At 42.7% G+C, this 144,179-nt stretch overlaps 1 protein-coding gene and 1 long non-coding RNA gene across 2 annotated transcripts in view; one reads left to right on the top strand and one right to left on the bottom strand.

Annotated features, from left to right (window-relative positions):
• The window catches only part of LOC143740160 (uncharacterized), a 2,474-nt gene extending 2,002 nt beyond the window's left edge, over nucleotides 1-472 (top strand). Inside the window, exons 2-4 of the long non-coding RNA XR_013204781.1 lie at nucleotides 1-182; nucleotides 278-336; nucleotides 417-472. The exon at nucleotides 1-182 is cut by the window's left edge and continues 72 nt beyond it. This is a non-coding gene — a long non-coding RNA (uncharacterized LOC143740160). The remainder of the gene's footprint in view (nucleotides 183-277; nucleotides 337-416) is intronic.
• Nucleotides 473-46,318: 45,846 nt separating this feature from the next.
• On the bottom strand, nucleotides 46,319-123,278 carry kcnip4b (potassium voltage-gated channel interacting protein 4b). The gene is made up of 8 exons (XM_077232391.1): nucleotides 123,075-123,278; nucleotides 102,169-102,293; nucleotides 101,964-102,033; nucleotides 101,240-101,310; nucleotides 100,776-100,883; nucleotides 100,586-100,690; nucleotides 46,857-46,919; nucleotides 46,319-46,780 (listed from the first exon to the last, which is right to left on the bottom strand). Exons 1-8 carry the CDS (start codon nucleotides 123,160-123,162, stop codon nucleotides 46,733-46,735), a joined length of 678 nt encoding a protein of 225 aa, XP_077088506.1. The 5' UTR covers nucleotides 123,163-123,278; the 3' UTR covers nucleotides 46,319-46,732.
• Between the last annotated feature and the right edge of the window lie 20,901 nt (nucleotides 123,279-144,179).

Here is a 144,179-nt window from a genome sequence, read left to right as displayed (position 1 = left end):
GGAGATGGAGATGGAGATGCAGAGGAGATGGAGATGGAGATGCAGAGGAGATGGAGATGGAGATGAAGAGGAGATGGAGATGGCCCTGAGCCTGAATGCTGGAAGGCCAATGGCTGAGGGAATTCCTGGAGGGACTTCATCAGAGCCAGTCACTCCCGAAGATTCAAGTGCCTTCATAAAATGTAAGAGGTCTACATATGTGTTATTTTTTATATAGGCTGTTTTTGATATTTCCATATATTTTACTTTGGGTTGGGTTTTTTGTTGCTCCCAACAGATTCTGATGGTAATATCTGTCTTTTGGAGCCTCCTGTCCCAACAGAACCCCAGACAGTTGTAAGTAGCCTACTCCATACACCAGAAATTATGACAAATAGTATTATAAAGTGTGCTGAACCAAATGCTCATCTTCACAGGACGATGGGGATGAAGAAACAGTTTCTGACGCCACAGAGAGGCCTACAGAGGAAATATTAATATTATGTGTTTACACATCAAACAATCTACACATTCACATTTCTTCACATTATTTATGTGGAGTAGCCTATAGAATATAAGTTTATATCTAAGTATAAACGGATATTCTTATCTCTCCCCATCCCCCAGAGTGTGGAAGAACAGTAGGAGGAAGGTCCATCAACTTCTGGTGCACAGATGAACATAGTTCAGTGATTTTCAGTGAATGCCACAGTTTAATTCTGAAGAATTTGTTTAGAACTACATGATGCAACTGTAATCTACTGTATTTTCAGTTGCCAGTTAAGAAGTTATATAGACTACATCTTATTAAAAAAATTGGGGGAAAAAACAGCAATGAATAAATGTACCGAAAGAATTAATGAGGTGTTTAAACACCGCTTCCTCTTTAAAAAAGGGGTGGAGACCGAAATAAACTCTGGGTTTACTGAAGAAAACCTGCTCCCGACCAGGTTAGGTTCACAGAGTAAGTTACCATGGTAACTGACTCGGAGTATAAGTTACCTCTCTTTCAGAAACGGGCTTGACTTACACTGCTTTCTCAGGTGTCGTGAGCTCTGGGGTATAGAGATGGGAAGGACTCAAAAGCAGTGGTGAGAAGTGGATCAAGTTTATTACAAAACTTTGTGAACAATGAATAGTCCTTGTGACACAGTGAAGTAAGGTGAAGCCTCTCTGATAGGTGGTTCCGGTGAGGACAGCCCGCACTCTTACGGACGTGTAGTGAGGAGGAGACCACCGACTGACAGGGAGAGTCCAGGAATATCCAGCCAGAGAAGAGAACCGGATCCAGCAGGTGAACAGACCTACACCGATCCCCACGTCTAGGATTCCTGAATCAAAGATACTGGTAAGTAGAATAGCGAACACACACAGACAGGAAAAAGCACACGCGACCTAAAACAATCCACTGACAATCACTGGTAGACACAGCTGGGTATATAAAGGGTAGAGGAAACGAGAGACAGGTGGGGAAGATCAGCTTGTGATAGTGCTAATTGCCAGCGTCACAAGCTGCAGAAATGACAGGACCAAAACAAACAACAGAGAGGGACAGGTGACACACCCTGACCCGTGACATCAGGTTTGACTTACCTCCCATTCTGAAACAGAAAACCCAGAGTTTCCCTCATCTCAGGGTTAACATACTCAGAGTTTTCACTTAACCTCCTTTCTGAAACAGGCCCCTGGACTTTACACTACTGTGATGATGTAGATGGTGCACTCAGTCAAAGATAGAGGTCCCTTTCCCATCCATGATCAGATTCCAGTCTGACTGCAGAAATGAGGGACATGATGGATGGCAGAGACAGATGAAGGTGGTGATCTGATTCATCAAAATAAAGCCACAGAATGAGAACAGCTGTGTTGAGATGGCAGTAGGATGTGGGATTCATCGCTTGTGGTTTTAACTACATGATTGTTTGAACAATAAGTTTGAATAAAGCTTTGTTTCATGTGTTGTTGACTTGTGCATTTGTTTATTGTGATGGTTACTTTTATTCATTCTTTTACTCGTTTATTCATGGTTCTTATTGTTGTCAGTAAATAAAATATAATTATTTCATTAATTTATGCATTAATTCATTGCCTGGCTGAAAATTTGGCTTGTCTTCACTGCATTTATCTAGTGTGTGTTCATGCATATCTATGTCATATGAAAAAGCAAAATTATTTTTGCTTGTTTTACTAAAATATATAATTTTCAGTAAAAAAAAGGTAATATAATTAAGTATTGGTCAGCATTTATCATAATTATTGTGTGTAAGTTTTGGGGTAGGCTACCAATGCACTTCATTCTCGGGTAATCTTATTTTTTAAGGAGTGATACATTTGAGTTTAAAATCAACAGTCTTCTCCAAAGGCAAGATCTTCGAGCAGCTGTGTCTCCTTTGTGCAGACATTACAAATGCTGAGGAAAATCGTTCTAGGTAGGATTGTCGAGTTACTAATGTTATGAGGTGTTAGTGCACCTGTTACACATATAATTTTTTATTGCAGAACTTAGTTACATACGAGATCAGGGAAAGATACCATGGTTGAATCTTTAACAATGAACAATCATAATGTCAAAAACATATATATCATGGGTTTGCGTACATCATAATATGAGATTATATACACAGGAAAAAAAGCACAATGACAAGGTTAAATATCTTTGAATAATTAATCGTAATACATAAAAAATGCATTTTTGTTTTGTTTTTTGTTATTTATAAGCCTTAGAATGAAACGAGTTAAATTCAACAAGAAAAAGAGGAAAACATAAAGGACTTTTGGGGGCTTTTGCTTGTGGGTGAATTTTTTTGCATATAAAATAAAGAAATTAACAACACATATTCAAGAGGTGACGATTTGGGGTTTTCGTAATAAAAAATAATATCTTTAAGGATAAAACTGCGGGTCACATTATTGGGTTAAAAATATAAGAACTTAAATCAACCATAAATGTATTGGTTATACTACAGTCACAAAATAAATGGGTTGTTTCTTCAACAAGACCACAAACTGAGCAAGTTTCATCAATATCAAGATATTTACAGATAGATGAATTAAACCTGTCGCTCATATCTTTTAAGTTGTTACGCTTGTGATAACGTCAACATGACAGATGTCCGGATCACATTCATACTTAACGTGATCAGGTTATAAAGTACCTAATCTTTTAGAGCTTGTTAAGCCAGTTCTTATTGAAATTAAGTACCTATTCGGTGAGTATGCGGTTTCGAACGCAGCCAGTGTCTCTAACAGATTGAGAATTGTAAGCAACCCAAATGTTATACATTTGCTTAAATCAAGGCTGGCATTTATTATTTAAATACAAATACAAGAGAATATATAACATTTACAATAAACAATATTAAAAAAGTTACATTATATTATATTACAGTTTTATTATAATCTATTAATAATGTACAATCAAAATGGCACCATTTACTGGTACCACCTCTTATCAAACTATATAATGTTTTATTGAAAAAATCAGCTGTATCTTAGAAATCTCTACAATTTCAGATCTTCTCGCAGTGTCCATTTTATTGACAATGCCGGAATGAACAAAATTACTATTATGTCACACTCAGTGACATCCCTATTTGAGAGATAGGAGGCACTCTAACTTAGAGGCATCTCTTCTTTTGTTGGTATTAAATATTCTTACCAATTGATATTAAAACTTTATCAAAGCCTAATTTCCCTAATACTGGTATTTTATATTCTTGACATTTGAAATACAAAACAAAATAATATATTGAAACTGTCAGAAGTGACAGTTCGAAGTGGAACTCTACACTGCATTGTGGAGTTGACGCTATGGGATTGCTCTGCGTAAGCCGGTGTCTGAAGTACGTATTTTACACGCCAATCTCGTCTGGCTACCGCAGTCGGGTGATGTCACAGGTATGCCGGTAGCGTATAAAAGGGTGCCTAGAGAAGACGTCATTAGCTTCTTGTCTTTCTGTGCTTGTGATTTTCGATGGGTATGTGTGATTAGGAGAAAGAAAAACTGTCTAGCACATTTAGAAGATGTATCATGCCATGTCATAGATTTATAACGCCTAATGACTGCGTTATTTGTTTGGGAGCGAAGCACGCTCGGTCAGCCCTCGAGGGGGCTGGCTGCACTCTATGACCGCTTCCCAGTGAGAAAGCTCCATTACTGCCTGGCTCATTTTAAGAGGGAGCCAGGTGTCTGTGCCACACAGATTAGGTCCTGTCCGGTGACTGCAATCATGTGGACTGCAGGTTGAGCTATCTGAGGAGCTCGAAATGGGTCTATCTCTTTCCCAAGTTTCGTCAATCATTACTCGTTAGCTCTCCAGTTCTCAGGCCAGACCTGGAAGTCCATCGCGATCTACTGGTAGATCTTTATCACTGTCCCGGTAGCTCCCGAAAAGAACAGAAAAAGTAGTACAAAAAACACATTATCAAGGATCAAAATTGTGACCATTTTGGTCGCATATGCTCCCAAAATTGAATCTGTGCGACCTCAATTTATTTGGAAGCATTTGTAAGAGTATAAATAATTGTTGTGGTGCGACTTTTTTTATAGAGAAACATCGGTCGACCGGCCATAAATCAGAAACAGACGGTTTGTGCTCCAAATACACGATCGGCAACTGCACGGTTTTTAGTTTATTTTTGGCTGATCTTTATTCCAGACTCGCACACAAACTCCATTGCAATTGTTTCCCGAAATGTCACTTTTGTGAAAATATTATGAAGTCCGTTAATAGGCCAGAGATGGGACACGCTGAATACGGACGCAAAGAGGAGAGCACAGATGCGCAGCAGAGAAAATACCACACACAGCAAAATCACTTTTCGTGATGCTCGAAATATTGGAAGAAAAATATAAATATTTAATTGGGGTGGGGATTTATATGAATGTATCTCTAAAGGAAACTGACTGTTTTGATGGCATTTTTGTTTCATCTTACCTCCGTATAAATCATGTTTATAAGCGCAGCTGCTTTTTTACAGCGGTACCCAAAGAAAAGTTTATTTTCCAAAAGCACCACCTGCTGTCAGAGAGTGAATTTGCATTTTCATTCAGTCCGCCTGTTTTTGTTTTATGCAGATGTGTCTTATGTAACAATTTCACAAAGCTAAAGTCAGACCATTCTGTATTTGCTCCAAGTCTTGAAATTATGCAATCTAATTTAAATTAAAAAAACAACTGCTAATGCTACATGTGTGTAGCATCTTTGTTTGGATTGTGATTAAAATGCAGTGGTTGATGCTAATTTCAAATGGCTACAGTTTTTTTAACCTGTTAAGCTGCAACCCCACTTTTGAAAAATCCCCAGAAATCGCATACCAAAACTAAAACAGATACAGTATATGAACCCTTTGTACTAAAAGCACAAGTATGATCTCATTTGGAAGCTGACACCTGGTAGTTTATTGTAAATGTAGAATTAATTATTGTCATAATAAAAAAAATAGTTATAAATAGCTTCAAAGTTTTGTAAAGTTATTAAAAAATTATTTTTTTATGAAAATAAAATTGAAGTTGGCATTGTATCAATCTATGAACTGCAGCTAAAGCCACATGTCTGACCATGTTATATTTAAAATCTGAAGATGACAAGTCTAAAACTCTGTATTTAGTCAAATGCTTTTCAAGATCATGTCATGTGACTTTATTTTGATTAGACTCTAAAATGCAAACTGATGTTTATTGTAATTTTCTAAGCATCTATTCAGTATATTGTCTCTATTGTTTTGTGGTGCAAACGAGCCCCATTCAGTCTCAATCTCCCCTGCACACATTCACACCTCTCCGGCCTGGTTATGGCTCTAAATATGTTTTTCTTGTGTCTTGATTATAATTACTAACGACTGCCTATTCACGCTGTTTCAATCACTAATTTATTTTTTCAAAGTTCTCACTTCACATTTGAAACTGTATAAAATGACCTTGAAAAATAAAAAATAAAAACTTTTCAGTAAGCATTCCTATTTAGAAAAACTCATAAAAATAACAGCTAGGTGGCAGGTGCACCTAGGGCTAGCCAGCATGTTATCTTAGCACACCATCAATACACAACAATTTATGAGATTAAAACCATGTTTGTGCTCCAAACATACTTTACAGCGCAAGTCGAGTGTTTTAAATAACCTTCTGTGGTCTGATTTGGCTTCAGATAAAAAAATCAGACAGAAAATATATTATTTTATAGTATTCTGCACAATGACAAAGTCTATATCGATTAGCATTACATTATAAATATAATCTATTATTATGAGAATACCTGACATGGTTCGAAGAACACAGGTAAATCAAATATCATTGCAATCATGTTTATTGTCTTCAAAATGTCTTTATCTGCATGTTACAGCGATCTCTGGAAGCTTTGTTTATATCAGGGACTTCCTGAATGTCACATGATCTGGCTCTTCTTCATGTGTTCCATATAAGGACTGAATGTGCACAGGGAGCCCTCAGGCTGCCTGTAAGGATTGAAAACACAGTACATCAGAGTATCCAGGGCTCATAATGATTACATCGGCCCATTTGGGTATAAATTCAATAAATATTATTCCTTTCTATATAAATATGACATAAACCTATGAGAATCTATCAATATTTCTCCAAATCTGCACATTTTTGAGCTAAAAGCCCTGAGGGACGTTGTTTTGTCAAGCGCTGTCATGACGACCTCACAGAGTTGTTTTTCTGAATGAGACCAGCTGATGCTCATAATTCATATTAAAGGTATTGACTCATTTTTTGATTACATAACTCCTGACACAAATTAATTCATATGTCACTATAAGTTTCTCAGAATACAATAGTAGTCAAATACTGAAACTTGAGTCTTATATCTTTTTAATGATGAATAGTTTGTCATGGTAATAACTCTAAATCTGATAGTAACTTTGAACTATTTAAACAAAAAAACGCTTCAGTGCGTCGGCGCTCTAGCAACGGTTAACAGGTTAACTGTTAACAGGCCAGTTAGGACTGTTATAGAGCAAATTAACAACAAATAAATTTGCTTAAACGAAGAAGAAGAACACGACTATACAAGGATGTAGAGATGCGCGGATGGGCTATTATTTCTTCCGCAACCGCATCACAAAACTCATCATCCGTCCGCCATCCATCCGCACCAACGTTTTTGACCAATTTTCAAAACCGCACCCGCCCGCCATCCGCTGATTGGGCGATACAAGGCACTGCTGATGACAGCCGCGAGACTTGAAACCGTCCGCCACCCGCCCGAATTTAATTAAAATATATTTTTTCCGTCATGTCATCCGCCCGATGTGCGGTTTACAAGGATGCCTTTAGGTTGAGGATTTGCTCGCGAGCTATCTCACCCCCAATGTGGCGGAAGGCTCCACCCCTGCCATCAGGGCCTTGTCAGACCACATTCAGGCTTGTTGGCAAGGCTTATGTGGTGGCGGGACAGGCTGGTGAAGCTTTGCACACCATGCCAGTGCTGCAAGCCTACCGAGCTGACGTACTAAATAATCTAATCCTGGGCAAGGGAGGGTCTCAGGATGCAGCTCCGAAAGGGATAAAAGTCAATTGGTTATTCTTCCGAAAAAAAAGACAGAGAAATATATTTTCTAGGGATGAGAAGCACTATACTGGAAAATAAACATTTATTCCCCAGGGGGCAACTGCATAAGTCTAAAAATAAGGGAAGGATTTGTTTGCACCACATTTTCAGTCAGTTGCCTCTGGTTTACGACGGTAAATAGTGTGCTTCCCTTGTAATCATATTCTTTAACCCTCTGAGGTCGGCTATCGCTCTGGCGCGATAGTCTCGCTTTTTTTTTTATCAGTGCAAAAGAGACTCAAAATACTCTGTTGATTTTGATCTTACGTGTTAGTGTTATACATCATTCGATCCTGTTAAGTTTCTATTTTTTTGTGTATACTCACAATATAAACAAAGTATTATGCTTTTAGTCAAATAAAGAAAAATAAACATGATGCTAGTTTTGCCTTCTCTCTGTCAGTGAAGTCCATTCTGTAACACGTCCAAAAATTAACTGTAATTCCGCGAATACTTGTCATACAGGCACGAGTGTTTTTTCCATAATGAAGCTTTAACTCTCTTCTTTTAAATGAATTAATTTATATAAAAAAACAAATATTCTCAGTTTATGTAATCTGTATGAAAATAGAGATGTCAGTCTTTTTCTTTCCAGCTCATTATACCTGATTACGTGTTAATGTCAAGTCAAGTCAAGTCATCCTCATTTATATAGCGTTTTTAACAATGTAGATTGTTTCAAAGCAGCTTTACAGAGATAAACATATAATTTAAGGTAACAGAGATTGGTTTGGTTTTATAGTGGTTCTTGAAAAATGTTTTTTCCAGCTAAAGTTAGTTTTGATTGATTCACTTCCGTCTAAATGATCATATGTTAAATTAGAGGCCGCTAAGACGACACCGTTCTCTCTAAACAGACTTTAAACGTGAACCTGTGATAGACGCTGATGGCGTTCACATGCGCATTAAGAATTGATTCTATAGTTATGTGCGTTTGAATATATGTGCACAGGTTTGTAATTCCTTACAAACCATGCCTAAACAAACTACTTGTCTTGTCTATAAATTTTGATGCAGAATTTTATTTTATCTTATCACTTTGGGTAGGTACGCAAACCGAAAAATTTCACAACGCTTTATCTGTAGAGTGGTATAGGGATCCTCCATAGGGAGAGGCTAGTTGGCACTTCAGCACTGCATTGTCATGAAAAAAGGCGAAAGTCCTTCTTCAGATCTGGAAACGGCCTGGATTCGGCAGGCTGCGGGAAAACCTCGGGATAAACAAAGACACTAAAATTAGCCTAGATGCCATTCTTCTTATGATGTAACGAGTACATCAGGATTTAACCCTCTGGGGACTAAGCTCTTTTTGGTCCGTTTTCTCTATTTTTACATTTAGGCTTATAAACTATATGTAATGGAGATGGAACACTATGTGTTTGGTATCTATGGATTCAGAAGACCCTAATCTAACATAAGCACGCATGTAATATGTTTATAAAGGAAGTATGAGTGAAAATGTATTATAAACTAGAGAATTTCAAAAACGGAAATTCGATTTTTGGCATTTATTTCTGAAAATCACACATCACACAACAATAGTGAACAGTTTTTGAACAAAAAATATATTTGTCAAAGCCTTTGCTTGACAGACATGTGTAATTGTTAAATAAAATGTGTAAAGAACAATGAGTATTTTAACTTTATTTACAAATAGTCCCAGGCGTTTTTCTTAGGAATGCTTAGAATTTTCTAAGCAATGCTTTCTCCCCGTCACTCTCCAGTAATTGTTCCAGAGCTTGTTCTACCTAAATCGTTTACTCCTTGCCATCATAAAAGTGTTAAAACAATAAATAATTCTATAATTGTATGTGTGTATTATAATTGTTCTGTCTCTCTCTCATATCTCTGTGTGCTCTCGCTCCGTAAAGCCTTGTTTATACTCGACGCGTCCGTTCGCTTTCTGTAGTCTCTGCCACTCAACGCTGTTTGCGTAATAGTATATAGTACCACCCCTTGCACGGCTACAGAGTCCTCCGATTTGCTAGAATATGTCATAGTAACCTTCCTCTGATTGGGTAAGAAAAATATTCGGGCAATTTTTCCATTGGTTGTTGCTCGTGAATCTGCCAAACAGCATCGATTTCATTGGCCTTTGACGTAGTGGTATTGCGCAACAAGGAAGTGTGTATACAAGCCGGGTAAGTTTGTTATCACTGTTTTCAGCGGAATCTGAGGAAGACGGCAAAAAAGACCGCACATCTCTGTCATTAATAGTTTTTAAGATAATGACACATTTGTAAAAGTATGCCATTTTGGGCGGGACCGCCCAATCCGTCTCCAGAGGGTTAAGGGAAGTATTCCCAGTTCCGGCTGACCTAATCTAAGCAGCCTAATATTGAAGTATAGAAGTCTATAGAGTGTTATGTGAATGCTAGGTCAAAGAGATGTGTTTTTAGTCTAGCTTTGAACTGACAGACTGTGTCTGCTTCCCGGACAATGTTAGGAAGATTGTTCCAAAGTTTTGGTGCTAAATAGGAAAAGGATCTACCGCCAGCAGTCGATTTAGATATTCTAGGTATTATCAACTGGCCAGAACTTTGAGATCGCAATAGACGTGAAGGACTATAATGCGTTAAGAGCTCGCTCAAGTACTGGGGAGCTAAACCATTTAGTGCTTTGTAAGTAATCAGCAATATTTAAAAATTTATACGATGTTTAATAGGGAGCCAATGCAGTGTTGACAGAACCGGGCTAATATGGTCGTACTTCCTGGTTCTGGTAAGAACTCTAGCGGCTGCGTTTTGAACTAGCTGTAGTTTGTTTATTAAGCGTGCAGGGCAACCACCCAGTAGAGCATTACAATAATCTAGCCTTGATGTCATGAACGCATGAACTAGTTGTTACGCATTTGTCAATGAGAGCATATGACGTAATTTAGATATATTTTTAAGATGGAAAAATGCGGTTTTACAGACACTAGACACGTGACTTTCAAATGAAAGATTGGTATCAAAGAGCACACCCAGGTTCCTAACTGACGACGAAGACTTAACAGAGCAGCCATCAAGTTTTAGACGGTATTCTAGGTTATTACGTGTGGAAGTTTTTTGTCCAATAATTAGAATCTCTGTTTTTTTCAGAATTTAGTAGTAGGAAATTACTAGTCATCCAATTTTTGATATCAACTATGCATTCCGATAATTTTGTGAATTGTTGAGTTTTGTTAGGTTTGGAAGAAATATAGAGCTGAGTATCATCAGCATAACAGTGAAAGCTAATTCCATGTTTCCTAATGATATCCCCTAAAGGTAGCATGTACAGAGTGAAAAGCAGCTGTCCTAGTACTGAGCCTTGTGGTACGCCATACTGAACTTGTGATCGATAAGACATCTCTTCATTTACAAACTGATAGCGGTCAGATAAATATGATTTAAACCATGCTAATGCAATTCCACTAATGCCAACATAGTTTTCTAGTCTATTTAAGAGAATGTTGTGGTCAATGGTGTCAAATGCAGCACTAAGATCAAGTAACACTAATAGAGAGATACAACCACGATCGGATGATAAGAGCAAATCATTTGTGACTCTAATGAGAGCTGTCTCAGTGCTATGGTGCGGTCTAAATCCTGACTGGAAATCCTCGCAGATATCATTTCCTTCCAGAAAGGAACACAGCTGTGAGGATACTGCCTTTTCTAGTATCTTTGACAGAAAAGGTAGATTTGAGATCGGCCTGTAATTGACTAATTCTGTAGGATCAAGTTGTGTTTTTTTAACAAGCGGTTTAATCATAGCCAGCTTAATGGTTTTTGGTACTTATCCTAGAGACAAAGACAAATTAATAATGTTAAGAAGAGGATCTATGACTTCTGGAAGCATCTCTTTCAGTAGTTTAGTCGGTATAGGGTCTAACATACATGTTGTCGATTTAGATGAATTAACAAGCTATTTCTAACAAAATTCTTCCTCTCCTATGGCAACAAATGAATAAAATTTTACCTCGGGGAGATACAATTTTTACCTCAATGCACTCCCTGATGTGATGCTGTAGTAGACGATTGCATAGTTATAGTTTTGTCCCTAATATTATCTTATATCTTATAAGTGAAAAAGTTCATAAAGTCATTACTGCTGTGTTTCTTGGAAACTTCTGGGCTTGAAGCTTTCTTTTTCATTAGTGTAGCCACTTTTTCAAATAAATACCTTGGATTATGTTTATTTTCTTTTAATAGGGTTGAAAAATAAGCAGATCTAGCAGCTCTCTGTAAGCAATCGAGCTCTCCTTCCATGAAATCCGAAATACCTCTAGTTTTGTTTTCCTCTAGTTACGCTCCATTTTTCTGGCTGCTCACTTAAGGGCCTGAGTGTGCTCGTTGTACCACGGTGTTGGACTATTTTCTTTAATCTTCTTTAAGCGCAACGGAGCAACTGTGTCTAAAGTGCTGTAAAGGAGAGAGTTAAAAGTTTCTGTTGCAATATCAAGTTCTTCTAAGCTATCTGGGATGCTGAGACGATGAAACTGATTAGGAAGATTATTGATAAAGTAAATTATTAAAATCACCAGCAATTAGGACTTTATCTGCAGTCAATACTAATTCTGATAGAAAGTCAACAAATTCTTTGATAAAATCTTTATGGTGCCCTGATGGCCTGTATACAGTTGCCAGCAGAATTCTCAAACTTGATTTATCGTTTACATTATATATTTTTACATTAAGCACCAACACTTCAAAAGAAGTTAGACTTTTTAGTGGTTTTGAAAATATTACTATAAATTACAGCAACCTTTGCCTTTCAGGCGAGGTTCATGTTTATAACAGTAATCATGGGGGGTGGACTTGGGGGGTTAAAGTAATGTAATCGTCTGGTTTTAGCCAGGTTTCTGTCATACACAGCTCATCTAGGTTATAATCTGAAATCATATCATTAACTATGAGCGCTTTTGAAGTAACGGATCGAATATTCAGCAACCCAAGCTTTATCGTTTGCTCATCTGTATTATATCTATTTTTTATTTGTTGAATATCAATTACATTTTTAACCTTAGATCGGTTGGGACGTTTTTTGGATTTCCAAATTCGGGGAACAGACACAGTCTCTATATGATGATATCTAGGTGAAAGAGGCTCTATGTGATGGGATTTATCTGACCTTGGTGACGCGAGGCCGCTAGCAGACAGTCGGTTTAGCCAGTTTGTCTGCTTCCTGACCTGAGCCCCAGATTGTGATGTTTTGTCTCTAAGACTATGAGCCAAATTACTAGAGAGAAGAGCAGCACCATCCCAGGAGGGATGAATACCATCTCTTTTCAACGGGTCAGGTTTGCCTTCTCCAATTGTCTATGAATTCTATATTATTTTGCGGACACCACTTAGACAGCCAGCCATTGAGTGATGACAATCTGCTAACTATCTCATCACTCCTTCAAACAGGAAGGGGGCCAGAGCAAATTACAGTGCCTGACATCGTACTTGCGAGTTCAAACACCTCTTTAATATTAATTTTGGTGATCTCCGACTGGCGGAGTCGAACATCATTAGTGCCGACGTGAATAACTATCTTAGAGAATTTACGATTAGCATTAGCCAGCACTTTTAAATTTGCTTTGATGTCAGGCGCTCTAGCTCCGGGCAAACATGTGACTATGTTGGCTGGTGTCCCTATTTTCACGTTCCGTGTAATAGAATCGCCAATCACCAGGGCACAATCAACAGAATTCGAAGTGAATGTTTCACTGAGTGGGGCAAATCGATTTGTTGTGGTAATCGGAACGGAGGAGTGTTTTTTTGATCCGCGACTAGAGCGATCCCTCACTGTCACCCATCTGCCTGGCTGCACAGGCAATAATTCAGCCGGAACCGAATCATGTTGTCACGATGCACACACGGGAAACAGAGAGATCCAATTTGCAGTTATTTATTAGGGTAATCCAAAAACATAAATCCAGTCCAGCAGGGGTCAAAACCAACGTAGCAATCCAAAAAACATAAAACAATAAACAAACTAGCACAAAGCAGAACACCTCAAAAGTGATTGATGAATAACAAGGACTCCGTAACAAACACTAAACAGACAAGGTATATATAACACAGAACTAACAATGAAAATGGGGAACAGCTGAGTGCAATGAAGATGGGGAACAGCTGAGTGCAATGATGCAGTGATGGGTACAGACAAGGATTGTGGGGAATGCAGTTCATAAAGTGGATGACACCGTGGGGAAGGAGGACATCTAGTGGGCACCTGGGGAACACAAACCCAACACTGTGACATAACCCCCCCTCTACGGAGCGGCTACCAGACGCTCCAAGACAACAAAGACCACAAAACAAAACAAGAGTCCAGGATGGGAGGCAGAACAGTAAAGGCTCAGGGGGAGGGATAGGGGGCCAGGTCCGTGGAGGGGAACAAGAACAGGGGGTGATGGTTTAGCTGGCGGCCAGGGTGAAGCGGACAGTCCATCGGGCGGCCAGGGCTGAGAAGACAGTCCATCGGGCGGCCAGGGGGGAGAAGACAGTCCATCGGGCGGCCAAGGCGGAAAAGACAGTCCATCGGGCGGCCAGGGCGGTGAAGACCCCTCGGGCGGCCAGGGCGGTCAAGACCCCTCGGGCGGCCAGGGTGGTGAAGACCCCTCGGGCGGCCAGGGCGGAGAAGACGACCCCTCGGGCGGCCAGGGCGGAGAAGACGACCCCTCGGGCGGCCAGGGCGGAGAAGACGAACCCTCGGGCGGCCAGGGCGGTGAAGAACCCTCGGACGGCCAGGGCGGTGAAGACCCCTCGGGCAGCCAGGGCGGTGAAGACCCCTCGGGTGGCCAGGGCGGTGAAGACCCCTCGGGCGGCCAGGGCGGTGGCTCAGGAACAGACACTAGCACCGGCTCAGGAACAGCAGACACCGGCTCAGGAACAGCAAACACTGGCTCAGGAACAGCAGACACCGGCTCAGGAACAGCAAACACCGGCTCAGGAACAGCAGACACTGGCTCAGGAACAGCAGACACCGGCTCAGGAACAGCCACAAGAACTGTAACAGTCACAAAAACAGACACAAACACAGAAACAAACACTGGCTCTGGCGCTGGAACAGGCATTGGCTCTGCCTCCGGCTCTGGAACAGGCATTGGCTCTGCCTCCGCCTCTGGAACAGGCATTGGCTCTGCCTCCGCCTCTGGAACGGGCATTGGCTCTGCCTCCGCCTCTGGAACGGGCATTGGCTCTGCCTCCGCCTCTGGAACGGGCATTGGCTCTGCCTCCGCCTCTGGAACGGGCATTGGCTCTGCCTCCGCCTCTGGAACGGGCATTGGCTCTGCCTCCGCCTCTGGAACGGGCATTGGCTCTGCCTCCGCCTCTGGAACGGGCATTGGCTCTGCCTCCGCCTCTGGAACGGGCATTGGCTCTCACTCCGCCTCTGGAACGGGCATTGGCTCTGCCTCCGCCTCTGGAACGGGCATTGGCTCTGCCTCCGCCTCTGGAACGGGCATTGGCTCTGCCTCCGCCTCTGGAACGGGCATTGGCTCTGCCTCCGCCTCTGGAACGGGCATTGGCTCTGCCTCCGCCTCTGGAACGGGCATTGGCTCTGCCTCCGCCTCTGGAACGGGCATTGGCTCTGCCTCCGCCTCTGGAACGGGCATTGGCTCTGCCTCCGCCTCTGGAACGGGCATTGGCTCTGCCTCCGCCTCTGGAACGGGCATTGGCTCTGCCTCCGCCTCTGGAACGGGCATTGGCTCTGCCTCCGGCTCTGGAACGGGCATTGGCTCTGCCTCCGGCTCTGGAACGGGCATTGGCTCTGCCTCCGGCTCTGGAACGGGCATTGGCTCTGCCTCCGGCTCTGGAACGGGCATTGGCTCTGCCTCCGGCTCTGGAACGGGCATTGGCTCTGCCTCCGGCTCTGGAACGGGCAATGGCTCTGCCTCCGGCTCTGGAACAGCAGACACTAGCTCCGGCTCTGGAACAGCAGACACGGGCATGTCCAGGATCGGAACCAGACGCTCCAGATAGTCCAGATCCAAGAAGGCAGACGGCACTGGTCTGCCTCCGGCTCTGGAACAGGCATTGGCTCTGCCTCCGGCTCTGGAACCGGCAATTGCTCTGCCTCCGGCTCTAGAACCGGCAATGGCTCTGCCTCCGGCTCTGGAACGGGCACTGGCTCTGCCTCCGGCTCTGGAACGGCCATTGGCTCTGCCTCCGGCTCCGGCTCTGGAACAGCAGACACTGGTTCCGGCTCTGGAACAGCAGACACGGGCATGTCCAGGATCCGAGCCAGACGCTCCAGATAGTCCAGGTCCAGGAAGGCGGACGGAACGTGAACAGTCTCTCGCTGGGCAGACGTGACGTGTACAGTCTCTCGCTGGGCAGACGTGACGTGAACAGTCTCTCGCTGGGCAGACGCGACGTGAACAGTCTCTGACTTGACAGACGTGACGTGAACAATCTCTGACTGGGCAAACGGGACGTGAACAGTCTCTGACTGGGCAGACGGGACGTGAACAGTCTCTGACTGGGCAGACGGGACGTGAACAATCTCTGACTGGGCAGACGGAACGTGAACAGTCACTGACTGGGCAGACGGAACGTGAACAGTCTCTGACTGGGCAGACGGGACGTGAACAGTCTCTGACTGGGCAGACGGAAGGTGAACAGTCTCTGACTGGGCAGACGGAACGTGAACACTCTCTGACTGGGCAGACGTGACATGAACATTCTCTGACTGGGCAGAAGTGACATGAACATTCTCTGACTGGGCAGACGGGACGTAAACATTCTCTGACTGGGCAGACGGAACGAGAACAGTCTCTGACTGGGCAGACGGAACGTGTCTCTTCCTCCTCCTCCGTCCATGAGAGCGAGAGGGTGCTGGGTTGGCCGGCGCCAGCGGTGAGAGCTCTGGGCTGGACGGAACCATCGATGAAGGCCTCATGCTGGACGAAACCGGTGGTGGATGGAAGTCTAGGCTGGATTGCACCACCTCAGGTTCCATGAAGGATCGAGGAGGAGAGTGATACCTGGACTCCCCTCTAGTACCTCCTCTCCTATGACCTCCGCGGTTCCCAGAATATTTTGCCAGCCGGGTTCCCTCGAATGACTCTCTGGGATGATCTGAAGGGGGTGTGGAAGCTTCCTTCAAATCAGCTTCCTCAGTCAATCGGGCCCACAGTGCAAAACACTTAAAGATGTTCATGCGAGGAGGAATCTCTTTAGGTTGAGAATTCCCCCTCTGCTGTTTCTTCCCCCTCTCAGTGGCTGGAGACTTAGGAGACCCCATACCGCTGGATCTCTGCATGACGGAGTCCTTCTGTCACGATGCACACACGGGAAACAGAGAGATCCAATTTGCAGTTATTTATTAGGGTAATCCAAAAACATAAATCCAGTCCAGCAGGGGTCAAAACCAACGTAGCAATCCAAGAAACATAAAACAATAAACAAACTAGCACAAAGCAGAACAGACCTCAAAAGTGACGTGATGAATAACAAGGACTCTGTAACAAACACTAAACAGGCAAGGTATATATAACACAGAACTAACAATGAAAATGGGGAACAGCTGAGTGCAATGAAGATGGGGAACAGCTGAGTGCAATGATGCAGTGATGGGTACAGACAAGGATTGTGGGGAATGCAGTTCATAAAGTGGATGACACTGTGGGGAAGGAGGACATCTAGTGGGCACTTGGGGAACACAAACCCAACACTGTGACACATGTAAAGAGTTCACTATGCTAGGCGCATCCAAAATAGAATCTAAAGCTCTAACACACTTACTGTCCTCAATTAAAGTTTGGATGCGTGTTTCTAATTCTGAATATAATAATGTGCCACGCCCACGGAGAGCGCAGGGTATTCAAACGCAATGATCTAAGGCAAGCCATTCTAACATGTCAACGCCCACCAGCTGGATTATAAAACACACCATGTTTAGGAAGTATCTTACTACCACTGTGTACCGCTGTGAGGAATAATACTATCTAATAACCCTGGAAAATGTACCAGAAGTGTTGGCAGTTTCATGTCGAGGAGCAACGGATCCAGCTGATGTAGTAAGTCATTTATTCTTAAGTGCTTTGTTCTAATCGCGATATTGCAGTCTTTGTAAACCGCAAAAAGACTGTTTAAATATGAATTGCGTGTCTGTGTGTATGCTAAATGATGAATGAACGACACAGGCGCACGCGTTGTTTACTTCAGTTATACAGAGCGTGTCTGTGCCGTTCATTCACTCTCCTACATTAGTAAACATATTATTTTTACATGGACATATCCAAACTATATTGCTATAGCCTACTAAGATGAGTAAAAGTAGACTGAAATATGTTGAAATAAAATGTCCGTATAAGCAACAAACTGCAAATTAACATGCTAATATAATATCATAAACACGATATGTTACAGACTAAATATGAATGTTTAGACAGGATTTCGTGATTTGTTTTGGATAGATTATAAAGTTTTGACTGTAAAAAAAGACTACTGTCACATTAAATAGGTAAGCTTTTGTTCGCCAATTTCTGCTCATATGTTAAATATACTATAGTATGGGATGTTTTGTCAAAAATAAAGTAGGTATATTGAATTATCAACAAGATGTTATTATAGTGTTTGTTCCAATATTCAAACCAATGAATCCTTACCTTTTTTAATACGTATGATAAAATGTATACTTTTTACAAAGAAAGAAAACACTTGTATATATATATATACAAAACACTATATATATATATATATATATATATATATATATATATATATACATATATATACATATATATATATATATATATAATTTCTTTTGTCCAAGGTCGCATTATTTGGTACCCAGTGATACAGCTGTGTGAAAGGCTCATTAATATGCAGCTCGCACCGGCCTTTGTCTTCTCAGGTGTGAACACGCCTCCACGCATATTGCCTTTCCTAACAAAAGGTGTCTTATAAATTTAAATCAATGTATTGTTTTGTGTAAATGATTAGGCAGGATGATTTTCAGATCATTTTGAAGCAAAAATTCTAGGCAACAACACCCATTAGTTAAAAGTCTTGTGGACACATATTTAGTATGTGTTTTGTGGCCTTATTTCAGACACTTTAAGTTCTAGTTTTTTCAATAACCATGCATAAACAATATTCTCTCAAAAATACAAACATGTATATACATCTTGCTCACATATTATGGTAGCCCTGTTTGTGAAAAATAGAGTGTAATTACACCTTTGCAATTTATATGTTTATAAGCAACTGAAAAAAGCACAAATGTCAGGGCACGTCAAAACATCTCAAGGACCCCAAAAACACCTTAGACCTCAGAGGGTTAAGCAAATAGGTAAAGTGGGCATATTCACATTTGCGACCCACTTTTCTATATATCGAGTGTGTTCCCTCTTAGTTGGTTCATCTATAGCAGTTCCGTGACCGTATTTCCGTGACCGAAGGTTAATTTCTCATTGGATTTGTCATCTATAAAGGTTAAAGAAAAAAGAAAAAACTATGAATCTGAACTCAAAGCTAAAGCAAGGATGGATTCAGCTTCTACAGAATGAGAACAACTGTTCTCAACAACAAGACACGCAAACAACGTTTCAAGGGTGAAGTCTACTGTGAAGCAGAGCCTCTAGTACCAGCGCCGCCATAGAAAGCATGTTGGATGCCAGCCAGCAAGGATGAAGAAGGATGAGCAGGCAATTCAGGACCTGCTGGCATGCATGAAGGATTTTGAAGTTGAGCCCTTTGACATCTCTTCACCTACAATGAGTTTGCTACATTCTGGCCTGGTCACCTCAGCATGACCTAGTTAGTGCATGACCTAAAGACTGCACTTCCAGATGGCCAGGCTCAGGTTGAAACCTTCCTGCAAGAGCGAGTGTTCACAAAGATCAAGCCTCTCACAGCAACCATCCACAGGAATAAGAGGCGACATTTCACTGGAGAAATGTTCTGTACACCATCTGGTGCACATATGAACTTCTTCCCATATGGAGAGATCGGGGCTGGCAGCCCTAATGGACCTTGCAGAGGGATCAGGAATGATCCAACTCCAGGTGGAGTTCTGGTTTATATTAAAGACTCCTTTAAGACTAAGGAAGTCCAATTAGATGAATCTCTATCAATTGAAAGTCTATGTGTAAAAAGTATACATACGATGTGCCTGGATATAAGTGCTATAGAAAGGACAGGGTTACTGGTAGAGGAGGTGGAGTTCTGGTTTATATTAAAGACTCCTTTAAGACTAAGGAAGTCCAATTAGATGAATCTCTATCAATTGAAAGTCTATGTGTAAATGTGGCTCTATCCTCACACATGATGTTTAACATCCTTGTGGTGTAAAATCCACCATCTAGTTGCCCACAAACTTTTTATCAAAATCTAGAAAAAATTCTCAAATCTTTTAAAACGAACAGTGAGGTGCTTATTTATGGAGATATTAATGTTAATTGGTTAAATAAATCCAGTAGGAAACAACTCAAAGAACTAGCATCAAAATATGACTTTCATCAATTTGTAAAGGGACCCACGCGCCTGACAAAAACATCACAGACAGCAATAGATTTAGCGTTCTCAAATAAGCCGGAAAGAGTTTTAAAAACATACAATCTGGTGTGTGGCTTATCAGATCATAACATGATATTAATTTCCAGAAAACTCTCAAAAAAACGTCTAAATGAATATAAAAATCACCAAAAGGTAACTAAGTTAATAATTCCCCTTAAGGATCTTATTAAAGTTGAGAATGAGTTAGCAAACACTAATTGGGATGAAGTCTCACAACATAATCAAGTGAACGAGTGTTGCGATATATTTACTTCCACAATGAGTAACATTTTAAATAAGTTCTTAAAACAATGTAAAAGGCCACAAAAAAAGTACAGCTTCCATGGGTAAGTGATGCAGTACGACAGTTAATTAAAAAAAGAGATTTTGCTCTAAAAACCTATCTTAGAACCAGATATGACACAGATCTGATGTTATTTAAAGGTTTACGAAATCAAGTAGTAAAAGAATTAAAAAGCAAACTATTATATGAAAATTCTAACTGAAGCTAAAGGAAATTGTAAGACAATATGGAAACAAATAAACAGCCTAATTAAACCTAATGCAAATATATATAATTCATATGAACTAAAATGTGAAGGAAAAAATATATCAGACCCTGTCCAAGTTGCTAATGCCTTTAATCAATTTTTCATCAAATCTGTTGAAGATCTTGCTTCTAATTTTTTAGATGAGGAGCCCAATAGTAGCAACTTAAATATATTGTCATCAGCAAATGAGAATTCTTTTAAAATTAGAGAAGTGGATCAGGCAGTGGTATTGAAAGCCATTTCAGACCTGAATACCAACTTTTCCAAAGACAACTACAACATAGACGCAACTTTCCTCAAACAATATGCTCAAATTATCATTCAACCTTTGACCCACATTATAAATGTCTCTATTAAAACGGGGATATTTCCAAATGCTTGGAAAAAGGCACTGTTTAAACCCATCTTTAAGTCCGGGAATACCACAGACGTTAGTAACTATCGACCAATAAGTCTAGTTCCGGTAATGTCAAAAATACTAGAAAAAATAGTTTCAGAACAGCTAACTCAATACTTAGAAACACAGAAATATATACACCCTCAACAGTATGGTTTCAGACAGAACCATTCCACTGAATCAGCTATCTGCGCTTTATTGGAAAATATTGTGCAGCCGCTTGATAAAGGAAACATTGTGGGTGCAGTATTCCTGGACTTAAAGAGGGCATTCGATACAGTAAACCATAGCCGTTTTATCTCAAAACTGTCAACCTATAATACGTCACACCAGGCATTATCATGGTTTGAGTCATATTTCAGACTGATCTCATGAAATGGCGTATGTATGACACGCCAATTCGTATTTCCATTTTTGGCATGCTATCAACACGCATAATCGCTTTTCAGCGTGTTTATCAACTCCTTTGAATTAACGTTATATTACTGTATTATGTATATATAGATATATGACCTACCCCAACCCCGTCCCTAAACCTACCCGTCACTGGGGTTAATACCATTTATGAGTGTTCTCCTACCATCCTAGGAAAAAAAAGATCGCTCCACAGATGTAGATATAGATTTTGCTTCGTTTCGCTCGGACATTTAACGGCGTACACATACACGCGGAATCACTCGGACATTTAATGGCGTAGACATACACGCAAAAGATTTCGGCGTGGACATACACGCGGATAGCTCAAAATGCGTATAGATAACACGCCACTTGACTTGAAAGTGGCGTGTATGTTTACGCAAAGTCATGATGTCATGTTGCATATTTACAGGGACGAGAACAATGTGTAGTAATTGATCATGTAAAATCTGCCCCATGTAAAATTAAGACCGGAATCCCTCAGGGAACCATACTGGGGCCTATTCTCTTCAGCCTGTATGTGAACGAGCTACCTGAAGTGTGTCTTGAAGTGGGTCTTCAGATGTATGCCGATGACACGGTGGTTTATGTGTCCGGCAAAAGCCCTGCTGTTGTCGGCAGTACACTGACCAAAAGTCTTGAGAAAGTGTTTAATTGGCTAAACAAATCATGTTAACACTTAATCTGAAGAAAACTAAGGCTATGTGTTTTTCGCTAAGAGCTCGGACAATAAAAGATCTTAACATTAAAATGAATGGCGAACTAATCGATCAGGTAGAACAAGAAAAATGTTTAGGAGTGATTTTAGATTCTCAGCTAAATTTTAAAAGTCATATAAAAAACATTTCAAGAAAAATGAAGGCCAGTATGAACTGTTTCAGAATGATCAGGAGCTGTCTTACATTTGAATGTGCTCATGTATTTCTTAACACTATGATCCTGTCCCATCTGTCGTACTGCACCACCGTTTGGTCCCAGACCAGCCAAACTACCCTGAAGCCTATTGAGAGGCTTTATAACCGGGCCCTAAAAATTTTAGATGAAAAGCCCATTCGATTCCACCACTGTTATATTTTAAGTAAACATAGAATCCTAAATTTTGTACATTTTGTTAATCTCAGACACATTAAGTTGTTTTTTAAATGTTTAACTGGACTTGCACCTGAGCCACTTTGTAAATTTGTGAACAGGCTGGAACCCTCCAGATCAACAAGAGCTGCTACTCGTGGAGACTGTAAAGTTCCATTTTTTAAAACTTATTTTGCCCAAAATGTTTTTTTAGTGAAAGGAGCCAATCTGTGGAACTGGCTTCCTACAAATATAAAGATTTTAACTAAACTATCCACCATTAAAAAACTAACAAAAGCCTGGTTCATACAGCAGCAGCAGTGTAATCATGCCATATGAAAGGAATATCCGTGTGTATGTGAGGTGTGCATCTGTGTAAGTTCGAGTGAATGTGTTTATTTACTAATTTTATTGGTGCTAACTGGTTTCTAGACATTTTATTGTATTCACTGTCATTTTTGTACTCCTTTATTATCCTAACTGTTAAAAGCCCTTCTAGGGACAGGTGTTGCGAATTAGCCTTGGCTATAAACACTGTGATACAGGCATCGGATTGTTCTTTATGTAATAATCTATGTTTTTTTGTATCTGTCCCTATTCAAATAAACAATAAATAAATAAATAAATAACTTGAGTCAGCCCTTGAGAGGAGAGTGACTCAGGAGTGCCTTTCACTCTACAATGTAGATGGGTTAATGTGCAAGACTGTGAAGAGAAAGTTGTTAGAGCTCTTCAAGCTAGACCCAGTAAGTGAAAAACCAAGAGACCACATTAGCCTTGTGGACATTGGGGCTGATCTGGCGGCTTGCCACCCCCACAACTGAAGACCGTGAGTCTCGGAAGCGGAACAGTTCAGAGTACCACTGGGGTGACTACTTTGATAAAATCTCACGCCACGCCAATGCATACATCATCATCCTTGTCAATGACATATATGACCTTCCTTTCAGCATCAAGGATGAGCACGATTTTCGGGCAGCAAAACATCTAAAAGGCCCAAATGATTTCCCCAAGCCCGAAGACAGGTTCCCAGGTGCCACTGAGTTCAACCAACTCATGGTTAATTCCGGAAACAAGACTACAGATTACAGAAACTTGTAAAGGAACAGCTGAAAAGACAAGTGGGTCAGGTGCAGGGTGACATCATATACTGCGAGGGAGAAACGTCAACCAACCTGAGCACTGGCCTGCCTAATGGGGACTATGTCTTCAGACATCCAGAAGCAGATAAAATGCTGCTCTCTGCCTATGCAAAGGTGAGAGACAGTAAGTACACTGGACCTGTTGACTGCGAGGACACAGATGTGTATGTCCAAGCAGCTTACGTAGGGCAGCAAGTCAGAGGTGATCTGCTGATTAAACGCAAGCATGCGTTAATCAACTGTCGTACCATGCTCTCGGAAGAGGTTGCAGATATAATCATACCTCTCCACGAGGTTCTATGGGCATGGGAAGAAGAAGGTGTTGGAGAAGGTGAAGATCAATTCCGTGGCAAGAGAGCTCCTGGGACGAGTGGGTGAGAGTCTGGAACCCTCAGGTGCTCTTCGGTCAAAAATGTTCTGTTGTGAATTTTTAGGATTTCTGAGAATTTTTGTGTGTACAATCTACAAATCAACAACGATGCAGAAAAAAAGTGCTCAACAATGAAGGGGGACACTCTAAAACATCAAGAGTGAAATACAGACACACCCACCCATACAAACACACTTTTATACACATACACCCCAATGAATTTTGACAAAAAAATTATAATCTGTTTTGAATTATGAATCTGCTTCATCTGAATGTTACGAAACTTGGTGGCTTGTATGGCATTAGGTACGTGAACACACAAAAAAATGTAAGGCATGATTCGAGCAGGCTAAGTGGTCGTACAAAAATTTGTCACACTTTTGGTCTTCGGTCAAAAATGACCGAATAGGAAATTCCTAATGACCTATAGGAAAGGAATGGGAAAGTAAATAAAAACACAAAAATTCTCTACAAATCGGCCACGATGCAGAAAAAAAAGTGCTCAACAATGAAGGGGTGACACTCTAAAACAGGGGTCACCAATCTCGGTCCTGGAGGGCCGATGTCCTGCAGGGTTTAGCTCCAACCAGGTCCAACACACCTGCCTGAAAGTTTCTATTATGCCTAGTGAGACCTTGATTAGCTGGTTCAGGTGTGTTTAATTGGGGTTGGAGCTAAACTCTGCAGGACAGCGGCCCTCCAGGACCGAGATTGGTGACCCATGCTCTAAAACATCAATAGTGAAATACATAACATAATTCATAATTATAATTAATATAAATGTTAAAATAATAATTAATATGATGTTTAAAAATAAAAATAATAATATAAATAATAATAAGCTTTGATAAAGAATTACTGTACAGGTCCTTCTCAAAAAATTAGCATATTGTGATAAAGTTCATTATTTTCCATAATGTAATGATAAAAATTAAACTTTCATATATTTTAGATTCATTGCACACCAACTGAAATATTTCAGGTCTTTTATTGTTTTAATACTGATGATTTTGGCATACAGCTCATGAAAACCCAAAATTCCTATCTCAAAAAATTAGCATATTTCATCCGACCAATAAAATAAGTGTTTTTAATACAAAAAAAAAGTCAACCTTCAAATAATTATGTTCAGTTATGCACTCAAGAGTCAATACTTGGTCGGGAATCCTTTTGCAGAAATGACTGCTTCAATGCGGCGTGGCATGGAGGCAATCAGCCTGTGGCACTGCTGAGGTGTTATGGAGGCCCAGGATGCTTCGATAGCGGCCTTAAGCTCATCCAGAGTGTTGGGTCTTGCGTGTCTCAACTTTCTCTTCTCAATATCCCACAGATTCTCTATGGGGTTCAGGTCAGGAGAGTTGGCAGGCCAATTGAGCACAGTAATACCATGGTCAGTAAACCATTTACCAGTGGTTTTGGCACTGTGAGCAGGTGCCAGGTCGTGCTGAAAAATGAAATCTTCATCTCCATAAAGCTTTTCAGCAGATGGAAGCATGAAGTGCTCCAAAATCTGATAGCTAGCTGCATTGACCCTGCCCTTGATAAAACACAGTGGACCAACACCAGCAGCTGACATGGCACCCCAGACCATCACTGACTGTGGGTACTTGACACTGGACTACAGGCATTTTGGCATTTCCTTCTCCCCAGTCTTCCTCCAGACTCTGGCACCTTGATTTCCGAATGACATGCAAAACTGAGCAACAGTCCAGTGCTGCTCCTCTGTAGCCCAGATCAGGCGCTTCTGCCGCTGTTTCTGGTTCAAAAGTGGCTTGACCTGGGGAATGCGGCACCTGTAGCCCATTTCCTGCACACGCCTGTGCACGGTGGCTCTGGATATTTCTACTCCAGACTCAGTCCACTGCTTCCGCAGGTCCCCCAAGGTCTGGAATCGGTCCTTCTCCACAATCTTCCTCAGGGTCCGGTCACCTCTTCTCGTTGTGCAGCGTTTTTTTGCCACACTTTTTCCTTCCCGAAGACTTCCCACTGAGGTGCCTTGATACAGCACTCTGGGAACAGCCTATTTGTTCAGAAATTTCTTTGTGTCTTACCCTCTTGCTTGAGGGTGTCAATGATGGCCTTCTGGACAGCAGTCAGGTCGGCAGTCTTACCCATGATTGCGGTTTTGAGTAATGAAACAGGCTGGGAGTTTTTAAAAGCCTCAGGAATCTTTTGCAGGTGTTTAGAGTTAATTTGTTGATTCAGATGATTAGGTTAATAGCTCGTTTAGAGACCCTTTTCATGATATGCTAATTTTTTGAGACAGGAATTTTGGGTTTTCATGAGCTGTATGCCAAAATCATCAGTATTTAAACAATAAAAGACCTGAAATATTTCAGTTGGTGTGCAATGAATCTAAAATATATGACAGTTTAATTTTTATCATTACATTATGGAAAATAATGAACTTTATCACAATATGCTAATTTTTTGAGAAGGACCTGTATATATATATTTTTTTTATTGAATTGTAATGTTACCTGTAACAAAATGCTTTCTCTGTATTCAGGTTTGAGATAACAATAGGTGCACCCAAATGAATATGGAAGTAAAATAATGGCAAATGTTTTTGAAACAAAAAGCATGTTGAATTATACTACTTGAAAAAAATATGCATTGCATTAACCCTGCTTGTATTTTAATGCATTGTATTTTTAGGGCTTGCATTTTTATGGGCTGAAATTTAGCATGGTTGAATATTTAAGCTCATATTTCACTTCAAAATTTTCAAACTGATTAAAAATACAACCTATAATATTCAACAGGCGGTTTTCGGTCCGTTTTATTTCGCTTTGCAAATTCGCTTCCACAAATTCAGTGGTTCAAATTCGACAGTAAATTCAACGTTGACATCCAGGAACTGCAGGAAAAGCAGTAGATTACCGAGCATAGATTACCGAGCTCTCCGACGAGATGCGGCGGGTCTTTGACTGGGCCGCGACGGGAAGAGAAGCTGCCAGGGTGCTGGCTGAATTACGACAAGGAGAGAGGTCCGATCGAATTTCGCACCCTGGCAGCTGAGAGCCAATGGAACGAGGAGGCGCAGTGGGACATTTTCCTGCATGAGCTGGCTGACCGCGTCCAAAAACAGATCTACGCCATGGAGACATTAATGACTTAATGATCTGATCGCGCTGGCTCTGAGAGTGGACGCACGTCTATCACGAGGCAGCAGACGATTTCAACCGGACCGTCTTTCTGGAGGGATCGAGGGACAGCGTTCGGGAGGCGGGGGCACGGTCAGCCCCGTCTATGATCACGAGCCCATGCAGGTGGGTCGAGCCCGGCTTTCCCAGGAGGAGAAGGAGAGGCGGAGATCCCTGGGCCTTTGCCTGTACTGCGGTGGAGCTGGACATTTCGCGTACAATTGTCCAATAAAAAGGCCCAGCCCGACAGTAAGTATGAGGCTACTGTCGGGTGGGATCTCTGCCGTGAAGTCCTCATCTATATCCACCTTCCTCCCGGTAAGACTCCGATGGTCAACTCACCTCCACGACTGTCGGGCACTACTAGAGTCAGGGACGGAAGGTAATTTCATGGATCACTCATTTGCACTAAGATTTCAAGTTCCCCTCCGACACCTGTCACACCAGATTGAGGTACACGCACTCAATGGTCAAAGACTCCCCACCATTTCACTGATCACCGAAGACATCACTCTCATCACGTCTGGCAATCATACTGAAACCACCTCTTTTTACATTCTGGACACTCCACTGGCACCCATCGTTCTTGGTCACCTATGGCTCAACCTTCACAACCCCAAAATAGACTGGCAGCTCAAATCGGTGGGAGCGTGGAGCAGTTTTAGTCATAAGTCCTGTCTTGTGTCTGCCTGTCCGTCTGTTTCTGTTCCTATGTTTCAGGAGGAGACAGTGGATTTATCAAACGTGCCCACGGAGTATCAGGACCTGAAGGAGGTGTTCAGTAAGTCTCGGGCTGATTCTCTTCCTCTGCATCGTGCCTGACTGTGCTCATGGAGAAATGCATTTCTGATTCTCTAGCAACGGGGTTCATCCGTCCTTCCTCTTCTCCAGCGGGGGCGGGGTTCTTTTTTTGTGGGGAAGAAGGATGGATCGTTGCGACCTTGTATTGATTACCGGGGGTTGAACAACATCACGGTAAGGAATACTTATCCTTTGCCGTTGATGTCTTCAGCTTTCGAGAGGTTGCAAGGAGCATCTATCTTCACGAACGGGTAAGACTTCCAATCAACCTCCAGATGGGTTACTTCAACCGCTGCCGGTGCCTTCGAGACCCTGGTCCAATATCGCACTAGATTTTATCACCGCCTTCCCACCCTCCCAGAGTCACACGGTAGTTTTGACAGTGGTGGACCGGTTCTCGAAGGCGGCCCATTTCATTTCCTTGCCCAAATTACCTTCAGCCAAGGAGACAGAATTGATTGTCATTAACCAGGTCTTTCGGCTTCATGGCCTCCCGACAGACGTGGTTTCTGACAGAGGACCCCAATTTTTGTCCAAATTTTGGCGAGAGTTTTGTAAATTTCTGGGTGCGACTGTCAGTCTGTCCTCTGGGCTTCATCCCCAGAGCAATGGTCAAACTGAGCGAGACAACCAGGATTTGGAGCAAACGTTGCCATGTTTAGTGTCCAAGAATCCTTCCTCTTGGAGTCAGCAACTGTCTATGGTGGAGTACGCCCACAACATGTTGCCTGTGTCATCTACGGGCCTATCACCGTTTGAGTGTAGTGTAGGTTACCAGCCACCTATTTTTCCTAGTCTGGAGTCCGAAGTTGCGGTCCCCTCCGCCCACGCCTTCGTCCAGATGTGTAACCGCTTGGACTAGAGCCTGTGAGACTTTACTCCAAGTGGGGGCGCGCAACAAGGCCAAAGCCTCCCGTATACGTTGTCGGTTCCAAAGTGTGGCTTTCTACCAAGGACATTCCTCTCCGCTCCGTTTCGAATAAGCTCGCACCGAAATTCATTAGCCCGTTCTCTGTCACTAAAATCATTAGTCCGGTGACAGTCCGCCTCAACCTTCCTCCAGTGTACAGGAGGATTCATTCCATATTTTATGTTTCCAAAATTAAGCCCGTATTTTTTGCTCGCATTAATCCGCCAGTCCCGGTCCCCCAGGAGAACACCAGGAGGCGTTCCCAAACTCCCTTACCTGCCGAAAACATCTAATCCCCGGGCCTCAGCCTCTGTCTCGACAGGATGTCTGCTCCTAGATTACTTATATAGGCGACCACCGATGTGCTGTCTGTGTGGACCCACACAAGGTGGCCCCTGAGGTCTGGTAGGCCCTAAGTCGAACTTCCTTCCAGGATCGCTACCCAGCCTGTGAGGGAGGCATCTGTCTTTAGCATCCTGCGACGACAAGAAGCTCTCAACATGGGGACCTGGGACAGGAACCAAGGTTTCTTCCACATAACCAGGGCACGTAAGCATAGCCGCGTAACCAAGATCATGCAAAAGGGGTTGCCCCTCGGGGAAAAACCTTACCCTAAACTGAGCATCCTTCCAGGATCGCTCTCCCAGCCCTTGAAAGAGGTATCTGTCGTTAGCATCCTGCGACGACAAGAAGCTCTGAACACGGGGACCTGGGACAGGAACCAAGGTTTCTTCCACATAACCAGGGCACGTAGGCATCACCGCGTAACCCTGATCATGCGAAAGGGGCTGCCCCTCGGGGAAAACCCTTTGGTCCTGAGCCACCACTGCGAGGGTCTCATGTACAGCAGGCGAAACGGTATCACGCTGGACACTGCTGTCATCAAACCCAACAGTCTCTGAAACTGTTTTTCACAGTGAATGACAGGCCTAGCATTATTCTTTCCACAGCTGACAGGATGGACTCTATGCGACAGGCGCGCCCGCATCAACATAGAATTCCACACCACCCCTAGAAAAGTGGTCCTCTGTAATGGAAAACGCACACTCTTCTTGGCGTTTAGCCGTAACCCCAGCTCTTTCACGTGGGTGAGAACAACATCTCGATGCCGAACCGCCAACAGATGCGACTGAGCTATAATCGACAAATCGACGATGTAGTTCATGATGCGAATACCCTGAGGACGCAGTGGCGCCAGAGCTGCATCTACGCATTTCGTGAAAGTGCGGGGTGATAGTGCTAGGTCGAACGGAAGAACTCGATATGGGTATGCTTTGCCCCCCAAAGCAAATCTCGGGAACTTCCCCTGATATGGAAGGATGGAAAAGCGGAAGTATGCGTCCTTGAGATCTTTCGTGACAGACCAGTCCTCGGAGCTGATCTGTGGCACGATTTGTCTCAACATTTTGAACTTTAGTTACATGACGGAAACGTACAGAACTATTAAAATCAAAATGGGACGCAACCCCCCATCCTTCTCTAGAACGATGAAATACCGGCTGAAAAACCCGGTGTCCCTGCTGGAGGGAGGTACATATTAAATGGACCTTATGTCCAACAGGATTTTCACTTCTTGTTCCATTACCAGAACCTGCTCGGGGCTCACCACGGTGGGATGAAAGCCCCTTATGGTCTGCAGGACCTAACGAGAAATATTTGGCAGTAGCTTCCAAGCTGGCAAGAATTCTACTAGAGGTACCAGCCTCTTGAGACTGGTTTCTGGATTCAGTTTTGTTGAGCAATCGGCCCATCGCCCTGTAACGGCGAACCGGCAGGGAACGACTGAACTGACTGCTCTAGGACCCTCCTCGGAGGGGGCAGGCATCCCAGGGCCACTACGTTTCCGGGTGGCACCTGAGGTATGTGCTCGCTAGAGACCGCTGCGCCCTGTAACACACGGGCACCGTAAAATGAGGTGTTAACCGCTCTGCTTTGGTGGGGAACTGGCCTCGATGGCCTGCGCCCTCGGATGTCAGGCCTTTTCTTTGCAGCTTTCTTGGAAATAATGACGGTCCTCAGATCCGTCTTATCCCTTGAAGGCTGATGTTGAGGGCGCTTTCCGTGTCCCCAGTCTTTTTGTGGGGGAACACAGGAAGCCATGCTCTGTTTGGTGCTGCTCCCGCTCAGCAACCCCGGAGACATGAGTCTGGCGAGGGAGAAGTTTTTGGAGGGCAGCCGTTTCTTGTATGGCTGACTCCTGAACCCACTCGACGATCATGTTCACTGCATCGCCGAAGAGGCCAGATAAAGAGATAGGCAAATCCATAAAAAATACTTTCTCATTTTCTTTAATATTGCTCAAATTGAGCCAGAAATGTCTCTCAGTGGCCACCAGGGCTGCCATAGACCGGCCGATAGAAATAGCCGTCTCCTTGGCGACCCTGAGAGACAAATCTGTGGCTCGACGCAGTTCGCAAACTGTGTTCGGGCCAATAGCCCCGCCCTCATTAATGTCTCCTAACATTTCAGCCTGGTAAGCCTGCAGCAGCGACATTGTGTTTTAGACATGCTGCAGCCTGACCAGTCGCTGAATAAGCCTTACCCACCAAAGCTGAAATTACTCTAACTGGTTTGGTGGGTAATAATGTGGCTTTAAGGGAAGATGCAGATTCAGGGGAGAGATAGCTCGCGAGCGTCTATTCCACCTTTGGCATTTCCCCATATCCGTGCTCTTTATATTGTGAAATTGAAGAGTAGTGTAATGATTGTGCACTGTACATTCTATATAACACAGGTTTCTTCCACGATCTCGACACCTCAGTGTGGAGATCTGGAAAAACGGAAGGCTCAGGCATTGAGATTGTGAATGAGAGGACAGGAAGCATTCGTCTAGTTTGCTTTTTAAACGAACGTCCTGCTTATCTGCCGGCCAATCGATATGTCTTTCGTCCGCCCTCGCTAGAACCTCAACGAGCTCCTCAAAAGCATGGGACTGAGGTGACGAATCCTCAGTATCACGAGCATAAACACTAACAATATCCAGTCCCTCGGAAATGGATAGCTGTAGTGTTTGTGCCTGTATCGGGGTGGAAGAAACCGCAGCGCATGCTTCCAAACCCTGATACAAGGCATTAGATCTGTCAGGTGAAGTCAGAGATAAGGCAGAGCCCGTCTCTAACCCCGCTGACAGATCCATTTGCGAAGTCTTCGCTGTGCCTCGGAAGCAGCGGGACCTGAGCCTTGGGGAACACGAGCCTGGGCGTCCTTGTTAAAAAATGCCAGGCGGGATCGGAGTGTCCGCAAGGGAAGCACAATACAGTGCTCACAGTCAGCGCCCTCAAGCGCTGACCGTGCATGCTCCTCTCCCAAACAAACAACACATAAAGTGTGTGTGTCCTCACCCGTTAAATAATTCTAAACTGCTGCTTGCTATATATATATATATATATATATATATATATATATATATATATATATATATATATATAACACAACACCAAATAACAAGGACCATTTCTCATAGAGCGCTTGTTTAGACACAAAAGCTGTCACGGCTGGGTTTTGAACCGGCTTTATACTTCCTGGTTCATGACGTCACCCGCTTCTGACGTCCCGTCACGCCATTAGACTGATTTTACATGTGCTTCAATACATCATCACGCAAAGCGTTCCCTTAGCGTCAATCGACGCAACGCGAGTTCCCTTGAAAGGGAACACGTCATACAACTTTTAAATGACTTTATTGTCTTATCTGAATGAGTAGTCAGGATGATTTTCACATAGTTTTCACAATTTTTTTTTCACAAACCACGCATAAACGTCATAATCTCAAAACTACAAACTTTTACATACATGCTGCTGACATATTATTGTAGCAGAGTTTGTGCTGAATACAGTGTAATCAGACTTTAGCCATGAAAATGTCACAAGTAACAAAAATAAGCACAAATGTCAGAGCATGTCAGAACACCTCCAGGACCCAGAAAACACCTCAGACCCCAGCGGGTTGAGGAAGGTTTTGTTTAATAGAGTGAACGTCATTGCACAACCAGGGCACACTGGTAACTTCACTGCTGTGGAACTCAGCATGGGGTTCAGTGTCAGCTGATATAGTTTTACTTGCACTGTAGTTATTGAGTAGTAGTAATAGTATAGCTAAGTTTAGTGTCCCAAATGCTGTCTAACAGCCCCTCATCAATTAGCTAGTAATAGATGTAGTTAGATAGCCGCACCTGAATTGACAGGTTGTGCCATTCACGGAAAGGGTAGATGAAAGGTGCGAGGACTCAAGTGCATAAACAAATGGGTATATTTATTAAGAAAACAAACTAAACAAAACTCCAAACAAAACTCCCTCGTGGGGGAAAACGAGACATAAATCATGCAGGATTAAGAAAGACGAGAAACATGGACAACTTGGACAACGAAATAGCACAGGACTGCAAACACAGGGAGATTAAATAGGGGAACAAACATAAGAGGGTAAGGAGGCAGGCAGGTGGGGAAAATTAAACAATAACGAGATAACAAGATGGGCGGGGTTTTGACAATTGACAGGAGAGCACATGGCACAAGGAAATAACATGACAGCCATGTGCTCACAACAGACCAGACTAAACACAAACACATGACAAACCGGGAGTGTCACAGCTCTGTCACTAAACCAAGAGAAAACCCAGACAAGGGTGACAAAACTGCGACAGTGCCCGCGTGGGAGAGCCGAGCCAAGGGTAAGCGGGGCAATACATGACTTGTTAATGTATGCTTACCTGGAAGGTGTACAGATCACACGGGACTTAAATGACACTGGATGAATGATCGGGCTAGGTGTAGGTGACCACTTCCTTTTTCTAACAGTGGCCCTTCCTCTCTGTGGACTACACCTTGCCAATGTGGAGAGGCTTGTGTACTCCAATGAACCTGAGAGCAATGCAGGCGGGTATTTTATATCCCTGGCAAGTTTTACTAAGACCTGTCCAGTTGGATCACAGGTCAAAGGAGAGAAGGCAGACAAAGCAGACATTATGACTATTTGACAGAAATGGTGGTCATCTTGAAAATGGTCGCCATCCTGAATTTTTGAGTGGCACATACTTTTTTTATAATTCATATTCGACAGGAACAGTGGCCATCTTTAAAAATGGCGACCATCTTGAATTTTTAAGGGACAAGCATCTTTTTCCATTAACATGTTCTTTAGAGAGTATTTCCATCTAATTTTATGCTTGGGTCACTGTTTGAATAATTGATATAATAAGCATTGAATAGCAATGGCGGCCATCTTGAAAATGTTCCGCCATATTGAATTTTTGAGTGGCAAACGGCTTTTTCCAAAATAATGGCCCTTAGACAGTATCTGTGCCAAATTTTATGCTTTTATACCAAAGTGAACGATTTTTTTACTAATCTGCTGCACTATCTAGAATTGTTGGGAGAATGGTTTTAAAAAGCTTTAAACTGTTTACCATGTTGTAAGTCGCTTTGCTTAAAAATGCGTCAGCCAAATGTAATGTAATGCAATGTAATAATTGTTAATAAAAACAACTCCAAGCTAAAGTATCTCCTCTGTCTCCCTGCTTTCAATGGTTCCACCCCAGGCATCTGATGACCTATGTGTATGTTGTAATTTTACAGTCCATAACTGAACTCAGTATGAGCAGAGCTTTCATTTGAGCCTAATAAAATAAAGGCTAATAAAGGCTCTATGACGATTTTGAAAAATTTACATTTAAAGAGCAAGAAATTGGTGGCCATCTTGAATTTGAAGGTCAAAAATAGGTCAAATCAATAAATCTACATCATTTATGAATTTCTTGACCCAAATATTCTCAGAAACCATGTATTGTGCAGCACTGTGGGCGAAACCATTACAAAGTTAATTTCCAGCTTGGCTGAAGGCAGCCATTTTGGATATAGGGCTCTCACAAAATTTCTCCACATTTTTGTGAGGGGCACCCCGGCAAATATTTTTCTTTAACCTTTATAGATGACAAATCCAATGAAAAAAAAACTTCACTCTCCACAGTCACGGAACTGCAATAGATGACCCAACTATCTGTTATTAAAGAAGAAGGGCTTCACACAGATAGAGTAGCGGGATTTCGCTGTTGGCACCCCACTTCATTGTCTGTCGCCCCCTTGAACACAAGGGATATTATCTGCATCCATATGTTTCCTTAGCAGTAAAGCTAAACTGATACAATCTACTCGTTTATTTGTCTCTCCAGAAGCTTGCACTATGGAGGCATGGATATGCTTACCATGTGTATTGGGCAGGGGCGGAGTAAGACCAAAAATCTACTAGGAAATTTTGTAGACCACCAGGAGGGTGATTTTTTTTGGTAATTTAAAAAAAAATAGATTAAGAAAGCCACCGCTACTGGTCACATCTATGGTTACAGTAGATTGATTTGTTTAGATCCAGTGAAGTCGTGTCATAGGTGTAATTTGCGGGTGGGACGGATGTGACATATCCCCACCACTTTTACTCAGAATCGATATTGTCCCCCACCACTTTTTGAAACACTGAGGAACGGATGTACCTAATACAAATAAATTAAACATCTCCAGTTAACTAGCAGATCATTAATTTAGTTTGCTATTAAATAAGAGATCTAGCGCTAAAATGTGTTGTTTTTGAACTCAAGCTGAGCGCTCGTTGCCGCTGCTATCAGTTGCATGGATACAGTTGTTCTCTTGTGGCTGGCACAGTCTTCACTCGGACACGCTCTTCAATCTATCGCCGTTGCGGAGACTCTCTATTCGTTCCAGTGAAATCACTAAATAAAATGCACACTAATGTGTCCCTGCTTGATATAGACTGTAACCACTGATGAACATATTCGGTTTGGATGAGAAAAAAAAAAAACTATACTAGTGCGGATTAGAACCCGTAAACTCTGACGCGCTTGGCAAAAGATCTACCACTAGACCATTTAACAACATTTTACATTTAACAATGTATTTATTTACAGGTTTAGCAGAGAGGCTGCACAGTTTGACCAGCGGGCAGCGGCCGCACACCAGGCCACCGGATGGTGTGTTGTTAAGAACTTGCAATGTATAACTATTATCAGACCTCGCAGCCTCTAAACACTACCAGCCCACTGGGAACACTTATTTATCTGTCACATTCTATGGCATGGAACTTGGAGAAGAATCAATATGCTTCTCTTTGAACCACAATCATTTTGGAAATGGCTTTTTGGCACTTCCGTTTGGGAAGAGGCTATCATCTGACACCCCTCCTAGTTGTGGAGGCTGCATCGTTCTGTTTCTTTATATGGATGGAAAGTACAGCAATGAGAATGAACTTTCAACTTCTGTCTCTTACGCCTTTATTTGTCGCCCCTTCAGTTTACACCTGGAGATGATCACGTGGATACATAGTGGGGAAGTGTTAATGCCTTTCCTAATGGTTCGTGAGGAGTATCGGGACAGAGCATAAAAGTGGAATTAGTAGCAGTTAGTGACCCACTCTCTCTGTAAGTCGCTAGAAATGTAGAAATGGTCAACCATCAATCGATAAGGCCTACTGGGTAAGGAACAATTTGAGAGCATTATGGCGCTCCTGTCTCAGTAACCTCTCCGGTTCATACTGGAGGTAGTAGTCAGACGGTTTTACATCAACTAAATCTCTAGGAGATCTATTTATCGGGTACAACGCTTGCCTAGAGGTTCGACGGGAAAGTTTTTCGGTCCTCAGAAAGAGGTTGGGAGTCATGCCTCTGTGAAGAAAGGTGAAATAAAGCATGGGGGTGTAGAGCTGGTGATGCGTTCCACTCCCGATGCTCTCTCTCCAGGTATTGAACTAGGTCATTAGGTATGCTGGCAATTATTTGGCTACAGCCTATGCTGGATAATTTCACAGCACAGTGAATAGACATTTGTTCAGTACGGCAATGTGGGCATTACGTTCCCATAGCGTCAACTCCATGATGCAGTGTTGAGTTCAACTTCAAAAGGGAACATCTCGATTACGTATGTAAGACGGTTCCCTAAGAAGGAGAACAAGATACTGTCATGTTGCCATACTTCCATCATACCTGTACATCTTCCTTCAGACAATATGAAGTTGATGTCGTCTTCACTAGGCACCTCTTTTATACCCTGCCGGAGTGTCCGATGACACCCTACTGCAATAGCCAATCAAGACTGGCTTGAAACACAAGTGCTTCAGAAAGCGGCTCACGTAGAGAGTCACCATAAAGTCAACTCGATGCAGTGTCTCGTTCCTCTTCTCAGGGAAGCCGAGATGTTAGTAAAATATATTTTGAGAGTCCTTTATAATTACAATTTACAATTAATCCCTTATATTATGTGTAAGCTTAAATGTGTAAAATAGTCTATTAGATATATAGTATTATTAGTACTGTTACGTTGTCCAGACATCCTAAACTACAGTAATACAGTTACAGTAATACAGTTTCACTAACTACTTAAATTTCTTTTTATGGGATCTGTTCTTCAAATAATTGCTAGCTTGATGATATGAACAATAAGGAAAGACAATAAGAATTTCAAGAATTTAAGCATTGCTACACTTAACGGAAAATAGCACCAACATAATATTTGGGTTTTCATGCTCTGATCATCTTCAACCTCAGTGCATTAAGGAGAAAATAATCTAAATTTCATCATCATTGCACATTGTGCATGGTAACAACTTTAGAAGACAAACATTGTTTGTGTGTGTGTGTGTGTGTGTGTGTGTGCATGAATGTGTATTGGTGTTTGAAATGTAAAAATGACCATAAATAATAATACAAAACAAATTCTACCTTTTGACTGCTTTTGAAGTCTTGACAGATGCCTTTCTCTTTTTTATGCACATGGAATTTTTATTTGCCCTTTTTTTAGTTTCAAAAATAAGTCTTTACTGTGTGTTGGTTTCCAAAAAAAAGTGTGTCCCTAACACTTTCGAGTATTATAGGCCTGTTTACGGTTGTTGTTGTCGTTGTTGTTGTTGTATTGTGTTATGAAAACATTATTAATTAGAAATTTAATAAAATACGATTTATTATTATCAGAAGTATAAATTATCAGAGGTAATCATAAAAAAAAAATACAACCTCAGAATTAGTTTTGGGCAAAAAAATCGTCTCGGTTACGTATGTAACCCTCGTTCCCTGAGTAGGGAACGGAGACGTTACGTCGGATGATGACGAATGGGGGTTTCGCTTAGAACACCTATCGACTTAGAGTATTACAAAACGAGCCAATGGCGATGAAATGCCATGGGTCTGCGGAATTTGCATAGCGTATCTCCGCCCCACCGCGTGGGTATAAAGGAGGACGCCGGCAACATGCAGGTATGTCTTCGCTGAGGAGCCGAGACTGAACTCAGGCGTCTGCCCAGCGGTACAGCGGAAGTGGCAGGGAGACGTAACGTCTCCGTTCCCTACTCAGGGAACGAGGGTTACATACGTAAGCGAGACGTTCCCTTTCGTAGTCACTCCGAGTTACGTCGGATGACGACGAATGGGGGTCCCCGTGAAATCACGCCACCTTCACAGCTGTCTTCCAGTGCCCTGCGAAAGTCTGATCCCCCTGTCGTGATACTGGCACGGACGAAGGAGTCCTACTTAACACAGGAATACCAAAGTACACTGGGAAGCATATCTCAGAGGAGATATGCCGCAGCATGCCTACCCGTAGGGAGGACTTAAGAAACACATATGGCCGGAGGGCTTCATGTGGTGGAAACGCTGGAGTGACCAGCCCGAGGGGTGGCAACTTTCAACTTCAGGAGTGGCAAGGTGGCTTGCCAAGGGAAAGACACATGCTCAAGGAGGCTTACAGTGGAAATACACATGTGGGGGTTACTCAGGGAGGAACCATGCACACGGAGGCACCTAGCAGACACACAGGCAATAGACACTGGCGCCAGCGTCAACAGTGCTGGAGGAACTCAGGGCTTCAGAGAGGAAGGCTCACCTGAGGAATAATCTCACGTATCCAGTCCGTGGAGTGGAATGGCTAGCAAGCGAAGACACCTGAGCGGGTCCAGTACTAGCTGACTGAAGCGAGTACACGAGAGGACACAGGCTCCACTCGGAGATTATAAAATCTGGCGAGTGTATTGGGTGTCGCCCAGCCTCTAGCTCTACAGATGTCTGCCAGCGAGGCGCCATGCGCTAGAGCCCAAGAGGAAGCCACACTCCGGGTGGAGTGGGCTGTCACACCAAGGGGGAACTGTCGGCCTTGCTGTTGGTAAGCCAAAGCAATGGCGTCCACTATCCAGTGGGACAACCTCTGCTTTGAGAGAGCCTTTCCCTTCAGACTCCACCCATAACAGACAAAGAGCTGGTCTGAGGTCCTGAAACACTGCATCCTGTCTACATAGGCACGGAGAGTGCGTACTGGACAGAGCAGTGCCAAGGATGGGTCTGCCTCCTCCCGGGGCAGCGCTTGCAGGTTCACCTCCTGGTCCCGGAAGGGAGTGGTGGGAACCTTGGGCACATATCCAGGCCGGGGTCTCAGGATCACGTGAGAGTGACCGGGCCCGAATTCCAGTCACGCTTCGTTAACGGAGTATGCGTGCAGGTCCCCTACCCTCTTGATGGAGGCCAATGCAACCAGGAGCGCTGTCTTTATAAACAGGAATTTAAGCTCAACTGATTGCAGAGGCTCAAAGGGAGGCCTCTGTAAGGCATTTAACACCACAGAGAGGTCCCAAGAGGGAAAGAGAGGAGGGCGAGGACGATTCAGTCTCCTAACTCCTCTCAGGAACCTGACGATCAGGTCGTTCTTCCCCCAGAGACTTACCTTCAACTGCTTCGTGATAAGCGGCGAAGCGGCCACATACACGTTCAGGGTGGAGGGAGACAGCCTCGGCGAGAAGAGCACCAGTTGACGAAGAGGTACTACTTCAACGCATAGACATGTCTCGTGGACGATGCTCTAGCGGAAGTGAAGGTAGCCACGCTGGTGGCAGGGTACTCAAACCTGCCTCGTCCCGTCTAAGAGCCAGCCGTGGAGCCTCCAAAGATCGGGACGAGGGTGCCATGCCCCGTCTCTGAGAAAGGAGATCCTCAGAGGGATTGGCCAAGGAGGTGCTGTCGCGAGGAGTATCAGTTCGGAGAACCAGGTCCGGGTGGGCCAGTACGGCGCAGCCAGAATGACCTGCTCCTCGTCCTCCTTGATCTTGCACAAGGTCCGTGCAAGAAGGCTCACTGGGGGAAACGCATATTTGCGAAGGCCCCGCGGCCAGCTGTGCGCCAGTGCATCCGTGCCGAGGGTGCCCTCGGACAGAGAGTAATACAGGGCGCAATGGTATGAGTCGTGGGAGGCAAACAGATCTATCAGTGCGTCCCCGAACTGGTCCCAACCAGCTGAACCGCTGAGGATGGAGTCGCCAATCTCCAGGGAGGGCTGGAACCGTGAAAGCTCGTCGGCTGCACAGTTCAGGACTCCGGGAATAAAATTGGCTCGAAGCGACCTCAGATGCTTCTGACTCCATAAGAGGAGGTGGCGGACGAGTTGCGACATACGGCCCGAGTGTAGACCACCTTAACGGTTGATGTACGCTACTGACGTTATTGTCAGATCGGACTAGTACGTGTTGACCCCTGAGCAACGCTCGGAGGGGTGCAGGGCAAGGCGTACTGCCAGCATCTCGAGGCAATAGACATGCCAAACTGCTCAACACTACATGCGAGAATCACTGAGCTTCAGGAGCAACCTTGCTCAACACCTAAGTGTGAAGAAATTCACTGAACTTCAGGAGCATTTCGCTCAACATGAGAGTGTGACAGCATGTCCATTGCGCATGGCGCCCCAGCCCGTGGAGGCATCTGTTTAGACAACAACATGCCGGGAAGCTCGTTCCAGGGGCACTCAGGCCCGTAGAAAACTGAGGTTCGACCACGGGGTGAGTACTGACGGCAGGTCGGAGTAACTGGTACTCGGAGGGTGCCGGTTGCCATGCCCACCTCGGGACTTGGCCGCGAAGCCAAAGCTGAAGCGGTGTCATATGAAGCAATCTGAGCGGCGGACCGCAGCTGCAGATGCCATATGCCCCAGGAGCCTCTGAAAAAATTTCAGTGGAACCGCACTCTTGTTTAATGGCTGAGTGGAGAAGGCGACCAAGTCCATACCTAGAAAAGAGCTCCTCTGCACGGGGCAAAGTTTTCTCCTTTCCCAGTTGACCCGAATGCCCAGACGAGCTAGGTGCCGGAGCACTGGGTCCCTGTATTCGCAAACCTGGTCTCAGGAGTGAGCTTAAGACAGCCAGTCACCGAGATAGTTCAGGATGCGAACCCCGTGTTCCCATGGAGGAACAACGGCTGCCTCAACAACCTTGTGAAGGCGCGAGGAGACAGGGCTAGCCCGAATGGGAGAACAGCGTACTGATATGCGCGCGCCCTGACAGCAGAACGTAGGTACGATCTGAGTCGAAGGAGAACGGAGACATAAGAGTAGGCGTCCTTCAGGTCGATCGCTGCAAACCAATCCTGTGGCCGCACACATCGAGAAATGCTTTTGGCCAGGAGCATCTTGAACGGCAGCCTGTGAAGGGAGCGGTTCAGATGCGTAGGTCCAGGATTGGCCGTAACCCACCAGACTTCTCCGGGACAATGAGGTAGGGGCTGTAAACCCGGACCTCATCTCGGCAGGAGGGACAGTCTCAAATTGCACCCTTCGCCAGTAGGGAGCAACCTCCGCTCTCATGATAGGGGCATATCCACCGACCAAAGTGGAGCGGACTCCCGTGAAGCAGGGAGGAGACCGTGCGAACTGAATCGCATAGCCGAGCCGATGGTTCGCACGACCCAGCGGAACAGATAGGGAAGCTCTAGTGCAGGCTCCCAACTGTGCCAGCGGAGTGAAGAACCACAGACGTCCCCCCGGTGGTGCAGCGAAGCGGAATGACCAGCCCAGACGAGGACGGCATAGCGGCCCGGTGTGGGGGCACGGTTATAACCGCACCCTGACAGAGGAGGCCAGGGAAGGACCAGCGTTCCACGGGGGCCTGCTCTGGCAGGGGTCTGGCGACAGAGGGGGACAGGGGCGAAACGGTCCGTGGACGGCACGCCGTGTCAACCACCTCTGGGGCAGAGGGGGACGAGGAGAGCACTGCTTGTGGGCGGCGCTCTGTGTCGTCCGAGAACTCTGTATGCTCAGAGAGGAGAGAGTCAGTTCTTTCTGAATAAGGATTCTTCCCCAGCCCTCCACCGGGGAAAGGAGTGGCCCTGCTACCAACTCCTGGAAAGAACTGAGTCTCATCTCTGAGCAGTCCATCTCAAAAGTGCCGCTTAACCCGGCGTTTAGCGGGGTGCAGGGCTGGAGAGGGCTGTGGCATCCCCCTACAGTCTTCCAGAGCCAGGCCCGGGTGAACGGGCGGGGTTGGAACCGTGGGAGGGAGCCTTCGGCGGTGGGCAGACTGAGGGATCTGAGCGGACGGCGGGGCCGTCGGGCAGAATAACCTCAATCTGCTCACGGGCGGTTGAGAACTGTTGGGCAGAAGCACTCAACCACACCGCCGAAGAGGCCGACCTGGGAGATGGGGGTGTCGAGCAGACGGGTCCGCCCGACATCGTGCACATCAGACCGGTCAGCCCCAAAGTGGTGAACATCACCTGACTCCGAGAGCGTACGGCCACTTTCGTCGCTCGGAGAGCAAGGTCAGTGGCGGCGCGCAGCTCTTTGAAGAGCCTCGGGTCAGTCCCGCCCTCCTGCATGTCCATGAGCGTCTGGGTCAGGTAGACCAGCAGAACGGTCATGGGATGCAGTGAGGCAGCTGCCTGTCCTGTGGCACTTTAGGATTTCGCCACAGATTACTGTGACGAAAAGAACTACAGGCTTTGGACGGGTGCTTAGGATTGCGCCGAGAAGCACTCTGAGGACACAGTAGCCTTCAACAGAGCGTTCATCCGGGGGAACCCCAGTGTACCCATGGGCAGCGGCCCCTGAGGGGAGGAAAGGCGGATGAGACCAACGAGAGGACCCGTGATCTCATCATGCACGTCCGGGAGGAAAGATATTGGGGTTTGCCATGGACGCGTCGGCGGCCTCACCCAAAAACCAATCATCCCGGGAAAGCATGGCCGTCATCTCAGGATCAGACTCAGGCAAAGCCGTATGCACACCAGAGGGTGTCAGTTGTGAAGAGTCGTCATTTCCAGAAGAATCAAGCCCACCTAGTGATGCTGATACAGACACAGCATCATCCTCTGTAGCTTCAAATGAAAACACACGGGCCACCCGAGGGTAGACTCGTGGAATCATCAGTTCGCTAGCGGGCACCGTCATTAAAGAGGGGGGGCTGGGGCGTGGACACAGAGTCGGCGCCTTGTTCAAGACCAACACCCTCAGGTCACCCTGTCCAACAGCCGAAGATCGGGTAGTGGATGAGGGGACTCTCACTCTAGCGAGTTCACCAAGTCTCGACCTATATATGACGCGATGATCACGTTCCCAGAGAGAACAGGAGTCATCCACGAGCGCTGTTCAAGCATGATCAAAGCCCAAACACACTAGACAGCGCTCGTGCCCATCAGAGTCCTATACCAGTCCGCTGCAACCAGAAATGCACGGGCGAGCCGTCTTTAAAAAGACGTGCCGCGTGCAAGCTCTTTTATGAGAGGAAAAAAAAACTCAGCGATGTTGAAGCGCACAGGGAGACACACATAAACTGGCAGATCACTGCACAGATCAGCAGGCACTGTGAGCTCGCTGCAGATCGCCGTCACACCACCACCGGAGAGTGAAGCTTGTGTCGTAGAGCAAAGTCAGAGATGATTGTGGAGTGAAGAAATATTCTTGGCTCCGAAGCGAAAACATACCTGCATGTTGCCTTCGTCCTCCTTTATACCCACGCGGTGGGGCGGAGATACGCTATGCAAATTCCGCAGACCCATGGCATTTCATCGCCATTGGCTCGTTTTGTAATACTCGAAGTCGATAGGTGTTCTAAGCGAAACCCCCATTCGTCGTCATCCGATGTAAATCGGAGTGACTACGAAAGGGAACTAGTGTTACTTTAAAAACAATGTGCGTATTTGACGTCAAGAAAAGTGGGTGTCCACTTTAAATGGATGGTTCTAGCTTGACCGTGAAAATAATAGGTATACACAGTCTCTCACAAATTATTGATATTTTGGATTAAAAGTTTAAGGTTCAACATACTTTGAATCTCTACCCAAGTATACCAAGAGTAGGCCTACTTAGAGTTCAGCTGTGGAAAATAAAAAGTTTGATAAAATTACCCTCTGGGGTTCTTCGGAATTTTTTAAATCATGTTTTTTTTAAATCGTAGCTTTATCGGAATGGTACGAAACTTGGTGACTTTTATGGTACTTGGTATATGAACACACAAAAGAATTGGGGACTTGATTTGAAAAGTCTAAGTGGGCGTAAAAAAAATAGTCACACTCGGGACCTTCGGGTCAAAAATGATCGACCATCTACAAATCAGCCACGATGCAGAAAAAAAGCACACAACAGTGAAGGGGTGAATCTCTAAAACATCAAAAGTGCAAAACAGACACATACACTCTCACACACACATACTTATACACACAAAAACACACGCACACACAAATGAACGTGTGTCATTGCAAAAGCTAATTTTGGGAAATTTGTGAAATAAAAGCAATTATTCATCAATGTAAGGAATAAAAAGCACACAGCAATGAAAGCATGAGACTGTAAGCCATCAAGGTTGCAAAATAGACAACACACACACACACACACACACACACACACACACACACACACACACACAGACACCACACACACACACACACACACACTAACACACACTAACACACACAAACACACAAACACACACACACACACACACACACACACACACACACACACGCACACACACACACACACAGGGAAATATGAGACTGGTGAAACTGTAAAAGAGAAATGTGAGATTATGTGAAAAAAAATACAGTTACAGTTAGTTACAAATACAGTTAGTAAGTAAATAATATGTAAATATAGTTAGATAAATATACAAAGTGTTTTAAATATCATCCTAACTATATTTACATATTATGTGTATATTATTTATATATTCAATCAACATTAACTCTTATTCAAAAGGCAACAGCAATTATAAACAAAAAACTAAAATAACAGCAAAAGTATAATAATTGACAAAAAAATAGAGGAATAAAAAAGTGTTTTAAATATCATCCTATTTTCCATTTACTGTTTGATAATTATTATACTTTTGGTGTTATTTTAGTTTTTTGTTCATAATTGCTGTTGCCAATTTTGAATAAGAGTTACTGTTCATTGAATTGTAAAAAAACATAATTTTAATCCAACCAAAAAAACAAAAAACTTGACAGAAATAGTCTTTGTTAATCTCTTATTATATATTAAAATCCACAACCTGAAAAAAATAGGCAAATATGTGCAAAACAGCTAGAATTCAGAAGCCTTTCTATAGAGAGCTTCGTATCCGTCTAGTTGTTACAATATGATATTGCATGATAATTATGTTCACTACTTCCAACAGATGGCACCAATCTGATTTCAAAAAAATATTTCTATAGGCCTAGTCTCTATTTTAACCTGAAATACAGCATTAATTTAAAAAAATATATATATATATATATATATATATATATATATATATATATATATATATATATATATATATATATATATATATATATTATTTATATACATTTTCTATTATATTCAATGGGGACAAATGGATCATAATTATTGCATAAATATGAATTATTATCATAAAATTCTCATAAAACTTGACAAAATAGTCTTTGAGAATCTCTTATTATATATTAAAATCCACAACCTGAAAAAATAGGCAAATATGTGCAAAACAACTAGAATTCAGAAGCCTTTCTACAGAGAGCTGTAAATCCATCTAGTTGTTACAATATGATATTGCATGATAATTATGCTCACTATTTTCACCAGATGGCACTAATCTGAATTTAAAAAAAAAATCTATAAGCCTAGTCTCTAATTTAACCTGAAATACAGCATTAATAAAAAAAAAAAAAAAAAAAAAAATATATATATATATATATATATATATATATATATATATATTCTATTATATTCAGTGGGGAAAAATATATATATATTAATATATTTTATATTTATATATATATTAATAAATATTAATTATTATCATAAAATTCTCAAAAAACTTGACAAAAATAGAATCTCTTATTATATATTAAAATCCACAACCTGAAAAAAATAGGCAAATCTTTTCAAAACAACTAGAATTCACAAGCCTTTCTACAGAGAGCTGTAAATCCATCTAGTTGTTACAATATGATATTGCATGATAATTATGCTCACTACTTCGAACAGATGGCTCCAATCTGCTTTCAACCTTTTTTTTCTATAGGCCTAGTCTCTGATTTAACCTGAAATACAGCATTAATTAAACAATAATAAAAATTATATATATATATATATATATATATACACATTTTATATTATATTCAATAGGAGAAAATTGATCATAATTATTACATAGATATTAAGTATTATCATAGAATTCTCTCAAAACACCAAATAAAAAAATAAAAAATATTATTGAACAAAAATACATTTAATTGATTTTACTGGATTTTTTTATTTTAATTTTATTTTTATTTTAGGGGTCCGGTCACTTATGACTGTGAAGGTCCAATGTGTGACTGGAAAACGAAGAACCCCAGAGGGTTAAACAGCTAGTTAGTGTACCCAAAAATGAGCCATGTCAGTAACAACAGAAGCACATTACAATACTAGAACACAGAGCAGTTGCTGTTCTACCACTAGCATGCACCTTATATTTGCATCACACTTGAGCCCCAAACTTCTACCTAGGTATGTATACATTCAGCAGTCAGTTCACAAAGGTCTGGAGCAGTCCAAAGTTGTCCAGAGCTGTCTAGAGCATTCTAGAACAGCAGCACAGAAAATATGAAATTTCAATTGAGAATTGGATAGTGGAATTGTCCAAGTACTGGTGGAATTCATGACTAACATCTAGACTGAATTGTCAAAAATCTTAAGAGACTGCATGATATTTTCATCCTGCAAAACAAAAGTGGTATTATTATGCATCTGTTAAAAGTAATAAATGTTTCAATAAAGATAAAATGAGCCTTACTTTTTGGCAGCAGTCACTGAATTCATCAATAGTTATTACACCATCCTGGTTTATGTCCATTTTCTAAGGGGAGAAAAAAATGTAAAAGGCAGTCATTCAAATGCAGTTTTCTTTCTTATGTACAGTTGGGAGTAATCTAGTAATGCATATCAAAACGGACTTTTGATAGTGATTCTAATAAATATGTCTGCTGCATATCCAGCCTGATCTCAATAAAAAAGTGAATAATGAACAGATTAACGGAACCGGAAGTTACGATAGTCTTTTCTTCTCTATTTTGACATATATAAGAGTGAAATAATTTCTGAAACAAGAAAAAAATATTTAGGGCAGGACTTTGATTTCATTCTTTGGGAATTGATTGGATCATAGGAACTTAGGTATTGCAAACTAAGTGGAGGCAGATATGAATGCAGTCAGTTTGCAGTAAGTTGTGGAGGATATTCAGAACGTTTGGTGACATCTCGAGACAGATGGCAGCTAGAAAGGCGACACCTGGGCCAGCGCAGATGGCTAATCCTACACAGAGCTGAGCGGAGAGAAGCAGAAGGGAGAGGGCTAGGAAGTGGACTGCTTTTAAAAATAACATATTTGGACTAATTAAGCAGCTCCTTGGATAGAAACACAGTAGGCCCCTAGCCTACTAGCAGGATGAATTTGATCAACACCTTCATAATACTTTTAAAGACCAGAGACCAAGACCCAGGGCAGTCTGAGGTTGTGATAAGACCACCAAAGCCTAATGAGGGATTTTGCCTGAGGGGGGCATTCATAAAAGAAGTTCAGGATGTGCTGAGGAAAGAAAGTACACTGTAAAAAATTTACTGTAAAATTTACAGCAACTTACTGGCAATTTTGGTTTGCCGGTAAGCCTGTAAATTTTACAAGATTACCGTAAATCATAAACTACAATTAACTGTAAAAAATACAGCACACCTGTAAAAGCAGAAAAACAAGAGCAGCTGTGAATTTACAGTTCTTTATTGTATTATTTACAGTATGATTATTTGATAATTTGAGGAAACCGATTATCTTAAATTGGTCAGTTGACATTTCATATTTATACTGTGATTTTATTTCATTTGAGTCCACTAAAAAAATTAAATTAATTTAAATGAGTTAACAAAACATCTATTTAACTCAGTCCTCTTGCAGATAATTGTTAGTTAACAACAGCATACACCTGAATTGACGAACTTAACAAAAAGATCATCAATACATCAGCAACTACAATCACTGCCTTTAAATAAAGCAACACACAGCATAACATCGGTGTTTCTCTGCTCATCCTGAACTGAAGCACAGGCTCTACTCTTCAACACAATGGGTACACACAAAACGCAACAGAAACACTTTAAATCCCATCAGAACATTAAACACTAACAGATCTCCACTATATCATTATGTGCAAAAACACATAAAATCACACTTCATTTCAGCATTTACTCTCCTGAGCAGTCATTCCTATAAATATATATTCACATTTCACATTTATTGTCACATAAATACATGCACAGAAAATAACTTATTTTGTTTAGTAAATTTGACTTAGATTGTATAGTAAACTACTGACTTCCAGCCACAGCCATATATTTAATCAACTGAAAAGAAAAGAAGACAGTACATATCTAAAGATCTCAGCAGGGGAGGAGTAAATAACTCATTACCAGCATCACTTGTCAAGGTCTTTTAGAGAATTAACTGAGGTTTAGATGTTGATGATTTATGGTTTAGTTTGTAGTGACCATGATGGTGATAAGTGTTGGCTTTAGTTGGGCTGTTACCCTTGACATTGCAACATTAGTTTTTTTCTGGCTGCTTTACCTGTGTGTTTATAAGGCACAACAGTTATAGCAATAGAGCCAAGAGAAAAGAAATCTGGCGACTATGGCTGTGTATTGATGATGTCATCAAAAGAGCTTACAGATCGGTAGCACCTCAATTCACCCAGAGTTTAATGTCTTCTCAGTCATATGGTTCTTTCCATATAATTGATTAATATAGCGATTTTCCATAAGGCAATTTAACAGCATTATCATTTGAATGATTTTAAAAACAATATGGCATAGATAGTTTAAAAAAAACATTGCGTTATTAAGTCACACACAGACATCAACAATCAGCGTATGAATCTCAACAATGGTGACACTCAAATGAAACGCTTCATGTTGCAATGCATGCTGGGTATCACCTTAATACAGAACTCCCAGCATGCATTGCAGCATGCATAAATTATGCAGCTGAATTGTCTCATTTTCTTTTCTTCTTACCATGTGCTTTTATTTTTGTTGTTGTTTTTTGATGTGACTTTTTAGTAGCTTGATTTGTGATGTTCAGAGTTGATCTATCTATATTATTGTTAGAAATATCTTTCTCCTTCAGCATACAAAACAATAGTCTATGTATGATTTTTATACTAGGCAGCAAAACTGCCACGTCTGTACATTTTTCCTTTTGTGTTTAAGCTAAACATCTGGTATCCGTTAAGAGAGGACTACTCAGCCCCTCCTTTCTCAATGTTCGTTCCTTTCTATACATTGTGTGTTTGAAAAGCTCCTAGGATCCAAAGGATCCTGTGGAAATCTAACAGGATATTGCCCATATTAAGAAGCTGTTATATAACGTCTATATGATATCTATGATGTAATGTTTGATTTTATTGGTTAGACTTGTATTCTTTTGTTTAAGACTTTCACTATATAAACCCTAGACAAAGGATATTGGGTTGAGCTTCTACTCCAACCAGCGCTGGTTTATTGTATTATCTGTTCATAATAAAGGACCAAGAATTGGGGCACTTTTCGTTTGGACCATTTCATTTCCATTTCTAACAATTTGGGTTGCTCGTCCGGGATTTCTCCAGACAGGTAAGAATTACATTTTTTTTTACAAAAGAAAAGGTTGATTCTTCCTGTCTGCTGAGAAAATTTTACCTATAGTGCCGTGATTTTCACCATATTTGGTGAAATTTGTTTGTTTGTCCGTCGTATATGCGGGACGCCTGTCCGTCGTATATGCGGGACGCCTGTCCGTCGTATATGCGGGACGCCTGTCCGTCGTATATGCGGGACGATTTGTCCGTCGTATATGCGGGACGTTTGTCCGTCGCATAAATAAATGCGGGACGTTTGTCCGTCGTATAAATAAATGCGGGACGTTTGTCCGTCGTATAAATAAATACGGGACGTTATCCTCGTGTTTGTGTTTGAACGCGGGAAGATCGGAAGGAAAACTGATCACTTTCCTCTGTTTGGAAATATAGATTTGACACGAGATATTCGGTTTTTCTCTTGCAAATTATATTTCGATTTACCTTTGGTCTTGGTTATGGATAGATAATACATTATTTTATTTTATTATTATTATTTTTTTATTTTTTATTTATTTTTTTCTCTCTCTCTCTCTCAGTTTTTCTCTTCTCTTATTTCTCTCTTTATTGGCCAATTTACTAACACAATTAATTTTCTACTGCATGTTTTTTATTTTGCTTTCTATTTGGCCATACTTATTTGTTTAAGTTGCATCACGGAGAAATTTTTGTGTTGATAATGGGGAATAAAATTAGTCCACCGTTAAAAGATGAATCTCCGAAAGACTTTATGATTAGAAATAATCAAGCATTTTTTACGGAGCCATATTTGTCAAATTTAGCTGGCTGGTCAACTGGCAAAACACAATTAGATCCGTTTCCCCGTGACGGCTCATTCAAAGACGCGGATTTACGCGCAGCAAAAGATATGATTTTTGGAAATTGGGGCGACCCCGATTGGGATTATTCATACATGAAACAATCTTATAAAATTTGGAAGGACATGCAATGTTATTGGAACAAAGGTCCACAAAGAGTTGACAATACAGGCAATAATATGATTCCACAAACTGAATTGGCTGTGAGAGAGAGTGTAGTTTCTGCCGTCCTTTCTTCTCCGGCCGAGAGAGACAGAAATTCTCTGCTAGGGGAGGGGCTCTCGCAGCCTATGGAGGAAAAAAAAAAAGGCTCTCACAGTCTGTGGAACAGCAAGTTGTCCCGCAGCCTGTTGTAGCAAAAACCCCCCTACCTCCAAAATACGAGTGTATTCCGACTCTTTCTGAACCAACAAAAAATAGATTGTACCCCGATCTGACGACTGCGACTTTGTGTCCTTTTGTTGAAACTTCAGAAGGATTCAAAGTTCATCCGTTGCAAATTTCTGAAGTGATGGCAATTTCTAAGGAATTGCCAGACCCAGCACGGTCGCCACATCAATTTGTTTCGATGCTTAAACGCTTAACGGCGTACAGCCAACTTACTGGTCGTGATTATCGTTTTATTTTGACTAAAACGTTGCCTGCCGACATTACAGAGGAAGAATTAATTGCTGAGGTTGATTTGTTAGACCCAGTGAACGACTCACCACCCGTCCGGGGTATTGTGTTTAAAGATTCGGATCCTGTTGATTTGTCCGACCCCACAAGCGCATTTAGGATCGCTGATTACGGGGACTATAATCCCGACTGGATTTGGGCCAGTCCTGGTAAACTGAAACTATTTTTCAAACAACTGACTGCCTTTTTAGTGAAGTTGTCTTCTGCTAAACAGGACATTTCTCACGCAGCGAACACAAAGCAAAAGGTGGGAGAAAGTCCACTTGCATTTTTTAATCGATTTCGAAATGCTTGGATTCACGAATCTGCGATTCCTATTGATGAGGATAATTGTTTGTTGTTTGTGAACACGTTTTTGAATAACATGCACAACGAGACTGCACAAATGATTCGAATCACTACCACCAACATTAGTAACATTTCTGTTGATGAATTGGGAAGACGCTTGCGTGAACTTTCGTCTGCTGGGGCATTTGACCACTCCAGAGGAAAAGTTCCCGCAATGTTTCAAGTTAGTTCCGCTGTCCAAAATCGCCCGCCACCCAATGACAGAAGGGACATAATGTGTTTTTTCTGTGGGTGTCGCGGACACACGCAACGCTTTTGTAAGAAAAGAGCTGAGAGATTTCAGCGAAATAATGATAAACAGATGTTCAGGCGCTCTGATGGCCCGATGCCAAAACCCCCTCCCTTCATTCCTCCCTCTGAAAGACAGAGACCTGTTTATCCGAACGCATGGCAAAAGCAATGACTGTGCCGAGAAAAGGTGCTGCATTTTTCTGATAACTTTTCACAGATTTCAATGAGTTATGCAAACAAGTCAAATGTTTTGCCCTTTATTGAATTGAATGTTGACCACAAGCCATATGTTTTTTTAATTGACAGCGGCGCCTCCATCTCATCGCTGTCTTCTACTGTGTATGAGGGACCAATTACAGGAAAAAAACTAAATTCTATAGGAATAGACAATGTTCCTGTGGTTTGTAATTTGACACCAACTTTACCAGTTACCTCTAATGATGTACCATCATTATTCAAAATGCATGAGTTTGCAATAATTCCCGATTCTCCATTCTGCTTGTTAGGAAGAGATTTAATGCACAAGATGGGTGTTAAATTGGAATTTGACTCTGACTCTTTGCAACTCATGTTTCCAGCAGCCTTTTCTCTTACGACCGACACAGGAAGTGCTCCCTTCGAGGATGTGTCTGCAACTGAGCTCGGACAGGAAGTTGCTGGGGTAAACCCGAAACTGTGGGCGGCGCATAAGGATGACGTAGGCCTACTCGACATTCAACCTTATGTGGCTAATTTGACAACGAATAGGCCTGTGTTTCAAAAACAATACCCGCTTTCAAAGGAAAAAGAGGAGGGAATTCGACTTCTCATTGATCAGTTTCTGGCTCAAGGCATTCTGGTCCCCACTCATTCACCTTACAACACACCAATTAATCCAATCAGGAAAGCAAATGGTTCTTGGCGCTTAACGCAAGATTTGAGAAAAATTAATGAATTGATAAAACCACTTGCTCCCATTGTGCCAGATGTACAGACTATTATTAATTCTATTCCTTTGGAACATACATTTTTTTCTGTTATTGATTTATGCTCCGCCTTTTTCAGCATTCCTGTTGACCAACGAACACAGCCACTTTTTGCTTTCTGTTTTCAGAATTGCCAATACAGCTGGACTAGATTACCCCAGGGATTTAAGGACTCTCCGGCCGTTTTCTCCGCTGTAGTGCACGCAACGCTGAAGGATGTCAGACTCCCTCCTGACACCTGTCTGCTCCAATACGCTGATGACATTCTCGTCACTGGTGCTTCTGCGGACCTGTGTGCTGCTGCCACTACTATTGTCTGCAACGTTTTAGCAGAGGCTGGTTTCAAGGCATCTAAAGAGAAACTTCAGTGGGTGAAGAGGAAAGTCACTTACCTCGGCCATGAACTGTCACAAGGCCAAGTTCGCCTGTCGGCGGACAGAGTCAAAGCTATCGCTTCGTTCAAGCACCCATCAACACGAAAGCAAATGCAAAGCTTTCTGGGACTGGTCAATTACTGTCGATCATGGGTACCGAACTGTTCCATGTATGACAAAATCCTGCGAGATGCTACGCTGGATGACAAAGAGGACATTACATGGACAAGTGAAATGGACCAAGCGTTCAGACATTTAAAGTCCTCCCTGTTAAGGCCTCCTGCCCTCGGCCTTCCGTCCTATACCGACGATTTTCACCTGTACGTGCACGAAGGTGGGGGCACGGCCGCGGGAATCCTGGCCCAAGAGCATGGGGGTACCTTTCGTCCAGTAGCTTATTTGTCTAAAACTCTTGATCCAGTGGCTCGGGGACTCCCGGCCTGTTTACGTGCAGTGGCTGCTGCAGCGATCATGGTACAGGATGCTGAAAGGGTTGTTTTATCACATCCACTCACAGTTCACACATCACACCAAGTGGGAACAATTATGCGAAATATTTCTACTCAACACATGTCTGCTCAACGCCGTTCTGGCTATGAGGCTATATTATTAGCAACTGATAATTTAACATTTATTGAAAGTAACTTCTGTTATTCATGGCCCTACTGTACATCTGCACAGGTTGTTGACGGATGGTGAATTTGAGAGTGATGACCACGACTGCCTGACCAGACTCCAAACTTCGACTGCCTGCAGGCCAGATGTGTCTACATCTGTCCTGGAGGAGGGAGATAATTGGTATATAGACGGATCCTGTTTCAAGCCAAATGACAATTTATACTTGTGTGGATATGCTATTGTTGAATTACCTGATCGTGTAATTGAGGCATATTCGTTGCCATATAAATCAGCGCAAGTAGCAGAATTAATTGCTCTAACGAGAGCTTGTAAATTGGCAAAAGGTCAGTGCATCAATATATACACTGACTCCAAATATGCGTACGGCGTTGTCCATGATTTTGCTAAATTGTGGGAAGAAAGAAATTTCAAAACCTCCGACGGAAAACCAATTTCCCATCATAACATCGTGGCCGAGCTCATCAGTGCAGCACAGCAACCATCGAAACTTGCTGTTATTAAAGTACCTGGTCATAAAACAGGTGACTCAGATGAGGCTAAGGGAAACAGGTTTGCAGATGAAGTCGCGAAATGGGCTGCTAAAGAAGTAATACTTAGTCCATATGTAAATGAACAGAGCACCGAGGTGCCGATGATGAATTCGTCGCTAATTAATGATTTGGACATTAAAGTACTACAAGCTAACCCTACGCAAGCCGACCTAATTCATTGGGCCGCGAACGAAGTAAAACCAGATCAAGCTGGTATTTTAAGAGACAAGCAGGGTAGAATCGCTCTACCAGCATCCACCGTTGTAATGCTGTGCAGGCATTATCACGGGGTATCACACGTGTCAAAAGAAAAAGTGATCCAAAATTTGAATCAATCATACTGCATAGCAAATGTTCGAAAGAATACTTTGTTGATATTGGATGCTTGCTTGGTGTGTGCACAAACAAACAGACACAAGGCAACTCGCCATGACGCTTTACCGCATCCTGAGCTTCCTTTTCAATATTTACAGATCGATTTTACACATATGCCTCCATGTGGAAATAACAAATATTTGCTCGTGATTGTTGATCGATTTTCGAAGTGGCCAGAAGCTTTTCCGTGTGGTAAAGAAAACGCGCAGACGGTAGTAAAGGTTCTTGCAAAAGAAATTATACCGCGTTTCGGTATTCCAACCGTTATAGCAAGTGATAATGGAACTCCGTTTGCTTCAAAAGTCACACAATTATTAGCCAAAGAACTTAATATTAATTGGCACTTCCATATTCCCTATTCTCCGCAATCCTCAGGGAATGTGGAACGGACCAATAAGACGATAAAAGAACGTCTGAATAAGGCGTGTCTAGATACAGGCAGAAATTGGGTTGATTTGCTGCCTACCGTATTGACGGAAATGAGAATGTCTCCATCGGCAACCACAAAAATGTCTCCATTTGAAATTCTAATGGGTAGACCTTTCCCGACCCCTTGGGTCAGAGGTCGCGCTGGCAATCTCTCCACAGGTGACACGGAGGTGATCATTGCAGATTACGTGGATTCCCTAGTTAGAACGTTGAATGGCATAAATGGTGATGTCTCTCTCTCTCTCCCTCTTCCTTCAGAAAAGCCAACGCACCCGTTTGTTCCAGGACAGCAGGTGCTCATAAAGTGTTTGAAGCCCACGAAACTCGGTGAGCCGAACTACTTAGGACCATCCACTGTTATTGCTGTGACGAGGACAGGTGTTCTGACTGATCTCCAGCCCCAGTGGATCCATGCTAGCCGAGTGAAAGCAGCTCCATCCCAGGGGAACGCATAAGCCTATGCGGAAGCAGTGATCGAAACGAGAACGAGGAAGAGAAGTAGACGAAGAACGAGATTGCTGATTGAGATTAGCAATAATTATAACTGAATCCATTAAGATTCATCATGCTATGAATACTGTTGTATCCTCCCAATATGCTTTGATGAATAGAACTGTTAAGTATTAGTGATTTTGAAGGAAATGTTTGATTGAAGAATATCTCATGTATTATTGTACTAGAATGAGTATGCTGAAAAGTATGTGATACGATAATTCTATTATAATCATCTTATCAAAGTGGCCATTGTTAGAAATATCTTTCTCCTTCAGCATACAAAACAATAGTCTATGTATGATTTTTATACTAGGCAGCAAAACTGCCACGTCTGTACATTTTTCCTTTTGTGTTTAAGCTAAACATCTGGTATCCGTTAAGAGAGGACTACTCAGCCCCTCCTTTCTCAATGTTCGTTCCTTTCTATACATTGTGTGTTTGAAAAGCTCCTAGGATCCAAAGGATCCTGTGGAAATCTAACAGGATATTGCCCATATTAAGAAGCTGTTATATAACGTCTATATGATATCTATGATGTAATGTTTGATTTTATTGGTTAGACTTGTATTCTTTTGTTTAAGACTTTCACTATATAAACCCTAGACAAAGGATATTGGGTTGAGCTTCTACTCCAACCAGCGCTGGTTTATTGTATTATCTGTTCATAATAAAGGACCAAGAATTGGGGCACTTTTCGTTTGGACCATTTCATTTCCATTTCTAACAATTATGTTTGTCACCATAGTTGAGGTTCATATGCTGATTCTTGATACACGTGTGTTCCAGTTGCTTGAAGGGTTTTGTGAATCTTATATATGTCAAACACAACTTACCTGCTATAATCAAAACTGAACATCACCATGCTGTAGAATCACATACTATACCAATCAGTAAGGTGAAATCTATTACAACCTCACTTGCATAATCAGAACAAGTATTCTGATCAAGATCAGCCACTAGAAGTTGACTGATATTAATAGATGTCTATCAACACCTGAACATAATTTTGCTTGACTCTTATTGCCATATCAAATTTTTCTATTAAAAACATGGTTATAGCAGCCAAAGTAAAACTAATGTTCAACTTATCAAGAGTCAAGAGCCCAACTAAAGTAAACACTAATCACGATCATGGTAACTTCAAATGAAATATTTTCAATAAAACATCAACATCTAACCCTCAGCTATTTCTCAGTAAGTCTGATCATGACAGAAATAAAGTGAGTCTGGTTAGTAATAAGTGAAGCTGGTAATGCTGTTTGTGGATTTTTTTTAATCCTCCTCTGCTGAGATCTTCACAGATGTAATGTCTTCTTTTCTCTTCAGTTGATTTCCTCTAAGGCTGTGGCTGAAGTCAGTTGTTTCCTGACAAATCTCACAGTCAAATGTACTAAAAAAAAAGTAAAATTATGTGAATTACTTTATGTGATTTTATGTGTTTTTGCACATAATGATATAGTGGAGATCTGTTAGTGTTTAATCTGTTGGGATTTAAAGTGTTTCTGTTGAAATTTGTGTGTCACCATTGTGTTGAAGAGTAGAGCCTGTGCTTCAGTTCAGGAGGAGCAGAGAAACACTGAGGTTAAGCTGAATGTTGCTTTATTTAAAGGCAGTGACTGTGTATTTGCTGATGCATTAAAGTTATTCAACTCATTTATGTGTGCAGTTGTTGTGTAGTAGGATTTAGTTAAATGTATGTTTCTAGTTAACTCATAAAGTCTTTTTCTTAGTAGACTCAAATGAAATTAGCTCACGGTATAACTATTTAATGGCAAATTTCCTCAAATGAAATGAGTTGTCTCAGGTTTTAATTCAATGCATTATTAATAACAGTAACATACTGTAAATAATGCAGTAAAGAACTCTAAAATCACAGCTGGTCTTGTTTTGCTGTTTTTACAGGTGTGCTGTATTTTTTACAGTATAATTGTAGTTTATGATTTACAGTATTCTTGTAAAATGTACAGGCTTACTGGCAACCAAAATTGCCAGTAAGTTGCTGTAATTTTTACAGCAATTTGTTACAGTGTAAGGTCTAGGTCAGCTCCAGTCCTGGGGCATCATAAAAGGTGTACAAGCAGTGCCATAAGCTGTTACATCGGCTCTGGAATACTTTCAAGGTCATCTGGAGGAGAGAGGTAAAAAAGTACAGCAATGGCAGGTTGCAGAAAGATTGTAAATTCTTAAAGAGGAGAACACTTTAGGACCAGTTTGGAATAAAATATTTGCTTAGTGTTGATGGGAAGATTTTCTTCAGCATTTTAGCTAAGCGAATGGGTGATTTCTTCCTCAAGAATGGATATATTGCCACTTAGAGCACACAGGCATGGTCACAGAGCTACTCAGAGAAGCTAAGGAAAACAGGGGGTACTGTGGTGAGAACTGGCCAACAACTATGGCTCGATACACCACAAGCTGGTAGAGGAAACACTAGTAATAGCCTCATCCTAGACTACTACAGTAACTTTAGCCTGAAAGTCACTTCAGTATCAACAACATCAGAGTGGCATAGATTGGAGGTGGGTATCATTATGGGCTGTACCATCTCAGTGATCCTGTTTGCTCTGGCGATGAACGTTCTGGTGAAATCTGAAGAACCAGAGTGTAGGGCCCGAATCTAAGTCTGGGATTCGCCAACCAATAATTAATGCCTACATGGATGACTTAACAGTGACCACTGAGTCAGTGCCTGGATGCAGATGGGTCCTGAAGGGGCTAGAGAGGCTGATGGGATGGGCCAGAATGTCTTTCAAGTCAGCAAAATCATGATCCTTGGTGTTAAAGAAAGGTAGAGTAGTAAATACGTTCCGGTTCTCTATCTCAGAAGAACCAATCCCTACCCTCTCAGAGAAGCATGTGAAAAGTCTGGGGAAGATCTTTGACAGTAGCCTTGTGGATACAACATCCTTTAACCTGTTAAGCTTCAACCCCACATTTGAAAAATCCCCAGAAATGGCATACTAAAACATACAGTTCATGAACCCTTTGTACTAAAAGCAGAAGTATGATCTCATTTGAAAGCTGACACCTGGCCGTTTATTGTAAATGTAGAATTAATGATTTTCATAATGAAAAAATAGAAATATGAAATATCTTATTTCAGAAATATGAAATATCTTCATAAAAATAATATTGAAGTTGGCATTGTATCAATCTATGAATGCACTGCAGCTAATTCATTCAGCCCCATTTAGTCTCAGTCTCCCCTGCACACATTCACACCTCTCCGGCCTGGTTATGGCTCTAAATATGTTTTTCTTTTGTCTTCATTATAATTACTAACGACTGGTTATTCACACTGTTCACATTTGAAACTCTATCAAATGTTCTTCTTGAAAAAAGAAACATTTCAGTAAGCATTCTTATTTAGAAAAAATCATAAAAATAACAGCTAGGTGGCAGGTGCATCTGAGGGCTATGTAGCAAGTTAGCTTAGCACACCATCAATACATGACAATATTATGAGATTACAACTATGTTTGTTCTCCAAATTTACTTTATAGCGCAAGTCGAGTGTTTTAAATAACCTTCTGTGATCTGATTTGGCTTCAGTTAAAAAATCGGACAGAAAATATATTATTTAATAGTATTCTGCACAATGATAAAGTCTATATCGATTAGCATTACATTATAAATATAATCTATTATTATGAAAATACCTGACATGGCTCGAAGAACACAGGTAAATCAAATATCATTACAATCATGTTTATTGTCTTCAAAACGTCTTTATCTGCATGTTACAGCGATCTCTGGAAGCTTTGTTTTTGTGTCAGGACTTCCTGGGATGTCACATGATTATGGCTCTTCTTCGTGTGTTTCATATATGGACTGCATGTGCACACGGCACCCTCAGGCTGCCAGTAAGGATTGAAAACTCAGTACATCAGAGTATCCAGAGCTAATAATGATTACAACAGCCCATTTGGGTATAAATTCAATAAATATTATTCCTGTCTATATAAATCTGAAGTAAACCAATGAGAATCTATCAATATTTCTCCAAATCTGCACATTTTTGAGCTAAAAGCCCTGAGAGACGTTGTTTTGTCAAGCGCTGTCATGACGACCTCACAGGAGTTTTATTCTGAATGAGAGCGGCTGATGCTCATAATTCATATTAAAGGTATCGACTCATTTTTTGATTACATAACTCCTGACACAAATTAAGACACAACTGTCACTATAAGTTTCCTAGAATACAATAGTGGTCAAATACTGAAACTTGAGTCTTTTATCTTTTTAATGATGTATAGTTTGTCAAGGTAATAACTTAAAATCTGATAGTAACTTTGAACTATTTAAACAAAAAAAAACACTTCAGTGCGCCGGCGCTCTGCCATCGGTTAACAGGTTAAGTAGCATCGCTCTTAATGGAAATACTGTACCTGTGAACTGGGGCTCCCCATTAAATCTATTGAGGAGGACTTCAAGGTCCTGCGTGCAAGGGAGGTGTCACAGCTCAGAGAGTCAAGTGTCTCCAGAGAATAGGTAGCAGTTAAGACCAGCAGGAGGTAAAAAGCAGAGGGGGCAGTGGAGCATGCAGTCTCACGGCTATGCCATGGTGTCTTCGGGGGAGCAGTGGCCAGAGGAAGGCTGGATTAGAATAATTTGCAACCCCACATTATGACCAGGCTCAGGGAAAGGAGCACAGGCAACTGTTCCAGAATGATCTGAGAGCAATTGTTGAGGAGGAGCGGTCCAGCAGAGCAGTGGGAATGAGACAGCAATGTGCCTGGACTAGATGGAAGCAAGCTGTGGAGGGAAAGATCTTGTGGACAGACCTGTGGCAGTTATAGCCACACCGCATAAGGTTCCTAGTCCAGGCAGGCTATGATTTCCTTCCTAGCCTATCCAACCTGCACCACTGGGGCCTGGCTGATACAGCAGCCTGCTCCCTTTGCCAGAAAAAGGGGACACTGGAACATATGCTCAGCTGCTGCCCAATAGTGCAGGGGAATTGCCGGTGCTACTGGCAGCATGATTAAGGGCTCAAGACAGCATCAGAGCTGGAGAGAATCCAAGGACAACATCTCATGCAACAGCAGGGCTTCTCAACAACAGAGCAGGACTGGCAGCTGATAGTAGACTTGGACAGGCAACTCAGGAAACATCAGCATGTCGTGAAGACCACCCATAGATCTGCCATTATTCTAATGTCAGAAGCAATGAAGAACATTGTCATGCCCTCATCAGCGACTGCTACACACAAGCATGGAATGCAAGGTCCTTAGAGGTAGGGTGCAGAGGATCTTCAGGACAGTTCCTCTGTAGTGCTTATACTGAACTACAAAGCTGGGTTGCCTGAGGGTGTTTAATGTTCAGATGCTGTTTCAAGGGGAGGTTCAGGATTTTGATTAAATATTACAGGTGCACATGCATTTTGTGCATGGATAAATAATTTATAATAAACACTAATGTAACTATATATATATAATATTTGTTCAATTTGATTTATGGTGACTTTAATCGTCGCTGTCTCACTGCAGTTTCCAGGTTAAATATCCACAGAGTGGTGCCAAAAATATTATATTTGCCTTTTTCTTTATTATGGCTAACCCTTCACCTTAATTTTAAATTACAATATAATTCCAAAATTAAAGTATTTAAGGCACTCACAGTGCACTGATATATTATATTATGTTAAGACAGTAGATTAGGTCTATGCATGTTATTGTTGTTGCACATGCATCATTGCACTCATGGCTGTTCCTCTTTTTCTTACTCAACTCAAGTAGGTGGCAAGTGGCAGGTGGCAAGTGTGGTGTGCTTGTGGTGCTTTTAACATACATATTTATTATTAACTTTTTAGAAAATGGCCCTAAAATCGGTTTGAGGGCCATTTACATAGTTGCTATGCTCACTCAAATATACTTTTACTTAAAAATCAACTTGGTTATGGGAAGACAATCCTTATGAACACATTTCTCTATCCTTGTTGGTATCCAGCCGAGCGTAATGATAAAGGTGGCGTCAAAAGGCGACGAATGGCGACGAATTTAGCATTTGTATCTGCCTATTATTATCTGGAGATATACATCAATGCCAGAGCTTGATGCGGGAATACAGACCAAGGAATACGATGTCAAGTAGGCCCTCGGCATGTGCAAGGGTTTGCCCTAGACATCCAAACGCCGGGAACAAACTCCTATCCATGAGTGTCGCTGAAGGGATTGGAAACGTGCGTGGAGGTGCCGGGAGAAGTGGTGGAGATCCGGAGCTGGGAGACACGACAGTGATCCGGGAGCACGGTGCGGAGCAGGCTAGGAGATTGGATCCACAGGCCCCCGTGGAGCAGGCAATCTTGGAAGAGATGGAGGGTGTCTACAAAAAGATATCGAATGTGGATTCTTTCATGTCGGCGAGAGGACTACACCTGCTTCATCTCAAAGTCAGAAGCCTTCTCCCGAAAATCACAGAGATCCGACACCTCAGTAAAAACTGAAACGTGGGAATATTTTGTTTCACTGAGACATGGCTGGATGGCTCCATTACGGACACTGAAATTGAATTGGAGAACTATTTGGTAATTAGGAGAGATCGAAACCATGAAGGTGGAGGGCTGTGTATATATGTAAGAGCGGACATTGGTTTTAATCATAGAATGTACTTAAATAGTGACCAGGTTGAATCAGTCTGGTTGAATATTTTGGTACCGAAGAGTGAGTCCATACTAATTTGCGCATGTTACAGACCGCCAAACAGATCAAACACAGATCAAATACAGTTTTATGAACTTTTAGGGGATGTTTGCTCCAATTGCATGGACATGGTGAAATCTGAAGTTATCATGTTGGGGGATTTCAACATTGATTTTCAGAAAAGTGATGTTTCTGGGTATAAATCATTGATGAATTTCTGTCGCTCTTATAGTTTACATCAGCTGATTAATGAACCTACACGTGTGTGCTCTACCACCCAAACCACGATTGACCTTGTCCTAGTGTCAGACAAATCTAGGATAACTGAAAGCGGGTTATAAAATATGGGTTGAGTGACCATTCTATTATTGTCTGTACTAGAAAGATCAAGCAAGCAGTGCTCAACTGTCATACTTTTATAAAACCCCGGTCACTGAAAAAGTATAGCAAAGAAGCGCTGAATTGCTATTTAAATAAAATGAACTGGTCTAAGGTTTTGCTATGTAGTGATGTGGACAGAGCATGGTGCTTATTTAAAAGTATGTTTTACTGTGCGTTCACACCCGACGCAAATAGCGCGTCAAATTCGCGTCTAGTTTGACGCTTGACCACTTTGTGTTAATTCGCGCGACAAGAGTGAAACTGACGTGCTTAAATTTTGCTTCAAACTTTTGTTTTTATGCGCGTCAGGTTCACTCTTGTCGCGCAAATTAACACAAAGTGGTCAAGCGTCAAACTAGACGCAGTAGACGCGAATTTGACGCGCTATTCGCGTCCGGTGTGAACGCGCGTCAGAGGCAGAATTTTCAAAAGTTTCGAACCCCGTTGGCGGCCATCTTTTTACAAAATGTCTGTTGTTGATGGGTCTTTTATTGAGAGAGTCACCGCTCTGTATTTGTTCTGGAGAGCAGAACAGCGGCATAGGGATCATCATCGCCGTATTTGGGTCCACCAGACCCTTAGGAGGCGAACCCAGTTCAGCGAGTTTCACCATTTGCTCCAGGAGCTGCCTGGATGACGGCCGCTTTCAGCGGTACTTCCGCCTGTCCCGCGCCCAGTTCAATGACCTACTGTCCCGCATCGGAGCGAGGACCACCCTCGCCCTCGCCCTCACCCACCTAATCTGATATATTTTTGTTTTGATGATAAATGGAGCCAGCCTAGGTTACTACAAAGGTGATTAAACTGTCCTGTGTTTTTTTTTTCCTCACACAACACAGACACGGACTATGTTCTTGCACTAAAGTATGTTGGTTCTCTTTACATTAGAATAATAATAATGTTTCATATAATCTAGATTAGATATGGAATAAATAGCATACAAAATGAATGTCTCATATATTAAAATCAAGTTTTTATGTGGTAAAATATTTACTTCACCACGTGACATTAGCAAGCTGGCTCCTGATTGGTTAACGCGGCGCGAATTTCACGCAGAAGTTCAGATTTTTCAACTTGGGAGGCAGACGCGAATTTGCGTCAAACGTGTGAATGCACAAAAAGCACAAAATAAATCATTCGCGCGGAACGCGCCAGACGCTCAATTCGCGCTATTCGCGCCATTCGCGTGAACGACGCGCGAATGAGGTGAATTCGCGTCTACCGCGCCGCGTTCTACACCTCATTCGCGCCGCAGGAAATTGTTACGCGCGTAACGCATCTTTGTATCGACTTAACATTGAAATCACTCGCGCTAGACGTTCTATTCGCGTCCGGTGTGAACGCACCATTAGAAGCTATAGATAAAATAGCCACATATAAAGAAATTAGAATAAAGCAGAGAACAGAACCCTGGGTAAATGATGTTGTCCTTGAGGCAATTAGGCTAAGAAATAGGAAGTATGGGAAATTCAGAGAAAACAAGGATGAGCAGAGTTGGGCTGATTATAAAAAGGCAAGACATTAAATTAACAGATTAGTGGTCAATACTAAAAAGGCATATTTCAATGAAAAAAATGCTGAATACAGAATTGACTCAGGAAAGTTATGGAAATCCCTTAAGCAATTTGGCTACAGAATAAGGCTAAAAACAAAAAACACTAATATTACTCTAGATCTTGGCAACAATATTACATCAGAGAAGGAGATAGTGGCAGATAGCTTTAATAAGTATTTCTCATCAATTGCCAGGAAGCTTGTGGAAAAGTTACCTGGCCAAGACTGGTCAATATGGTGAAAGTCATGTGCAGGACTTTTACTTTCAGTTAGGCATCCAGATGGAGAATTTCTCTTTTGAAAAGGTGAGGGAGGCACTTGTTCTAGAGAAGCTGAAGAGGCTTGATGGCTCTAGAGCCACAGGATTGGATTCTATTCCATTTATATTGGTGAGGGATGCCGCTGAGATCATTTCTCTGAGCATTACTCATATTATAAACAGGTCGATAGAACAAGGATACTTTCCCAATGACCTCAAGATTGCCAGAGTGATTCCATTATATAAGAAAGGTAGCAAACTAGACCCTGGTAATTATAGACCTGTCTCAATTCTTGGTTGTCTGTCAAAGATCATTGAAAGGATCATTTTTGAACAGATCGATAATTACTTAAAATCACAAAACCTACTGTATGAGTTCCAGTCTGGCTTTTGTAAATCACATTCTACGGATTCCTGTTTACTGTTTCGAACTGACTATATAAAAAAGGAGGGAGATAATGGAAAGTTCTGTGGCATGGTCATGTTAGACTTACAAATATCCTTTGATACAGTCGACCATGATGTCTTAATGTCTAAATTGAAAGCCATGGGTTTTAGTGAATTAGCACTGAAATGGGTGGGCTCCTATCTGGAGAATAGAAAGCAAGTACTGGACATTGGGGGGAAAATGTCTCAACCAAAAGGCACGGACTGTGGTGTACCTCAAGGGAGCGTCTTGGGTCCCCTTTTCTTTCTACTATACAGTGAGGAAAATAAGTATTTGAACACCCTGCTATTTTGCAAGTTCTCCCACTTGGAAATCATGGAGGGGTCTGAAATTGTCATCGTAGGTGCATGTCCACTGTGAGAGACATAATCTAAAAAAAATATCCAGAAATCACAATGTATGATTTTTAACTATTTTTTTGTATGATAAAGCTGGAGTCCTTCTGCTTGCCTGTGAGTTTGGACTTTTACATCACTAGTCCATTAAGCTACGTTAAGCGTTGTACAGGTCCAGCAGGGGAATCCTGAAGTATTGAGGGAAACCCTAATAGCCTGCATGCAGCACATCGCCACAATATAAAGTTAAGGCAACTAAACAACCAAGAGAAATATATGTCAACCTCAAAAATTTAACATTGGATCTGTTTATCCGCATCGGGGAATAACATTATGATCTCGTTCACGGTAGAGAAATATGCATGTAGGCTACACAGGAAAAGTAACCGTGAAGGCACCGAATTTAACAAAAACAGCCGTCATAATAATCACAAATAAACTTACATTGCTGTAAATGAGTTTTATGAATGAATGACTTGCTCTAATTTTGCTGGTCTTCGTCAACAACAAGTGCTTGCACCCCCTGCTGGTGAGATCGACTAACAGCAGATGGAGAGTATGCTCGGCAATCTTCTGCTTTTCCTGCAGTTCCTGGACGTCAATGTTGAATTTACTGTCGAATTTGAACCACTGAATTTGTAGAAGCGAATTTGCAAAGCGAAATAAAATGGACCGAAAATTGCTTGTTGAATATTATAGGTTGTATTTTTAAACCGTTAGAATATTTTGGAAGTGAAATATGAATTGTGAATATGGATTATTGAATTTTTAATAATGAAAATGTGTTTGAAATGTTTTTAATTGAAATATTCACAGCTTAAATATTACCATGTTGAATTTCAGACCATAAAAATGCAAACCCTAAAAATACAATGAATTAAAATGCAAGCATGGTTAATGCAATGCCTATTTTTTTTCCAAGTAGTGCAATTCAACAGGCTTTTTATTTCAAAGACATTTGACATTATTTACTTCCATATTCCCCAACATGATCAAAGCTGAATTTTCAGCATCATTACTCCAGTCTTCATGATCCTTCATGATGAGAATTAATTTTAATATGCTGATTTGCTGCTCAAGAAACATTTCTTATTATTATCAATGTTGAAAACATTTTAATGTTTTTGTGGAAACCAAATCATTTTGCATTCAATTTTTCATGATGAACCAAGTTGAAAGAACAGCATTTATATGAAAAAGATTTTTTTTTTTAACAGTGTAAAACCCTTGACTGTCACTTTGGATCAATTTAATGCATCGATCCTTGTTGAATAAAAATATTAATTTCATTAAACAAATCATACTGACGTCAACATTTTGAACCGTTATGTAAACTTTTAATTTGTTTATTGCGAAATAACTCCCCATTGTTTCTCTGTCATCTAAGCAAGGCTTCGTTTCCCAAACGCACTGAGACAGAAGCACCAGCAGCAAACGCTCTCTGTGATTGATTGGTTTCGCCTTGTATCCAGATGACTAGGAGAAATAGTTCTACCCTACACAATTATTCGCTTATTTTTAAACTTAGAAGCTTTTTTACGCACTGAATTGCGTTCTAAATTGATAAAAATTACTGAAACACAACATCCTCAGTCACATATGCAATATATTTATATATAAATATAATTTTGGACACAAGAGGGCAGTATAGCCCTATTTATGATTTTTTGTTTAAACTATCACCCGAAGAGACAACCCGAAAACGAAAAAAATCCGTCAGCAATTTAGCATCCTCAATGTCTTGACTTCACGCTGACCGAGTTTGGTAACAATTGAATTAATTGCCTTGGAGGAGAAGTTAAAATTCTAGAGCAATCGTTTTGCAAACAACCCATAATAGCCGACTTCCTGTTGGGCTGGCGTAAAACTTGACCGAGGGAAAGTTGTTCGGCCCGATGAGATCTATATGATCTATATCTATACTGAGCCCCTGCACCACGCCTGTTTCTGAAACTTTGCACATGTCTACTGGCTAATAAATTTGATGTGTATGTTGAGTTTCATGCAATTTCAAGTATGCTAAGAGTCTCAAAAGCATCAAAAAAGAATCTTAAAGTTTGATGCGTTACCACGGCAACAGTATCTAAGATATCAATAATCCTTTCACAGGTCTAAATCTGCCGTGTGTTTACATTATACACATAAAGTTTTAAGCAAATCGGGTAAAAATAAGAGGGTGATTTAAAAGCATTTTGAAAGTGATACACTTCCTGCTGCCAGTTGGTGGCGCTATAACTTTGACTCACAATAGTCACATCCATGTGATCGGCCTCTTACAGTGAAAACACTGCTGAAGTTTCATCAAGATCAGTCAATGTATGCAGAGGTTATAACACACTTCCTGTTTCCATTATTCGCCATAAATTCGTTTCCTCGCCACGGCCAAACCGTTCGAGATATCAAAATCCATCCTTTCCATCCTCAATGTCTTGACTTCATGCACACCGAGTTTGGTGACGATCGGGTGAATTCCCAAGGAGAAGTGTTTCAAATTCCTGAGCATGAGTTTCCAAACAACCCATAATAGCCGACTTCCTGTTGGGCTGGCGTAAAAAGTAAGAGTACGAAGGATATATGAAACGATGAGATCTATATGTGTACCGATTTTCATATTAATTCATGCAAGCGTGTTTGATATATGGACATGTTTTCGAATCCCGTTCCAGGGGGCGCTGTCGAGCCCACCTGCCACGCCCGGGTACCATCTTCCGTCCGGCCCTGATGGCCGCGGGTTCTGACCCGTGTGCAAAGTTTCAAGAGTTTTTGAGCACGTTAAGGCCCCCAAAAGTGCCCAAAAGGCAGTAAAATAATAATAATAATAATAATAATAAATATAGCTGCGAGCAGCGATTGCGGGCCCAAGCCGGTGGCACCGCCACCCCGGTACCTTTACCTAAAGGCACCGGGGTGGCGGTGCCGCCAGCTTTGGCCCTTCATCGCTGCTCGCATCTATATTTATATATATATATACATGTATATGTATATATATATATATATATATATATATATATATATAAGAAGCCGCTGACACCGCCACCCCGGTGCCTTTAGGGTTATTGTGCACGACGTGCAAAAACGTAACCCCGCTTTGACTGTTGAAAAGAAGTGTGCTGTAGAGCTTGCATCAGTGTGGGCTCTGCAAAAGTGCGCATCGAGGGCACTTATCAACCACAAAGTATGCGTGAGCCAGAGATCAAGTCAAGTCTCAAGTCCCTACCATCAAGCAGAGGTGGAAAGTCCAGGGGTCAGAAAGTAAAAGTCCTTCCATATTTTTATTCCACCCATGAACTCACACAGCAAAAACTTCAGTGTTAAATCAACTTTCCTAAGAGTTCATTTGGCTCCATACTCAAGAGTGTTAAAGTGTTAAAATGAGTGTTAAATTAACACTCAATAGTGTTAAAGTTAATGAGATAATTAAGTGATTGATTGAGTGATGATTGACCACTATTGAAGACACCTGATGTTAACAAGCAGAATCACTGAAGGAGAAAATCACAAATTGTAAGCCAGCGTTGGGTGTGGGTGTATTCACAACACATAGCATACGATATAATATCTTAAGATTATTCATCATTATGTTGTCTCTGCCTTTTCTGTTTTAATGATATTCAGAACAGAAAAACTAAATGTTCCTTATAATTTTAATTAACACTAACTTTATTCTCATCTGAATTATAAATAATTGATTTCCGTATAAAATGATTTCAGCGCCTCTCTCTCTCTCTCTCTCTCTCTCTCTCTCTCTCTCTCACTCTCTCTCTCTCTCTCTCTCTCTCACAAACACACACACAGTTCTATCGCGCCAGCGCGCCTCTCTCGCGCGCACACACACACTCCAGTTTAAGAGAGAGGCGCGCGCCATCAAACTGTGTGTGTGTGTGTGTGTGTGTGTGTGAGAGAGAGAGAGAGAGAAGCGCGGGCGCGATCGAACTGTGTGTGTGTGTGTGCGCGCGTGTGAGAGAGAGAGGCGCGGGCGCGGGCGCGATCGAACTGTGTGTGTGTGTGTGAACAGTGGAAACATACTCCGCCATTTTTTTCATACAGGACATCATTCAGACTGCAAACTGTTTACTTACATTTGTGTACACTCGCTATAAAACACAACATCCTCAGTCACAGAGAGAGAGGCGTGCGCGATCGAACTGTGTGTGTGCGTGTGTGAGAGAGAGAGGCGCGGGCGCGATCGAACTGTGCGTGTGCGTGTGAGTGTGTGTGTGAGAGAGAGAGGCGCGGGCGCGATCGAACTGTGTGTGTGTGTGTGTGTGTGAGAGAGAGAGAGAGAAACGCGGGCGCAATCGAACTGTGTGTGTGTGCGCGTGTGAGAGAGAGAGGCGCGGGCGCGATCGAACTGTGTGTGTTTGTGAACAGTGGAAACATACTCCGTCATTTTTTTCATACAGGACATCATTCAGACTGCAAACTGTTTACTTATATTTGTGTACACTCGCTATAAAACACAACATCCTCAGTCACAGAGAGGGAGGCGTGCGCGATCGAACTGTGTGTGTGTGCGTGTGAGAGAGAGTATGGCGAGTGGATAGTGCCACAGATAACCTAACAAAGGAGACTGTCGTGTGACAGCTACGTGTGTGGATGTGCATAGGGTACTCCGTCAGTGCACAAAGTCGTCGATAAGCCCATCGCCGTCAGCCTTGATTTTTTTTTCTTTCTCAAACTTCGACTTCTTCTTCATTTTTATTGTCGGTTGGCAAACTAGCTGAGAGGTGCATTAGCGCCACCAACTGGACTGGAGTGTGTACAGGCCTACATGCTCCAGCCTTCATTAAAAGTGTTGCTGTAAAATTTAATTTTACATAGAAATTTAAAAGGACGGTAATCTAATGGATATTTATTCGAAGATATTAATGAGCTTAAATTTGTAAGTTATGTCAGCTGAGAAGTTTGTACTATTAAAAAAACACTAGGCTACTTTAGCTTTGTTGATATGATGTCTATGTCCAAATTTGTAAAAGGCTCTTTTGTAAATCAAACTAAAAGGAAGTGTGAAAATATTCTAGAAATATGACCACTGTTCAATGAACTCCTTGAGGCAAAACACTTTTACATAGTTTTAACCTCCCCTCTAGAGAGTAACCATCAAATCTTCTCTTTTTCATCTTTCCTATTTGCAGTTTGTATTTGTATGCGTTGTATGCATAGACTATATGTATTCCTGTATGTTGCATTGTTAATACTGTTATACTAATATAGAGGAAAAAAATATTTCCTATTTGTTCTCTTCAGTGGAGTGATTCAATATGTCTTGCTGTTTTGTTATTTCAAATAAGGGCAGGAGGAGTGATGGAGGGACTCATAAGGGCAGGTGGAGTGATGGAGGGACTCATAAGGGCAGGTGGAGTGATGGAGGGTCTGATAAGGGCAGGAGGAGTGATGGAGGTTCTCATAAGGGCAGGAGGAGTGATGGAGGGTCTCATAAGGGCAGGTGGAGTGATGGAGGGACTCATAAGGGCAGGAGGAGTGATGGAGGGTCTCATAAGGGCAGGAGGAGTGATGGAGGGACTCATAAGGGCAGGAGGAGTGATGGAGGGTCTCATAAGGGCAGGAGGAGTGATGGAGGGTCTCTTAAGGGCAGGAGGAGTGATGGAGGGTCTCATAAGGGCAGGAGGAGTGATGGAGGGTCTCATAAGGGCAGGAGGAGTGATGGAGGGACTCATAAGGGCAGGAGGAGTGATGGAGGGTCTCATAAGGGCAGGAGGAGTGATGGAGGGTCTCATAAGGGCAGGAGGAGTGATGGAGGGTCTCATAAGGGCAGGAGGAGTGATGGAGGGACTCATAAGGGCAGGAGGAGTGATGGAGGGACTCATAAGGGCAGGAGGAGTGATGGAGGGATGGAGGGACTCATAAGGCAGGTGGAGTGATGGAGGGACTCATAAGGGCAGGTGGAGTGATGGAGGGACTCATAAGGTAGGAATCCAAAGTAGGCATATTGGAACGCACTTAAGTCCGAATCTCGCGATAATTAGTACTTCACCCAGGTAATTCTCGCCTACTCTTTTGGATTCATACATACTTTTTTCGCTCGCCTACTCTTTTTCCCATACTATATAGTAGGGAAGTATGCGGTATTGAACGCAGCTTCTGAGTAACGTATTCTGAATAATTGGATTACTTCCACATTGAATTGAATTTTTTAAGTGTAGGAATGCGGAATGGTGATGCGGTGGTGGCGTTGTAGGGATGGCGCTGCAAATAAAACACCTAAAAGCTGTCACAAAGAACCTGCAAAAGTATAGCTATTGATTATGAATAGCCTATGTAAAATATAGCAAGGAGATATTTTAATTGTTTATTAATAAACAGTGTTTTCTGTCTGTGTCACTGTCGCCTGCAAAGATTAAGTTGATGATGCTGACTCGCGATCTTTGCAGTAGCCTAGGCTAAGCTAGTGAAGCTATGCGCATTTCATACGGATTACATAAGCAGAACGCAGTCTGTTTTGTTTCGTTTTGAATTGTTCTGTTTAAACGTAGACATGACTGTGAGGCAAGTAGCCTATAATAGGCCTATTACGCTATAGTCCAGTCATTTTAAGCCAAAATGGGGGTCAACCTTGAACCTTAACCTCTTAAATGAACCGAAACTTAGTAGTCCAGTCATTTTATGAAAAAAGGTTGAACAAATTGCAACAGAAGCAAACTCAACTGATTTTGTATCCTCAATATGTCCTGAGTAAGGGAAAAAAGCCCCGAAGAATAACTTGCAATAGCATAGATTATCCAAAATAAGTATACATTTGCTAATACAATTTCTAATAAAAAATTAAAAAACGTTTCATGAAAATGAGCAGCAGCAAATTGTTCAGCCAAATGGGAGCTATCACTGTTTCTGTTGGTCTGCTGTGAACTTGTACACACTATTTTTATAGGCTACACTAAAACTACACCACTCTCAGTGACACAAACCGTTGTGTTTACACTGCCATGCTCACATACACATCAAATGGTTAAAAACCCTCATCACAAGGCCTATTCAAAGACAATGGCACCATCTAGTGGATGAAAACTGCAATAGACGTTACAACAGAAACTTCAAAAACTCAATTAATTGTGGGGTTTACTTAATTAAATATTACATTGAGTGTGTTTTTACATTTATTCGTTAATAGACTATAGCTCTAACTTAAACTAAAAACTAGCTAAACAACAAGCTACATGTTTTATTTACATAAATGTTTTCCTCATATTTGATGCTGCCATAAATGTTTTGTTTTTCAATGGTAAATCATTTTAAAAACACAGCTTGAGAGGCAGTTTAATTGAGTGCTGCAAATTCAAACATGAGAACCAATCAAAAGCACCAGAACAGCAACAAACTTTACTAAACAACTGTGGCTGGAAATGGCAAAGGAAGACAATGTGCACATGAAATACACATAATGCAACAAAAAGAATATTATTCAATATATAGCCAAGCTTATTAAAGAAAATATTCATATGGCATCATTTAAACATTTTCATAAGAAATTGTGATTTAATTACATATTTTACCAGTAGGCCTAACTGTAACAGATAACACTTACATTTACAGTATGTTGTAATTAAATTATTTGACTAAATTGCATGTATGTAGTTAGCCTAATCCCCAACACTGCCTGTATGTTTGTCTACAGTTGAACATTAAATGGTGTTCTTCTAGGTATAGAATCATGGGAGCTTTATATTATGAGCATTAAGTGAGTCGGAAATTACGTTTGTATCATTGTATAATAGTATGCTGGTTTCTCTAAGTGTAGCATCCCGATGGAAAATGAAGAACTTCACTGAGGGTCTTAAGATTTTTAATTTGCTGTCTTGTACTTCAAGAACAATGTAATTGCTGAAAAAGTGCAGACATAAAGCAACATATATCTTATAACTCCTTTAGGATTACATTGATTAGTAACGCATTTGCATGATCAAAATAATCCAAATCATTATGCAGAAATATGCATGTAAAATACTTTGTTGCCAATAAAATAACCAGAGGCAAATGCCTATAACAAATAGCCTACAGTTAATAACAGAAATTGAATGAAACAGCTCTAATACTTTATTGATTAATTTTATAAGTAACTGTAGACCTAATACAACCATTTTCACATTGTGGGGAAGTGAAAGCATTATCTTCTGTTGGCACAGTGAATCCAAACAATCAAGCACAACACATGAACTGTGTTATGAACTGTAGGCTACTCCAGAGTTCCCAGTCGCCAGAGGAATAAAAGCATTTATAACAGGCTGTACAAGACATGACTTGAATTCACTCAATAAAGTTAAAATAAAGTTACACTGACAATGGGTACTGGTGGCGACGTACTTAGTGACGACGTGTGTGTCACACGGCTTTGAGGCGACGTACCTAGTTCAGACGTTGTTAGTAGGCGTTATTTTTTACTGGAATTCTAATATACGTCGCCGTGACGTCGCCACCGGAAGACGTTCCTCCTGTGACGTCGCCGCCAAGTCGCCGCTAAGTCGCCGCTGGTCTCCCGTCGGCAGTCCCAATCAATCCCATTCAAAAATCCACACGTTCTGGCGGCGACGGCAGGGTAGACTTCTCCTTCTCCTTCTCCTGGTAATCCATGATTTGGCACTAAATACTCGCCATAGAGAGAGAGGCGCGGGTGCGACTGAACTGTGTGTGTGTGTGAGTGTGCGTGTGTGAGAGAGAGAGGCGCGGGCGCGATCGAACTGTGTGTGTGTGTGTGTGTGTGTGTGTGTGTGTGAGAGAGAGAGAGAGAGAGAGAGAGAGAGAGAGAGAGAGAGAAGCGCGGGCGCGATCGAACTGTGTGTGTGTGCGCGCGTGTGAGAGAGAGAGGCGCGGGCGCGATCGAACTGTGTGTGTTTGTGAACAGTGGAAACATACTCCCTCATTTTTTTCATACAGGACATTCAGACTGCAAACTGTTTACTTATTTGTGTACACTCGCTATAAAACACAACATCCTCAGTCACATAAATAATATATTTATATATAAATACAATTTTGGACACAAGAGGGCAGTATAGCCCTATTTATAATTTTGTGTTTAGACTATCACTGGTAGAGACCCCCCCCCCCCCCCCCTTCCTTCTCACCCTCCCTACACAGACACACACACGCACTAACAGAGAATGGCAGGGAACACTCTCTCTGTCAGAGAGAGGGAGAAATAATGCTCAGAATCCACATTCAAACCAAAATATCTGACTTCATGTTGGTCAGAGCTAATAACTGTAAATTAGAAAGTTGTTCGGCTTGACGAGAACAATATACACGCCAGGTTTTGTAACTGTAGGTAAAATTATCTAAGTTATAACACACTTTATGTGTCCTTTTTTAGTCATAAATTCATTTGCTCGCCACGGCCAAACCGTTCGAGATATCAAAAATCCGTCCGCAATTTAGCATCCTCAATGTCGTGACTTCATGCTGACCGAGTTTCGTGGTGTTTGGATTAATTCTCTAGGAGAAGTATATAAAAAATAAAAGCATGCATTTTCCAAACAACCCATAATAGCTGACTTCCTGCTGGGCTGTCTTTAAACTTAGAGTGCGAAAGTTGTTTGGCCCGATGAGATCTAAATATGTACCGAGTTTCATATTATTACATGCTAGCATGTTTGATATATGGACAAGTGTTTGAATCCCATTCCAGGGGGCGCTGTCGAGCCCCCCAGCCACGCCCTACGTATTGCACACGTATTCGCCATAAATTCGTTTCCTCGCCACGGCCAAACCGTTCGAGATATCAAAAATCCCCTGGCAATTTTTCATCCTCAATGTCTTGACTTCATGCACACCGAGGTTGGTGACGATCGGGTGAATTCCCTAGGAGAAGTGTTTCAAATTCCTGAGCATGAGTTTCCAAACAACCCATAATAGCCGACTTCCTGTTGGGCTGGCGTAAAAAGTAAAAGTACGAAGGATATATGAACCAATGAGATCTATATGTGTACCGAGTTTCATAGTATTACATGCAAGCGTGTTTGATTTATGGACAAAGATTTTTTACCACTTCCAGGGGGCGCTGTCGAGCCCCCCTGCCACGCCCGGGTACCAGCTTCAGCCCAGCCCTGATGGCCGCGGGTTCTGACCCGTGTGCAAAGTTTCAAGAGTTTTCGAGCACGTTAAGGGCCCCAAAAGTGCCCAAAAGGTAGTAAAATAAGAATAATAATAATAATAATAATAATAATGATAAATATATATATAAATATAGCTGCTCGCAGCGATTACGGGCCCAAGCCGGTGGCACCGCAACCCCGGTGCCTTTAGTTACCTAAAGGCACCGGGGTGGCGGTACCACCGGCTTTGGCCCTTCATCGCTGCTCGCAGCTATATTTATATATATATATATATATATATATATATAAAAAGCCGGTGGCACCGCCACCCTGGTGCCTTTAGGGTTATTGTGCACGACGTGACACAAAATATCTGCTGGCTATCTACTGATGATGTTGTAGAAATAGTGCGCTCTGGTTGGTCTGGATTATTCGGGATCTTTTATTTTATACAGAAATAAGTTATTTATAATTCAGATGAGAATAAAGTTAGTGTTGATTAAAATGAAGGAAAACAAATATATTGATCTGAAATATAACACATTAATTTTAAATTTATTTAGGTTCAATTACCAAACATACAATCTTAATTTAATTTAAAGCAAACAATACATTTAAAAGATATGGGTTGTATGCACTTTTTTTTCATAAAAAAAGATATATATCCAAAAAACAAGGCCTTAAAGGGTTAAACTCTTGTCACTGTAACAGACACAATCTCTCTCTCTCTCACACACACACACACACACACACACACACACACACACACACACACACACACACACACACACACACACACACACACACACACACACACGTCAAGTCACTTCCATTTTAGATGCAATATTGAACAAGCAGAAAATTCGGATTTTCTGCTCTGAAAATATAAATAAGCATAAAAATTGAATAAGCACTTTTAATATTCTAAACAGAATAAGCACTAGTCGCTAATGAATAAGTACTAGTACTTAATGGAATAGATACTAGTATCTAAAAAATAAGTACTAGTAGCATGAAAACAGAGACTAGTAGGTTAAAATGATAAAATGTTAAAACGGCTTGCCATATTGGCTCAGAGAGAGAGAGAGAGAAAATGACCTTTTAGATACTAGTACCTATTAATAGATACTAGTATTTATTCAATAAATACTAGTACTAAGTCATTAGATACTAGTACCTATTAAATAGATACCAGTACTTATTCATTAGCTACTAATACGTATTCAAAAGAATATCTAAAGAATAAGCACTAGTATCTAAAGAATAGGCACTAGTACTAAAGAATAAGCACTAGTCGCTAATGAATAAGTACTAGTACTTAATGGAATAGATACTAGTATCTAAAAAATAAGTACTAGAAGCATGAAAATAGAGACTAGTAGGTTAAAATGATTAAATGTTAAAACGGCTTGCCATATTGGCTCAGAGAGAGAGAGAGAGAGAGAAAATGACCATATTCAAACCAAAATATCTGACTTCCTCTTGGTCTGAGCTAATGACAGTTAATTAGAAAGTTGTCCGGCTTGATCTGAACATTATGCGTACCGAGTTTTATGATTGTAGGTAAAACTATAAAACTAACCCCCCCACTTTTGTCAGTAGGTGCTACTGAGTCCCTGCACCACGCCCGTTTCTGAAACTTTGCACATGTCTACAGGCTAATAAATGTGATCTGTCTGTCGAGTTTCATGCAATTTTAAGCAATTTCAGGCATGCTAAGAGTCTCAAAAGCATCCAAAAAGAATATTAAAGTTTGATGCGTTGCCATGGCACCAGTATCTAAGATATCAATAATCCTTTCACAGGTCTACATCTGGCGTGTGTCTACATTATACACATAAAGTTTGAAGCAAATCGGGTAAAAATAAGAGGGTGATTTAAAAGCATTTTGAAAGTGACACACTTCCTGCTGCCAGTTGGTGGCGCTATAACTTTGACTCACAATAGTCACATCCATGTGATCGGCCTCTTACAACGAACACACTGCTGAAGTTTCATTAAGATCAGCTAATGTATGCTGAAGTTATAACACACTTCCTGTTTCACGTTTCTCGCCATAAATTCGTTTCCTCGCCACGGCCAAACCGTTCGAGATATCAAAAATCCCCTGGCAATTTTTCATCCTCAATGTCTTGACTTCATGCTGACCGAGTTCGTGGCATTTCTTTGAATTCTCTAGGAGAAGTACTTTAAATTCCATTGCATGCGTTTTACAAACAACCCTAAATAGCCGACTTCCTGTTGGGCTGGGGTAAAAAGTAAAAGTACAAAGGATATATAAACCGATGAGATCTATATGTGTACCGAGTTTCATATTATTACATGCAAGCGTGTTTGATTTATGGACCAAGTTTTCGGACCCCGTTCCAGGGGGCGCTGTCGAGCCCCCCTGCCACACCCGGGTACCATCTTCAGCCCGGCCCTGATGGCCGCGGGTTCTGACCTGTGTGCAAAGTTTCAAGAGTTTTCGTGCACGTTAAGAGCCCCAAAAGTGCCCGAATAGTCGTTAGAATAATAATAATAATAATAATAATAATAATAATAATAATAATAATAATAATAATAATCCTTAGGAAAACAATAGGGCCTTCGCCTTTTCAAGGCTTTGGCCCTAATAATAATAATAATCCTTAGGAAAACAACAGGGCCTTCGCCTTTTCAAGGCTTGGGCCCTAATAATAATCCTTAGGAAAACAATAGGGCCTTCGCCTTTTCAAGGCTTGGGCCCTAATAAATAATCCTTAGGAAAACAATAGGGCCTTCGCCATTTCAGGGCTTGGGCCCTAATAATAAATAATCCTTAGGAAAACAATAGGGCCTTCGCCCTTTCAGGGCTTGGGCCCTAATAATCCTTAGGAAAACAATAGGGCCTTCGCCCTTTCAGGGCTTGGGCCCTAATAAATAATCCTTAGGAAAACAATAGGGCCTTCGCCCTTTCAGGGCTTGGGCCCTAATAATCCTAAGGAAAACAATAGGGCCTTCGCCTTTTCAAGGCTTGGGCCCTAATTACCTAAAGGCACCGGGGTGGCGGTGCCGCCAGCTTTGGCCCTTCATCGCTGCTCGCAGCTATATTTATATATATATTTATAGGGTTTATATATGCCTTTAGGGTTATTGTGCACGACGTGCAAATACGCAACCCCCGCTTTGACTGTTGAAAAGAAGTGTGCTGTAGAGCTTGCATCTGTCATTGGTCACCATCTATTTCTGCACTACAGTCCCCAGAATCCTCTTTGGCGCACCTGCAATCACTTTCCCCTAAATTATCACCTACACCTGGTCACTATCAACAACCTCATTAACCAACACTTAAAACACTCACGATAGCTCCAGTCTATGTCAAGCCTCCAACAGGAACTGACCTTATCCCGTTGTATCCTGAACCATTGCTTCCCCTGAGTTTTCCCTGATGTAACGTATACCCTTTTGAGAATCACTAACCTTTGTGATTTTGTGTTGCTGTCTCCAGATCTGATCTTTTGACGTCTGTGATCCAGTGTTCTCCTGAGTTTCATATTCACATCGAAGCCGTTTGACTCTGATCATATCTGATTGTAAGAAGATAAGGATTAACGGACTGAGACTGTGTTGTTTCAACTTTCCTCAAGTTATCTGGCTTACCTGCTGTTTCCCCCGCACCGAGAGATCTTCACAGAAGCTGTATCTGAATTCACAGTATTCACCTTGCACGTTTGTCACCTATAAATAAAGTTGTGAAGATTCACTTACCTCGATCTCCGTGTCTGAATCCTGACAGAAGGCTTGACCTAACCGACATAAGATGAATCACGAACTCTGTGTTCCACAAGATGGCCGGTCTCTAGAAGACTACGCAGGGATTTATCTCCATCTTTTTCAGGACCTCAATTGGAATGAGGAAACTCTCACATGTGAGTTCTGGAGTGGGCTGGACGATACTCTCGCCCAGATGCTGCTGTTGGGAGATCTCCACCTCCCTTTGGTCAAATTCATTGACCGTACGCTGTGGGTGTGTGGTTCCTCACTCTCTGTGGGAGACATTCAGCCCGAAATCCACGTCAGTCTTCCCCAGTCTGCACGTCTCGGCAACCATCAACCCAGCTCACTCTCTATTCACCACGCCGCCCGTCATCATCCGGAGTTCAGTCGCCGACCCGCCAGAGCCAGCCCCAAGGGTTCCTCGCTTCCCCGCTGTTCAGCCTGAGACTCCCGTGTGGCCCCGAGCCAGGAAGCTGGTTTCTAATAGTAGGGACCTGCCAGGAAGCTGGTTTCTAATAGTAGGGACCTGGGGGCAAAAATGGCAGATCCAGCGCTCAAATCCGTGCGATCAGCACTAAAATCAGCTTCCTTTCTCCGGTCCTCAGTCCCAGGTCTTACCTCCTCCTCCAGCCCAGAGTTTCCTTCGCTGCTGACCCCGTCCAGTTCCGGGTCCCATGAAGTGCTGGTCCCGTCCAGTTCCGAGTCCCATGATGTGCTGGCCCCGTCCAGTTCCGAGCCTCATGATGTGCTGGCCCCGTCCAGTTCCGAGTCCCATGATGTGCTGGCCCCGTCCAGTTCCGAGTCCCATGATGTGCTGGCCGCGTCCAGTTCCGAGTCCCATGATGTGCTGGCCCCGTCCAGTTCCGAATCCCATGATGTGCTGGCCCCGTCCAGTTCCGAGTCCCATGATGTGCTGGCCCCTACCAGTTCCGAGTCCCATGATGTGCTGGCCCCGTCCAGTTCCGAGTCCCATGATGTGCTGGTCCCGTCCAGTTCTGAGTCCCAGGGAGAGCCAGTCTTCGAGCAAGAGCCAGAGCCAGTCTTCGAGCAAGAGCCAGAGCCAGTCTTCGAGCAAGAGCCAGAGCCAGTCTTCGAGCAAGAGCCAGAGCCAGTCTTCGAGCAAGAGCCAGAGCCAGTCTTCGAGCAAGCGCCAGAGCCCGCTGATCCTGCGCCAGAGCCCGCTGATCCTGCGCCAGAGCCCGCTGATCCTGCGCCAGAGCCCGCTGATCCTGCGCCAGAGCCCGCTGATCCTGCGCCAGAGCCCGCTGATCCTGCGCCAGAGCCCGCTGATCCTGCGCCAGAGCCCGCTGATCCTGCGCCAGAGCCCGCTGATCCTGCACCAGAGCCCACTGATCCTCCGCTGGTCCTGCCCAGCCCAAGACCCTCTTTGCTGCCGGATCCCCCCTTTCCTGTCAATTTCCCCATTAAAATTTTGGGGGGGCGCCCACCCGAAGGGTCCTCACCGCCATGGCCACCCGAAGGGTCCTCACCGCCATGGCCACCCGAAGGGTCCTCACCGCCATGGCCACCCGAAGGGTCAGCTCCACCATGGACGCCCGAGGGTCCGACAGCTCCTCCCTGGTCGCCCGAGGGTCCGACAGCTCGGCCCTGGACGCCCGAGGGTCCCACAGCTCTGCCCTGGAAGCCCGAAGGTCCGACAGCTCCACCTTGGTCACGCCCACAGCCTGCTCCGCCGTGGCCACGCTCACAGTCTGTTCCATCACGGCCATGCCCACAGCTTGCTCCACCTAGGCCACACCCACAGCCTGCTCCGCCGTGGCCACATCCGCAGACGTTTCCACCCTGGTCCCACGAGCTGCCAGCTCCGCCCTGGAGGCTTCCTGTCCTGTGCAACCACGCCCTCGTCAGCCTCCAGGGCGCCCACCCTCCCACCCCTTTGGATGTTATACGGCGCGAGGACGCGCCTTCGGAGAGGGGGGGGTACTGTCATGGGTCACCATCTATTTCTGCACTACAGTCCCCAGAATCCTCTTTGGCGCACCTGCAATCACTTTCCCCTAAATTATCACCTACACCTGGTCACTATCAACAACCTCATTAACCAACACTTAAAACACTCACGATAGCTCCAGTCTATGTCAAGCCTCCAACAGGAACTGACCTTATCCCGTTGTATCCTGAACCATTGCTTCCCCTGAGTTTTCCCTGATGTAACGTATACCCTTTTGAGAATCACTAACCTTTGTGATTTTGTGTTGCTGTCTCCAGATCTGATCTTTTGACGTCTGTGATCCAGTGTTCTCCTGAGTTTCATATTCACATCGAAGCAGTTTGACTCCGATCATATCTGATTGTAAGAAGATAAGGATTAACGGACTGAGACTGTGTTGTTTCAACTTTCCTCAAGTTATCTGGCTTACCTGCTGTTTCCCCCGCACCGAGAGATCTTCACAGAAGCTGTATCTGAATTCACAGTATTCACCTTGCACGTTTGTCACCTATAAATAAAGTTGTGAAGATTCACTTACCTCGATCTCCGTGTCTGAATCCTGACAGCATCAGTGTGGGCTCTGCAAAAGTGTGCATCGAGGGCACATATCAACCACAAAGTATGCGTAAGGAACCTTCTGAAACCTAAAATGAAAAATGAGACAGCCTACGGTCTCATGGATTTAACGGACACATGAAATAAGTACACAAGACCGAAAATTCATATGAAGTGTGCCATTTGGGGACAGGGCCTATGATCGTGAACCACAATAGCCACATATATGAGATCATTTAAATTTACAGTAATTTTTAGGTCAATATGTTTTGCAGCACTTAAGGCGAGACACGGCAGGCAAAACATCGTTTTTTTTTCACTGGTCAATTTTGAGATTTTGGGATATTTGTCTTCAATAACATGTCTTCTTTCAGACTTGTGGTGAAAAAAAGTCCAAAATACACATTTAGGTCTTTATTTTACTACACTTTGTCTGTCTGCGTCTGTAGATTTCTCATAAATCATCAAAAGTTGTCGTTATAAATCATCCCTCTGCTCCGCGATCGCGATCTGCACCCTGTCATCACACACACCGTTAGAATGCTCTCTCTCTTCTGAACAATGCTGTCGGATCCAAATATGGTCATTTCCTTTTTATCAGCAACCAATCGTGAAAGTAAAAGGGGGGATTTTACTCTAAATGCGCAATCTCATTGGCTGATGCTAAATCTTTAAAGCCCGTTTTCTCAAAATGACTTTTCTCTCATACTACAAGTCCGAAATCTCCAGTTCAGTAGCACCTATATACACCAAACTTTCCAGTCTTGTACCTAGTTATATTATGAAGACATTTACAGAGGGATTTGTAAATATATTATTCCTAGCCTGATTTATATAACATTTTATTCCAAAAAACATGGCGAAAATCATTTTTTTAAGGCTATTGCCAGTATATTCGGATTTACAGGATAACAGAAGTAGATATCCATAAATCCCTCTGTAATTTTTTCCCCATCTAATATGTAAACACAATGAAAAAATAATTTTTAACCTGGCTTTGTCCAATACTCAGATTTCTTTTTTTAAATATATGCAAAATAGCGCATATTTAATTAGACAATGCCTAATTTGCATATTTAAACATTAAATTACAGAAAACTTGTAATACATTTTTTTCTAATCTTAATGTAGGTAATCAACTGGCAAAGTTTCATGGAAATATCTGATAGTTAAAAAAAATACCCTATTCACCTGTAGTGTCTCGCCTTAAATGTGTAAATCCAGAAGCCCAGTATTTATCTGGAGGTATTTGTCCTTTGCCTGTCAACCTGGTTTGTCTCTGCCATTTCTGTTCTGCCCTGTTTGCCATTGTTCACCCTGCCTGTCTTGACCATTCTTAATAAAGAAGCTGCAAATGGTTTCCCCTGGCCTGACCCTGCCTCGATACAACACATATGCTGCATCTGCTCGCTATCTGGCTCTGGTAGTTCCGCTTCAGCACTGATGATGTTGTAGGAATAGTGCGCTCTGGTTGGTCTGGATTATTCTAGAATTTTTATTTTATACAGAAATAAGTTATTTATAATTCAGATGATATATATATATATATATATATATATATATATATATATATATATATATATATATATATATATATATATATACAGACACAGAGAATATTACTTGCCTTTCCTGATTAGAACAATGAAAAAATAAATTAAAAAATAACTAGGGAATCACTAACCAAGAGAATTATTCTGATTTGATGATACACTAAAAATATTACACAAGCAATCCTTTAAATTTAATGATATACAGAAGAGAACAAGAATTTTAAAAAACTATAAACAAGTAATGTGAAGCGAAAGTGAAAGTAAGTGGTGTTGGGCTCTGTTTCAACATTTGCGATGTATTTGGATGCTAAACTATTCTTTATTATAGGCTTTGTACTTGACTCACGTTCCAATATGTGTGTGTGTGTGTGTGTGTGTGTGTGCGTGTGAGAGAGAAAGAGAGAGGCGCGGGCGCGATCGAACTGTGTGCGTGTGTGTGTGTGAGAGAGAGAGAGAGAGAGAGAGGCGCGGGCGCGATCGAACTGTGTGTGTGTGTGTGTGTGTGTGTGTGTGTGTGTGTGTGTGTGTGTGTGTGTGTGTGTGTGTGTGTGTGTGTGTGTGTGCTTGTGTGGGAGAGAGAGAGGCGCGGGCGCCATCACTGTGTGTGTGTGTGTGTGTGTGTGTGTGTGTGTGTGTGTGTGTGCGTGTGTGGGAGAGAGAGAGGCGCGGGCACCATCTAACTGTGTGTGTGTGTGCTTGTGAGAGAGAGAGGTGCGGGCGCGATCGAACTGTGTGTGTGTGTGTGTGCGCGTGAGTGAGAGAGAGAGGGGCGCGATCGAACTGTGTGTGTGTGAGAGAGAGAGAGAGAGAGAGAGAGAGAGAGAGAGAGAGAGAGAGAGAGAGAGAGAGAGAGAGACGCGGGCGCGATCGAACTGTGTGTGTGTTTATGTGTGTGTGAGAGAGAGAGAGGCGTGGGCTGATCGAACTGTGTGTGTGCGTGAGACAGAGAGAGAGGCGCGGGCGCGATCGAACTGTGTGTGTGTGTGTGTGTGTGTGTGTGAGAGAGAGAGAGACTCGGGCGCGATCGAACTGTGTGTGTGTGTGTGTGTTTGTGTGTGAGAGAGAGAGAGGCGCAGGCGCAATCAAACTGTGTGTGTGTGTGTGTGTGTGAGAGAGAGAAAGAGAGAGGCGTGGGCGCGATCGAACTGTGTGTGTGTGTGCGTAATACATGTAATAAATAAATAAAAGTGCGTATAAATATAATTTGACACAAGAGGGCAGTATAGCCCTATTTATGATTTTGTGTTTAAACTATCACTGGAAGAGACCACCCCACGCCCCCCCTTTCCTTCTCACCCTCCCTACACACACACACACACACACACACACACACACACACACACACACACACACACACACACACAGACAGAGAATGGCAGGGAACACTCTCTCTGTCAGAGAGAGGGAGAGAAAATTCTCAGAATCCAAATTCAAACCACAATATCTGACTTTCTGTTGGTCGGAACTAATAACTGTCAATTATAAAGTTGTTCGGCTTGAAGATAACAATATACACGCCAAGTTTTGTAACTGTAGGTAAAACTAACTAAGTTATAACACACTCTATGTGTCCTTTTTTAAGTCATAAATTCATTTCCTCGCCACGGCCAAACCGTTCGAGATATCAAAAATCCGCTGGCAATTATCATCCTCAATGTCTTGACTTCATGCTGACCGAGTTTCGTGGTGTTTGGATTAATTCTCTAGGAGAAGTATATAAAAAATAAAAGCATGCATTTTCCAAACAACCCATAATAGCTGACTTCCTGTTGAGCTGTCGTTAAACTTAGAGCACGAAAGTTGTTCGGCCCGATGAGATCTAAATATGTACCGAGTTTCATAATATTACATGCAAGCATGTTTGATATATGGACAAGTGTTCGAATCGCATTCCAGGGGGCGCTGTCGAGCCTCCCTGCCACGCCCGGGTACCAGCTTCAGCCCGGCCCTGATGGCCGCGGGTTCTGACCTGTGTGCAAAGTTTCAAGAGTTTTCGAGCACGTTAAGGGCCCCAAAACCTTGAAAAACAAAAATAAAAGCATTCTCACTCAGCAGACAAATTCCCCTCCCCCCAAACACACGGAGAGACGTAGGGTCAGAGAGAGAGGAAGAGAAAATTCTCCAAAACATCCACATTCAAACCAAAATATCTGACTTTTCATTGGTCTGAGCTAATAACTGTAAATTAGAAAGTTGTCCAGCTCGATATGAACAATATACATACTGAGTTTTAAGATTGTAGATAAAAGTATAGACCTAACTCCCCCTCTTTTGTCAAAAGGTGGCGCTACTGAGCCCCTGCACCACACCCGTTTCTGAAACTTTGCACATGTCTACTGGCTAATAAATGTGATGTGTCTGTCGAGTTTCATGCAATTTCAAGTATGCTAAGAGTCTCAAAAGCATCAAAAAAGAATCTTAAAGTTTGATGCATTACTACGGCAACAGTATCTAAGATATCAATAATCCTTTCACAGGTCTACATCTGCCGTGTGTTTACATTATACACATAAAGTTTTAAGCAAATCGGGTAAAAATAAGAGGGTGATTTAAAAGCATTTTGAAAGTGACACACTTCCTGCTGCCAGTTGGTGGCGCTATAACTTTGACTCACAATAGTCACATCCATGTGATCGGCCTCTTACAGCGAACACACTGCTGAAGTTTCATCAAGATCAGTCAATGTATGCAGAAGTTATAACACACTTCCTGTTTCCATTATTCGCCATAAATTCGTTTCCTAGCCACGGCCAAACCGTTCGAGATATCAAAAATCCCCTGGCAATTTTCCATCCTCAATGTCTTGACTTCATGCACACCGAGTTTGGCGACGATCGGGTGAATTCCCTAGGAGAAGTGTTTCAAATTCCTGAGCATGAGTTTCCAAACAACCCATAATAGCCGACTTCCAGTTGGGCTGGCGTAAAAAGTAAGAGTACGAAGGATATATGAAACGATGAGATCCATATGTGTACCGATTTTCATATTAATTCATGCAAGCGTGTTTGATATATGGACATGTTTTCAAATCCCGTTCCAGGGGGCGCTAATAATAATCTAATAATCCTTATAATCCTTAGGAAAACATTAGGGCTCTGCGCCCTTTCAGGGCTTGGGCCCTAATAATAAAAAGAAGAAGAAGAATAATCCTTAGGAAAACAATAGGGCCTTCGCCTTTTCAAGGCTTGGGCCCTAATAATAATCCTTAGGAAAACAATAGGGCCTTCGCCTTTTCAAGGCTTGGGCCCTAATAATAATAAAAAGAAGAAGAAGAAGAAGAAGAAGAAGAAGAAGAAGAAGAAGAAGAAGAAGAAGAAGAAGAAGAATCCTTAGGAAAACAATAGGGCTCTGCGCCCTTTCAGGGCTTGGGCCCTAATAAGTCTTTGGGCTTTATTGTGTCATCCCTGACTATTTATGTATTTTTAATGTATGACACAGAGTACTGTTCCATATTGTTTTTATATTTAAGTGGTTAAATAAACTCAATCAATCAATCAATCAGTCTGTGCTTTACTTTTCATTATTAAAATTGAGATTTATGCATCATAACAAACATACATGTTGCAATAAAATCACAATTCATTAGTTGTAAACAGTTGTTGTAAATTATTTTAATGGATTTGTAGAGTCATACATTTTATTTTACTAGTCAGATGGACCACTAAATATTTACCTGAACTTCAGATTCAAGTTTATTAAAACTTCACATTTTAATTTTACTGTGTGATGGACAATTAAGAATCAAATTACTGAGCATCTGAAATTAGTGAGGGTTCTCTAATAAAGTGCAGATGTATGTGTAAGCAACGGCTACACCATAACAAGAAAAGTTGTTATGCACAGTGAGACTTGTGAGTTTATTTACAAGTCATTACTTTTACAAATTGAAATGGAATATAAAAAATATATTGATCTAGAGCAGGGGTCTGCAACACGTCGCTCACGAGCTACCAGTAGCTCGGTCTGATTGGAGGTAGCTCGCCAATGGGCCGTTCACATATCGCGTCTTTTGCGCGCTCAAGTTCGTTATTTCAAATGTAGGAAGCTCATAATTTAAGCGACGCACTTATTTTTTCCAGGCACAGCGAGATGAAAAAAAATCTCAACTTTTCAGAATGCCGCAAACGCACCGCAGGTCATGTGACAATAACCAACCAATCAGCTTAACCCTTTCCGTAACAACATTGAAAGCTCAGTCAACATGAAGGATGGGGCTGCACGCCAAACACTATGGATGTTTTTCTCTTCTCCGTAAATAAATCTTGTAGCAGAGCTACAGCAAGCGTTTTTCGGTGGTGGAAATCCATTAGCTACTAAAACTTCTTTGTCATTGTGGAGAGCGCAGAGCATGGTTGCATAGCAACGACAGACGCCACAGGAAAATCGCACCGAATTTTACTATTAACAAAGCAGGTCTACGGAAAGCCTGGGCACTCCCTATTAAGCCCTATTGTACCGAATTTTGGTTGTAGTTCCACCAGAGTTCCACTGGGGGGCGATCGTCCGAGTGCAAAATGAATGGGAGTCTATGGGGCTAGACGGCTAAATTTGTCTCTTTCACCCGATTACCATTGAGAAATCTCAGATTTGATTGTAGGTTTTGTAAGTTCAACATGGGTTAGAGGTTGAAAGTTGAATGAACGAGTTCTTATGTCCTTTTGATTTCTTACAGGTTGAGTTGTTGTTGCCCATTAAACGCTAGCATTCTGCTAATGAACGCTGATTGGTCAGTGAAGGACTGATTACCTCCAGAGATACCACTTGATGGCATCCGAAGCGGGACCAGAATGTTAAGGCGGACTTTTTCGCCCAATTTTTATTTCAATGCAGCAAATTTTTTGTTTTGGTTGGTGGCACATTTATCTGCCTATAGTTATGTATGAACTGTGAAATTAACACAGAAAATAAATTGAATTGGAGTACTTGTGTTATTCTTGTGTTAGGAAATACAGGATAAATACGGTATAGTATTGCCACCTTAAAAAACAACAACAACCAATGTCCCGCTCAATAATGGCAATGATCAATAAACATTGAAAAAGGAGAAAAATGCCTCGCAGGTGTGCAATGATAAATTGTTCTAATAGTGGGAAAGGGTTGTCCTATTTCTCATTTCCCAAGGACGAAAAAAGATAAGTGTGCTCCTGTGTTGTCAAAGCCTACCTGAATTTACGGTGGTTCCGTGGGAGGGAAAGTTGGCCAAATGCCAAGTTGGCTAATGTACAAAATCGGCCAGTTGCAAGGGCTATCACAGATCGTAACGATACGTGTTGGGAGGAGGGGCTCTTCCCTTACTAGCTTGCTACACAAATTGTTTCGTTAATATTTGAACTACTTCACTGAATCACCCTCTACAGACTGAATGTTTTTTTTAGGAGTTACCTATTAGTCTGTGTGTGTGTGTGTGTGTGTGTGTGTGTGTGTGTGTGTGTGTGTGTGTGTGTGTGTGTGTGTGTGTGTGTGTGTGTGTGTGTGTGTGTGTGTGTGTGTGTGTGTGTGTGTCTGTGTATTTTTGGCATGGTCTTTTAAAACAACAAAACAAAAACTCTTCTAGCACGTGTATTTACCTGTGTCAGCGGTGTTGTCGATGCCTCGAGAGAAAAGAAAGTGCAGATCGCAAAAGCATCAAAGTGACTGAAGGATTGCCGTAAAGCAGTTCCAGTTCTCTGGTCGTACGATGTGTATGACGTCATTGACATTTTAAAAGACTTTAACGCAAATAAGTGATTCTAAAAAATCTAACAACCAGAAACCTGTAATTTCTTTGCATCTCCGTTCGAAAACAACATTCAAATTACTAGACAATAAATTATATCCTGAGAAAAGTGAATTTTTAGGGGTATATCTCCATAGACCACCATTCATTCTGCACTCGTCCTGTGAGCGCCCTCATATGGAACCAGAGTGGAACTGCAACCAGTTCAGGACCCTGAAGTTTTTTGCGAGTGAAACTTCTCCCCATATTAGACATTCTCTGCTATTAATAATAAAAGATAAGCTTATGTGCATTGTAAACGGCAGTAATTTATAAAATGTCTAAATCATTGCCTTCTATCTTTTTTTAAAATGATTTAAAGGCTGAAATATGCGAGGTTTCTTTTAATAAAACCTTTTTTGTCAAAACTTTATTTTAACTACTAATTAGTAGATAACATGTTGCAAGGCACTCCTATATATTTTAAAGGTTACACTTTATTTCGATAGTCATTTTAGATATTCTACTAACTATAAGTAACTTTCCAACTATATGTCAACTAACTGTCATTAGAGTATTAGTAGAGTGTGGTAGACTGTCAGTAGACTGTTAGGTTATGGTTAGGTGTTAGGGTTGAGGTTAGGAGAACAAGCTGACTTATAGTTGCTAAGTTACTTATAGTCAGTAGAATGACTTTTTTTTTTCCTCCACCCCCCTCTTCGGAGGACAACTTTATTTATTTTTATTTATATTTTTTTTATTATTATTATTTTTTATATCACAGAAACGTCTCGGTTACGTATGTAACCCTCGTTCCCTGAGTAGGGAACGGAGACGTTACGTCGGATGACGACGAATGGGGTTTCGCTTAGAAAGCCTATCAACTTTGAGTATTACAAAACGAGCCAATGGCAAAGAAATGCCATGGGTCTGCGGAATTTGCATAGCGTAACTCCGCCCCACCTCGTGGGTATAAAAGGAGGAAGCCGGCAACATGCAGATATGTTTCTTCGCTGAGGAGCCAAGACTGAGCTTAGGCGATCCCCGCGGTACAGCGGAAAGTGGCAGGCAGACGTAACGTCTCCGTTCCCTACTCAGGGAACGAGGGTTACATACGTAACGAAGACGTTCCCTTTCGTTGTCACTCCGAGTTACGTCGGATGACGACGAATGGGGTTACCAGTCTAATCACGCCACCTTCTCGGCTGTCTTCCAGTGCCCTGCATAAATCTGAGATCCTTGTCGTGAGATTGGCACGGACGAAGGACTCCTATCTAGCACAGGAATACCAAGGTACACTGGGGAGCATATCCCATAGTTTAGAGGAAATATGCAAAATATTGCCAGCCCAACGGGGGGGACTTAGAGAATACACATATGACCCGAAGGCTGCATATGGAGAACACTGGGGTGTCCAGCCGCAGGTGGAATATTTCAACCCCAGGGGTGGCCAGGTGGCTTGCCAAGGGAAAGACACATGGTCAGAGAGGCTTACAGTGGAAATACCCATGTGGGGGTCGCTCAGAGGAGGGACCATGCACACGGGAGGCACCTAGCCGACGCGCAGGCAATAGACACTGGCGCCGACGTCAGGAGTGCTGGAGGAACTCAGGGCTTTCGGAGAAGCTCACCTGAGGAGAATATCGCACGTATCCAGTCCGTGGAGTGGAATGGCGAGCAAGCGAAGACACCTGAGCGGATCCAGTACTAGCTGATTGAAGCGAGTACATGAGAGGACTCTGGTTCCACTCGGAGATTGTAGAATCTGGCGAATGTGTTAGGTGTCGCCCAGCCTGCAGCTCTGCAGACGTCTGTTAGCGAGGCGCCATGCGCTAGAGCCCAAGAGGATGCCACACTCCGTGTGGAGTGGGCAGTCACACCATGGGGGCACGGTCGACATTGCTGCTGGTATGCTAAGGCAATGGCGTCCACTATCCAGTGAGACAACCTTTGCTTGGAGAGAGCCTTTCCCTTTAGCTTCCCACCATAACAGACAAAGAGCCCTGTCTGAGGTCCTGAAACACTGCGTCCTGTCTACATAGGCACGGAGAGCGCGTACTGGACAGAGCAGTGCCAAGGCTGGGTCTGCCTCCTCCAGGGGCAGCGGTTGCAGGTTCACCACCTGGTCCCGGAAGGGAGTGGTAGGAACCTTGGGCACATATCCGAGCCGGGGTCTCCGGATCACGTGAGAGTAAGCCGGCCCGAATTCCAGGCACGCTTCGTCAACGGAGAATGTGTGCAGGTCCCCTACCCTCTTGATGGAGGCCAATGCAACCAGGAGCGCTGTCTTCATAGACAGGAACTTAAGCTCCACTGATTGCAGAGGCTCAAAGGGAGCACTCTGCAGGGCAGTTAGAACCACTGAGAGGTCCCAAGAGGGAACGAGAGGAGGGCGAGGAGGATTCAGTCTCCTCGCTCCTCTCAGGAACCTGACGATCAGGTCGTGCTTCCCAACAGACTTACCTTCGACCGGGTCATGGTGTGCGGAAATAGCAGCAACATAGACTTTCAGGGTGGAGGGAGACAGCCTTCGCTCCAACCCATCTTGAAGGAAGGAAAGCACGACACTAATCAAACATCTCCGGGGGTCTTCTCGGGTGAGAAGAGCACCAGCTGACGAAGAGGTTCAACTTCAACGCATAGATGTGTCTAGTGAAGTGAAGATGTGTCTAGTGAAGCGGGGAGGAGACCGCGCGAACTGAATCGCGTAGCCGAGCCTGATCGTCCGCACGACCCAGCGGGACAGGAGGGGAAGCTTTAGCTAGGCTCCCAAGAACTGTACCAGCAGGGTCATACGAACCACAGACTTCCCACCGGTGGTGCAGCAGGGCGGAATGACTGGCCCAGACGTGGACGGCACAGCGGCCCGGTGTGGGGGCACAGTCATTAACCGCGCCCTGACAGAGGAGACCAGGGAAGGATGAACGTTCCACGGGGGTCTGCTCTGCCAGGGGGCTGGCGACAGAGGCGGATGAGAGCGGCACGGTTCGGGGACGGCGCGCACTGTCAACCGGCTCTGGAACAGAAGGGGAAGGGGTGCACGGCTCGGGGGCGGCGCACCATGTCGTCCGAGAACTCTGTGTGCTCAGGGATGGAAATGTCACTTTCTTTAACCACATTAGGGTGCTGCCCACCCGTGGGTGAACAGCGGGGAGTGGAGAACAAAAGATTCTCCCCCGGCCCTCCACCGGGGGAAGGAGTGGTCCTGCTACCATCTCCTGTGAAGTAACTTTCAACATCCCTGAGCAGCCCGTCTCAGGAGCGCCGCTTGGCGCGGCGTTTAGCGGGGGGCGGGGCTGGACAGGGCTGGGGCGCCTTCTTACGGCTTCCTCCGCGACCGGGCCCGGGTGGAGGCTGCTGCTTGGGCTGGGCGGGAGGGGCGGGAGCCGCAGGAGGGCGCCCTCGGCGGCGAACAGACTGAGGGTTCTGCCCGGTTGGCTGGGCCGTCGGGGCAGAATATGCTTAATGGCCTCAGTCTGTTTCTGGGCGGTGAAGAACTGTTGGGCAAAATCCTCCACCGCACCGCCGAATAGGCCGGCCTGGGACATGGGGGTGTCGAGCAGGCGGGAACGCTCAGCATCCCGCATGTCAGCCAGGTTCAGCCATAGATGTGTCTCCTGGACCACAGCTGTGGACATCACCAGACCCAGGGAGCGTGCGGTCACCTTCGTCGCCCGGAGGGCGAGGTCGGTGGCGGCGCGCAGCTCATCAAAGAGCCCTGGGTCCGTCCTACCCTTGTGCGTGTCCCTTAGCATCTGGGCCTGATAGACCTGCAGAGTGGCCATGGCATGCAAAGTGGCAGCCGCCTGTCCCGCCGCTCTGTAGGACTTCGCCACTAGGGTAGACAAGAACCTACAGGCTTTGGATGGGTGCTTAGGCTCGCCGCGAGAAGAAGCACTCTGAGGACACAGCTGCATCGCAACAGAGCGCTCAACCAGGGGGAGCCCAGTGTACCCACGGGCAGCTGCCCCATCGGGGGGAGGAAAGGCGGATGAAACCAGCGAGCGGTCGCGGGAAGACATGGGAGTCTTCCAGGACTTCGAGATTTCATCATGCACGTCCTGGAAGAAAGGTATTGGGGCAGGCTGAGAACGGGAAGCCGCAGCTGCACCAAAAAACCAATCGTCCAGCCGCGAGCGCTCAGGACAGGGTGGAGGGGTCCACTCGAAACCAATGCTCACGGCCGCCCGGGAAAGCATGGCCGTCATCTCTGGATCAGACTGAGCCACAGCCGTATTCACACCCGAAGGTGGCAGCTGTGACGAGTCGTCACTTCCAGATGAATCAGATCCGCCTTGTGGTGCTACGATTGACATCACGTCTTCCTCTGGAGCGCCAAAGGAAACCCGCGGGACCTCAAACGACAGTCCATCGGGAATCCCCTGAATGCTCGCGGATTGCAACACTGGTGAAGGTGCTGTGGGGCACGGAAAAATAGTCGGCGCTTTGTTCCACACAGTCACCCTCAGATCACCCTGGCCACCAGCCGAAGTAGAGCCTCTCGAGGAGGCGCTAGATCGGGGTGTGGATGAGGGGACTCTCACTCTTGCGAGATCATTGAGTCTCGATCTAAGTGTTGCGATGGTCATGTTCCCACAGAGAGAACATGACTCATCCACGAGCGCTGCTCTAGCGTGATTAATGCCCAAACATACCAGACAGCGCTCGTGCCCATCAGAGTCAGACACAAGCCGACCGCAACCAGAAGTGCACGGGCGAGGCATCTTTAAAAAGACGTGCCGCGTGCAAGCTTTTTTTGTGAGAGAAACTCAGTGCTGAAGCGCCCGCGGAGAACACACTCGCTGGCAAACCACGCTCAGATAGGCAGGAAGTGTGCACTCGCCGGGAGATCGCCGCCACACCAACACTGGAGAGTTGCTCGTCTCGTAAGAAGCTGACAATCAGAGATAGCTTAGGGAGTGAACAATTACACTTGGCTCCGAAGCGAAAACATATCTGCATGTTGCCTGCTTCCTCCTTTTATACCCACGAGGTGGGGCGGAGTTACGCTATGCAAATTCCGCAGACCCATGGCATTTCTTTGCCATTGGCTCGTTTTGTAATACTCGAAGTTGATAGGCTTTCTAAGCGAAACCCCATTCGTCGTCATCCGACGTAACTCGGAGTGACAACGAAAGGGAACTGTTATATCTTATTTTAAGTACATACACAATATGTTATATTCGGATTACATTTATAATCAGTACCTTTAACTGTTGTCCTACCATAACCTTTCACCATGTTTTGGTAAGATCCTAGATCCTTATAAGGGCATGGGGAGTTAAAGTACCATATACAAATTGATACACATAACACTTCTTTTTCTTCTTTTCCCAAAAGTGCTGCTCTAGCTTGAACATGACCTGGAATCGCGATTGCCTAGACATAGACTGATAACAGGCTTGTGCTAACTGTAGACCACTGGGTTAGACCACAGACTGATAACGGGATTGTGCTGACTGCAGGCTCCTGGACTGGTCTACAGGCTGGTGACGGGCTTGTGTTAGTTGCAGACTGATAAGCCGGGACACAGTCTAGTAACAAGTTTGTGCTGACTGCAGATCACTGGGCTGGTCCACAGACTGGTAACGGGAATGTGCTGACTGCAAACTGCTGGGCTGGGACACAGACTGGGAGCTGGTTTATGCTGACTGCAGGCCACTAGACTGGTCCACAGACTAGTAACAGGTTTGCGCTAAACGCAGACCACTGAGATCTGGTCCACAAACTGTGAGCTGGCTTAAGCTGGTTGTTGAATGCCAGACTGGTCCACAGCTTGTAAGTTGGCTTGGGCTAGTTGTTGGATGCCAGACTGGACCACATATTATGAGCTGACTTGGGCTGGTTGTTGGATACTAGAATGGTCTGCCGATTATGAGCTGGCATAAACTGGTTGTTAAATGCCAGACTGGTCCACAGACCGTGAGCTGACTTGGGCTGGTTGTTGGATGCCAGACTAGTCCACAGATTGTGAACTGACTTAGGCTGGTTGTTGAATGCTAGACTGGTCCACAGACCGTGCGCTGACTTGGGCTGGTTGTTAGATGCCAGACTGGTCAACAGATTGTGAGCTTATTTTGAGTTATTTGCTGGTTTTCAACATAAAACATTCATACTTTGCAGTCACGTGACTGCCATGGATACCAGGCGGGCAACAAACGCTGACAAAATGGCCAATACTACAATCAATTATATAGTGAGGCTATTTTGTTTCCATAGCACATTAACAAAACGTTTAATGACACTAATAACACCAAAAACAATACAATTGCTAAATATGAATAATATCACTAAAATGATATAGGCCTAAAAACAGTCTTTAGTTCACGAACAGCACTGCCATCTGTGAAAATCAAAAGCAGCTTCAAAAACTTGTTTAAAAATAAATATTCTTCAAATTTTTTACTGTCATTAATGTAGGTCCACAAGAGAAATATTAAACCAGTAAATTAAGATAGCCGTTAAATCCATCGTCGTATCTGAGAGAACGTGGCGTTAATGCAGCGAAAGATGCTGAAAGCTCAGTCCGTTTTTACTTTCACTTTCGGGGAATGAGCGCATTTACATGCACGTTCTTAACCCGATTATGCTGAATAAAAGTGCATCCAATCGCACAACAACTATCTGGAATGTCGTTTACACCTCAAAACACCAACTTTTGTATATTAAAACTGGCGACGTCCTGGCAAGATCCTTGATTAGTTTACTGGGTTTCGTTGCTAGAGAACGACGTTCTTGCCCGCCAGCCAGTACTTGTGACGTACAAAAAGTAGCCCTCAAATGAAAAAAGGTTGGAGACCCCTGATCAAGAGATATATTTTTCTATTACTCTATTCAACTGCATTTACATTGCACGTATCTACTTGGACATGCCATATTTTTGTCCCGTGCCAGTTATCATTATGTCAATTGCCATTTCCAGAGTGAATCCCGACTTCTCATAATAAATCTCTAACTTATATTGTCTTTGTTTGTTAATGAGAGGATTCACGAGCATGCAGAACTCAGCACTGAACAAAAACTCTAGCGTCTCGTTTTGAGTGATGAGCAGATTCTGACTTAATTAAACACCTCTTATTGGCCATGCAATCACTGCACCTGACCAGTTGTCTGAGTTGTACCTGTTATTACCTAAGACTCAAGACGAAACTTGTTCCATGCGTAGATTATAATATCTAGCAAAGATGTTGGGTGTAGCCCAGTCCGCATCTCTACAGATCTCTGCTAATGAAGCACCTTTCACTAAAGCCGATGTGGCCGTGATACCCCTTGTGGAGTGAGCTCTCACTTCCAATGGGCACGGTATGCCTTGGGCCTCATAGGCCTGGAGAATAGATTCCACAATCCAGTGGGCCAATCTCTGTTTGGAGACAGACCCATCTGCTAACCTACAAACCAGACAAAGAGCTGCTCAGATCATCTGAACCTCTTTATGTGGTCCAGGTATATGCACAAAGTGTGCACTAGGCACAAAGACAGGGCTGGGTCTTCCTTGTGAGGAGGGATCGCTTGCAAGTTCACCACTTGGTACCTGTAGGGAGTAGTGGGAACTTTGGGCACATATCCGAATTCCGGGTAAATTCAGTAACAGAGAAGCCTTGTAGGTACCCCACCCTGTTGACGGAGGTGAGAGCAATCAGGAGGGCCATTTTCATAGAGAGGGCACTATTCCTGACTGATTGTAAGATCTCAAATGGACCTTTCTGTAAGTCCTGTAAGACCAAAGAAAGATCCCAAGAGGGGATGAGATAAGGTCTTGAAGAATTCAACCTTCGTGCACCTCTCAGGAACCTGATGATCAGGTTGTGCTTCCCCAAAGGCCACCCACAGCGTTGTGGTTTTCCGCTATCGCAGCTTCATACTCTTTTAAGGTGGAAGCGGACAGGCACCTCTCAAGGCTCTGCTGGAGAAAGGAAAGGAAGGACCCGACGCCACATCTTTGTGGGTCTTCACCTCGGGAAAAACACCATGTAGTGTATAGGTGCCACTTCAAGTTATACAGCTGCCTAGTACAGGAGGCTCTTTCCTGAGTAATCGTGTCTATCACCGTTGGTGATAGGCCTCTGAATCCCTCCTAGTCCGGTGCAGGGACCAGATGTGGAGGTTCTAGAGGTCTGGGTGCGGGTACCAGATTGTGCCCTGCCCCTGAGAAATAAGGTCCCTCCTCAAGGGAATTCGCCAGGGAGGGGCCGACAACATCAGTGTGAACTCTGAAAACCAAGTCTAGTTTGACTAGTACGGCACAACCATTAGAACTTGTTACTCTTCCTCCCTGACAGTTTATGTGCAATGAGGCCCACTGAGGGAAACGCTCAGCCCACAGGCTGCGTGCCCGTTGAATCGTGTGCCCCAGCCTGTCTTGGAAGTGTCTGTTCATGTATTAGGAATTTTTTTATGACGGGATAAAATAATCCAATATTCAAACAGGATTAAAGGTGCAGTCTGTAAGAATGACAGCTAGCGGTCAAAATAGGTACTGCAGTCCAAATTAGGTGTGGGCGATATGGCAAAAATATCATATCACGAATATCGTATCTGAATTAAGAATTCAGGAGCCCCTGGGCACAATGTCTGAAAATATGAAAATTACAATACTTTTGTCCTAATTTCTTCAAATTGCAAGAAATAAACCCTTGAGCTTTTATTTTGGAGAAAACACCAGATCGTCTATATAGCCTATACAGGCTACTTAATTAAAGTATTGTGCTGTGTTATAAAGGCACAAAGCCATATCACGGTTTCGATTTTAGTTCGTTGGCAAAATATAACGCTAGAGACCTTTATTTTAGGCTATACATTTTACATCTCATTTGTGTTGGGAAAAGGGAGAAGAGCGAGTTCGACAAAAGGTGGATTCAAACTCAGTCGAACGTGTCAAAAGCTACATTCAAGCACCTCACGCCCTACGACCTATGCCACTGTAGAGATTTAGTGGTGGGTGTCTTTTTGCCAAAAAAACAGGCATTTAGTGCAAATATACACTCCATATCAAAAATTTAAAAAAAAGATTGATTTTTTTTCTTTCTTTTTTTCTTCCACTCGCTTGGGCCCCATAATGCCCATTGGATAATCCGGCCCTGGGTGCCCCGCTATTGGCTGGTGCCCCAGGGCACTCGCCCAAACCAACTGTGTTTATGTAAACCTTGTGTGTATTTGACAGTATAAGCTCAATAAGACTCGAAAGATAACGCAGTCCAGTCTTTTCTGTGTGCTTCGGGTGTACGCACTCAGAAAAGTGCATGTTAGAACAGCACATCAGCACGTGAATGAAATGTTTAACCGGAAGGCTTCAAAGCACATGCAAATAATGAACTTTTGTGAATTGCAGTATCCCGTGAGTGTAACCTCTGCCTTAAAGGGTTAGTTCACCCAAAAATGAAAATTAAGTCATTAATTACTCACCCCCATGCTGTACCAACCCCGTAAGACCTTCGTTCATCTTCGGAACACAAATGAAGATATTTTTGATTAAATCTGAGAGGTGGATCACTGCTACATAGGCTGCCAGAGGGAATGAAACTTGACGGCCCAGAAAGTCATTAAAGAACATGTTTAAATATTCCATGTACCTACATTGGCTCAACTATAAGTTTATCAAGCGACGAGACCACTTTTTTTCCGAAAAAACCCCCATAAATAACGACTTTATTCGACTATTCCTTTTCTTCCTTGTGGGCCTGAGACGAGAGTTCAAGAGATTTCCACGACGCATGCGCGAGAACTGAGAAGAGGACGTTCTTCTTCTAATACTTCTTGTTCAGTTCTCGCGCATGCGTCGTGGAAATCTCTTGAACTCTCGTCTCAGGCCCACAAGGAAGAAAAGGAATAGTCGAATAAAGTCGTTATTTATGGGGTTTTTTTCGGAAAAAAAGTAGTCTCGTCGCTTGATAAACTTATAGTTGAGCCCCTGTAGGCACATGGAATATTTAAACATGTTCTTTAATGACTTTCTGGGCCGTCAAGTTTCATTCCCTCTGGCAGCCTATGTAGCAGTGATCCACTTCTCAGATTTAATCAAAAATATCTTCATTTGTGTTCCGAAGATGAATGAAGGTCTTACGGGGTTGGTACAGCATTGGGGTGAGTAGTTAATGACTTAATTTTCATTTTTGGGTGAACTAACCCTTTAACATGTGAAGTGAATGTACGTCGCATTGTATGTTGAGACGGAGGTGCCAGAACTGCAACTGATAGAATGCACTGAAGCAAGATACTATGATATTTCTTCAAAAGTAGATTGTGGAGACATTTTTATCGTCCACGATCAAAAATTGTGATGTCGCACACTCCTTGTCCAAATTCAAAACATCGGAGATCGTTGTTTCCCCCACCCCCTCTTCCTCAGACTCAACACTCAAGCGGGTTGCCAGTTTTAGGACACGCAACACGAACGAGCGCAATTGACAATGAAAGCAGGGGACACTTACACACTGTAAGTTGATGAGTTGATTCACCCGCGTTTAATATGCTCTCGTTTGTAGAGATTTTTAGTGGATACTGAGGCTTTTTAGTTCGGGTAGAATCTGCAATCTCTGACCCAGTTTGTTTGCTGGCTGCAAAACGCTGTGTTCCCTGCCAGCTGGTATCCCAGGGTGTCGAAATACTATTGGGTCGAAAACGAGACGAGACGCAACAGAAATGCTGGTCATGTGATGATGACTATAATTAATTGTATAATCCAATATTGTTGACGAATAAAAACGAGACTAAATGTGGTTTACAAAATAAAATCTATGCAAAAATGTCTCTCCATTTTCGTTGACCAAAATGAGACAAGACGAAATATTATAACGTTATTTAGTCTCATTTAGTCGCGTTGTTATTATTATTTTGCAGTATTTCTGTTTCCTGTGTCTCACTTAAGGGGCTGCATCAGGTCGCACTGCGCAGACGCAGGCGACATCACTTCCTCAAGCGCCACTCACGGCAGCTGCGTTAAGTTAGCGTAAACGACAACAAACAAAGTTAAGTCTGACAGAGAAAGGGACCGATGGCAGGCCTTCTGGGATTCGTCTTTGGGAGAAAAAGACGAAACGACATTTGGAAAAACTTTCATTTCATCATGTGTGTACTTCTAACATGTTTGGTTGGTAAAATAAATATGTTGTAAATTCAAATCAGAGCGTCCGTGTATGGAATGGATGTATTCTTGAGTCTATAAGGTAACAATAATATAATAAGATAACCTTGTTTGAAATGGGTTTGGCTAAAAGAAATTTGGTTTTGTCTATACAAATAGGTACTTATACTATATTGACTGGTTTAAATAGAATTGCATTACTAAAAAGAGACTAAAATACTAGACTAAATGTCATCAGTTTTTGTCGACTAAAACTAGACAAAAATAACTATGGATAATTCTGACTAAAATAAGACTAAAATGCTCAGACTTTTAGCCGAGTGAACCTTGACTAGACTAAAGAGAGTATGAACACGACTAAAACTAAAAACTAAAATGACAGCTTGACACAAAGACTAGAATAAAACTAAAATTAAAACAGGCCGGCAAAAACAACATTACTGTGCTTCATCTGGTGGGTTTGGGTTAGGGTTAGGCTTGCTCTTTTACAGGTTGACCCGAAGTGAAGTATTGTTAGTACTGTATTGACAACTGGAGGTTATCTGAATTGTCAGGAGTGGAAATCAGATTAGTTTTCGTAAAGTGTATTAGGAATTTCCATGACAAGGGTAAAATAGCACAAGTTCAAATGTCCTGAGGACATTTCATCTGGAAACTGCTATACAAAGCAAAATTGCACATATTTTCCAAAAATATTTGCATAGTTACATTTTTCCACTATAATATTGTAAAATAGCAGTACTTGGAAGAAAGTTCTGACGTGTTGCCTCACTGTCTCCTCTTTGAGCCGTGGATGGATAGATTTCCCCATCAAATCATAAATAGACTTCAAAATATCCAACATTTCCTGAAACAAAAAGATTAGGTGCATTCAGTACATCACAGACAAAACCTCACAAGGTGTTTAGTCCTTGACATTAAAGTGTTCAGACCTCTTTAGTAATCTGTCCATCTTTGTTGATGTCATATAGATTGAAAGCCCAATTCAGTTTATCTTCAGTAGTGCCTCTCAACAAAACAGAGAGATCACAGACTAACTCCTTTAAAAGCAAAACAAAAAAAGCAGAAATTTCAAAGCCTCCTTTCATGCTTCCATTTAAACGCTTATGAACACATTAAAGCTGCAGCAGACTTAAATAATAGACATAATAAAGTGGCTGTACATTCTATCTAATCGTTTATCCAGTGTAAAAGATTTAAACATTTGAAAACATTGAAAACATCATCTATTGCAAAAATCTGAATCAAATTAATGTCAAATATAAAGGAAAATCAATAGTGATACTGTATCCAAACTATTAAAGCCATTCAAAACATTGACTTTTTCATATGCATAATTTTTTCCACATAAATGTTTGTCCTGATCTACAAAAACAATTTAGTTAAAAATCCTTACCTCAAAACTAAGAGACCCATTCTTATCTTTATCAAATGCATTGAAGAGAAATTGAGCATACTTTGATGAATCTGAGAAAATAATAAATATAATTATATTACTGCAAGAAAAATGTGATGCTTTAGATTTTTAGGTTTCTATAACATATGTATAGATCTAAACATTTTTCAAATAAATAGTATTATAATGGCATGGCAGCCAGTTTTGCTTTTATTATATATTTATTTGAATTGGTTTGGCCTGTGCAATAGCTTAATGTGAATGAATCTGGTCATAAAATGGCACACTTCATAATTATTTTTCAAGGGGATAAAAAGTTATACTGGTTTAATCATATTATATTGTAACTTTAAGAGTTGTAACTTTCTGTTAAAATTGTGTGAAAAATCTTACATCAGACCACAAGGAGGAGACACTGACTGCAGTGTGTAGAAAAAGATCTCGGTCAGATTACTAAGTAATTTCATGTGATTTGCACATATTTTTAAATACAGCAATTTACTTATAGACTTTAATGCCTGCAACATAGATCTTCAACACTTGATCACTTGATTTCATAGAGAATTTGCATTTTAGTTTCCTATTAAGAACTATATCAAAGGTGGCATTATATATATATATATATATATATATATATATATATATATATATATATATATATATATAAAATCACACTTTTTTTTGGCTAAACATGATTAATAATATAAACTTTAAGTGGACCAACCTCCCAGTTGGAAGAACACAGCATAGATGTTTTTAAATGTGTCCTCATTCACAACTCCACTTGGACATTCCTAGTAAAAAACAGGATCAGACAAGAAAGCAATATTTAAGGGACTGGGATTTCTCCAAAGAGAGCAGAAGCCTAAAAATGACAACATCATGTTTAATTTCTACACCCAGCAGGTGGGGTTTAACTGAACTCTCACATTCTTGAATCCTCTATAGAGTAACTGCAGCTCTTGTCTGGAGAAGTGGGTCTGCGACTGCAGATGCTCCAGATTTTCCGGGTGATACCGCACCGTTGTGCTCTCTTGATCTTCGTCCTCATTATCTACAACATAGCACACCCAGCTTCCATTATTATTTTATGGGCAATACAGCTTCTGTATCAAAGAAAGAATAAGTATGTTTTACTGTTATATGCAGGTGTTCAGACACACCCTTGTTCACAATCTGTCCAATGACACCTAGAGCTTTATCTTTAATTAAGAATCGTGGCACTAGCAGGTCCTATGACACTAATTACACAAACACTTGCCTTTTTGATGAATAATGTAAAGAGAGTGACATGTATTGATGGCTTTTTCAAGCCCAGGTTTTATTTTACACGTTGCCTTTGATTTGAGAAACTACATTAGGATCAAAACAGATTTTGTGTCTTTACTTCAATAATGGATCATAATAAAATGTGTTTAGGGATAATGCAAGTATTTAGTTTATTGAGCAGTACTGTATATTTTTATTTTTATTGCTTTTTGAATAATTTTTTTTATAACTCTGTTTTGATATTTAAAGCTGCTCATGAAATACTTAACCATTTAGTGGCATAAACTGCTTAATGGGTCTGCTGTCCTGTTTTCATGAATTTTATTAAATATTCACCACTGTGCCTTAGCAGGTCAGGTAACTAGTGGTGTCTCCTTTAGGACATCCATAATACCTCTGTCCCAGTTTCTCATGAAGAATGTCCTGGTGCATAGGTTGATACTTGTAGTCCTAAAGAAGCAATGGTTTTCACAAGATATAGTCCCTGTGCTTAAAAAAAATTTCTACTTCTAGCCTATATACTTGTCCAAGCATGAGAAATAGCCTATACCATTTTTGAGGAAATACAGAAGAAGAAAAAAGGCAGTGATAATTGTATAAAACAATGATAATTTCATAAAACCTTTATAAAAATATCCAGTCTTATTTTAACTATATTGCTATTTACTATTTGAAGGTCAACATGTTCTTGTTTAAAAACTGTTTTTGTATGAGGGGATTAATATATTGGGGTACATTGGGACTAATAAACTGGGGTACAAGAATGACCCATTTAAAGACTGGTCAATATTTTACAAACTGCTTCTAAAACATAATCAATCAAGTAACAACACCCACCACTTCACTGTTCACATTTCACTGGAGAGGTGGTGTGCTACAAATAACCAGAGCAGATTTGAGAGTCTAGTTCTGGATCTGCAATTTGTTTAAAGGGAAACCTTTAAGCAGAAAACTTCAATCACGTGTGTAGACATAATATAAATTTACCCATAGGGTCTCTCCGTGTCAATTCAACCAAATTTCAGAAACTTCCCTGGCTTTTTCATTTTGTTAATATTTTTTCTTAAGAAAGACAAACATAAATAGTGATTAAAGCCAAACTATTAAATTTCATGGATGAATATTTACTGAGTAATCCAATATTTTGTCGAGGGGGGTCAGAAGGACCATTTTCACTGGAGATTTGGGGCCAAATTAAAGAATATTTCACTCTATTTTAGGACTGAGAATACAGTTGTGAGGAAACTTAAAATTAATCATTGCACTCACAAGAAACAGAGACTAAACAGCATTATTAACAAACAAACAAAAAAATGATTTGGCTCAGATGAAAGAGCAAATCGAATGGTGTCTGATAGAAGAAAACATTTTCTATACAAATAGTTCCCTTTCCAAAGGGAACTCGCACTGCGTCGATGACGCTTTGGGGAACGCCTCAGGCGTGACAGGTGTCTGATATCAGTATAAAATCACGGCAATCACATTGACCGGCGACAGCCCGTGAATCATTAGCGTGAATGATTAACGTGCAACCTGGAAGTATAAAAGGGCGCCTTGCAAACATGACAATTAATCTTATCGTCTTCAGGGACTCTCTTTTTGAATACGCTACTCAAAGAAACGGTAAGAGAAAAAATGAAATGTACAGCGAAGGCAGATTGCTTTTAGAAATGTGCCGACCCGTGCCCGAGGTTTCTGACGCCGGGCGACACACACGAGCTGTGCGTTTCCTGCCTGGGAGAAGAGCGCGCACGGGAGGTTCTCGAGGGAGCCCTCTGTGCGAACTGTGAGCGTTTTTTTCTTAAAACGCTCCGCTCTCGTCTGGCCCTCTTCTCTAGTGAAGGGGGTTCAACGTCAGTTCCTCATGGTCCAGGTCCCGCTCGTGCTGAGGCAGAGCGGCGTCTTGCATCATGGGCTCCCAGATAGAGCTCGTCGTTCACCATGAGATGGCTGTAAACCTCTCAGAGGATTCGACGGCTAACGAGGGCGAACTGCAGGTCGATGATGAGGATTTTTCACTGACGGTTTCCTGCAGTTTCTGCTCTTCAGGACAAGCAGGAGATGGCTGAGGAGGTTTGTAATCAGGTAGATCCTGAACCCCCTCATCCACCCTGCCCCGTGTATGCAGAGCTGATGGACGTTATGGAGCGCGCCACCGGCAGGCTGCAGCTGCCATGGCATAGGCTCAATGATCAGTTTCTCCACGGCCATACACCACCAGCTCAGGTGAGCCTTCCATATCTTCCAGGCCTTCACACTGAGGTCGAGAGGGCATGGAAGAACCCATACTCAGCCTGTATCCACCGACATCAGCGGGTTAGTTTCGCTGATGTTGAGGGGATCGCAGAGCATGGGTATGTGTCGATGCCGCCGATTTGACGAGTCGTTTGCGAACTATCTCGTGTCTGGGTTGGCGTCGACACTGAGAGCTCCAACCCTGCCATCCAAACCGCTAAAGACAACAGCGCGTTTGAATGGCAAAGCATACACGGCAGCGGTTCAGGCTGGTGCTTCTCTGCACACTATGGCGGTGCTGCAGGCATACCAGGCCGACCTGCTGCAGGATCCAGGGGGCAGGGATGTCATCTGAGGCGGTTACTGAGCTGCGCCGAACCAAGGATCTTGCGCTCCAGGCCACCAAACAAACTGCTGCCGTGATCGGTCGGTCGATGGCAGCAATGGTGGCCACGGAGAGACATCTGTGGTTAAACCTGGCCGACGTCGGGGAGAAAGAGAAGGCCTTTCTCCTCGATTCGCCGGTTTCACCCTCTGAACTCTTCGGAAAGTTCAGGGAGGCGAAGGCACGCTCAGCTGCTTTTAGGATCTGCATACAGCTGAGATCCGGTTCCATGCCCAGGCAGGCGGGAGGGCCTGGCCCTTCACGGTCCGAGGACCGTAGACAGGGCCAGAGAGCCAGTGTCGCCTCTCATGCCCCATAGAGGAACAGGGCGCAGAAGAGGCGTGACTCCCGCAAGAAGAGGGATCCGAGGGAGGTTATCCAGCACAAGCGCACATAACATCGCTGATGGATAATATCCCCCGAGGGCTTCATTACATCACAGCTCTCTCCTCTCTTCTGACTCCCCAGACATTCATTACATCAGGCCTGAGGCTGGGCCTATGATAAGAACGATGTTCCAATGGGCCGCCTCGGCTTGGTTAGTAGAAATGCCTCTTTCAGGCATGTAAAGTGGTGTACCCCAGGTTCATAAAGAACTATCTGGCGAGTCTTCACAATTTTGAATCAAAATTCCGAAATGTATCCCTCTACAGACCTCGTTCCCTGTATAGAGCTATGGGGTCATGTCAAGGTAATAAGGTAAGAGAAGTTTCCTGGATTATTAGGGCCCTGAAGTTCCCCGTTAGGTGGCCAGAACGATAACTATGTTAGCTTTCGGGCTGTTAGCCACCTCAGTGTAGTGTAGTTGGTCTCTCTCTCTTAGAATTTTTTTATTAAGAGTGTTGACTGATGCTAGAGGTTCAGATAGATCTTATGTCCGGCCCACGGGACCGGTTGACTTCTTCCTGAGTATTTCGCCCCTTGAGCTCTGTTTGGGTTTTCATTAGGCTGAGCGATTCTGCATCCCCTTGTATGGAATAATACAGACTATATTCTTTAGTAAGGCTATGGCTCCTCCGAGCCCTCAGATAGATCTATGCTTGCAGGCTGGCCCTCACCAGGGCCGCCTCTGTAGCTGGCCTAGGCTGTGCCAGGGATAATGGATGCGCTCTGCTAAAAATAGCATTTCTTCCTCTTACCCTTCACTTTGTGAATGTAGGTTTCTAGCATCCCTGTATAAACAGCCTCCTCCCATGGGAGTCGTTAGGCCAAGGCCCGCCCCCTTCTCTGCATAAAGGACGTTAGGCCTCACACTGGCCTTGGTGGTATATATGTCTTTATTGAGCAGGGTTAGGCCGTCTTTCGATTCATGAAGAAGACTAGGTCTGTCTGCCCGACCCTGCTGTGCAGAACTGCCATACGGATTAGGCCTCCAGTATAGGCTTCACTCACCTCGCTGAGCTACTGCTCGAGCGCTGGGTTGTAGGTGGTTGGCTTTCATTCAAGCCCCACTCCCCTAGGTTGGGCACAGATACATTTCTGTCACTCCTAGAGCCGCTGGCAGGCCTGCACCCTGGTATCCTCAGGGTGAGGTGTGAGTATTCCCCTGAATCCAGGCAACCTGATACAGGGTAGGTCTGAGCACTTGACTCCCAGTTCTGTATTATCCTACCTTGCACCACTATGGCTCAGGTCGAGTAGGAAGTAAGCCTTCACTCCTTCTTTGGTCGAAGTACGCTCCCCTGAAGCCGGAGCATTGCCCTGAGCTGACGCCCATGCATAGATGGTAGGCCCCTGACTAACTGTGGCCTCTGTTGAGGCAGAGTGGCGTATGTTGTACTCCCCTTGTTTTAAGGGTGCTAGCTTTCTTGCGGAGTACACAGCCATGGGCAATGTGATTAGGCACCAGGATGCTGTAGGCGCTGTGTAAACAGCTTGTCTGCCAACGAAGGCTGCGCCATTAGGTAGTAGGCCTCACCAGGCCTCCTTGATTGGACTGCCCCCAAGAGGGCGCTGTAGGCCAGCTCACTTTACGTGGTTGGCCTTGGTGGTTCGGGCAGTTGACTCACTGATGGGTGGTAGGCCTTAAACAGGCCTCCTCGGAGGTGAGTCCCAACATTGTGGGACATACTTTATAGCGCTACTGGAAGCCCAATAGTAAAATATGCTTGTGTTGTATGGTTCCCAACAGTGTATGTTATAGCAGAATATGACTTGCTATTAGCTAGTAGGCCCAGTAGCTCGCTCAAGACTACTGTAGCTTTGGTTGTGCCAAACACCTCTCAGACTTCCCAAGTGCCTTTGGGCCCAGACAGATGAGTGCTTTTTTTTTCTTAAAGTGTATGGGATTGATCTGTGATTGACTGGATTTTTAATTTTTTTCTTAAAGTGTATGGGATTGATCTGTGATTGACTGGATCACCAGTCCTCCCTGATAGGCGAGTCCCCAGCCAGCTGGCCTTAGCAGACCACCTTGTACTATCACCCGGACTCAGGGCTCATAGCTACCAGTGTGTATCAGGTAGTAGGCCACTCAGGCCTCCCTGAAGGTGAATTCCCACTTAAGATGGTTATCGGGTAGTAGGCCTCACCCAGCTGCCCTAAAGGCAATTCCCACTTACGTTGGCTATCAGGTAGTAGGCCTCTATGGGCCTCCCTGAATGTTAGCTCCCAAATATTGTGGCTGTCAGGTAGTAGGCCTCTCTGGGCCTACCTGAATATGGACTTCCAAATTTTTGGCTGTCAGGTAGTAGGCCTCACCAGGCCTCCCTGAAGGTGAGTTCCCACATGCTGTGATTATCAGGTAGTAGGTTCCACCAGGCCTCCTTGAATGAGAACACTCAGGTAGTAGGCCTCACCAGGCCTCCCTGAAGGCGAGTTCCCACAGATTGTGGTTATCAGGTAGTAGGCCTCACCAGGCCTCCCTGAAGGTGAGTTCCCACAGAGTGTGGTTATCAGGTAGTAGGCCCTACCATGTCTCCCTGAATGGGAATGATCTAGTAGTAGGCCTCGCCAGGCCTCATTGAAGAAGAGTTCCCACAGAATGTGGTTATCAGGTAGTAGGCCTCACCAGGCCTCCCTGAGGGTGAGTTCCCCACATACTGTGGTCATCAGTTAGTAGGCCTCACCAGGCCTCCCTAAAGGTGAGTTCCCCACATACTGTGGTAATCAGGTTGTAGGCCTCACCAGGCCTCCCTGTGAATGGTTTCCTAGTGGTGCTGGGTTTAGGAAGCTAGTGCCCTCTTGCTATAATTTTCAGCTAGCTTAGTAGGCAGCTGCTGAAGGCGAGCTTGCGCCCTGGCTCGCTTAAGTGTTCATTCTCTGCAACTGGTTCCCTCCCGGAACCATTTTCCTGTCTACAGCCTGGTTTTGCGTATCAGGCGGACCTTGTGCTCCCCTCACCGAGGGTCACTATGAGCATGCAGCCTCTTGAGTCTGGTCAGACGGTCATAGGCCTCTTGTGAGGCCTCACAGTTAGATCAGCCCTTAGGCCTTCACAGGCATCCTAAGTGTTTTGAAACACAGACACTGGGTAGATCCGTGGATCGAGTAGAGAAACTCCCCTCACTAGCAAGGGTTGGAAAGCACTATGCTGAGTCATACTCTCCGGGATATCCCGTCTCTGAGATCTGGGCCCAGTGGTTTACTGCCAGCTTCGCAGTGCCTCGGGGTTGGATGCCTTACCTAAGGTAACTGTCCAGAGGCTCTGTCTTCCGACAGACAGGAAGTGGCCAGACTAGGTGTCTATGTACTGACGCCAGGTCAGGCCGTCCTGGTGGCATTTCGGGGTGAGTACGTTCCCCTGAATAGTGATTGGCTGGGGTTCCTTCAGGTTCCCTAGCCACATTCCCTAGAAGGGACCCCTTCTAATTGGAGGCTGTGGTTCCAGGCTCGGAGCAGGCCCAGTTAGGCCTTTCATTTAACCATGTTTATGAAGGTTTTCCTGCGAGGCTTATAGCTTGGGCTATGACCGTAGGGAATGCTGTCACTGACAGCCCAGTGCGACCTGAGGGTGAGTGGTTCTAGCGTTTCATTTGAAGTTGCTGGTTCTGACAGTTGTCACTGCCACATGGCATGCACTCCCCTTAGCATGGCGGCGTGGATATATCGTTCCCCAAAGCGTCATCAACGCATTGCGAATTCGCTTTCGAAAGGGAACGTCTCAGGTTACGACTGTAACCTATGTTCCCTGAGAACAGGGAACGAGACACTGCGTCTCCCTGCCATGCCTCAGGGCTTGCCTACCGTACAGTTCCTTCAGACGATAAGGTGATTTGTCATGTTTGCAAGGCGCCATTATATACTTCCAGGTCGCACGTTAATCATTCACGCTAATGATTCACGGGCTGTCGCCGGTCAATGTGATTGCCGTGATTTGATAGTGATTTCAGACACCTGTCACGCCTGAGGCGTTCCCCAAAGCATCAACAACGCAGTGTCTCATTCCCTGTTCTCAGGGAACATAGGTTACAGTCGTAACTAGGGCTGGGTAAAAATATCGATTCATCAATGCATTGCAATTATTTGTTTCTCATTTCAATATCGATTCATCAAATCCTATGAATCGATTGAGCCCACCGGCCAGTGGCGGCGCTGTGGGCAACACTCTAGTGAGAGCGTTCAGCGTTGTACAAGACGCGCTTTACCAAAACAGCAAGATGACGGACAGTAGCTGCACTCCGTTCAAGCCTGCACGACCAACCAGGGACGTCGTTAGGCCTATTTTAGGGGGGCTGAAGCTACCCCAAAATGTTCCTAAGCCCCCCTAAATGATAATAAGAACAACAATAAGTCTCCAGGAGTGTCCCGCATATTGATAGAGGCTCCCTGATGTCTGCAGATTAGTTCAAATCTCCTGAAATCTAGAGCTCGCGAGCTCCGAAACCGCGTAGTGCGCGCACGACAGAGAGAAAGAGAGCGAGAGTCTGTGCGTGTGTGTTTGCGAACTCCTCCGTGCGTGTGTGTGCGAATGTGCGCGCGTGTGCCTCACGAAGCGCATTTTATTTTAGGAGTATGCACATTTTGTGTTTCTGTTTACATTTCTTTTATAACTTGAATGTATAGGAAGAAAGAAATATACTTTCTATCAGTTACATGCACTTTAGAGGTGTGTTAATAAAGCACCTGTTTGTTACAGTTGTGGTTGTATTCAACACATGTACAATATTGTACAGTTTGTTCTGCGGAATAAACCATGACAGGAAACATGCTGGGGTCAATTTGTTCTTAAACATTGGTTATACTGCACACATTATTTAAAAATATACTCAGGTACTTAATTACTTGTGTATTTACTAATTATTGAATCGATATCGAAGCTAATAAATCAATATCGAATCGAAATCGAATCCTCAAGAATCGAAATTGAATCAAATTGTGAAATTCCTTACAATACCCAGCCCCTGAGATACTCTTTGGAACATTTATATAAAAATGACACATTTTTCTCCATATTCATAAGTTAACCATATTTGTTAATTTCAAGAGCATAATTTGAATGTAATTTCATTAATATTCCACTCATTACCATAGTGTGTTGTAAGGAGTGTGGTAATCATTCTTTCCTTGCTGAGTGGCAACATGACACAGTATAACTTTCATAAATGTCTGCTTTGAGCTGTTTTTGAAATAGAAAGGGAAAAATGATTGAATGGTTTGTAGCTATTTTTGTCTCATGATGCTTTTAAAGCATAAATACGGACTGAGCAGTGAATCCCCAGTGGGAAACCAATCAACTGGATTAAATGAATCAAACACTAAATGTAAGTATCCATCCAGAATGCATGCATTTCAAATAAGAAGGTACTTCTCAACTTCTCAAATGCAGAAAAAATGAAGCAGAAATGTGGCGGATAAAATTACCTGAAAAAGATACTGGTGTCTCCAATACTTAATTAATGGCATTATTAAGGGATCATCAGTGTCTTATGGTTGGCTATGGAATGATGGATTGTGTAATTATATTTAGTCCCACAAGGATATTAAGCACAGCCCAGGGGGAAATTTAATTAATTAGAACTCTCATCCACAAAGTTAAGACCATTAATGATTAGCACTGTAATTTCAGTAATAAACCACATAGGGTGGGGTAAGAACTATATATTTTTTTTTTTTATTGCATTTATTGATAGACAGTTATGACTGAATACAAACAAAATACACAACAAAATCTAATTTACTATTTGTCAATAAATAAATAAAAAATTATGTAAGAACAGTGTATATTAAAACCTTAATTGACACTATGGTGGATTTATATTATTATGTTGTACACGTCTGTGCTATTTTCAGACTAAAAGATATAAGAGACAGCGAACCTCTATAGAAGTTAAATATGGCTCTGTATTACCTTGGCAAGGTATTTGATCTACAACTCTGCCATTAAATATTAAGTATTTCAGTAAAATGTATAATTACACCCTTCAAGAGTCAAGGGAGAAAAAGATGTGTAAGGCATGAACTTACAAGTAGCATGGAAAGAGTTTAAACACCTATTGACCTTTCTATTAGCATAAGTGTTGTAATGTGATACGTATTAATGTTTATGTATTAATGTTGGAAATTTCATTTAGATTGACATATAGTAACACATGTAGAACTTCCCCAGAAGTTTTATTAATTTGTTCAATAGTTAATAACATAAAAAAAATAAAAAAACTTGCACTGAGAGTTTGAGTAGAAAAGTTTAAAAAATGTTCCTTGCTATTATTTTGATGCCATTTTATTCATTCCTCATCAATACTTTTGTAGTTAGATTGGTCTTGGATCTGTGTCATTCTAATAAACGTTTAATTGAGCTAATGTAATTTAAGTGTATAATGTTGTTTTTCGTGGGCATTTCTAGTTTGGTGCGGTTACTTCTTGCCTGATGTCGGTTTTTGAAAATGAAATATGAAATCGTTGTTGTGGAAAAATGACATAATATGGTAAACTAAGGAGGGGTGTACAGCAAACAATTTCTTATGGTGGGGTATTTTTGAAAGTCGGTTTAAACACATGCCTGGAAGTCTTACATGTAAATAGAAAACCCTGTTGAGCATTTCCACTGTTATAGGACAAGCAAAAATACACGTATATTCACAATGAAACCATGCTGTTGATACACGCTGATTTTATTACATTTCCCTTTTTTTTAAAGGACATCTGTATTAGAATATTGCAGGCTATGGTTGTCAGACAAATGGAAAAAGTAAAACAATTGGATTGACCAAAATTAATTATTATTTAATTATTTATTTAATTAATCTGCAACAGATGTATTGTTTTGCTCAAACACAGAGCATTGACAAGGTCATGGGTTTGACTTATAATATAGACTATACATTCAATGCAATGTTGCTTTGGATAAAACCAGCAAATGTAAATGACAACTGCCCCTGGTCTGTTTGACTGGTGTGTGCTGGTGTGTACAACTTTGATTTTACAAATTTGTAAATAAAACCGATTACTGGAGTAAATTTTACAAGAAAATACAATTTCAGTTCCCTTTCATTCGCTCACGTTCAACGTTACGTCGACGTGACAACGTAATTGGGATCGCCTTGAGAGACTAATCTACTTCGAGTGAATTAAAACGAGCCAATGCACATTGGCATGCGATAATTGCATCAGCTGCTCTGCTTGCAGCGCAAGCATATAACGAGCAGCAGGTGCGTCGCATATTTGTCTTTCGCTTCGAAGCCGACCAGTTGTACTGTTTCTGCTCTACAATCTTCTGACAGTGTTAAACTTCAAAAGAAGGAAATGAGTCTGCTTCTTCACTAGAACGCCTCTTCAAAGCTGGTGTTGGTGTTAAATCGCAGACAGCAAAACAGCTGTTTTCACAGCTCAGAATATTGTGCCTTCAATAAGAATGTGAGTGCTCACATCAGGCTTGCACTATCGTCCTGTTTGTGTAGCCACGGTCATCCCTGCGTGCTTCAGCAACAGAGAGAGCAGTTTTTCCTGCAGTTATGCCTTGCCACCCTCTGCCCCCTCTTGCTTCGCCAGCTGTAGCCTGGTGTGCTCGAGGCCACGTCTATGCCATCTCACACTCAGACCCCACTTTGGGCCGCTACGCCGTCCGAGTCAGGTCCCTGCATTCCGCCACGCTGCCCCTCCGTGGGTACATCTGTGGTGCCATTGGTCGCGCTTGTATGGTTCCTTGGAGCCTGGCTAGCGCTTCCCAGCCCATCTTGCTGGCTCATCCGTACCATCAGACTCGCCTATGCAATTCAGATTGCTCGGCGTACCCCGGGCAGAGATCGCAGTCCTACTGGCGAAGGACCTGATCGAGCCGGTCCCTCTAGCCCAGTGGTTCTCAACTCCAGTCTTCGGGACCCACTGTTCTGCACATTTTTTATGTCTCCTTATTTAACACACCTGATTCAGATCGCCAGCTCGTTAGGAGAGACTCCTTGAACTGAACTGAGTGTGTCAGATAAGAGAGACATACAAAATGTGCAGAGCAGCGGGTCCCGAGGACTGGAGTTGAGAACCACTGCTCTAGCCAATATGAAGACCGGCTTCTACTACAGCCCGTACTTCATTGCACCCAAGAAAGGCAGTGGGTTACGATCAATCTTGGACCTGCGTGTCCTCAACCGATCTCTTCACAGGCTGCTGTTCATAAATCCTGTCCAGCCAGCAACAGTCTGACTCAGGCGCACAATGTTGAGGTTTTTCTTTTTATTCGAGAAGGAATGGCGGAAGGCGGTGACCATGTTCGGGAGATTTTTCAGCCTTTTAAGAGGACCAAATCTGAGGTGTGGTCCTATTTCGTCTTTTACAAAAGTTCTGAGAAAAACTTAATCGAGCATGGTCACTCTGTCTGCAGAACATGCACAAAAAAAGTGTCACGGTTTTTGAATCGGCTCTCTCACGCTGATGTGTCTGCGTGAGTGTATTGTGTGGGTGTGGTTACTCATTGTGCTGATTAAGTGTCACCAGCTGTCTTCCATTCCAGTTCCCTTTATATACCCAGCAATTCTCTCCCTTGTTGTCAGATCGTTGTGGTTGTTCCCCGGTGTGTTTCCTGTGCTCGTGCCTCGTCTGCTGTTCCTCGCCTGCTGTTCCTCGTCTGCTGTTCCCCGTCTGGAGTTTCGTCTGTTCGTCGTGTCATCTGGATGTTCACTTTCCCTGGGATTCACTCGAGCACGTCATCACCTGTTTTCCACCGGATCGCCATCTCGTCCCTGCTTCACTGTCCATCTGAGTGTTGTCCCCGACTTGTGCCTGCTTCATTGTTTCCGTCTGTATATCCATTAAACTGAGTTTTACTTGCATACTGCATCCTGCTGTTTATTCCCTCACAGAACGATCTGACCAACCATGGATGCAGCAAGTTCATCACAGCTCAACGATTTCATCGCTCACAGTATCTCACATATGGACCAACAAGCAGAGAATATCTCGGGCACAGGTCGTGCGGTGCAAGCACTCGTGAAGCAGGTGTCTGAGCTCACCCAACAGGTACAACTTTTACAGACTCCCACTGCGCCCCCCACACCGTCCGTTTCCCCCCCCACCGATGCCTGCAGCAGTTGAGAGACCAGAGCCACGCCTACCCACACCAGAGGGATATTCCGGTGAACCGGAGTATTGCAGAGCATTCCTCACAAGATGTTCTATGCATTTTGCCTTACAGCCACGCACTTTCCAGAGCGAACAGACCAAAGTAGCCTTCGTGCTAACCCTGCTGTCAGGGAGAGCAGCACTTTGGGGAACGGCGGTGTGGGAGAACGGAGACGACTGCTGCACCTCGTTCCAGGCACTCTCCGAGGAGATGAAGAGGGTTTTCGACCGTGCAGTGGCGGGTAAGGAGGCGGCCAGATTACTCGCCGAACTGCGACAGGGAGAAGGCTCGGTGGCGGACTACTCTATTCGGTTCCGCACCCTGGCCGCAGAGTGCCGTTGGAACGAGGAGGCGCAGTGGGATATGTTCCTGCATGGGTTGGCTGACCGCGTTCAGAGGGAGATATACGCGATGGACTTACCCGAGACACTGAACGGACTGGTGGAACTTGCGCTGAGAGTGGACTCGCGCCTGAATCGTGTGACCAGACTGACGCGCCCCAGCCGTTTCCAGTCCAGCCCGGAAGACCACCAGCCCGGTGGCGCGAGCGCGGTCAGCCCCGCATTCGACCACGAACCCATGCAGGTGGGGAGAGCTCGGCTTTCCCGGGAGGAGAGGGAGAGGCGGAGATCCCAGGGACTCTGTCTCTACTGTGGCCGGGCAGGTCACTTCATCCACTCCTGCCCGGTAAAAGAGCAAGCCCGGTAGTAAGTATGAGGCTACTATCGGGTGGGATCTCCGCCGAGAAGACCTCATCACCATCATCAACCCTCCTCCCGGTAAGACTGAGATGGCGACAGTCGACGCACTGCACCAACGCACTACTGGATTCGGGAGCGGAGGGTAATTTCATGGACTTCAAACTTGCACTTAAGCTTCAGATTCCCGTCACTCCTCTTTCGCACCGGATTACAGTCAACGCACTCAATGGTCAAGAACTTCCTCTTATTACACATGCTACTGAAGACATTACCCTAATCACTTCTGGAAATCACACAGAACTCATTTCATTTTTTCTCATGGACTCACCACTTGCACCAGTGGTTTTGGGACACCCGTGGCTTTCCAGGCACAACCCCCGGATCGATTGGTGCACTAACACTGTTTCCACATGGAGTAACCACTGTCATGAGTCTTGTTTAGTGTCTGCCTGTCCTTCTGTGTCTGGTTCTATGTTTCAGAGTGAGGCAGCGGATTTGTCTAACGTGCCCGCGGAGTACCAAGACCTGAAGGAGGTGTTCAGTAAGTCTCGCGCTGCTTCTCTTCCTCCGCATCGTTCCTATGACTGTGCGATAGATCTACTGCCAGGTAAATCTCCGCCTAAGGGCAAACTTTACTCTCTTTCTGTTCCCGAGAGGGAGGCCATGGAGAAATATATTTCTGATTCTCTGGCCTCTGGGTTCATCCAACCTTCCTCTTCTCCTGCGGGGGCGGGGTTCTTTTTCGTTGGGAAGAAGGATGGTTCTCTGCGACCTTGCATTGATTACCGAGAGCTGAATAACATCACGGTAAAGAACTCTTACCCTTTGCCGTTGATGTCTTCAGCTTTCGAGAGGTTGCAGGGAGCATCCATTTTCACGAAACTGGACTTACGTAATGCATATCATTTGGTTCGCATCAGGAAGGGGGATGAATGGAAAACCGCTTTTAATACCCCTAGGGGGCACTTTGAATATTTGGTTATGCCGTTCGGGCTTTCCAACTCCCCAGCGGTTTTTCAAGCACTCGTGAATGACGTGTTGAGAGACATGGTAGATCAGTTCATATATGTTTACCTGGATGACATATTGATTTTTTCTTCGTCTCTCCAGGAACACGTTCAACACGTCAGGCGAGTGCTCCAGAGGTTGTTAGAGAATGGGCTTTTTGTCAAGGCGGAGAAATGCTCGTTTCATGCACAGTCTGTTCCCTTCTTAGGGTACATCATCTCTTCTGAGGGAGTGCGCATGGATCCTGACAAGGTTAAGGCTGTGGTAGATTGGCCAAGTCCAGATTCCCGTAAGGCCCTACAGCGGTTTCTGGGATTCGCCAATTTTTACCGACGTTTCATTCGTAATTTCAGCCAACTAGTCGCACCTCTGACTGCCTTGACCTCCCCCCGAACGACGTTCAGGTGGTCGAACACTACCGAGGCAGTGTTCAACAACCTCAAGAGTCGCTTCGTTTCGGCTCCCATTCTCGTCACCCCTGATCCCACACGTCAGTTCGTGGTGGAGGTCGACGCGTCAGAGGTGGGAGTAGGAGCAGTGCTTTCACAACGCGCTTCCTCAGACGACAAGATGCATCCCTGCGCGTTTCTTTCTCATCGACTATCGTCTGCCGAACGTAATTATGACATTGGTAATAGAGAGTTGTTGGCAGTCAAACTAGCGTTGGAGGAGTGGCGTCATTGGTTAGAGGGTTCGGGGGTTCCCTTTATCGTTTGGACCGACCATAAGAATCTTGAATATATCAGATCTGCTAAAAGACTCAACTCCAGGCAGGCTCGGTGGGCTCTTTTTTTCGGTCGTTTTGATTTTGTTCTCTCGTACCGCCCCGGGTCCAAGAACATCAAACCCGACTCTTTATCTCGTATTTTTGATCCATCCGAACGCCCGGTGACTCCCGAGTGTATTTTACCTGAGAAAGTTGTCATCTCCACTCTGGTATGGGAGGTCGAGTCGAAGGTCAAGACAGCCTTAGAAGGGGTAACGCCTCCGCCTGGTTGTCCACCGAGCCGATTATTTGTTCCGGAGGGGTTACGGTCCGACGTTATTAGATGGGGTCATTGCTCCAACGTGGCTTGTCATCCAGGAGTGACTCGCACCAGATTTCTAGTTAAACAACGATTTTGGTGGCCATTGATGGCTCGCGACATTCACGATTTTGTTTTGGCTTGCTCAGTCTGTGCCACTAGTAAGACATCTAACCAACCCCCAGACGGGTTACTTCGACCGCTGTCTGTCCCTTCGAGACCCTGGTCCCACATCGCTCTAGATTTTGTCACCGCCCTCCCGCCTTCCAATGGCATGACGGTTGTTTTAACCGTAGTGGACCGGTTCTCGAAGGCGGCACATTTCATTCCCTTGCCCAAATTACCTTCAGCCAAGGAGACAGCGGTCACTGTCATAGATCACGTTTTTCGGTTACATGGCCTCCCGATGGACGTGGTCTCTGACAGGGGTTCCCAATTCGTATCCAGATTTTGGCAGGAATTTTGTAAATTGCTGGGGGCCACGGTCAGTCTGTCCTCGGGCTATCATCCCCAGAGTAATGGCCAGTCTGAGCGAGCCAATCAGGACCTCGAGAGAATGTTGCGATGTTTGGTTGCCAAAAATCCGTCGTCCTGGAGCCAACAGCTTTCTATGGTGGAGTACGCCCACAATTCATTACCAGTGTCATCCACGGGCCTCTCGCCATTTAAGTGTAGTTTAGGTTACCAGCCACCAATTTTTCCGAGTCTGGAATCCGAGGTCGCGGTCCCCTCCGCTCACGCATTCGTCCAGAGGTGCCACCGTACTTGGACTAGAGCCCGTGAGACTCTACTCCAAACAGGGAGGCGCATGAAGGCCAAGGCCGATAGCCACCGGTCAAAGCCTCCCGTTTACGTCGTGGGTCAAAAGGTGTGGCTTTCTACCAAGAATATTCCTCTCCGCTCCGTGTCTAACAAGTTAGCTCCTAAATTTATTGGCCCGTTTCCTGTCACCAAGATTATTAGTCCGGTGACAGTCCGACTCAAACTCCCTCCTGCGTACAGGAGAATTCACCCCGCCTTCCATGTGTCTAAAATCAAACCCGTGTTTCATTCTCACATTAATCCGCCTGCCCCGGTTCCCCCCCCGCCGCGACTCGTAGATGGGGAACCCACATATTCGGTTAACCGCATTCTGGACTCGAGACGGAGGGGACGAGGATTTCAGTACTTGGTGGACTGGGAGGGTTACGGTCCGGAGGAGAGAAGTTGGGTACCAGCTAGAGACATCCTGGATCACTCCCTTATCGATGATTACAATCGACAGGTAAGGGAGTCTGAGAACGCCAGGAGGCGTTCTTAGGAGGAGGGGTACTGTCACGGTTTTTGAATCGGCTCTCTCACGCTGATGTGTCTGCGTGAGTGTATTGTGTGGGTGTGGTTACTCATTGTGCTGATTAAGTGTCACCAGCTGTCTTCCATTCCAGTTCCCTTTATATACCCAGCAATTCTCTCCCTTGTTGTCAGATCGTTGTGGTTGTTCCCCGGTGTGTTTCCTGTGCTCGTGCCTCGTCTGCTGTTCCTCGCCTGCTGTTCCTCGTCTGCTGTTCCCCGTCTGGAGTTTCGTCTGTTCGTCGTGTCATCTGGATGTTCACTTTCCCTGGGATTCACTCGAGCACGTCATCACCTGTTTTCCACCGGATCGCCATCTCGTCCCTGCTTCACTGTCCATCTGAGTGTTGTCCCCGACTTGTGCCTGCTTCATTGTTTCCGTCTGTATATCCATTAAACTGAGTTTTACTTGCATACTGCATCCTGCTGTTTATTCCCTCACAAAAAGTCGCTGTGATAGGGGTAAACACTTCAAATCTGCCGAGCCTTCCTGCGTGATCATCATCCACTTTTGTAGCGAAAGCAAGGCAAGTTAACTTTGATCTCAATACTAAAACTACGTCTGGGAAATAATTGGGCACAAAAGGTTGTTTTGAGTTGAAATATTTTATCTCACTCACTTGAAATAGACTTGAAGCTTCCGCGAAAAAAAGTTCACAGCAATAAGTGGCTTTGAGCCAAAGACGAACGAACAAGTTCAAACAAGACTATTAAAAGTGACATTTAAGAGATAATAATGTATATTCATTGTACCATTATTACACCGATTTTTTTTAAGTCCGGTCACCCGTCATTATAAGGAAGGAAATGCCACAGAATAGAATCTTGTTTTAAAAAGTGCATAGAACTGCTCTTTTTATTTGTTGTTTGTTGATTCTCAAATATAAAACTTGTTGAAATGTTTTCAGTGTGAGCATCAGTTCTTTTTTAACACTTTCATCTTGTTTTAACAAAACCGTGATGATATTGATAATCACGATAATTTCGGTCACTATAATCGTGATATGAAATTTTCATACCGTCCCATCCCTAGTGCTCAGTCACCTCAGCCACCTAGGGCTTCGGGTCAACTGGGAAAAGAGCAAACACACCTGCAGAGGATCTCTTTTCTCAGTATGGAGCTGGACTCATTCAACATGACAGCGCACCTCATGGAGGCACGCGTCCAGTCAGTGTTGGACTGCGTGAGCTTGCTCAGACGCAGGACAGCGGCACCACTGAAACTATTTCAGAGGCCCCTGGGGCATATGGCATCTGCAGCCACGGTGACGCCGATCGGATTGCTTGCCGCTTCAACACTGGCTCCACGGTCGAGTCCCGAGATGGGTGTGGCAGCGCAGCTTGTGTTTTTCTCCCCTAGAACAAGTGTCCAGGCATGTTGTGGTTAACACGGATGCAGCTGCCACCAGCTAGGGGGCCGCGTACAACGGGCATTTAGCTTCAGGACTGTGGACGGGGCCTCAACTGCATTGGCACATCTACTACAATGAGTTGCCCCTCCCTAGCCCATTCCTTTGAGAGAGGACCTTCTCTCTCAGAGACGGGGCACCTTGTGGCACCCGCATCCAGACCTCTGGAAACTGGTCCCTGGACGGGACGCGGAGGTTCTAGGTGACCATGTGTATTCTTCCACTATCAGCTCCCTGCAGTGAGCCCGTGTCTTTCCCTGGGCAGAGTCCGCTCTGCTGTCACTGACCGGTGTAGTCTCCCCCTTTTCAGGCTGGAGCCACCCCAGTGACACCCCATATGTTGTACTGCTCCCAACCGGCCAGTCCATTTGTGTTGTAGCAAATTAGCTCTAAAGTAATATTAATAATCAATCATAACTTTTTGAGTCTCAATCGATTTCTTCGGCATTGACTGAAGAATTGGTGATAAACTTGCGTGGTTGGTTTGACTCTGTTCCCATGGCTGGAGTGTAGATTGTGGGGGACCATAGATTCCAGAGTGAGTTTTAAAGATTATTTGTTAAATATAACAAATAATTGTGTTCTGATTTGTCTCAGTCGTGACAGTGTATTCTCCACATGTTACCTCCCTTCGGGCAGGATGTGGCTTCCACAGCATCCCTCTCCTCTGGAAAGGCACGCTTTCCCAGTGTTATCCAAGAGTTTCACTGTGTGGATTATAACGGGACAGCAGTTCAAACTCCCTCTACGCAGGCCTTCCGCCCCAGTCAGTTGGAGGTCTGAGAGTCTTGCGTAGAGCGGGGATGTGGCAGCAACCGTGGCGTTTTCCATTGGGATCCCAATTACGTCGTCACGTCGTCAGTCAGAGACTGAAAGGGAACGTCTTGGTTACGTATGTAACCCTCATTCCCTGAAGGAGGGAATGGGAGACGTTATGTCCCGTTGCTGACCATCGCTGTATAACTGAACACGTCTCGGCTCCTCAGCGTAAAACAAATATGCAACACACCTGCTGCTCGTTATATGCTCACGCTGCAAGCAGAGCATCTGATGCGATTATCACATGCTAATGTGCATTGGCTCGTTTTAATACACTCGAAGTAGATTGGTCTCCAAAGGCGATCTCAATCATGTCATTACGTCGGTCGACGTAACGTCTCCCGTTCGCTCCTTCAGGGAACAAGGGTTACATACATAACCGAGACGTTTTTCTACTACAAGATTTCATTTTTAATTCAGTGTTGCCATATGTGTGTTTGTTTGAATTTACTAACGATTTCTGAGTCAAAAGTGTTTCTACTAAAATGTATTTTCATTGTAGACCTATGTCAAAATGTCTAATGTCTTTGTTCTTTTACAAAATGTTTGTTACTTTTTTAATGTTTACATTTTTGTAGCTATATTATGTAATGCAAAACAGATAATTTGTTAAAGTAAATTTAAATAGGAAAGTCATGAACGTCAATTGTACATTTTCATAAACAGTAGTCATATTAGAATATTCATGAACTACTGATCTGTAATTAATCAATAAATTAAATTTATTTTAAAGTAGTATATTACCCGATTTCTAATGTAGGCCTATGAAATCATTTAACTGGTAAAGTAATTATTTAGCAGTTAATGTTAACAATTTTGGAACAAAAGCTGATAGACTAAGTTCAGAACAACAAAGCGACAGAACGATGCAAACTTTTTAGTCTCGGTGCAATCAAGGCCGGCGCTATGGGCGGGCCTTAGGGGGCCGGGCCCGCCTAGAGAGCTCCTGTGCCCCCCCTCCATCCAATTTGTAGTTAATAAATTATTTTAATAATAATAATAATAATTTACGTGCAGTATTTATATATGTATTTATGTATATTTAAGTGCAATGTTTGACTCATAGGCTAATCTTATTTAAAAAAAACTCCCGGAAGTTTGACTGATTGTTTACAAAAAAGGGGTTTCCCGCTGAGCCGCTCTGACCGCAGCATCTCGGTAAAGTTATAGCGACGCGACCATAGGACGCGACGTGCTCGGTTTTGCCTATTCAGAAACGAATGGAAACAGAAACTCATGAGGAGATTCCAATCCCAAAAACGTCGACTTCAGCTGTATTAAGAACGTGAGTAGGCCAGTTGCTTTTATTACTCTTCGTAAGTTGCACCAGACGTGGTGTAAATTATGCATTTGACACTGATATGCAATATGTGTGTGAGTGTGTCGTAGTTGATTATGCATGGTTGATTTAATACTTAACTTGAGATTTGTGACTATTTGGCTGTTATTATAGGAAGTTGGCTTATAGCTGTGTTCACCGAACAACAGACAAGGTTTATTAACATTAGTTAATGACGATACATTTGCGATACATTTGATACAGCGATACATTTGTTACTGTAGGCTATTTGTTAATGTTAGTTAATAGAAAATACAGCTGTTCATTGTTTGTTCATGTTAGTTCACAGACTATAGGCTGTAATGATATCTCATGATAGCCGAAATATGATTGGGCAATAGGCTAATTATAGTTAGGATATTGAAATCGCTGTGAAACTGTTGTAGCTAGTGTTGCCACCCGCCCCGGTTTTTCCGGGATTGTTCTTCTTTTTAACAACCTGTCCCGGGAAATTTATAAACTCTCCCTGATATACAAAAGGCTCATAAAAATTATGATATACAAAAGGCTCAAAAAAATTTCAAAAGGCTATGTGAATATGTCCCGGTTTTCGAAAGGCTACGAAGAATATGTTCCGGTTTTCGGAAGTCTACGTGAATATACGTTCAAACAGCGCGCACGGCAGAGAGGTAGAGAGCGCGAGACCTTGCGTGCATGAAGTTGGACCCCCCCCCCCCCCCCCCACCCCACACAATTTATTTGTTTGTCATAATTAGGCCCCCCCAAGAATATTAAATGCCCGTCCATTGATTTGTTTCTGCCGCCGGCTCTGGGTGCAATGCGATAAATTATATCCAGAAAAATATTGTTACAAACTGGTTACCTGAGTTCAGAGTTCCTGTAATTAAGTGAGCAATATGCTGGGTAAACTTGATCAACTGACGCTTGCATCGTCGCCGTCGGCTGCTCATTTTCAGAGAAGGAATGGAAGCAAAACTGAGTTCTCCGATTTATTCCAATGTGCTATCAGGTTGGATTTCACTGGTTTCAGTTCCCTATCAGGTAGGCTAAAAGGATGGACAGTGACGCTGAAAGATGCGCGTCATCGTTAAAAACACCTCATAGCGAATCAATTTCATTTCTCTCTCTCTCTCTCTCTCTCTCTCTCTCTCTCTCTCTCTCTCTCTCTCTCTCTCTCTCCCTCTCTCTCTCACTCACTCACGCACACACACACACGCACGCACACATCATGTTGGGTTTTCTTCATTTCATGACAGATCACCATTATTTTGGTGTAGCCTACTGTCTCTCTACATCAGACCATTTGTAATTATTATAGCCTACTTAAGTTTTTCTTTTTTTTTTTTTTTTACAAATAAGAAAAATAAAAATGAATATGTCAATAGAAATAATAAATAAAATAAAAGCTCATAAAGTCAACAAAACCTTTGCTTTCTGCCTATGTAGTTCCAATGAAAATCATGCATTTTCTCGGTAAGTGAGAAAACTTAATTTTAAAGGAGTGACTGTAGTACCTAGAGTCTAGAAGCAACAAGGAGGCAGTTCTGAATTTGAGTATCCTCTGGCAAAGGCACACTCTGTGTTTTACAACTCCCTCTGGTGGACAAGCTCATGTAATGTGATCACAAAGGCATTATTCTGCCTCTTCAGTTATGCAATATACATCATTAGAAAAACAAGGTTGTGTTACATTAATTTACTATATACATAATATAGTACATAGAGAGGGTCGTGTGACAACACATTGGTTGATAAAGCGGTAGTGAAGCCTCTCGTAAAGTAGCCTAGTAAGTAGGCTACAATGACAGCATATCTTAAAACTTTACAAAAGCTGGTTTGAGACTTCCCACATCAATAAAGAATACTGATGTGCTGATTCAACTGATATATTGCATAATAATTTTATTATAATAACTTTGGTTGTGGTTGAAGCTGGAACTATATTTTTTTATATATAAAATGAGGCTGCACAACTCATGCAAAAGCTTAAGGAATGAGTCAATAACTGAGGGTAATTTTACTCAGTACTGTTCTTCCCCAGCTAACAGGGAACGTTCCCGTATATCTTTCACTAATGTTCTTTAAAAGTTTTGTAAATGTTAGGACAAATCATTCTTAAAATAATGTTTATGGAATTTTTTTATAATGTGGTTAATAGTTAATTTACGTTCACGTAATGTCGAGAGAAAATGTTCTTAGAATAACATTCTCAAAACATCATTATGTTATTTTTAATGTTATCATAAAATTTTCTGAGTACAAAGCTCATGGAACATCCATATGATGTAATTTGCACTTGCTGAATGTTCTCTTATTGCAGAGAGAAAATGTGAGAACAAAGTTCATGGGACGTGTTTACAATGTTATTTTTAGGCTTATACTTGAACATTCTCGTAACATTGAGAAAAAATGTCTTAGAACATTCTCGGAACGTCGTTATAATGTTATTAATATTTACTAAATATTTTTGGAATGTTTGCATAAAATGTTGTGAGAACAATTTTAATGAAACGTCCTTTATTTGCCAAACTCTAAGTAATTTTTTGTATAGGCTTAGTGCTTTTCCACAAAGTCATGATGTTATAATGTTTATAATATCTTAAAATTGTCATGCCTTGTAGTCGCATTTAGCAGATTCCCAGCTCAGGGAACGTTCTCAGAACTCAGACTCAAACGTTAATAGAACATTTATTCAAAGTTATCAAAAATTCTTAAAATGCTACAGGCCGCTAGCACAAAAACGTTATTTATGTATGGTTCATGGAACATATTTTTTGGAATGGTTAGGTCGGACGTTCATCTAACATTTTTTAAAGGTTACTACTTGTTTGATCATTAAAGAAAAGAGAAGAGAACATAAAGTCACAATACATGCATAAGGAACAAACAATGAGTGCAAGTTGTATAAATATACAGACAAGCAGGAATAATACACTGACTTCCTCCCAGCTAAAATAGTTCTTAGAATATTTTGCTAACCCTGGTGAAAAAAAAATGCTAAGTATACTTGCAGCCAGACTATCAGTATACTTCAAGTGTGTTAAAGATTAGTTAACTTGAAGTGTGCTATTTTGAAACAACTAATTTTGTACTAAGTATATTTTAGTAGTAATTAAATTGTAGTAAAGCACAAGTGTATTTAATATACTTTTGTGTACTAAATTGGAACAACTTTAAGTATGCTTAGTATAATTTGAGTATATGCCAGTGTAGGGACTAATTAAATGCTTAGTGATATTAAAGAGTACTTTATTTGTGTTACAAGTACATTACACATTCATTATGATTGTCTTTGTCACGATTAGCCACGCACTTCCTGGGTTAACTTGGACTACATTTCCCATCATGCACTTCCCTGGACTGATTACACCAAACACCGAGGCTGCATTCCAGTCCAAAATTGACATGCCCTTCATTCGCTAACTTCCCTCCGTCTCGTTCACTCGGATGTGCGTCATTGCTTACGTTGCACGAGTGTCCACATTTGGCGGAAAAAACTGCAATGGGCTGAACTGGAACGTCCTAAGCCCTTGATCACTTGTAATCAGCTATGGAGTTGATTTATTATTTACAATTTTTTTCCCTTTAAGAATTTGTTTAATGCAGCATGCAAATATATATAGGTGTGTTTGTGTTGTTTTATAAAAAAATTCTAATTTATATATCATGGAGTTGTTTGTGGTGATGGTGATTAGACGAGATCGGCGGTGACGTCACAATCGTGTTGCATTGTGGTATTTGGAACTGCCTGAAGGGTACATATGAAGTAGACTCGCTCCCTCTGTCAAAATCGAGGAAACGAGTGTCTGTCCATAAACTTCCCTCGTCCACTTCACGAAGTGGAACGCACTTCAAAATGGCGGCAGGGATTCCACCGAGGGGAAGTGCTTAGGGAAGTTCGCAAGTGCATATGTCTAAAAGTGGACTGGAACGCAACACCATACACCTGCACTGCGCTGATTACACACACCTGCATCTCATTCACACACACACACATATAAACCACTTCCACGCACCACACCAGTGCAAAGTCTTGACTTTCCTGATGTCATTTCTGAGCGTTATTTTCCCGAGTTCGATTCCTGTGTTTGACCTTTGGATTGTTTATAGTTGTTGACCCTTCTCTGCCTGCCCTGACCCTGGACTGTTTACTGGACTCTGATTCTCTCTGCCTGCCTCGACCCTTTGCCTGTCTACCTGGTTTGTCTCAGCCTTGCCTTCTCTGTTCTGTTTGCAACTGTCTGACCCTGCCTGTCTTGGCCATTCTAAGAAATGCTGCGAATGGATCCCCTTGAGTCTGCTGATTCGTTACTGTCTTTGAAACATACAAGCAATATAACCAGGTGAAAAATAAATTGTACTACACTAAGTGTGTATTAAATGTATTATTTTGAAACAACTTCAAGTATATTAAATGTATTTCAAGATATGCTTAAGATCAATTTTAAGCTATTTGCACTATTTTAATATATTAATTTGTGCTAAAATGGAACCACTTCAAGTACATTTCGTGCATTTAAGTGTATTTCTGTATAGTTAATTAAAAGTATACTTTCATGTCTTAAACTACAGTTATTATATATTTGAAGCTTAATTTTAATGTACTTCAAGAACATTTAAATAGCATTTCAGCTCATTAAAAATGTATTAGCATTACACTAATAGTTTATTATAAAGCTGTTTTATTCAGTATTCAAAATGGTATATTAAAAGTGCAAAAATAATTAAATGAATGTTAAGACATAGACAGACTTTGAAATAAAGAAAACTTTAATATAGTATCTTGTGTACATTGCAAAATAAATACATAAAAAAGTACAGCAGCATATATAATCTCTTGAACAAAATACATTATAAAAAAGATCAGTGAAATGCTATGGCAGAACTACATTTATTAAAAACAATGTGTAGAAAATTGTAGCTATTGTCAGGAACCAATCAGACTCAGCATCCCTCACCACACAACGATCACTCTCCACAGAATACTAATCACCCGCACCTGTTCACAATCAGCAAGTCCCATAAGAACACTCACCACAGCCTCAGTCTTTGTCAAGCCTCCAACGGGAACAGACCATTACTCACCGTCCTCTGAAATCTCTGATGCAACCAGTACCCGCTAAGTAAACGTATACTCACATGTGAATTACTAACCTCTGTATCTTTGTTCTGCTGTCTTCAGAAATCCAGTCTGAATCCATGTTTCCTGAGACCCGGTGTTCATCTAAACTTCCTGTATTCACGCTGAGTTTACTAGCTTGAGACTGCACCTGAAAGAGAAGAGACAAGTATTAATGAACTGTGACTGCTTGACATCAACTAACCTGAAGAGAACCTGCTCACCTGTAATCTGCCCCGCACGTTGTGATCTTCACCGAATCTGCACCTGAACTTTGAATACTCATCTCTGCACTTGTGTCACATTTAATAAAACTGTGTTTGGATTCACTTACCTCTGTCTCCGTGCCTGTATCCTGACAGTTATACCTTACTGAAAAGTACACTATGTATATAACATCAGTAAATAAGCATCAAAATCCAATTTTCTGGAAAAAAATAATAATAATAAAAGTTACGGAAAATAATGTGCAGAAGTGAATAATGCATTATTTACAAACTTAGGCCAACAAATGGGTGAACCAAAGAAACAGAATATTTTGAATGTCACATCTTCATGTCCAAGTGGACGGTCACTTTGAGTACGACTCATTTTCTGCAACTGAGGGCTTGTGGTTCAGACACTGTAGTATTTGAAGACTGCTTTATCACAGGATCTGTGAAAGGGAAAAATAATTTATATAAAATTAACCAATGATTAACATTTTTGTATCCATGTTTGAATATATGTATAATAATTTGAATAGAAATGCATTCAAATTCCTTTGACTTCTCAGTATACCACTGATATAGTTATTTGTCGCAATAAAGCAACCTGTGAGTATTAGAGGGTATTTTGTATATTGATAATTGTGGTTTATTAAAAAACACTAGGGTATTTCCCATGAACGTGTCTATTGAGGTCATGCTAACATGCACTCTCTTCACCTCTGTTGCAAAGATTTAAGGGAATTAGAGTTTGTGCAAAATATTGTATGCCAGGACAACTAGAACAAGTGACTTGCAGCTTTACCAAAAAAACTATTAAATAAACAGACATTCATTTTTACATGAATGACTCAAAGGCAGCACAAATTAGACACCTGAAATGGACACGTTGCTAACCTTTTCCTAACTGTCAATCACCTTTCAATAGGTCTGATTCAAAAATCTCTATAACAGAGGTGCTATGAGATTAAACCATACTTACCACTCTCTTCTTCCCTTGTCTCTGCACTCAGATTTCAGTTTTTCTTCTATAGCAGCTGGTCTGAAAAACAAATATTAATATGAAAAAAAGAGATTTGTATATATGAGGCAGGCAAATTATGATGAATGATTTGTTTCAGTACGCTGAGTACAATGTACTTGGTGGGTAATATAATAAAAACCCTTCACAGACTCAGCAGTTTCAAATGTATGCTCTCTTATAAGCATCCCTTTAAACAATGTAATTTTTGTTCTTATTTGTAATTAGAAATATAAATTAGAAAGTAATCAAAAAGGCAATAAGGTGGTCAAGCTTGAACAAATATAAACGCCAAACATCAACACTAACTAATTTTGGTTTTTGCAGATGTATTGGACAATGTTTTATAGTTGTTTTAAGACAGACAAATGTCTCGACATAGATTTTAAACAGATTTATCAAATACTTTAGACTCTGACTATATACCCAGTGCTGAAGATCGCAATAAAGTTGGTTTTATATTGGACATTCGTTTGACATTCGGAATATCCTTAACTTTACTTGAATAAACACGCTCGAAGTGACCATCTCTACGTTGTTGTGTATAGATTTAATGGTATTACGAGATAGTGATATCGTATTATGCTCTTTCTTGTTAAAACGCCTTTTAAATGTATGAAGCCTAAATTAGTTATATACACCTATTGAACAAGTAAGGGAGTGTGGCAAAAATGCAACACGTCTGATAGACTTTCGTATTTTCCTAATTTATTTTACTAATTTGAAGACTTTAATTATACTAATTTATACGATATACTATCTATATATCTATCTATCTATCTATCTATCTATCTATATATATATATATATATATATAGGCCTATATAAATAATAATATATATTTGAGACAAATGCTGTTCTTTTGAACTTTCTATTCATCAAATAATCCTGATATTTTTCAACACTGTTAATAATCATACATATTTCTTGAGCAGCAAATCACCATTTTAGAATGATTTCTAAAGAATCATGTGACACTGAAGACTGGACTGAAGACTGGAGTAATGATGCTGAAAATTCAGCTTTACCAACCCATAAATAAATTGCATTTTAAAATATATTCAAATTGAAAACGGTTATTTTACATTGTACAAATATTTCATTTTTTGCTGTATTTTGGGTCAAAATAAAGGAACCCTTAGTGAGCAGAAGAAACATAAAACACAGTAGGTGTGGTGGAATTGCATCAGTTTTCCCTGGTGTTAATCTTGCTTGTCATTTCTTAGTACATTCGTCAAGGTGAGAAGATCAATTCCCTTGTCATCAACTGTTACTGCTGAAGGAATACAACTTTGTCAAATGTTTAATTTAGTTTCATATATAAACTGAGAAAGTTCTGTAACTTGAATTTAGCATTCAGCTGTGGAGCACGAAACTCCTGTCTTATTCTGTGTCTCTATATACAGCTGTCAGACGGGTTTTCTTTGTATTGTAAGTTAAATGAAACATGTTAATGAAACTCTTGGAGACTCTCGCAAGCTTTTGTCTTAGCAAGAGAGAGTCCTGTCACTCCTGTTCTGGAGTCTCAGGGTTTGAATACGTTTTTCCCTCTCTCTTTTAATACAGGTTCCTAAACTGGTATACGAGTTTCCACCATCACAATGTAATCCCTCCCTCTTATAATGTATATATATTACAATGTTTGACTCAAGAAGTCAGACTTGATTGAGATGACTACAGCGACAAAATAAAGAACTTATACCTCAACAATCTCCTGGTCTGCAACTCTATCTTTTCTACACTTGAGAAGAAAAAGTTCACAACAGATGGTGCCGTGACCCGGATGGAGAAACTGAAACTCAACAAAGAATGAACTTTTCTAGACTGATTTGAAACTTCAAAGCTCAAAGATCTCAACAAAGCTAACTGAGTTCCAGAACTGAAGGTCAACAAAGATCTCAACAAAGATCTCAACATCTGACTTTCCAGTTCCAGACTGAATCTTTTGAATCCAGATTGAGCTCAACAAAGATCTGACTTTCCAGTTCCAGACTGAATCTTGAAACTTCAAACTCAACAAAGAAAGAACTTTCTGACTGAGTTTCCAGACGGAACCTTTCCGTACAGCGAACGATTTGGTGAGTTTCACTCTATTCAAAGAACCACTGAAGACCAGTACAAATTTGTCATTCCTATGCGCCGCCAGAGAAGAAGTTAACAGACAGCTGTAGAGTTTGTTAACTAAAGTTATCCTCTAAACTTGCTTTTAGAGATGAAATGTATCCTCTGCTTTTCAGGCAGGGAAGATTAACGTACATGTTAATATTGCTTATCCTCTAAAGTTGCTTTTAGAGATGAAATGTATCCTCTGTTTTTCAGGCAGGGAAGATTAACGTACATGTTAATATTGCTTATCCTCTAAAGTTTCTGTTAGAGATGAAAGAGATCCTCTGTTGTCAGGCAGGGAAGAATTTAGCATTACGTGTTATTATTTGGTGATCCTCTGTTTCAGGCAGGGAAGTTTAGCATTACGTGCTAGTTATTTTGTTTTTGTTTTTTGGTGATCCTCTGTCCACAGAGTAGAATCCCATACAGAAATTTAATATATGTCAATATATGTAAATTACATATATAATGTCAGTGCCCCTGTATGTCTGCTGCCTATATGAGAATATATGCAAAAATTCATATATATAAAACACATAGACATATATGAAACATATATTTCAAAATATAGCAAAAATGGCCGTTTTCATGTAAGTGCCATATATTTTCCAGTATATGCACATAAATGTTAAATATATGTAAGACGCATATATGTTTATATGCATATATGTACTTATTTCAATGCATCAGTATCATATGCATGTATGTTTACATACATGTATTAAATATGTGGGAAACAAATATGTATGTCACATATTTTTACTTAATGTTGTCCATATATGCGAGAAAACAATACTATACTGTAATATATGCAGATATATGGTATCATATATGGATGAACTCAAACATTTTCTTCACATGTTTGGACACATAAATGTTCATATATGTTGCAGCCATATATTGTGTTCTCAGGTAAGTCAAATATATGTAAAGATATATGTCATGCTATTTAAATTATAAGTACATATATGGCCATATATTACATTTTTGTATGGGATTAGCATTATGTGCTAGTTATTTGTTTTTTTGTTGTTCATCCTCTGTTCACAGAGAAGGTTAGCATTACTTGCTAATATTTGCTATCCTCTGTTTTCAGCAGAGAAGAATTGTTTTTATCCTCTGTAAAGTTAGGGAAGACTTATCCTCTGCTTTACCAGGGAAGGTGATACATCCTCTGTGTAGTCATAGAAGATTAATCCTCTGTTCAACAAGGGACGTTTAACAACAGTTACAACAGTTAACAGTTTAAACTGTTAACAGTAGTTTGTCCTCTACTTTGCTTAAGAAGGTTCATCCTCTGTTTAATCAGGAAAATTTAACAACTGTTAAAAGTGTGTTAGCAAAGTGGTTTACCCTCTGCTTTGCCAGGGAAGTGTTTTATCCTCTATAAAGTTAGGGAAGATTAGCATCAAGTGCTAATATATTGTACCCTCTGTTTTCAGGCAGGGAAGATTAAAGTACATGTTAATATTGTTTTATCCTCTGCTTTGCCAGGGAAGTGGAAAACGTTTTTTTCAGGCAGGGAAGATTTTAGTTTTTTTAAATTCCTAGTAATTTGTGTATCCTTTGCTTTAGGCAGAGAAGGTTAGCATTAACAACAGTAATCTGTGTTATCGAGTGTAGCCTCTTTTGATCAGAGAAGATTTAGTGTTTTTGTTTGTTTTATCCTCTAAAAGTTAAGGTGAAAGATCCTTTTGCATTTTTCTTTTAGGGAAGATTAGCGTAACATACTAATAGTTTGTGATCTGTTGGTAACAAGGAAGTTTAACAATAGTTGATTTGTGTTAACAAGCGTACCCTCTGTGATCAGAGAAGTTTAGTGTTTGTTTTTGTGGTAACAAAGAAATCCACAAAATGATTAAGAAAAGTGCTAAACTAATCTCCACAACTAAAAAAGGTGGTCTTGCCACTCCTTTGTGGTCAGATAGCGAATTTAAAACACTGTTAGGAGAACAGATGGAGTCCATAGTGACTGAGTCAGTCAGATTGGATTTGAGAAAGAAATTTGGTATTCACAAAGAAAAAGTATGGTCTATTGAAGAATGCAAGAAGGTATTGGGTGCATGTATCAGGAAGAGAAACATAAAAGGCATTATTTTCTGTCACATGGAATTTAGCTTATCCATTGCACAAGAACAATCTAGGTGTATAGCTAAATTAAAAGAACAGAACAAACAAATACACACTAAGGTGGGCCATAACAAGGCCTCAACCAAATGTGACTCAGAAGACCAACAGTCAGATGAAACTTATCCTGACTTACAAGCATTCTTTGAAACAGATGTAGACATCCAATCAGTAACTGATAACCCTGTAGATTCAGTAAAGGTATGTGTTGCAAGAAAATCTCAGGGAATTGAGGGAACTGAAAGTGTTCCTCCCAACTCTTCTGTTGTCCAAAACCAAACTGTTGCCAAAGCACTCGGACCTAGAGACATAGAAAGACTATCCCAAAGCTTACCTTCAGTACGCACAGATTTTTCTGAATTTAGAAGGGCATTGATCAGTAAAATGCGTCTTTACGACATGTCGTTGGCAGAAGTCACACAGCTGATGTCACAAATTCTAACTGAATCTGAATTCAACAGTTTTGAGTCTACTGTTACTTCTGAACTACAACATGCCAGAAAAGATAAACTGAGAGAGGGAGTTCTGAAAGCGTTGAAAAACATTGTTGGACCAAACATGGACTGGTCGAAGATCACTAGTTGTTTACAGAAGAAGGGTGAAACTGTTAGTGAGTACACTCAAAGATTTTGCCAGTCAGCAGCAGCATATAGTGGTATAGCTGACACTTCAGAGAAGGTGCTAGAAGATAATGGTCCCCTAGTTCGCACATGGTTTGATGGTCTGTTGTCAGATCATAGAAAAGCATTGCCTTTCTTAGACTTAACATGGTCCACTAGAACCATACAAAACAACTTGGAGAGGTTAAATACTTGGGAAAGAAACTCTGATGTCAAGGCAAGAGTGAAAATTGCAGCAGCATCCTTTAAGGTCAACGCAGAGAAGCAACAGAAACGCAAATGTCTTAAGAGAGAGGGCAGCAGTTGTTATTATTGTGGTAAACATGGACATTGGGGAAAAGAGTGTAGAAAAAACAAAAAGAATGTTAGAGAAACTAACAATGTAACTCAGCTTCTGCTCAGCCTGCTGGCTGCTCTGAAGCAGCCCCTCCCCTCGTCATTAAGCTCGTTGGGCAGCTGTTTTAGTTGTTAACCAGTTGGGCTGTGAGTGCTTTATTTCCCCACTAACTTGCAACAGAGATAAAAGACTTCTGTTTTGTTTAATAGAACAAAAGGAAAGTGACTATCTCAGTTTTTCCTTTGGGGGACACTGGTTAAAGTAGACTCACAGCCTTAAATGCTATTTTACAGCACAGGCCTTTCATCATTAATAGTGTTAGGTCAGACTGTAAACGTAAAAAAAGCCCTCATGCAGTGTCCACAATAATGCCGAATATTGTCTTACAACGTGCACCTGTCACGAATCCGTCCTCATGTATGATGTCTTCTATGACTGAAGTTTTGTTAGAGGATGAAGGAGAAATGATATACGATTGTGTTACGCTTACATATACACCTATGAGTGAAGTAAAAGAAACTCCCACAGAGAATTCAGAATTTGAGTTGTTTGTTGACGGTTCAGCTCAAGTAATTGAAGGTAACAGACGAGCAGGTTATGCAGTAACGTCCACCACGGAAGTGTTAGCTTCAGGACGTCTTCCAGATCATTTTTCAGCTCAAGCAGCAGAACTAGTAGCCCTAACAAGAGCATGCACGCTAGCTTCAGGATCAGTTGCTAATATCTACACAGATTCCAGATATGCTTTTGGGGTAATTCATGATTTTGGTGTCATTTGGCAAACCAGACAGTTTCTAACTTCTGCTGGATCCCCCATTAAGCATGCTGAATTAGTGAAAGATCTAATGTTTTCCATGAAACTTCCAAAGAAATTAGCAGTGATCAAAGTGAAAGCACATCTCACAACTAATACTACGGAAGCTAAAGGTAATGCTCTTGCTGATATGGCAGCTAAACAGGCTTGTTTCTATGCAACTGTACAAGTGTGTTCAGGTAGTGCAGCACAGAAGAAAATGATGCCTCCTGAATCAATAATTGATCTGTACAAAGACGTTTCCTCCATTAGAACCAAAGTGACATGGGCCACATCAAGTGATGTTGATTACAGCAGCTGCAGTATTGTGTCAGGGAAGGAAAACCTGGACTCATGTGTCACACTGTAAGGTTGTTCCTGCTCCAACAGGGATAGGATAGGACACGAACCAGTGAGGAGCCGGGGGAAGAACCGATTGCAACAGGAGTCGGGGGCCAACCCTTCGGTGAAGATTCCCTCATAGGCCCTATCCTAGTCCATCCTTACCTCACTGTTCCTTAGGTGTCAAAGGTTTAAGAAATAGGGAAAGATGGAACAACAATAGCAGACTCGGAAAATTTACCACCCTAGTGTTTGAACCAATACTGCTCTACTGTCGAGCAGACTCAGAAAAGTACAACCCTAGAACAAATACTGCTCTCCTGTCTTTTGTTTTCATTCTTACTCTGTGCAGATACCACTGATGACTTCCCAAGACCCATACGCACTGACCTCGTCATCTGCGTATGAAGCCACAAGAAAACCTCAAGAAACAACTTGACCCACTTCCGAGCCAACTATCACAAAAGGATAAAGAAAAGAAAAAGAAAAAAATACACAACGCAGAGACTCACATACGAAACCTTCAGTCATCCTTCAACATGATCAAGATTGTCGTACCAGTAACATGACAGACACTCTCGCTTCGCACAAGATAATGATCTTACAGAACAGAGTGGCCTTTGATTCAAAACAAGGAGGAGCCTGCACCATCATCGGACCTGAGTGCTGCACCAGGTTAATGGATCCAACAGAGAACTTGAACAAAATCCAACAAGACATTCTTGATCTTTCAGCAAAATTACACCAGATGACTGAAGAAAATTCTTCATGGTTCAGAAACTTGATTGGGAAACCCTGGCTGTGGATAAAGGAAATAGTAATTATGTTGTTGTTTGTTCTACTGGCGCACTATCTATGCGTCCACAGTATCAAGTGTTTCATTCAACATATGAATCACGCCTCTCACAAGAAAATCACAGTTCCTATCAGAATAGACTATTACCCGTAGGAACGTCATGGACCCTAAAATTGCATGTTTGTTTCTGTGTCAGCATGCAATTGCAGAAAAGCAAACATAGAACACGCATTATGTGCCTGTAACGATCACAAGTTACAAGAATGAACTTTTAAGTCTTTAAATTTGTATATAGTGTGGGAGTTATTTAGAACTCCCAAAGGGGGAATTGAAGGAATACAACTTTGTCAAATGTTTAATTTAGTTTCATATATAAACTGAGAAAGTTATGTAACTTGAATTTAGCATTCAGCTGTGGAGCACGAAACTCCTGTCTTATTCTGTGTCTCTATATACAGCTGTCAGACGGGTTTTCTTTCTATTGTAAGTTAAATGAAACATGTTAATGAAACTCTTGGAGACTCTCGCGAGCTTTTGTCTTAGCAAGAGAGAGTCCTGTCACTCCTGTTCTGGAGTCTCAGGGTTTGAATACGTTTTTCCCTCTCTCTTTTAATACAGGTTCCTAAACTGGTATACGAGTTTCCACCATCACAATGTAATCCCTCCCTCTTATAATGTATATATATTACAATGTTTGACTCAAGAAGTCAGACTTGATTGAGATGACTACAGCGACAAAATAAAGAACTTATACCTCAACAATCTCCTGGTCTGCAACTCTATCTTTTCTACACTTGAGAAGAAAAAGTTCACAACACGGCAACCTTGAAACAATTCAAAGTAATTTTTTTATTATATTGTTTTTCTTTCTTTAAATATTGTAATTGCTTTTTTTTTTTTTTTAATGTAGGTGCTGAGGGGGTGTTAGATCATTGACAGGGGGAGCTGCGAAATATAAATGAGCAAAAGTTGGCCACTCAATATTTAATATTTAATTATTTTTAAGTCTTCCCTTTAAGTCTAAGCCAGGCTTCGAGAGACCGTACCAGCGAGCCCATGAAGACCACTGGCGTACCCGCGGAGGGGCAGCGAGGTGGAAGGCAGGGACCGGACTCCGGAGGCATAACTGTGGCCGAGAGAGGGGTCTGGGTGTGCGGGGTAACACCTACCTGCTTCCACTGGGGGGCAGGCAGCAGATTAGGCCTGGAGGCGTTCGGCTGCTGGCTGTCCCAAGGCGAAGGAAGGAGGGGGAAACGAGGAGCGAGGCCCGAGGGCGTCGACTTCTGGTTTCCGCACCTCTTTGCCCAGCGGGAGAGGAGAGTGACGGGGCCGTAGCGGCGTCACTGACATCTGAGCACTGGGGTGAGGGGAATGAGAGTGGCGAGGCAACGTGGCGGCGCACACTGTCATTCTGACCCTCTTGGATGGGGGAGACTGGGAGTGGCGAAGCAATTGAGCGTCGACCTTGGCTACCAGTCTCGACCGTGAGTGACCCAGAGGAAGTAGAAACTGCTCTTTTGTTGAAAGTTTGAGTACCAGAAGTTTGGGTAACAGAAAGAAGAGGCAAACAAAGATTCTCCACCCACCCTCCTCTGGGGGAGGGAGAGGAACAAAGGTCCTCTTCCCGGGGGGTTTAGACCACTCCCGAGCGGGCTGGGCAGCTCTTTTGCGGCCGGCAGGAGGGTGCCCTAGGCGACGAGCAGCCGGAGGCGCAGCCGACTGGGACGGGGCAGCAGCAGGCCGTCTCCGGGGCATAATGTTCTTGATAACCTCCGACTGCTTCTGGGTGGCGGAGAACTGTTGGGCGTAGCTCTCCACCACGTCGCCGAAGAAGCCACCCTGGGATAGGGGGGAGTTCAGGAACCTACTTTTGTCCGACTCGCGTATATAGGCCAGGGTGAGCCGAAGATGTTGCTCCTGGACCACAAGAGTGGACATCGCCCGGCCCAGGGAATGTGCGGTGACTTTTGTCACCCGGAGGGTGAGGTCCGTCGTCGTACACAGCTCTTGGAGCACCCCTGTGTTGGTACCACCCTCCTGCATGTCAGAGAGCGCCTTGGCCTGATGGACCTGGAGGAGCACCATGGCATACAGGGTAGAAGCAGCTTCTCCACACGCACTGTAAGCCTTTCCAGTCAGACTGGAAGAGAACCTACATGCGCGGGAGGGGAGTGTGGGGTTACCCCGCCAGGTGGACGCAGTCTTAGGACACAACTGCATCGCTACCGACCGTTCCACTGGGGGGATGCCCAAATATCCCTTCATTGCCCCGCCATCGAGAGTGGTGAGGGAGGAGGAGGGAATCGATTTGTGTCTGGCCGCCAGAGGGGCCGTCCACGATCTCGTCACCTCATCATGCACTTCCGGAAAGAAAGGAACCGGGCCGGGGCGCTGAGAACCAGCACGTGCCGCGCCGAGAAACCAATCGTCGAGCCGCGAGGGTTCGGGACACGGTGGAGGATCCCACACGAGCCCGACACTCGTGGCGGCCCGGGAAAGCATAGGGGCCATTTCCGGATCCGGCTCGCCTAACGTTGCCACACCCAAAAAGGGGCAATGCAGTCGAGTCGTCATCTGCAGAAGATGACCGCTCTCCCTCCGCTGCATCGATCGACATCTGATCCTCCGGCGGGGCCCGAAGGAAAGGACTGGGACCACACGAGATGGCCCAGCGCGCTCCACCAGAGGCCCCAATGGCAGCGATGCCGAGGAGTGAGGAGTCTGCGGGGGTCTTTCATCAGGCGGATCATTCCTCACTGTAACCCTCAGACCACCAATGGGATTAGACGAAGTAGCCTTTTTCTGAAGTGAACCAGAAGAAGAAATAGATCGGGGAATCACCAAAGGGACTCCCCCTCGAGTGAGGGTTCTCAGTCCCGATCTCAGCACCGCGACGGTCATGTTCCCGCAGTGAGAACATGACTCGTTCACGAACGCTGCCTCAGCATGCGCGAGGCCCAAGCATGAGAGGCAACGATCATGACTATCAACCGGAGGCAGAATTTGACCGCATCCAGAAACACACGGATGAAACGTCATCCTGAAAAGGACGCGGTCTTCACCCGTGTTGCTCTTTTAGAGAATGCTCTCTTATTGCGCTGAAGCATGCAGGGATCAACGTGGCAACACAGCGGGGAAATAGCAAGCCCGTTGTTTGCCCTCAACTGAATACCAGCTGTGAAAATGTTCCGCTCTGCGTGATTGCGTCGTGAAGCACGTGTATAATCAGTCCAATGGAAGAGCGAGACGTCATAGGCGGGTGACGTCATAGACCCGGAAGCTATAAAGCACACCAGAAAACAGACCGCGACAGCTTCTGTGCCTTCAGCAAGCGATCTGTGTATACTGTCCTTGTCATATTTATTGTTGTCTGTCAAGTTGCAATACATATATATTATGGCAAAAGAGAGTAAGCAGCTTTGTGTTGTTCCCTGCCCACGTTATATCACAGGTGGTGACACACACATCAGCTTTTTGTTACTATTTGGGAGTGCAGCATGCCACAGTCAGTTCTCGAGTGGGCTGACTGTGAGCATTGCGAGAAGCTGTCCGTGAGGACGCTCCGCTCCCGCCGGGCGCTCTTCGAGGAGAACGGTTCGGTTCGCGCTCCCGGCGTGGGTCCCGCGGTTGCCGAGGCACGCCGGCGACTCGCATTTTGGGACGGATCTGACAGTTTTATTTTTAGTTTTATTTATTCATTTATTTGACATGGACATTGCAATTAAACATAGTACAAAACAAGTCTGTGACTGATGCTATGCAAAAAGAGTTTATAGCTATTGCTAATTTTCAACTCCAGTCCATGGTTGGGCCTTTACACTACAACAATTACTATTTCATCTTAAAAACATATCTATAAACACACTATATAAATCACTTACATACACAAACCAGCTATCTACAAATGGGTACATTCCTGTTTCGATTTCATCCAAGACTTAACTCGAGAAGTAAACATTCTAAGCTCAGTCATGGTTTTAAATTCAGCGGGTAATGAATTCCACAACTTTGCACTTTTATATGAAAAAGCAGACTGACCAAATGAAGTCTTACGGTATGGAACTATACAGTTGTTATTGATAGAGCCTCTGGTGACTCTATTGATGCTTTGTCTCTGCACAAATTAACTAAGTGGCTCAGGTGCTATATTATTGAGACATTTGAAAGTTAGTTTGAGAAAACATAAATCACTAAAGCTTTCAAAGCTTAGCAATCTATACTTCTGGAGAATATTGCAATGATGGTAGCGAATTGGCTTCTTATCCATAGTCTTTATAGTTTGATTATATAATGACCTGATATGTTTAGTTGCTGCAAGCGTGGCCTGTCCCCATGCTGTCATGCAGTATGATATATGAGAGAATATCATAGCATGCATGTACAGGAGGGCGGCCTGGTTTGGAATATAATCTAATTAGTTTGAAACAGTTTAGATTACTTTGTATAGTTTTTGAAATTTTCTTAAGATGTTTGTCAAATTTTAATTGGGGGTCAAGGATCAATCCAAGGTATTTAAAATCTGTTACCAATTTTATCGTTGTATCTTGCAGATGAATCTGAAAATTTTGTTCCACATCTTGTCTTTTAATAGAAAAACACATTGCTACAGTTTTAGTTGAATTTAGCACCAACTGATTGTGAATGAGCCATTTACTGACCTCTTCCATACAAGCGGTCAACACCTCCGCTGACTGTTCCGGTGACTTAGCGGGTCCATAGAAAACAGCATCATCCGCATAAAGTTGGCAATTTACATCCGAGCAGATTTTCGGCAGATCATTTATAAAAAGACATCAAAGGTCCCAGCATAGAGCCCTGTGGTATACCCCTTTGAATGCGTAAGAGTGGTGACTTATCCTGACCAACTTTAACACACTGATATCTATCCTGAAGATAAGATGTAAACCAGCTAACTGTCTCAACAGAAAACTTAAAGGATGTCATCTTGGATAGCAGTAGGCTGTGATTGACCGTTTCGAAAGCCTTTGTTAGATCTAAAAACACCGCTCCTACCACCTGAGTCCTATCCATGGATTGTTTTAGATTTTCAATCAAACAGCAGTTTGCAATTTCGGTTGAATAACCTGGTCTAAAATCAAACCGCTGTGGGTGGAGGAGCTGATTGGTTTCCAAATGGTCAATCAATTGTGCAGCTACTACTTTCTCAAGTACCTTTGATAAAATAGGCAAAATGGATATAGGCCGATAATTACACATACTGTCCAAACTTCCTGCTTTGAATATTGGTGTGATGACGGACTTTTTCCAATCTGAGGGAAATTTACACGTTCTAATTGACAGATTGACTAAATGTGTCAATGGTCTTATCAGGACACTGCTGTATTTTTTAAGAAAGCAACAATCAATATTAAAAATGTCATTTGATTTAGAATTGAATAATCTTGAAATAATTGATGTCACTTCTGCTTCATCAACTGTTTGGATGTAAAAACAATCTGCTGAAGCAGAAGGAGCTGGACGATTTAAGTTTTCAGTTGTTGCAAAATCTTTACACAAGTCTTCTACTGATTGCACAAAATATGAGTTAAATTCGTTTGCCATTATGGCAGCGTCAGTCACATTTTTCCCGAATTCCTTTGTGTTTAGTTGTTTTATTAATCAAATTATTTAAATGTTTCCAGAGAGAGTTATTGTTTCCCTTTGCATTTCCTATACGTTTAGTATAATAAGATACTTTCGCTTTTCGTAATTCATAGACCACTTTATTTCTTAAACTTTTATAAGTAAAGATATCGATATTAAGCTTTGAGCTTAAAGATTTCTTTAGGGCCATATCTCTCATCTTCATTAACTTTTTCATGTCATTATTCAGCCACGGAAGGGTATTATTATTTAGTTTGTATTTGTTTTTCTTTCTAAATTTTTCTATTAACCCTGAGATAGCTGCTGTCATAGAATTGCAACATTCATCCACATCCTCCATGGCCATAATTTGTTCCCAATTACAGTTCTTTAGTTCCCTTTCAAACTGCACAGTTTTTGATTTAGGTATAACTAATCTTATATTATTATTTTCAGATTTACCAAAGTATTGCAGTCTCTTTTTAGTGAGTTTTCTAACTGTCAGGGTCATATTATGGTCTGAGAGTCCAGTTATCAGATTATAGATCCTAGTAATACGCTCTGGTCTATTAGTAAAGGTCATGTCGATGAGCGTTTTAGTTTGCCGAGTAATCCTCTCGGGCCCTTTAATCATTTGTTCATAGTTAAATTTAGTCATTATAGTTTTTAATTTTAGTCTACAAACCTTATCAGACCAATTTATATTGAAATCACCATACCATATTGTCTCTCTATGAACCCCGAGCTGTTTCGCTGTCTTTTTCAACTCATCATAAAAAGACACATTGTGAGAAGGTGGGTTATAGAGGACTACAATAATAAAGTTCATTGATGTTGATAAAGTTACTTTAAGAGCAAGGCATTCGAGGGGGGTGTTAAATTCTACTACGTGACATTTAAATATATCTCTAATGTAGATTAACACACCTCCCCCCTTCCCAGAGTTTCTGTCCTTTCTGTAGCATTGATATCCCGGAACGTCAATCATATTTGTTAAAATATTATTGTGCAAACAGGTTTCCGTCAAACAAATGTAGTCCAAGTTGGAGTCCAGGAGAAGTGCTGAGATCTGATCCCTTTTGGGGATTAGACTGCGAATGTTTAATTGTCCTCCTAGTATTCCTTTTGGTTTGCTCATAGGTTCCCAGAGCACTCGAGCATGATTGACCGTTTGAAAGAAAAGATGTTCTTTTTGCTTTTGCATAGCACAACTGGCCATACTGGAGCGCGTTTGTAGCGTTTTACACGCCCCACCATTAGCACGCCTTGCTGCCCCATTGTTTACCGATTGAGAGTCATCCCACGAGGTTTTACATCCAGCTAAGACCGTAACCGACGCGGTCTGCATTATCTCAGCACCCACGCATGATTCTATCAAAGAGAATGACTCACCGGTCAGGCTGCGATCCATTATACACAGGCAGCTAGGATCAATCGCGGTGCGCTCCTCGTCTTGACACTGCTCCTGTAGTTCAGGGCTCAAAGCCAACAGCTGAGCGGTCCAGGGCTCTGCTCCGCGGGGTTCCAGTGTATGCAGGGGCGGTGCCTCCACGTATCCACCAGCACCTAGCCCCACCTGCTCCACAGGGCTAGCCTGCTTCTCCAGCGAGCCTGGGCCAGGATTTAGATGTATATCCCCAGCTAAAAGCATGAGCATCAGTAGTATTTTAGATGCCTGTGCTTTACCCTGCTGAGATGTTGTCTTGTTGCCCCTGTTGTCCTTACTCCTGTTGCTCTTCCACCAGAATGACGACCAAATGGAATACAGAGTGTTGTATCCATACCCAAACATACAGAGCTTAGTTTGTTTACCATAAGATAAGCCTTTTGAGATACCCTCATAAGATGAAAACTTTGTACTCCAAACACACGACAACAGTAATAAAAGTGATAAAATACAAAAGGCTTGAGTGGATCCCAACAAACCACCCCTGCCTTCGGCAGCCATTTGGGGGTTGGGACGGGCTCCGCCCTATCTCAGCTTTCACCTGTCAGATCCAGTGCTGGCAATTTCCAGTTCCGAGGAATTGGTATCGTTAGTGTTTTTTTTTAGAAAAAAGAGAACAAAACAAATAAAGATATTAAGAAAAAGGCAGATGTTTGAGTTTTCAATAAATAATTAAATAAGTCAGCTCATAACTCTGTTGAATAAAGAGGAGCTTTACAAAGGAGGTTTATCTAGTGCTCTTGCTAGTTAAATATTTACTGGCCAGCTGAACATTATGAGAGTGAAAATATAAAGAGTTTCTTAGATGAAATATATCTAAAAACAGAAAAACTCTGTATCCCAGCCTCCTCGTCGGGGACTGCTGTTTTTTCCTATCTCCACACTGAGGTGTCGAGATCGTGGAATAAGCCGGTTTCTATTTTATGTGTTTAATGCCCAAACGTCTAACTATAGTAATGCTTTAGGTATTAAGTATCATGGTATGACAGTGCCTCGGGTTAAAGAGATGCTTGCGAGCTTTCTCTCTCCCGAGTCGGCGTCATCATTTATAACCCCGACGTTATCCACCAGCCATCTTAAATAAATACATTTTATTAGGCAGCGCTGGTGGGTAAAGTATAAGGACATGGATTAATGTGAGGATGTCAGCACTGACGCTACTCGAGAATTGCGTCGTGCAAAAACAGATAAACTATACGGGGGAGGGACGGTTTCGAAAAATCGCTTCTCCTCTGCATCTTCGGGGGGGGGGGGGGGGTGGACGACTCTCTGAGGAGGGCCGCAGCACGGCCAGTTCGGTTGTTTTCCTGCTGGTGGCCACGGAGTGAAAATAAAGAAAAATAAAATAAATGACGTCTGTTCTTCTGGACGCTCCGCTTTAAAAAAAAAACTAAGAAATAAACCATTCAGTGGCGTTCCAGAGGTTTCTTCCTCACCAAACTAATGTGCCCGAGACTGCTGGGCGGGAGC

Source organism: Siphateles boraxobius, unplaced genomic scaffold (genome assembly GCF_051911475.1).
Source record: "Siphateles boraxobius isolate OS27281-9 unplaced genomic scaffold, OSU_SipBor_1 17, whole genome shotgun sequence".
NCBI classification, from domain to species: Eukaryota; Metazoa; Chordata; class Actinopteri; order Cypriniformes; family Leuciscidae; genus Siphateles; species Siphateles boraxobius.
This window is presented reverse-complemented; position numbering and strand designations above follow the sequence as displayed.

What these genes read in the sequence shown, in the direction of transcription:
- kcnip4b (XM_077232391.1), bottom strand. Translation starts at nt 123,162, where the DNA reads ATGAGCAGCCGACGGCGACGATGCAAGCGTCAGTTGATCAAGTTTACC. An exon ending in TGTGTTCTTCCAACTGGGAG is followed by an intron (nt 101,311 to 101,963) that starts GTTGGTCCACTT and finishes TTATTTTCTCAG; the next exon opens with ATTCATCAAAGTATGCTCAA. An exon ending in ATGGGTCTCTTAGTTTTGAG is followed by an intron (nt 100,884 to 101,239) that starts GTAAGGATTTTT and finishes TTGCTTTTAAAG; the next exon opens with GAGTTAGTCTGTGATCTCTC.